At 34.9% G+C, this 143,220-nt stretch overlaps 11 protein-coding genes, 1 non-coding gene and 1 pseudogene across 16 annotated transcripts; 6 read left to right on the plus strand and 7 right to left on the minus strand.

Moving 5' to 3' along the window:
* Positions 1 to 342: 342 nt before the first annotated feature.
* LOC113716840 (uncharacterized) lies at positions 343 to 4,437 on the minus strand. Its single transcript, XM_027241336.2, has 6 exons — positions 3,647 to 4,437; positions 2,868 to 3,079; positions 1,816 to 2,110; positions 1,644 to 1,729; positions 1,457 to 1,548; positions 343 to 1,214 (listed from the first exon to the last, which is right to left on the minus strand). The coding sequence occupies exons 1-6, from the start codon at positions 3,947 to 3,949 to the stop codon at positions 982 to 984; spliced, it is 1,221 nt and encodes a 406-aa protein (XP_027097137.2). The 5' UTR covers positions 3,950 to 4,437; the 3' UTR covers positions 343 to 981.
* A 14,273-nt stretch (positions 4,438 to 18,710) lies between these two features.
* LOC113715468 (LEAF RUST 10 DISEASE-RESISTANCE LOCUS RECEPTOR-LIKE PROTEIN KINASE-like 2.1) lies at positions 18,711 to 25,912 on the plus strand (annotated as a pseudogene).
* Positions 25,913 to 30,323: 4,411 nt separating this feature from the next.
* On the plus strand, positions 30,324 to 35,457 carry LOC113716213 (probable leucine-rich repeat receptor-like protein kinase At1g68400). The gene is made up of 2 exons (XM_027240510.2): positions 30,324 to 31,873; positions 34,635 to 35,457. The coding sequence occupies exons 1-2, from the start codon at positions 30,520 to 30,522 to the stop codon at positions 35,303 to 35,305; spliced, it is 2,025 nt and encodes a 674-aa protein (XP_027096311.1). The 5' UTR covers positions 30,324 to 30,519; the 3' UTR covers positions 35,306 to 35,457.
* A 2,837-nt stretch (positions 35,458 to 38,294) lies between these two features.
* On the minus strand, positions 38,295 to 40,815 carry LOC113716451 (glycosyltransferase BC10-like). The gene is made up of 2 exons (XM_027240785.2): positions 39,906 to 40,815; positions 38,295 to 39,173 (listed from the first exon to the last, which is right to left on the minus strand). Exons 1-2 carry the CDS (start codon positions 40,464 to 40,466, stop codon positions 38,529 to 38,531), a joined length of 1,206 nt encoding a protein of 401 aa, XP_027096586.1. The 5' UTR covers positions 40,467 to 40,815; the 3' UTR covers positions 38,295 to 38,528.
* Positions 40,816 to 47,777: 6,962 nt separating this feature from the next.
* Positions 47,778 to 49,448, minus strand: LOC113716966 (glycosyltransferase BC10). Its single transcript, XM_027241536.2, has 2 exons — positions 48,728 to 49,448; positions 47,778 to 48,533 (listed from the first exon to the last, which is right to left on the minus strand). Exons 1-2 carry the CDS (start codon positions 49,304 to 49,306, stop codon positions 47,889 to 47,891), a joined length of 1,224 nt encoding a protein of 407 aa, XP_027097337.1. The 5' UTR covers positions 49,307 to 49,448; the 3' UTR covers positions 47,778 to 47,888.
* A 238-nt stretch (positions 49,449 to 49,686) lies between these two features.
* Positions 49,687 to 59,674, minus strand: LOC113716965 (uncharacterized). Its single transcript, XR_011823132.1, has 12 exons — positions 59,247 to 59,674; positions 58,617 to 58,764; positions 57,851 to 58,005; positions 57,417 to 57,599; positions 56,588 to 56,663; positions 55,934 to 56,011; positions 55,245 to 55,330; positions 53,103 to 53,176; positions 52,835 to 52,880; positions 51,889 to 51,998; positions 51,467 to 51,641; positions 49,687 to 50,116 (listed from the first exon to the last, which is right to left on the minus strand). It is a non-coding gene; the product is annotated as an uncharacterized protein (transcript).
* Positions 59,675 to 60,579: 905 nt separating this feature from the next.
* LOC113717235 (tryptophan synthase alpha chain-like) lies at positions 60,580 to 65,958 on the minus strand. Its single transcript, XM_027241952.2, has 9 exons — positions 65,574 to 65,958; positions 64,832 to 64,978; positions 64,673 to 64,738; positions 63,996 to 64,104; positions 62,790 to 62,866; positions 62,383 to 62,460; positions 61,287 to 61,364; positions 60,944 to 61,003; positions 60,580 to 60,854 (listed from the first exon to the last, which is right to left on the minus strand). Exons 1-9 carry the CDS (start codon positions 65,781 to 65,783, stop codon positions 60,723 to 60,725), a joined length of 957 nt encoding a protein of 318 aa, XP_027097753.1. The 5' UTR covers positions 65,784 to 65,958; the 3' UTR covers positions 60,580 to 60,722.
* A 5,329-nt stretch (positions 65,959 to 71,287) lies between these two features.
* LOC113717233 (zinc finger protein BRUTUS) lies at positions 71,288 to 81,567 on the plus strand. 3 transcript variants are annotated; one of them, XM_027241950.2, is made up of 14 exons: positions 71,288 to 71,776; positions 74,041 to 74,250; positions 75,213 to 75,407; positions 75,487 to 75,815; positions 76,137 to 76,362; positions 76,550 to 76,718; positions 76,818 to 78,044; positions 78,227 to 78,398; positions 78,475 to 78,696; positions 78,766 to 78,903; positions 79,550 to 79,784; positions 79,892 to 79,951; positions 80,396 to 80,467; positions 80,699 to 81,567. In XM_027241950.2, exons 1-14 carry the CDS (start codon positions 71,456 to 71,458, stop codon positions 80,828 to 80,830), a joined length of 3,708 nt encoding a protein of 1,235 aa, XP_027097751.1. In that variant the 5' UTR covers positions 71,288 to 71,455; the 3' UTR covers positions 80,831 to 81,567. The 3 variants fall into 3 exon arrangements, 2 of the variants coding, with proteins under 2 accessions (XP_027097751.1, XP_027097752.1); XM_027241951.2 differs by having other exon boundaries at positions 71,290 to 71,776; positions 80,396 to 80,475; XR_011823131.1 differs by lacking the exons at positions 80,396 to 80,467; positions 80,699 to 81,567 and having other exon boundaries at positions 71,310 to 71,776; positions 78,766 to 79,391; positions 79,892 to 79,933.
* Positions 81,568 to 83,735: 2,168 nt separating this feature from the next.
* Positions 83,736 to 91,667, plus strand: LOC113717054 (chaperone protein dnaJ 15). 3 transcript variants are annotated; one of them, XM_027241701.2, is made up of 13 exons: positions 83,769 to 83,875; positions 83,988 to 84,017; positions 84,129 to 84,380; positions 84,978 to 85,101; positions 86,808 to 86,890; positions 86,973 to 87,084; positions 87,161 to 87,265; positions 87,379 to 87,429; positions 90,000 to 90,089; positions 90,177 to 90,285; positions 90,417 to 90,565; positions 90,656 to 90,709; positions 90,970 to 91,667. In XM_027241701.2, exons 3-13 carry the CDS (start codon positions 84,253 to 84,255, stop codon positions 91,201 to 91,203), a joined length of 1,239 nt encoding a protein of 412 aa, XP_027097502.1. In that variant the 5' UTR covers positions 83,769 to 83,875; positions 83,988 to 84,017; positions 84,129 to 84,252; the 3' UTR covers positions 91,204 to 91,667. The 3 variants fall into 3 exon arrangements, with proteins under 3 accessions (XP_027097501.1, XP_027097502.1, XP_071927118.1); XM_027241700.2 differs by lacking the exon at positions 83,988 to 84,017 and having other exon boundaries at positions 83,736 to 83,875; positions 84,131 to 84,380; XM_072071017.1 differs by lacking the exon at positions 83,769 to 83,875 and having other exon boundaries at positions 83,879 to 84,017.
* Positions 91,668 to 102,725: 11,058 nt separating this feature from the next.
* Positions 102,726 to 104,002, plus strand: LOC113716561 (zinc finger protein GIS3-like). The gene has a single exon (XM_027240946.2). It carries the CDS (start codon positions 103,023 to 103,025, stop codon positions 103,683 to 103,685), a length of 663 nt encoding a protein of 220 aa, XP_027096747.1. The 5' UTR covers positions 102,726 to 103,022; the 3' UTR covers positions 103,686 to 104,002.
* Positions 104,003 to 111,587: 7,585 nt separating this feature from the next.
* On the minus strand, positions 111,588 to 118,389 carry LOC113717230 (cysteine--tRNA ligase 2, cytoplasmic). The gene is made up of 9 exons (XM_027241946.2): positions 118,003 to 118,389; positions 117,016 to 117,079; positions 115,414 to 115,575; positions 113,598 to 113,768; positions 113,064 to 113,345; positions 112,854 to 112,979; positions 112,364 to 112,582; positions 112,147 to 112,284; positions 111,588 to 112,061 (listed from the first exon to the last, which is right to left on the minus strand). The coding sequence occupies exons 1-9, from the start codon at positions 118,221 to 118,223 to the stop codon at positions 111,825 to 111,827; spliced, it is 1,620 nt and encodes a 539-aa protein (XP_027097747.1). The 5' UTR covers positions 118,224 to 118,389; the 3' UTR covers positions 111,588 to 111,824.
* A 3,121-nt stretch (positions 118,390 to 121,510) lies between these two features.
* Positions 121,511 to 122,051, minus strand: LOC140016585 (uncharacterized). The gene is made up of 2 exons (XM_072070151.1): positions 121,754 to 122,051; positions 121,511 to 121,650 (listed from the first exon to the last, which is right to left on the minus strand). The coding sequence occupies exons 1-2, from the start codon at positions 122,049 to 122,051 to the stop codon at positions 121,511 to 121,513; spliced, it is 438 nt and encodes a 145-aa protein (XP_071926252.1).
* A 6,762-nt stretch (positions 122,052 to 128,813) lies between these two features.
* Positions 128,814 to 131,266, plus strand: LOC140016678 (uncharacterized). Its single transcript, XM_072070258.1, has 3 exons — positions 128,814 to 130,171; positions 130,323 to 130,401; positions 130,507 to 131,266. Exons 1-2 carry the CDS (start codon positions 129,125 to 129,127, stop codon positions 130,389 to 130,391), a joined length of 1,116 nt encoding a protein of 371 aa, XP_071926359.1. The 5' UTR covers positions 128,814 to 129,124; the 3' UTR covers positions 130,392 to 130,401; positions 130,507 to 131,266.
* Positions 131,267 to 143,220: the final 11,954 nt, after the last annotated feature.

Genomic DNA, 143,220 nt, shown 5'->3' on the forward strand with positions numbered 1-143,220 from the left:
CAACTAAAACTCTTCTTCAACAAATTATCAAGACTTCAACTACACTTTTAAGGACGACTACCATATAAAACAGGTAGACAAACACAGAACGTCCCTCCAATACATCCGAGGGGATTGGGACACCAAGTGGTTTTTATCGCAGCCAAAGCAACAGTCAATCAACAAGCAAGAGTTGAACATCTAAAAGTATGGCATTCAGCCAGATCACATCTCCCATAAGAGCAAAAGTAAGTGACAGTTTAGGCTTCATATTTATCAAGCAACAAACAGCCAGTAATGTGGTAAAAGCAAAACCAAATTTCCAAACCATGTGTAAATCTAAAAAAGACTAAAATAACGGGATATCTAAACATCAATTCATTAATCTACTACTTAAACAGTACAGTGAAGCAAGATATTCATGTACACAGGATGGGGTAGCTAAACTTTAAGATCATTACACTTTTAACTATCAAAATCCCCTGAAAGGATAAAAAGCATTAACATTATATATCGTCTGCCCAGGAGAATGAAGGAGTCTGCACTTTCAAAACCCTTAAGATGAAAACCAAAAGGGACGACAAAATTTGCTCATGCATCTGACCAGGCCAACCAGCTTGCAGTCCCACTTCAGCTCTCTTCCTGACTACAACTTTGCTAACTTCTATTCATCCCGTCCTCCCACTTACTTTAATGTCTCAGTTTTATTCTACATCTCAACCAACCATTATGTAGTGTTCTTGATCTTTCTTTTTCTTTTTTTTTATTCTATTTCATCTACTCTAAATTTCATATTCTTCTCACTGTTTTTCCCTTTTTTCCTCCTTTTTCTTGTCTTTTTCTCCTTTTCAATACTTGTAAATGCTACAGTAAGAAGCTGGAGAAAACCCTCTAACTTTATTCCAAGAAATTCATAATTGGCCTAAAAATAAGCCGAAGCTGAATTCCATTTTCCCCTTTGGAATGTAAAATTTAAAACCAAAGGGTAGCAATCTCTTGATTTCACCTCCGGTGGAAGAAAAGGAAATCAGGATGATTGACTTGAAGCATTGACACCCAATTTTCGGCATCCTGTAGGAGTTTGTTCAACAATTGGCGTTCAGATCCCCCATTGCGGATCCATAATGGTGCTTTAAACTTGTAGTGAGCAAGACCAAAAACAGGTAACGAAATCTTGGGAACGCCATCCATTTCGCCAGGATACGTGAGGATTGGAGCAGGCACAATTTGAGACCCTGCAGGGAGTCCACAGGAGATCTAAAGGTCATAAACTAAAAAAAACAACACAACAAAAATCAGAGACAGTTTAGCTTCTTGGTTGACTATAGTCTAAAAATAGTGTCACTTAAAACACGTACAATATTCTATGGTCCATGCCATAGATTGTATACTAATATTCAAGCACGACTAGTCAAAATTTAAGTTTCAAATTTTCACATGTACAGATAACAAAGCAAAACTATAAAAGTTCAGCGACCTGTCACAGATGTATGAAGAGAATGGAATGTCAGAAAGCAAGCATCCAAATCTCGAAGAGTTGGCCCCATGGGTATCCTGTATATTGGATACCTAAAACAGTATGCAAACTTTACAAGTCAGAACTTCATGCATCACTCCACAAGTTGATGTGCCAAGAACTGAACACAAAAATACCACAACCATACCAGGCCACAGAAATCCAACTAGAAGAGAGTAGATCACAGCTTCTTAACGTCTTCAATTCAGGGAAGCGAAGAGCAAGCTGTGATATCTACATCATCATAAAACATGGACCCAAATAAGAGGAGCCAATATACGATCAAATAAGCCACTTTTTTAGGGGAGGAGAAGACAGACCTTGTCTGCTAAAGGCTCCCGACCATACGGTTGGTCACGCTCAAAATACTCAAACAACAAGGATCCTTGAGAACTCCCAGACTCACTTTCATCACTGGAAAAGCCTTCTTGAAAGGACAGTTGATTGTCTCTCAAAGACAACTGATCAATTCTAGGAGGGCCATTAATTGCCTGGCCACTGTAGTTCCTTTGCTGCTGTGAATAATTAATGCAACCTCTCTCATGTTCATAGTCACTACTTCCATCACTACATGAATCCCTAAAATAGTCACCATCACTGTCTTCACTGAGTTGCCTATTGCACAAGTAAACAACAGATGGGCATTAAAAACTGTTACATTAGCAAGAAAAAGACACAGAGTCAAAAGAATACAGGTAGATAATCCTTCAATAATCATCATATCCCAATTATATTGGTTTTGTTTTGTAGTGAATTCAAAAGGGCACAGGAGCATGTGCTTACTTCTTAGTAAACTATGACATTCTAAATAACACAATTTGTAATTGTACTCCACCTTAAATCAAAAGAAACCAATCCATGGATCATAAGAGAAGGTCTAACCTTCAAAAATCTGAACTAGCCAGACTTGTTCCAAATTTAAAAGTCATTCTTACAGCAACTATAGTTATACTATCAAAAGCATTAAGTCACTTAACATCCTAGAGGTCAACAATATCTTGAGGCACAAAAGAGAGAGGAGTGAGGTTTATCTGAGATGAAAGAGGCCAGCCCTGCAGGTATACACAGAGCAAGACAAAGCAACATGGACTGCCATTGTCTCAAAACAAAAGCTGTAGCTCAAATATCAGATAAAATATATTAATGTACATACGTCCAGTCCCCAAAATAAAGCTCCTTGACACACAGTAGAAATGAATTATCAAGCAATAACTCCATCATAAACCATTTTTCAGCCTGTTTCTGTATCAATCCCAAGAATGGCTTAGAACCGACAATCAAAATCAATCACAGCAAAGTTTCCACATCACAACCGTCGAACGAACAGAAATTACTCATAACTAAAGCAATCTTTTGTCTTTGGGTTAAATACCTTGATTTGGCCAAAGATCTAGACGAGTCGCCATATAATTGAATGCCAGATAGATAGGGAACATAGTACTGCACCACACCATCACTGTCATTTAATATCAACGGTACTCCAGCACCATATGCACTCCATTCCCTGAAAGAGTCCCATAAATCACCAAGCACAAAGTAAGGCTGGAATTCCACGTCACACGTCCTCCGTCCCCTCATTGTCGTCTGCAATTACCACAACTCCAATTAAAAACCCATAAAGAGGTATAACCCCATAACCAGAATCATGCTAGATACAAGAGTTCAACAATACACATAAATATCAAATAAGAATCCATTTGAACAATAGTGACGCAAAAATAAATTATATTTTAAAAAAATTGGAAGAATTGACAGATAATTGGAAATGTAAGCTTATTTTACTATCCCTGAAAAATGATGGCTACAAGTTTTCCGTTTGATTGGTAAAGTATTAGGTATTTATAAATGCACTTTGGTATACTTCTATTTCAGCTCAAACATCTAATTTGAAATCGTAAATCTTTATTTCAAACACAAAACCATATATGTTCTTAATTTTGGCCAATTAAAAGCCATTCAATTAGAAATCAAATATAATAAAGTATAAACCCATCTAAACCATCGAGTCATTGATTTAACTAATACCATTCCTGGCAAACCAAAAAAAAATCAGAAATTATGGCACACAATAGTTAAAACGACACTCAAGAATCCAAATAGACTATTAGTCAAATAGCCTTAAATTAACTTGGAATTATTAAGATGCAAAACCTTAGAGAGATATTGAGCGGCAACAGAAGGAGTGATTGACAGCAAAAACCGTTCCAAATTACACGAAGGCCTCAATGCCACCTTTTTGGACACCTCCACGGCTACTGATTTCTCCTCTCCGGTGGCTCCGGCAGGACTCTCAGCCTCCGGCAACTGTGGAGAATGGCTAACCGTAACATCACTCTGAGCTCTCCTCAAATTATCTTGATTCTGACTCTGATTCCGACTCCGGCGAGCCCTCGCACTATAAAACCGATCTTCTCCATTTCTACTCCTATTAAATTGCAATCCAGCCCCCAACATCCTCTACAATACAAAACCCTAACAAAAAACTAAAATTTCGCGCTTCACCCCCTCCTTTAAACCCTATCAGTATCTTTACACCTTAATCTACCTCGGAAAAACTATGATTATCTCTAGATGATAACACTCAAGGCTTTATCTATCAAAATATCAAATTTAAGGAAATAAATCCAAGAAAGGCCAGAAATTGATAACTTTAGGAACGATTTTGGAGGTCGACGAATTTGAATAAAACCCTAGCAATGTTGAAATAGATCAAAATCGCAGGGCCGGGGAATCCCCTTGGATATATACGTAGTTGTGTGTATATATGCGGTGTGTGTCTGTGCGTGGGGGAATAGGTAGATGATGAAGAGGTGAAGAGACACCAGGTCGAAAAAGGTTGTTGGGAAGAAGATGGAGAAATTGGGAATTGAATGAAGAGAGAGAAAAGAAGGAAGAATGGAGGAGCAACGCAAAGGTGTTCTGAAATGGAAAAATGGATGGGTAGGGAGAACTGGGCAGCAGTGGGGAAGAAGAAAACAAGTAATTTTTTTTTTTCTATTTTTTTCTTTTTTGAGAGTTGCGTGATAATTTCGATAATAATGAATAAAGCATCTTTTCTTTTTATTTCTTTCCCTTTCTTTCACTCCAAAAGTTGCCTAAAAGTTCGAAATGTTTTGTAGAAGGATAAAGCTTCAAAATAATGTTTACATTTTTAGCAGTTTATAGAAAAAATGGATTGTAACGACTTGATATATGTGATATAGAAAGATAATTGAGAGATATTTTTATAAAAAATATTAAAATTTTTTGATGAAAAAATGCAATCCAAGCAAAGTAACAAATATCTTGTACATTATGCAAAAAATTTTTGAAATTTTAGTGTTTGTCATCCTTTTTTCTACATTAGTACGAGGAAAAGTTGATGTCTTTTACGTTAATCATACCTTCTCTTTTAGTATAAGATAGAATGATCTTTAGGCCATGATAATTTGTTATTTCTTTAGTTGGATGCTTTTCAAGTTGGTAATAATTGGTTTTTGGTTAGGGATTTGGAAAACTTTGAATATATTAGATTCTAAAGTAGACATTTTCACAGTTATTGTTACTTAATCTCATTGATTGTAAAGGATGGTGCTCTTTCATCTTCATTTAAATCTAGCATATTTTAAAGAATTAGCCATCTTGTAGTTTGATGAAAATATTAGTAGGCATTAATTGTCTCATCATGACAAGGGTAATTTTTTTTTCCCCGGTTTGGAAGGGCATCCCGAAATCACCCAGACTAATCCGTAGAGTTTCTACCTTGTTTCTACCTTACTGTAATTACAGACAATCAGTCTCAGCCGAGCTACCCATAAGGGGCTAAAATATTATACACAAGTGATAGAAAAGTGGCTCGAACACACGATCTCGGGACCTAACTAGACTACTCCGAAACCATCCGAACCAACTCCAAGGAGCGACAAGGGTAACTTAATTAATATTAGGATTTTTTTTCCTAACTATATGGGGCGTATTTATTAGTATATTTAAATTATGCTTGAGTAATCATTTGAATGCATTCACAGTTATTTCACCCCTTTTATTTAACCTCTTTTCCAAATTCAATTTACTTTTACGAAAAAATTAATATCTGATACCTCTCTTAATGTACGATTGAAAATATACCTCTCTTAATATCTCCTACCTTCTCTTATTTGTAAATTTACTTTTACAAAAATAAATAAATTTACTATTTGTATAGGTATTTTTTAAAAATTTTAAAGAAAAGTGTATTGTAATGATTTGATATATGTGAGATTGTTATAGGATTTTCCTGTAACACATATGCGTAAATAAATAGTGTCCAATAGTTTACAGAGTGAAACAAGCAAAACTTATAAATATCTAATCATGGCATACGATAGTATTTAGATATTTACTAGAAGTGCTAAATGAAAGCATAGAATAAGATTTTTATATGTCATCGATTGCTTATACTAACATTTCCATAATGTTTGATCATTCTTCTTTGCACGAATGCAAAACTAAAGAAAGGATAATTGATAAAACTTCATCTCATTTAAAGCAAACGATTAAGTGGTAGGTCATGATAACTAAAAGAGATAATCTAAAAATGTTATTTTGCAAAAGAAATTAACTATTTATTTTGCTAATTGTGCAGGATTTTCAACACATTGCAAAGTGAACTATTTGATGTATATAATGATGCAAAATGTCACACGTAAATCCAAATCTAGTCATTCAAAGTGGCATCATAACTCTGAAGTAATTGCCAAATATGACCATGTTCAACAGTGCTAATGTACATGACCAAAACCTATGTCGTCACCAGAGTTTACAATTTTGCTATTCCTTTCTTCTTCTCACGGATACACTAATAAAAGAAGTTCAATAGCAAAATTGCCAAATTCTTATGTCGTCATCGTTTCCTTTTTTTTAAATGGTACCAACTAGCAATAGTCAAATCGACAAGTAAGTGGTTGAAAAGAATCAATGCACAACAAAACGCTGTTAAATCTAATATTTTTTCGTTTATAATACTACTTATTGTCAAATTGACACTTGAGTGTTTGAAAAGAAAACAATACTACACAAACCGTGTAGAAAATTTGCTTATTTTGCTTCTTTAGTCAAGAAGCCACCATCATTTTTTGTCAAAGAAAAACAAATGAAAGATGCCACCAATTTTGTCTAAACAAGTGAAGAATATGTCTACTCCAAACAAAAAAAAATGTAATATCAGCTGTAACTATTTTGTTTACTTCTAATTATTTATTTTTGAGAAAAATAGATAGAAAAAGAGAACCAAAGAGAGTATAGATCAATTTTGTGTGGCAGGTCGTAGGAAAGAGAACAATCACCGACCACTTGATTAAACATAAATTATTATCTGATTGAGAAGCTTAGAACACCGACAAAGCACCGCTTTGATTGGTCAGAATCTGAGACATATGGATTAGTCAACTATGACTGAGCATAATATGCTGACACGTGTCAATAGTCACGTTCCTGGTCAGGTGATGAGCGAAGAACGATGAACAATAGGTCATTTTCTTATCTAAATGTATTGCTCCGAGGGGCAGTGGACCCTACCCCTATCTTCCAATGGCTAATTGGTGGGACGTCGCGTGAAGCAACGCGATCCAATGCGGACGGTGGCGAAAAAGTTGGGGATACGTCTCCCCAGTCCCCACGTTCGACGCCATCCGGACAAGCGACAGTCCGAGGGTTATCTGTCTGATCCGACACCTTTATCTTCACGCCCTCCAGGGTGCGTGCAATTTACTCTTCGCTATGTTTGGATTAGCACTGCTTGAAGGATTTTTTTGAAATATTTTACTGTCCTATTATAGGTGAAAAAATTTTATTGCAAATGAGTTTGCTCTTTGAGAGTGTTTTTGATGTTTTAGATTTTTTTTGGTATTTTTGAGGTTTTTTTTTTGTATTTTTTGGTATTTTTGAGATTTTTTTGTTTGTATATTATTGTAACATTGTACATGAAAAACTTGTTTTAAAAAAAATGATGAAACCAAACGGAGCTCTTATTATATAGTACTACTGTATTCGTAGACCAGATCAAAGGTTTTTTCAAGTCATAATTACTGTTAGACCCTTTTAAATTTTTTTTTTGAAAGTAGCACCTTTCGAGATGTAAAACAAAAGTTTATTACTTTCCCTCAGAAAGAAATTATCTCCCTCCATAAAATTAGTTTAAAGAAAATTTATATATTAAGTTTACCATGGTTGATGATGCTTAAAAATTATTTACTGCTCAATATTGTCAAATGACCAATCCTTCTTATACCACAAGCAATAAAGTCTTCCCATGAGATATGAGCCCCTTGCCAATTTAAAAGTAGAATGTCATAGAGTCTTAAAGTGATCGAAATCTAGAAGGCATGAGACAATTTGTAATTTAGTCAAAATAACTTCTTGGGGTTTTCAAAGCGGTAATATGGAAGATATAAATTGCAATTCATAAATGGATTAATTAGAACGTAATTGCTTCAGATACTTCTTGTCGGGCGGTTTGTGTTTTTAATAAATGGCCAGGATAGATATTTTGATCAATTTAGAATTTTGAGGTGCATGTATTCATTGCTTTGATAATTGCACGATCTAATCAATCTTTTTAATAATCTTAATCAGACTTGTGGCTGCATTCTGCCGCGCGCTGCTCTTCTTATTAAAAAACAACTTAAAGTGAATTAGCGATCCAAGATTCTATACTTTAGTATGGGGATTGCATGCAGTGCCTCGTGGTCATTGGGTTAAATTAATTGAAGGTATGCAATTTGTTCAATATTTTAATTAAGGAACATTAGGGCTAATTACCTTTTGGTATTCAGATTAGTGATGTCAAATGAAAGTATGTTTTATTTCACCTACTACATGAATTAAGCCTCTTTCTCTTTGTTGGCGTGCTCCATCATGATACTCTATATAATGTAAGTCCATTATCTTTGGCAAAAGTTGCACTTTAAAGACCTTTTTTTTTTTTTTTTGGAAAGGATTGTACTTTAAAGACATGAATCATGTGCATTGAAATGTCTAATTTTTTTTAATGATTTAAAATTAATTCAGATATTTCTCCTTTGTTTAGATTGTTATTTTTTAAAAAAAAATTACTTTTTTTTAATAAACTTATTTTTCGATACTTTTTCATCTCATATATATCAAATTATTACGATATATATATATATATTTTACAAAAATTTCAAAAAATAGCAATACAAATGGGTAAATGTCTCCTTCTTGGTTTTTTCTTGAGAAGCCAAGTGTGATGCTCCAACGGTCCAACTTAATGCCATGGAACCACATTAGTACGACGCCTAACAAGTTTCAAAGGTGACATTTAATGATTGAAACTATAGCACAAATTGGATCTGATATGATGCTATAAGTTAAGTAGGAGATGACCGCAGGAGTAACTGGTGGATACAATTTTACGAAAGGCTGAAGTTTCATCTAACCTGCTTGACCAAGCAAATATCCTCTATTTTCAATTTGTTGGTGAAATTGTACATTTTACGGTCAGCAAATGTCACAGAATGCCTACCTGATCATTTAGCCTAGTATTGATGCCCTTGTTTGTATGGTCCATCTACTTGGCCAAACACTGGGAATCATGTATGCCTGGCTGATTGCAATTTGACATAGACGGATGCATGGGGCTCATTTATGGTCCTCCAGGAGAAAAATTCAGAAACAGGAAGAAATGGATGATTCCTTCTTTTTCTTTTTTTTTTTTCTGTTTGTTTTTGGTTTAGAATTCTACTTACTCTCGGGCTTATGTACTCCATTGCAACCCCAAGAAAAAAAAAAAAGAATAAAAGGCTTTACAAAAAGAGTTTTCAATGAGAATTTCTCTTTTTCTTTTTCCTTTTTAATTTCTTTGGGATAAAGTGATGGACATTCAATCAGGATGAGATAGGGGTAAAAAGTTCAGCGACTACCAAGAACTTTTCTAGATGGAGTATCTGCTGCACAAATACTCAAGACCCCATGCAGTGGCCGGGACCAACGACACTGGAGCCTTAGTAGTGATGAGTCTTGACTTCTTTCTAAGCTTTTAGTGTATTAGTATTAGATTAGAAAGGGTGGTTGTTGAGAGTTTGAAACTGGAAAGATAAGGTGGATGATAGATAATACACCTTCTGGTCTTAGCAGAAACACCAAAGAAGTATGAACAAACTCAACCAAACAGCATATCCCACAGGGCATCATGCTTGATACCATATCAAAAGTAGGGCTTGCAAAAAAGTCAAGTCATGATCTATCAACATGAGAGCGACACATCTTATTCTAGCTTATTGTAACTGTGGTTGGTGATTAATATTTATGACCCTTGCCATTGTTTATGGCAGCTGTTAATGTCACAGTCTAAATTATTTTATTTATGTGATCAGTCTCGTTTTAAAATTTCAAAATTTCCCTTCTTAAACCATAATGCAAGTTTGGCTTGTAAGGAGGAATTTTGCCATTTTAATCAAAATTGATAGGGATGTAAATTTGGGATGTGGCAATATCATTTGATATTGTTTATTCTACAAATTAAAGAAGTTCGATTCCATTTCGCAGTTCTTTCTTGACAAATGGGCAGTCAAAATCTGTTGGTAGACAAAGCAATCTACGAGTTAGTATTCTATAATATCAGCTCGTGGAGCTTAAATTATTTCAAGCCCCACATGTTAAGAGCAACTGGGAAAAGCTTTCAAGACCATGAAGTGTGGTCTTCATGTGTTGGGATCAATAATGGCGAAGATGATTCGTTAGTGGGGAACATGGCTATGGAAGTCAAGGCAGTTCAGCCCATCTTAGCAACGTCCTATATGAAATCTTAGAGCTTCCATCGTGCTAGGGTTTCTACATCTGCAACAATCTGGAGTTTGATCTTAAAGTCTTTCAAGTCTAAATTTTACTGGTTTGCTGCAATATGTATATATTGAGGCTGACATTGTACAAAACCATTTAGACGAACCTTCATTTTTGTAGGTGAGAAAATCTTCATTTCACTGTATTTTGCAGTAACGCTGCCTGGTGAAGCATTAACCACTCACCAAGAATTAGCAGCTCACATCTCTTCATTCAATACACCCTTAAATTCGATTGTATTCGGTTTCTTCTTCGCATCGAGATAAGGCGGTGCTAAAAAGTATAGTCTTATTAAATGTCTCTTGCACTATTATCTTTCTTGGATCACATTAAAAGTTCATACAAGAATTGTGGTAATAATCATAACAGCTCCAGAGCAGCTAAATAGCAATTCCCTGAACAACTGCTGATGGCTGTGCCATACAGCTCCCAGATCGAACACTATATTATACAAGTTCTTCGCATTGACCAGCCAATTACCTGAATCCTGAGTATTTCTTAATACGGATGGAAAGCTTTTGATAGAACATGCATTAGGAAGAATTCATACTTGAAACTAAAGAGTGTGGTTTAGGACTATTTTCAATTTTTTTAGTTTTCGATGTTGGTAATTCTTGAAGGGTTTGGCTAATGGGGTATTTTGTGGGCATTCGTTAAGAAATACCCGAAGTATTTATGTTGTTGCAAAAGTGTAACTAATTTGCGAAAGTGTCTAAATGTAGAGGATACGATAAATGTAAATGTGTGCATTCATATAATACTATGTGTATAGTTTAGATATGTTAACGAATATCTAATGGATAATTGATTAAAATGCTCCGTTCTTGAAAGGTTGGTTCAACCAATGTGGCCTGAAAATAAATATTCCTAAAGATCCTTTAAGCAATATTTGGATTGCCATTTTTCTCCAAAGAATTTTTATATTTTTTATAAACATATTTTTATCTCGTATATATCAAATTACTATAATATACTTTCTACGTACCTCCATAAAATAGCAATCCAAATGGGCTTCCAAAAATAAAAGCTAAACTAAGAAAACCTTTTCATTGTTAGGTTGTACTTTGCGACTTCAATTTAGGCATCTGAAAGATTATGCCTTCTTTGGGCCCAGAAATCAAGAATCCTAGAATTGCAAGTCCATCTGAAAATAGTATTGTACACAAACAAGACAACGAAACGGGCCATGATCATTGCAAAGTGCACGCTTAGGGCCCAAATCACTTGGCATCTAATATTTTTTTTTTTGTCCTTGAAAACTTAGACTTTTGATAACTAAAGTAAACCCTGAAGGAGACCTCAAAAGCCGGAAACTAGTGAGGTTCCTTCAGGACCTTAACTACCCAAACCCCAAACCCTCCCGAACCGATGTGGGATAGAAACCCCACAGGGCACTTGGCATCTAATATCTCTTGTGATTTCCTACTTTTTGACGCGTTCACAACAAAATTATCCATGATTTGCATCCAAAATACACTTAATTAATGATCCAAATTTGACATTTTATTGCGTATGCCAACCCAATTACTTAGGAGCATTGATTGATGACTCCTATACATCGATAATCCCACTAAATTTTCTTTATCCAGCTATTTGGGGTTGCAATTCTGTAAAAGTATATAGCTCAAAACAAAGGTAAATAATTTAAAACTGTTTTAAAGTTTATTGCACTCTGGCAAAATATACGTAAGAAGAACTACTTTTTTAGTTGCATTAGCAATCAAAATTTAATTTAAGTTTTTAAAAAAAAATATAATTTCATGTATTGAGTGTGGTTCAGAAAAAACGGAACTTAAATTGACAGCATATTTTTTTGGAAAATGGAAAAGCAGCATCTGTTGGCAGTATATAGAAAAAGCATAAAAAGGAAAAAAAAAAAACGTTTTCCGTATATACAGTTGTACGTATATTCTGATCATGAACCTACAGTTTACGCGCTATAATTCCACCTGTCGCCAGTATCATTGGATTAGTCTACCAAGTGATCAAACTCTAAACATGGGATTGACTGGTCCATTTTTTTGGTCAAACTTTCTAAACAGCTAGCAGTTCAAAGTCAACACATTTTAAAGACTAAGAGGTCCAACACCAACTTACTCTTGGGATATGATTAGACATTAGAGTACTTATAAAAGACGATCAGAATAAAGTAATCAACTAGAATTAAAGAAGGTTGCTCCATCGTGCGTTCCACTATTATACCATATGAATTTTCTTGGTATTTTAGTTAGTCTTGATATAATGTGCTAAACTTTTGTTTGTCAAGCGAGAGACAGGAATTAATGAGGTTTTTGTTTACTTTTTAGTCCCTTTAGAATTTTCAAAAACAAATAAGGGCATGTCAAAAGATTTCTTGAGTTAAAAAATAGTTAGAATTGACTTGTCAAAGAAATTATCGTTAAAACCATTGTACACGGAAATCTCGTGAACAAACACAAAGTGCTCCTTTTATGTTAATAGGGACGAGAAATCTCTTCCTCTTGTACTATTGTTTACACTTTTCCTTGTCACTTATGCGTGGTGATAAATTTAGGAATTGAAGCACTTTTTGCTTATTGGCAAAACTAATACCAGGGAAAGATTGGTAAACTATATATATATATATATATATATATATATATATATATATATATATATATAGGTAAAATTGTTCAAAACATCCCTCATATTTTGTAAAATAACTTTTTTCATCCCTCACTTTTAAAAGTGTAATTTTACGTCCCTTACAAATTCACATTGATCAAATTTGATTTCTACCTAGATTTTTTACTAGTTTTTGGCCGAAATCCATCATGTGCCTTGCACGTAGAGATGTCAAAATGGGTGACTTGGGCGGGTTTGGGTTGGGTAAAATGGGTAATGGATATAAGTGAGTCAACTCATTTATACCCATTTAATTAGATGGGTATAAATGGGTAAGTCAAAAAATGAATTGGGTAACCCAATTACCTATTTATAACTTATTTATTTTAACTTTTTGCAAACTCATTTAAATTCATTTTTGCAAACTAAGTTATCAATTTATACCACTCTTTGTACCCATCATTAGTTTTAAATATTTACTTATAATGTTCAATAAACTTAATTACCAATTTTTTTCATTTATACTCTATGTCACAAAATTACCTATTATTTAATAATTGAATAATACGAATATAAAAATTTGAATTAAGTACTATAAAAATTAATATAAAAACTTAATCCAAAAATTTTGAACCCCTAACATTTTTTTCATATATAAATTTAAAATTTCATTTTATAAAGATAAGAAAATAGGCTAAAATTTATCATAAATTGGTAATGCTAAAAAATGAGCAAGTTAACAAACTAAGAAAAAATAAAATAATAAGATAAAACCAACAAATAATAATAATAATAATAATAATAATGTTAACATAATGACAAAATGAAAAATTTGAAAAAAATAAGGTAGGGGAAAAGAAGAGACTTGGGGAAAGAGAATTTTAAATGGGTTAATTGGGTTTGATGGGTTACCCAATAATACCCATTTAATAAATGGGTATTATTGGATAACTCATTTATACCCATATACAAAAATTTAAGATACCCATACCCATCTATTCATGGGCGGGTATGGATAAATCTAGTTAATTGGGTTGATTTGCCACCTCTACTTGCAAGTGATAATTTTTGAAGGGTAAATTTGTTAAATCAAATTTCACATAATTTGATTTTTTCATCCCTCACATTTTTCAAAATGAATTTTTTCGTCTCTCACATTTCAAAAAATGAAAAAAATGAATTTTTTCATCTCTTATTGATCATGTGTACGAATGGTTTCTTTTTTCCTTTTAAACCCATAAATATATCTATTTAATTTTACTTGAACAATAAGAATATATCTGTATTTGATTTCATCTACAACTACAATTAGCTTATTCAGGTGAAATTAAATAAAGATATATTATATGCTATTTGTATTGTTCAGGTGAAATCAAATAGGCATATATATGAGTTTTCAAAAATAAGAAAAGACCATCACACACATGATCAATGAGGGATGAAAATTTTTATTCTGCAAAATGTGAGGGATGAAAAAATTTATTTTGTGAAATGTGAGAGACTATGGATCAGATTATATGAAATGTAAGGGACTATGAATCAGATTATTTGAAATGTGTTTGACAATTTTGCCCTTAAAAAATAATCATGTGCAAGACATGTGGCAGATTCCAGCCAAAATTAATCGAAAATCTAGATAGGAACCAAAATTGATCAATGTGAATTTGTAAGGAACGTAAAATTATATTTTTAAAAATAAAGGACGAAAAAAAGTATTTTACAAGGACATTTTGAACTGTTTTTCCAAAAAAATGCAAGAAAAAATTGGGAAAGAAGTTTTTTTTTTTCTTTTTTGGTCGAATTGACCTGGTGGAAGACAAGTTATAGGATATCACTTATCACTTTGCTTGCCACTAAAATGATGGAAGATGGAGAAACAGATTTAGCGGCAAATTTGTAGGCATCAAAGGTTAGTGGAACGCTACATTATGATGCATAGCATCCTGCTTCCCGTCCTTTAGGTTCCAACCAATCGTGGTCTAGATGAAAATAAAAAAAAAAAGTTATTTACACTCCTATTTTTATTATTCATTCTTTCACTATCATTTTAATTATACAGTTTTTATTTATTAAATTATATGATAAAACAAATGATAGGACTGTAAATAACAAAAAAAAAATAAAATGTAAATAACATTTTTCAAAATTAATTGATGAATACAATGTCTGAAATGATGTACAACTCAAGGAAATGGGAACCCATTTGTCACTACACATCTAAAGAAGGAAAAATCAATTTGTCACCACTTAATCATATTCTCCCATTGATTTTCTCTACCTACTCTTTGTGGCTCCCTACGTATGATTGTACATATCCTAACTTATATGTTTTACTATATGTCAATTTTCATTACAGTATTTGTTAGTAATTCATTATAATATTATTCAATTAACTGTTTTGTTATAATCTGTACGTATTGATTGTACCAATGTGGATTATCAAAATGAAAAAAAAAAGAAGAAGTATGCATATTACCATGGTTCTGCTTTCTTTGCTCAATTTTCTGTTAAAACTGCTTATAGAATATATATTCTTCCTTTTGCAAGACTAGTAGCCAAGGTTTTTCGGAATTAGAAACGTAAAATGGGAAATTAGTTTTTTGGGCTATCCCTTGTTTAGCTCATTATCTTCTACTATTAATTGTAAAACTTGATTATAATAGTTCTTTGAATAACCATGATGATAATTAGAGCAATTCTTGTTTCTAAACCTGCAACGAACAAGACCTTTGCTGCCTATTGGAAGTAGGTAGCAATGATTTCCAGCTTCCAATGGTTGAATTTCAGCAGTTCACAGTATGAACCCAGAGACAAGAAAATGTTGACTAGGCTTAATTCAAGAAGAAAAATCTGATAAATTGAAGAAAATGAGGTAGACCGTCAATAAAAGATGTCGGTGTGATGTTATATATTTCTCCTCCTTTCTTCGTACGATATTACCCGTTGAATAAAACATAGCTGAAAGGAAAAAAAAAAAAAAGTCAGCTATTTTCCTTGATTTTGCTATTCAACTGATCGTTTGAAGATTCATCCAGCATTTCGTTTTGGAATATTGAATACCCCATTACCATTGAAAAAAAAAAAATTACTCCATTACTTCCAGAATTCGTGGGCTGAGCACAGTTATTTCTCATGGAAAAAGAAGCCTTGTGGAAAATATTTCCCAGTTGTTAGAAGTCAGAATGATTGATTTGGCTCGATTCAATGGACAGTGAATTTCTTACAGTTCCACTTCAATTGTTCAATACTTTGTTTCAGTCATGAAGAAAAAAAAAAGTCTTCAATTGGAATGTACAAGTCTATTTAGTCACCTGCTTTTCTATTTAAGCTGATATAGGATAGGTGGATATCATTTGCAAATAAAATGTCTAGTTGCGTGTTTTACCGGTGTTTATCTTTGGTTTTGCAAAACTATTTTGCTTTTACAACGTATATAACACTAGTCATTTTCGTGTTTAGGATTATCCGACTTTTTGAATTGGGGTTTGACAAGTCCAAAGTCGACTTACGAAAAAAAAGAAAAGGAAATTTCAAGTTTTTGGATTTCAAATTTCAAGCTCATATTATGAGATTCATATTCGACTCAGAGAGACATTATTGATGTTTTGAACCTATTTCGATTGTATCAATTATCTCAGAATATATATTAATTTTTTATGTTACAATGTGTATAATATAAATTTATACAATGTTGTATGTATTATGTATTTTTGTACAGATAATTATTCCAGTCAAACTTTAATCTAACTCAACCCGTTAAAACATGACTAGTTTTTTTTTTTTATTTTGAGCCAAACAGGTCGAGTTGAGGCTAACTCAACCCGTTCACGGTGTTCGGGTGTCAAACGTGTCGTGCCCGTGGACTACAAATCATGAAGCCAATACTAAAGTAAATAGATTATGCTTTCACTAATTGCGTTGGACCTGTCACCTGTGACCTTAAAGAATATACAATTGCATCGTCAAAACAAAGAGTATAATATATGCTCTCTCTGGCCAGCATGTTAATGTCCCGCTGTACAAAGAAGGAATTCTCTTGAATAGACTAACCTTTGTGGTTCAGAAAAATAGAAGGGGGACTAACCTTTGCGAATTTTTGACTATTCCTCCCAAACAAACAAGTACCTTATTTAACGCCTATTCCACACGTTGCACAATGGTCATCGCTTGCATCATCATTATCATTCGTTTGGTTTCCTGCACTTTCCATAAACAACTGTGAGAAGAAAAGTTGTTCTTCCAACTGCTCTTGTGCACGTTTCGTTTGGTTTATTACGGGCAAAAAGAGCTTGAACCAAGACCACACATGTACAAGTTAATAATTGGTTTTCTGCTCCTTGTACGACAAAATATTTACCTAGTTTGGAAAATGTGGGAAAAATGAAAACTTTAACAGACGTCAGTGGGGATTAACGAGAGTTGATAAAGGGGTATTGCAAGAAGTCTAGAACTCGTATGTATGTCTTGGCCCAACGAGGTTTAAGCTGGTCAAACATTTTGTGGTTGCTGAATGCGTTTGTGTGGATGGCAGACGTCCACGGGTATGGATTTCATTTGGGAAAATTGGGATTGAACATCACCCGGGAAACCTAATTTTGAAGTGAATTCTCAATCATTTTATTTTGGAAAAAAGATTTTTTTTTTCTCTTAATAAGCCCTAAGCCCTTTGCCCTTTGGTTTGATCTTCCCTCAGAGTAACAAATGGCCCTTGGTCTCTAAATTACAACTAGTAGTAAAATTTAAATATGAGAAAGAGAAATACATAGTAGGAGTGAAACGCGAATCAAACTATTCGATGTTTTGAAATAAGTTTGTTTTGAGTAGAAACTTAGTTTATCAATTAATTAAACTAAATATGAACACCATTTGATGTTTCAACTTAAATTTTGATCGATTGGTAATAAAACTTGAAATTTATATATAAAAAATTTGAACTGCTCAAGCTCAATTTAACAAGAACTCATTTGAGTTCAACTCTGTAATAAAGAAAAAAAATCAAATTTAAACATAATTTTAAATTCGTTAAACTAAACAAATAAAGTTAAATATTAGAGTGTCGATTTAATTAGTTTTTTACTTCTCTGGGCAAGGGGAGTATACACAAATAGTAATAATGAGAATTAAAAATTACTAGAAAACTTGATCAATGACCATGGTATGCAGTTCTCAAACTTCATGGTCCAATTGTCTCAGAGGGCCCACAGAAAATCACATCTCAGAATACCAATAATAGTTGGTAAGTGCATCGTATTCAAGTATGCATCTGTAGCATAATCCTCTTCAATTTCTAAATCTTGAATCTCAAAGCACATTTTTCTGCTCAAAAGTGAAACCTATTCCCTTCAGCTTCAGCAGACGTGTAGAATGAGCTCTAGAATGCGCCATTCAATCAACAGAATCAATAAAGTACTGGACATATACTTGCAAAATGGACCACTGACTTTGTTACCGTCTTCCACTTGCTCTACAGGCTACAGGTTCTTCGCAAGTTGAAGGGGCTTTTCATAACTAAATGAGTCGTAAATGCGAAAAAACAGTAGCCTCATGGCCAAGATCAACCGGGTAGTAATTGCTCTTTTCTTCTTAAAACTCAAAAGGGCATTTCGAAAGCAAGAGATGTCTGTCAGACTATAAACTGACTTTTCCCTTTCAAGTGTATCATCATTAATCAATGCTGTGGACGTTCAATATATCGGACACAAGAAGAGCAGTCAATTCATCAAATTTTCTTATGACATATAAAAAATAGAAATCCGTTTTTTTTTTCCCCAGTTTTCAACTGCTATATATTGTAAATCCATTAGTCTAAGATATAAGGCAGACATGGACAGCCAGCCACTTGTGTCACAGTCCATTTACTAAGTCAATCCATCTTCTTTTCATATACTCGCATTCAAATTCTCTACCTTCCTTCTGAGTTTATTTCTTTCCGACCACAATAATGTAATAAACCAGTTATCTTCTGATCTCTCTGACTCAATATCTTCCATTAGTTCATGATTCCAGGTGCACCAAAGCTCTAGTGGCATGTATAGTTCCGTAGAATTCTTTAACTTATGCATATTCTTTTTCATCCTTCTGGTAGAAAAGTCCTCTGCTGCTCATTACCAGTATGAAGCATGTGTTCCAAAAGCTTGTGGAAATCTCAGCATAAAGTTTCCATTCCACATTCGAGGTCTGCAAGAATCCTATTGTGGCCACCCTGGATTTGAACTCACTTGCAGCAACTCTCCAGCGATTCATTTAACCGAAGATGTCTATGTGATTGATAACATTCAGTATGAGAATCGAACTTTTCGGGTACACAACGAGGCAGTTTCAAATGTCGGAGGTTGTCTACCACAGATTAGAAATATATCAGAAGACTCTCAGCTCGGTATAGTTGATACTTCAAGACTTCATTTGCTATCAAACTGCAATAGCAAACTGCCTGAGGTACTTTCCAGCTACAAAGTTGATTATTGTGATCCTTTTAATAGAGAGGATTTGGGTCTGGTAATGTTAGGAGAGGATAAAAACTTGAACATTGCACTCCAAGAATGTAACACAAATGTCTTGGCACCTGTGGAAGTTGATAAAAATGGAGGAAACGGGATTGTAGACTATGAAGGGCTGTTGAGAAAGGGATTTCTGTTGAACTGGAAAGTAGCTGACTGCAGCGAATGTGAGCGAAGTGGTGGTCGTTGTGGCTTCAATGAAACCGATGATCGCATGCGGTGTTTTTGCCCTGATAGTCCTCATTTGGGGAATTGTAAACCTCGTAAGTACTTTGACCCCTTTATGAGTATTTTCTCCAAAAGGGTTCATTATCATATATTGCTGCAAAATTCAAGTGAATTCACTGAACTTCACATCAGGCTTGCCCTCTAGAAAAGTTGCTCTTGTGTCCATTGTTTGAGCAGCCATTTGATCTGCTGTCCTATTGATTAAACTGATTAATAGGAATACTAATCTGCGTCATGGTCTTCTGATATATTAGTTTAAGTTATTAGTGTAATCCGTTTAGTGGGCTTTACCTAGGGGAGTTCATGTGGAAGGTGTCACACAAATTGTCTGAATTTTCACAAACAATGAACTTAAGAAAAGACGTGAATTCCAGGCCAGTTTATTTTCTTTCCCACCTTGTGAATGTGATATCTACTAGATTTGTTTATATTCGAGGATCTCTTTCCGGGTCTAACATTGAAAAGGCATGAATAGGTAATAAGTACATTTTGATCCCAGAATAATCCTCCTCCTCCTGCTGCTGCTGCTGATCCAAATCACCTAATATCACCTGAAACAGAGTGGTAGTATTTTTTTTTTCCCTCCTTTTGCATCCAAAGAATTTAAGATCCTATCTCTAAAGCAGATGAACTTTTGGTATTATTTATCACGCTCCTTAATGAGCTGGATTTGTGTTTTAAAAATTCAGAAGCAACGAATCTTTCTAGCGACAATCAATGGTATTAATTTGTAGCAGATCTGGTTTGATGCTTTAGCCATACGCAACTCTGTGATCACGCTTCACGACCACAAACCTTGAACATCTTTTGCGTGATCGAAGTTGCGAATTTTTCGGCTATGATATTAAGCCTCTTCCAAAGTATCCTTCCATTTCATTTTCGATTCTGCGAAATATCACGCTCTACAGACGCACTAAAAACCCCGAAACAAGCCAGAGTCCAGCTGATTATTTCTTCAGATACCAAACACATGACGAATGTGACGGCCCTGATAATGGCTTCACCATTTACTATCAAACTCCACAACATCAGGCTCCAATACTGAACTTCAGTGGAGACATTCAATCACTCTGTAAAAATGTCACTCTTCCAATGGTTTCCAGCGACAATCACTCAGAGAACGCCGACTTGTTTCAGTTATTGACTGCTGAGTTCGATCTTGAGTGGCATCTCTCTGAAAATTGCTCTAATTGTCAACTTGAAGGACATTGAGTGTCTGACTGACTGGAGTCAGCCCCGGAGATCTGCGTTGTGCCTATTCTAAAAAATGCATTTTAATGCTCTTTTATTATTTGTTCTGCCTGCATTTGTTTCTTAATTGGCAGTATCAAAATCTTCTTTCGTGGTTGTTCGTCATTCTGGATGCAGTACATAATCCTTCCTATCTTGGAACTCAATTCACGATGATCAAAAACGTGAACCACAGAACTCTAACCTTATGTGGACCTCAGAAAATTGTTTCTTGGTATGCATTAACAATTTGTATAGATGGTTTTAACAACTCTGTGTTTCAGGTCATCTTGATTGATCATCGTGAATTGAGTTCCCAGATCAGCTAATTGTATGTGTGAAGTGCACTTTCTTTGTTGAAGAGTCAAACGAGTCAAGTTTTTCTGTGGTTTAAGTCATCGTGGAAATTGGGATGGAAAATTCCTGCCTTTGATATGGACCAGCCAGCAGTTTTCCACAAGTCTTCGTTAAAATTTCCAAGTCAACTGGCGTGACAAAGATGGAGCTGGTTTTTCCCTTCTCGTCGTTACTTAAAGAGTACCTGAAGCTTAGCGTATTAAAACTAAAGTAGTCCTCACGATTTGATTTCCCTTAGGTTCTCTGTTTCGCTTTGGTAGGTTGCTAGGTAATAGATAGGAAGTTTGAGTATGGGTTTTGGATTGTTTTTTGGTTTCTTTTTTATTTCTCATGTCCTTCCTCTCTCGGTCTCGGCTGAAGAAGATAGCAAGTTCACTAATACTACTTGCCCAGAGAGTTATAATTGTGGAAACCTTACTAATAGCAAGTTCACTAATAGCAAGTTCATCATTTTGTGTCTGTTAATGGTACATAATTAGGCAGCAACTTTCATTTTTCTCACCTTGGCAGTCATGATTCTGCTAATTTTATTGATCAAGAATGTTTCTTTCTGTTTCACTTCTTCCTTCTTTTTCACAGCCATTTAATTTTGTTGGGGCAGGTTGTGTTCCACGTTCCACAATCTAGCTAGTGGTATAGAGATTGTGGAGATTAGGTGCGTGATTGGCTGTTAAAAATCAATTCTTGTGACAGATTTGCATGAAATTGACAAGGAATTCTTTTCTTGTTTCCTTTGTGTCTATTTCTTCTTTTGCTTTTGATTTTGGCCCCGGTGGTGCCACAAGGACGGGGTGCCATAAGCTACGCTACATCAGTCAAGTCCTTGAGAACTTTTGGGAGAAGGGGCAGTTTCAAATAATCTCCATGTCTTCTCCAGTACGGGAAAACAAAAAAAAAAATGTAAACAAGAAGCTTCCTGGTTTTGATGTCACCTTCAACTTTTTCTGAATGTGTCTTGACTGATTCTTATTACGGAACAATGATATAAAATTAGGTAGAGATGAGATCACACATCCAATTAGCTGATCTGGGAACTCAATTCTCGATGATCAATCAAGATGACCTGAAACAGAGTTGTTAAAACCATCTATACACATTGTTGTTAATGCATACCAAGAAACAATTTTCTGAGGCCCACATAAGGTTAGAGTTCTGTGGTTCAAAAACGTGAAGTGCACTTTCTTTGTTGAAGAGTCAAGCAAGTCAAGTCTTTCTGTGGTTTAAGTCATCGTGGAAAATGGGATGGAAAATTCCTGCCTTTCATATGGACCAACCAGCAATTTTCCATAAGTCTTCGTTAAAATTTCCACAAGTCAACTGGCGTGACAAGGATGGAGCTGGTTTTTCCTTTCTCGTCGTTACTTAGAGTACCTGAAGCTTAGCGTATTAAAATTAAAGTATTCCTCGTGATTTGATTTCCCATAGGTTCTCTGTTTCGCTTTGGTATGTTGCCAGATAATAGATAGCAAGTTTTGAGTATGGGTTTTGGATTGTTTCTGGGTTTCTTTTTGATTTCTCATGTCCTGCCTCTCTCCGTCTCGGCTGAAGAAGATACTACTTGCCCAGAGAGTTTTAATTGTGGAAACCTTAGTGGGGTAGGCTTCCCTTTCTTCCATTCGTCACATTATCCTCATTGTGGCTTTCTCAAGCTCAACTGTGAGGCAAAGCCATCTCCAACAATTGTATTTGACTTTGCAGCAGATCAATGGGTTGAAGCTTTAGCCATAGGCAACTCTGCGATCACGCTCCACGACCACAACCTTGAACATCTTTTGCGTGATCGAAGTTGCGAATTTTTCGACCATGGTGTTATGCCTCTTCCAAACTTTTCTTCCATTTCATATTCGATTGTGCCAAATATCACGCTCTACGGATGCACTAAAAAACCCCGAAACAAGCCATAACCCAGCTGATTATTTCACCGGATACAAACACTATGACGAATGTGTTGAGCCTGATAATGGCTTCACCATTTACTATCAAACTCCACAACATCATGCTCCAACATTATACCCTAATAAAACCATTCCGTCATTCTGTACCAATGTCACTCTTCCAATGGTTTCCAGCGACAACTACTCGGAGATCACCGACTTTTTTCATTTATTCACGGCTGAGTTCGATCTTGAGTGGCATCTGTCTGAAGATTGCTATACTTGTGGCGATGAAGGACGCGAGTGTCTGGTTGACTGGAGGCTGCCCTGGGATCCGCGTTGTGGCTATTCTGGAAAAGGTTAGCAATGGTTAGACATCAGAAGCTGTCGTATCAACTAATATCCTAGATACTTGAATATGCAATATACTTAAGCCTGGATACATTTACCTGTGCTCTGTTCTGTTCTGTTTACAATTTAGTACTTCTAAGGTGAAAATTTTTTTGGATGTCATTTCCTCATGTAAGTCATTTTTTTGGGTAGCTCAAACTCTTTCCTCTGCTTGATCTTCAACTAGATCGACCCCCTTTAATCAAAGTCATTTCAAACCTAAGGATTAATGTTAGCAAGTTAGCATTCTTATTCTGCGCGTCTCTCTGTGCACGCTCGTCCCTCCGTGAGTGTGTGTGTGTGTGTGTTTTTTTTTATAAGTAAATAAGAAATGAGGAGGCGAAAAAAAGATCAAAATTTATAGCGTGATTCGATTAGTAAATGACTTTACATTTGGATATTAGTTAAAGGGGCTTAAATCCACTTCAGTACTTGCTGATTTGCTAGTGATCATGCACCATCCATCTCAATTTTAACGAAAACTTTGATTCTTTTTCAAGGGAGTAACAGAGACTCAACAAAAACTCTTGACGGTTAGAATGGTGCTCAATAATGAATCCAAAGGAACAAGCACGAATAAAAACGCATTACCTACTAGTTGTTTCTCATATGATCTTCTTTACTCTGCTACTCTTTCATAAGTTTCAATGTTACAATGTGAATTGCAAAGCTGCACTTTGTTTAATGCATGCACTTTGGATGAGTGACTAATTCTCCACTTAGCATTTAGCGTATTATACATGCCAGTTATTTATGGAGGTCTCACTGAATATTTCATTACAAGCCTGAGATTTTTATTGCAACGGAAAACTGATTATCAAACGACAACTTGCAGGAACAAAGAAACATTTGGTCATTGTAGTGGCAACAGGTAATCAATCTTGGCCATTGCCTCTTTCAAGCTCACACTTTCTAAGCCTTCTTATTGCCTTCCAACCTAACATCTTATTTTGGTTTGCATGCACACTATTGGTGGTTTGTCAAATCTTCGTCGCCCCATATGCCTCGACTTTCATTCAAAAAGTTATCCAAACAATAAAGGAAAATTTAGCCCTCTAATTAGTAGGAATTTTGTTTAACGTGCTCTTGTTCTACATACAGCTGCTTCTGCTGGTGGTCTTGGGATTTTAGTAATTCTTGCCTACTTCTTCCAAAGGAAGCATTCATTTCTGCGCATTTGGAGTAAAAGGGAGAAGTTCCAAAATGTTGAAGACTTTCTCAAGGACTATGGATCACTGGCACCCAAAAGGTACCACTACTCTGAGGTAAAGAAGATGACTGACTCCTTCAAGATCAAGCTAGGCCAAGGCGGCTATGGGTGTGTGTACAAAGGAAAGTTGGAAGATGGAAGTCCTGTGGCAGTAAAAGTTTTGAAGGAATTGAAAGGAAGTGGAGAAGAATTTGTTAACGAGGTTGCAAGTATTAGCAGGACTTCCCACATCAACGTTGTAACTCTATTGGGCTTCTGTTTTCAGGGTCGCAAAAGAGCTCTCGTATATGAATTCATGCCTAATGGATCCCTTGAGAAATTCATTTATGGTGGAAAATCCTTGACAAACCGTCAACTGGGATGGCAAATTCTGTACAAAATTGCAGTAGGCATAGCTCGAGGACTGGAGTATTTGCATCGTGGTTGCAATACCAGAATACTCCATTTTGACATAAAGCCTCACAACATCCTCCTAGATGGAAAACTTCTGTCCCAAAATCTCTGATTTTGGCCTTGCTAAACTCTGCCTTCAAAACGAGAGCATCGTCTCAATACTGGGCGCACGAGGGACAGTTGGATATATTGCTCCTGAAGTTTTTTGCAAAAACATTGGAGGGGTATCTCATAAGTCAGATGTCTATAGCTACGGGATGATGGTTTTCGAGATGGTTGGTGGGAGAAAGAACATTGATGTTGGAGTAGTAGATCATAGCAGTGAAATATACTTTCCTCATTGGATTTATGCAAGACTAGATCGAGGTGAACAAGACCTCGGACTGCATGGAATTTCCAATGAAGAGGAGAACGAACTTGCGAGGAAAATGATAATTGTAAGCTTGTGGTGCATACAAACTGATCCTGTCAACAGGCCATCAATGACTAAGGTTGTGGAGATGTTAGAAGGGAACCTCCAGGCCTTGGAAACCCCTCCCAAACCTTTCTTGTCTTCTCCAGCAAGAGCATCAGATGATTCTTCAACAATATACACGTCTGGAACAGTCTCATAATTTTTTGTAATATTAGCTTTTTCACCAAAAGATGTAGTGGACTCGTGTTTCTGCTAAAATTCCTCAGCGTAATTTTCAATCCGAAAGCAGGAGCTCCCGCTTCACGCCTCTAACGGCGAGTAAACGAAGACGCTAAGCTTCTATAGATGTAAAAGCCACGTTTTTATGATTTACTTGTTTCAGACTTCTAGAGGTGCCTGAAAACTTGATTCTTGATTTTACAAGTTTGCGCCTTCTCTATTTGGTTAAAAAAACTTGATGGTTCTTTTTCCTTATTACTGCTAATTATAGTTCATAACTATAATGGAGTCTACGGAATTCACCTGCATAAATTCTCTTGATAATTACTTGTAAGCATCGAGAAATATGAACCGACAAAAGAGAAATTATCCATTGCATCCAGGTTCTTTCCTGTGTCTTTTGCAGATTGAGAAATGGTGATTGCAAATCTGCAGTGGTCAAACAAAATTGCAGATCTCCAAGGCAGATGATATTTGCAGTCCAAAATTGACTCCAGAGGCTTCAATCTAATTTTGATATAGTTTTATGACAATTTTGCACACTAATAAAAGAACCCAGCCATGGCGATCGCCACCTTCATCATCAAACGCCCAAAATCATCCCATAATAGACTTTAGAGCTTCTGTAAACGCATTCCTAAAGCAACATCCACTACGATGAAAAATTTCTCCATCATCACTCCGCCACTCTCATCTAAAAATACCCAACCATATGGCTAGACTATCATCCCATCTACTGATATAAACACCTCACAAAGGCAGAAAACGAACATCACTCTTCCCTTCTAGGCCTGAAAAGAGAGCTCACTGCTTCGCAGGCTTGAAGCCGTCAGGATGGGCAGTATTGTCTTTTCATGTGATCTTTATTTCGAAATTATCCACTGATTTAAATTCATTGCCAAATTGGAACATGATTCCGGTGTCTTGTCTACGTGGCCACCTAGTAGATTTTATGACTTTTAGGGCCCTCCGACATTCTCTTTTCCCCCCTTGTTCCCCTTCTTTCCATCATGTTTTCTAATTTGGACCGTATTGTTCTATTCGGTTAGTTAAATAGTCTATTTTTACAAATTCTTACTAGTATTGAACTTAATAAAGAAACAAAGGAAGAAATCACAACTAAACGTTAGACTTGTACGATGACATCACACACCTATAATTTATAATATAGCAATTAAAGCGTAAAATCAAATTTAGTAAATACATAAGAACGTGCGTGCACATACACACACGCATATATATATATATATATATTAATATACATATATATGTATTTTATTATATATTTATGACATCATATATATATTAATATACATATATATGTATTTTATTATATATTTATGACATCATTTGCTTCTTTAATATTTTTTTCATCTGAATCTAATCAATTGAACTCAATGATGTTTGTACCTTGAACACAATCGAGTGTCCAGTCCGAGTTTTAAAACACTGACTTGTATTGTACGAGCGAGTCCCTTTTTTCAAGTTGTGTGAACGAAATAATTCAAACTTGGAATGATATTCGGTTGTGAGTGTATCGAGGAGAAAATGTGATATCTAGTTTTTGTAGTAGTAGTGTACTAGTGTTACAGAACCAAGAGTTGTATTTGTTGGCAGAGTACATGATCCCCTGCAATTTTGATTATCACATGACCAAGTATATTTCGTTAATTCAAGATAATCATTTATGAGTTTGTTCCATTTTGATCATGTGAAACTTATGTTGCTAGTTACTGCAGTTAAAATTACGTGGACTATTCCACTCGCGGCCTCCAAATATTGGCGTTAGCATTAAAGGATATAGCAATCAATTAGTTTCCTAGACGCTCAGCCCAAAAAATAAAAAATAAAAAAAAATGAACTTGTTAGAAAAACAAAACTATAAAATGAGGTTTGACCATATTATATTAAAGTGCCATTTGAAAACATAAATTAGATGACAAGGATGTCCTACAACAGAGACAAAAAGAGATATGCAAGCCATCATGGGAAATTCTGTCCCATATTAAACAATCATAAACCTAATCAAACACTCCCAACTCTCTCTTTCTCCTTAGACCAAAATGATTTAGCCGTGGAACTCGAAAAAAATATATAATGCAATACACACTTCTACATCATAAACCTAATTAGCTTCTTCCTTACTTTTTGGTCTCGTGACTTTGCCTTTTTCTTTTCTTTGCCAATTTGTTCTTCGAGGCTTTATGTGGACTAATCAATCTTTTATGCTACGCTCTAGGCAAAGTGGGTCACAAATTCTAACTTTGTAGTTTGTCCCGAAATCATCATATTTATCGAAATCTGATTGCGTTGAGTCGTTTTGAGTGGATTAGTGACCGCCATGATTAAAGAACATCATCATCTAGAGCCTAGAGGAGGAGCTCCAGAAGATTGAACGAAAAAGCTTTTCAGTTTTGATTGAGAACTTCGAAAGAAGCAAAAGCCAGACGCTTTATTCTTGTCGCTGGCGATGCTTTGTAAAGGTCTCAAGGTTCTATTATTATTGCTGTAACTCCACTTTTTTTTTTTTTTTTTTTTGGGGTTTCCAATTTAGCTTTTGGAATAAAACCAGCATAGCCTATTTTCTAATCGTGTTCAAATTTACTGCATCAGTCATAATTTACAGAAAGTGGGTCCTTTCTACTATACTTACAGCCGCTCCATTTTAAGGGTTTGGTTTTTTAAGTTGCAAAATCTTGTGTAATCCTTTCGAGAAGGCCAGTGGAATGTTTCCCGACAACCATTTTATTCTATAATTAGAAAAATATATTGTGTACAATTTGGCGTAAGGTTACCAAATTGCTTTCTATAATTAGATATATAGAATAAGAAAAAGGGTAAGCTTAGGTAAAAACACATTTTTAAGGAAAGAAATTTTTATGACATATTACACCTACTCAATATATGGATGAGACGGGTGGGAACAGTTTGGGAAGAAAAGGTACAAATGATAATAAAACATAGGAAGGCACAAGTGAGAACCAGTTTCCGATGCACATTTGCTTGTATGTTTTTCGTTATTTTGACAAAAAAAAAAACCGAAAAACAAATAAAACACGTTTCATTTTCTTATTAAAAATAAAATCTTCTCATTTTGAGAACCTACAAATTTTGTGTTAACACTTAATATGAGATGGACTTCCTTGCCACGATGGTTTGATTGATTGACTTCCAAATTCCAGTAAGATAAGGTCCAAATGAAATGCCTGGCTTTGGCCTGCTAGGAAGCAGTAAATGAATTAGTAAACTGCATGTTTACTGATTTCAAAGGTGAGTTTTTGTAGTCAACGCAAAAAAAAAAAAAATCAATGAAACATTAGTAATTCAGGTTTAGTAAGCACTAAGAAAACTGGGCTGCAAACGAATCGAGCCGGCTCGCGAGCGGCTTGAGTCAAGCTCCACTCGAAATCGAGCTCGAACTCGAATTCAAAATATTAAGCGAGTCTAATATTAACCTCGTTAGACTCGCGAGTTCGAGTATATATATATATATATTTTTTTAATTTTAAATATATATATTTTTTTATTTTAAGTATATATATATTTTATTTTAATAATAAAATTACATATATATTTTAATATTTTATTATTTATTAAAAAAATATTATATTATTTATTTTTTAAAAATATAAAATAATTATTTTTAATTTTTTCAAACTCGAGTTTGAAATTATGAATTCGAGTTCGATTTTAATAAAATTGTATCGAGATCAAATCTCGACTCGACTCGTTGCACTCCGTTAGAAAACTGATGCAGAGCATGCGGTGTCGGAAAATGGCATGGAAGTACGGTAAATTATCGCAAAGGGCAAATCAAGCCTTTGGGCCATCCCATCATTTCTGCAGCTCTCCCCTGCACAGACTCACAAAGTTTGCATCGTACCGTTGCCTCTCTCATCCCATAACAACTCTTCATCATATGCCCTTAATTGTATTACAAAGCATGTGTCACCAAAATTTCTTTCGAGTTTCACGTTAAAATCTCAAATTCGGCTCAAATTTGAGTTTGATAAAATTGAATTTAGCTCAATTCAATTAAATTAAAGTTCTATTAAGCTTGTTTGTAATTTTATTTACAACAAAAAAAAGGAAGACATATTTCAGCTTTTTTCTTAATGGAGAAGTTTTTTTTAAACATAGTGACCGTTCTTGAATATAAAACTCGTGAAATTTTGGCTTAACAAAGAAGCTCGTTTAAATTCAAAATATAAAACTATGCTGTTGGACGAAAAAAGAAAAAAAAAAAAAAGGGTAATCCGTACCTATGATGTTGAAAAACAAAAAAGTCTGTTATATTCTTATGAGAAACACCCAAACTTATGTTTGTTCTTTCATTTCCTTTTTCCTATGCGCGGCAACATACCTCAACTTTAATCTTGTTAACGTTTTAATGGCCGGTTATAATTTTTTTTTTTTTTTTTTGCAAAATATGAAACCAATTTTGCTAAGCTGGTTTGGAATTTGGAGTTACTTCATGCTACATTGTAAAAAAAAAAAAAAAAAAAAAAAAATTTATTTACATATTTCCCTTCTTACCATGGTAAAGTTCATTTTCCAGTAAATTTTTACAGTGTCATAAAATCCAGCAACAGACAAAGTCACACCTCACACACAGTCACACACTCCACACTCCACGCTGCCATTCTTAATGCTTTTTCAGTTTCCAGTCCTTCCATCTCCTCCTCTTCCTCCCACTCCCTCCATCCCTCCCTCGCTCATTACACCTCAACAAACCGCATTAAACGTAAATAACCACCAGCACCACCATCAGTGGCCAGCCACCCCAATACGGCCATTCCTCCTCCTCGACCATGACAAGACTAAAACCCCATGTAGCATTTTCCCTCCTTTTCCTCTTTAGCTTCTGCTTCTTTAACCTCGACGCCTTCGAAAACCCAGATTTAGCTCCGCTCTTAGCCTTCAAGTCCTCCTCAGACTACTCCAACACCCTCTCTCAATGGACCTCCAAAACCGACCCATGCACGTGGCCAGGCGTTTCTTGCCTTCACAACCGGGTCAGCCACCTCGTTCTCGAAGGCCTCAATCTCAAAAACTCCTTCGAACCCCTCACTCGCTTAACTCAGCTCCGAGTTCTCAGCCTCAAATATAACCATTTCTCCGGCCCCATTCCTAACCTCTCGAACCTCACCTCACTTAAGCTACTTTTCTTATCTCACAACCAGTTCTCCGGCGAGTTTCCGGCCTCTGTAACGTCTCTCACCCGCCTCTACCGTCTCGATCTGTCTTTCAACAACCTCTCCGGCGTTATCCCGGCCACTAAAGTGAACCATATGACCCACTTGTTAACTCTTCGTCTTGAGGTAAACGGGTTTTCGGGGCAAATATCGGGTCTCAACGTGCCTAATCTTCAAGACTTCAACGTTTCCTGCAACAAATTGTCGGGTCCGATACCATATTCGCTCTCGGGCTTCCCGGAATCAGCATTTTGGAAGAATCTTATGCTTTGTGGGGCGCCATTGCCGATTTGTTCGTCTGTAAGGAGTGACCCGACTCGACCCGGAACTTCTTCCGGAGCTATAGCATCTCCGTTGGGTCCCGGGGGAGGAAACCCTTCTACTGTAGCATCTTCTCCCACCTCAGTTCCGGAATACGGGTCGCCGACTAGAACGGGAAAAACTCGCCGTAGCGGAGGGAATAAAATGACCAAAGGGGAAATAATCGCCTTGATAATGGGCGATGTTTTGGTCCTGGCCTTAGCCTGCCTTCTATTCTACTGTTACTTCTGGAGGAAGTCGAAGAAAATGGATCAAAAAACCAGCTCAGAAGTGGAAAAGATCGTATACTCGTCAAGCCCGTATCCGAACTTGGCCCAGTCCGGGTTTGAGCGGGGCAAAATGGTCTTCTTCGAGGGGGCAAAGAGGTTTGAGCTGGAGGACTTGCTTAGGGCCTCAGCTGAAATGTTGGGCAAAGGGGGTTTTGGGACTGCTTATAAGGCAATATTGGATGATGGGAATGTTGTAGCAGTGAAAAGATTAAAAGAAATGTCTGTGAATGGGAGAAAAGATTTTGAGCAGCAAATGGAGGTTCTCGGAAGGCTTAGGCACCCAAATCTGGTCAGCTTGAAAGCCTATTATTTTGCTAGTGAAGAAAAATTGTTGGTCTATGATTTCATGCCTAATGGAAATTTGTTTTGGCTTCTTCATGGTAAGCACTTTTTTCTCTGTTGGATTTTTTTTGGCATGTACGTCTATATTTTTTTGGTGGTGGGGTCTAGTTATGTTGCCAATAAAAAATGGTTACTGTTTAAAAGTGCAGTTTAAATATTCTGCTCAATTTTATGTCTGATATATGGATAGTTGAGAATTTTATAGAATATTTATATGATTTAGATATTGGTGGTGCACATGGGGTTTCTGTAGTAGTGTTCGGCTCTGGTATTTATGGCTGGCATATTGATTCTTAAATGTTTTAGGCTTTGAAATCTGAGTAAGCATTTACTGGTAGATTCACCATATCAGTCTTTTTGAAACTGAGTTTGAATTGATTCTTAAATGTTTTAGGCTTTGAAATCTGAGTAGGCATTTACTCGTAGAATCACCATCTCAGTCTTTGAAACTGAATTTGAATCTCAAATGAGGGCTCCGTTTGGATTAGCTGTTTTTGGGTTTGTTTTTCAAAAACACCACTGTAGCATTTTGAATCTGAAAAACAAGTCCGTTTGGATTAGTTGTTTTTGAGGTTGTTTTTCAAAAATTATATGAAAAACTTTTACTGTAGATTTTTTTGGATTATTTTTAGAGGTATTTTTGAAACACATTTTTGAGTATTTTTAGAATATTATAATTTTTATATTTTTATATAAATATACATTTATGCATTTATAATCCATTTATATTTACAAATGTATAGATGTATATTATTATAAATGAATAAATTATAAATGAATATTATATAAATGTACAAATTATAAATTATATATTTTTATATAAATATGCATTTATAATACATTTAAGATATTTATCAATAAATATATTTATATATTCATATAAAAATATATAAATGTATTATATTATATATAATACATAATATAAATATATTTATAAATGTATAAGTGTATATTATTATAAATGTATAAATTATAAATGAATATTATAAATATATTATAAATTATAAGTGTATATATTATAAATGAATATTATAAATGTATAAATTAAAATATTATAAATATATATTAATATTATGTAGAATTGTATTTATATAATTAATATAAATGTACATATGTATTGATATTATGTATAAATGTAAAATTAATATTATGTATATTAATATAAATGTATAAATGTATTAATATATATAATACATAATATAAATGTATATTTAAATGTATAAGTGTATATTATTAAAAATGTATAAATTATAAATGAATATTGTATAAATGTATAAATTAATAAATTATAAATATATATTAATATTATGTAGAAATGTATTAATATAATTAATATAAATGTATACATGTATTAATATTATGTATAAATGTAAAATTAATATTATGTATATTAATATAAATGTATAATATATATAATATACATTATTATTAATATAATTTATGTATAATATACATAATTGAAATATACATATTAACATATATTAATATATATTATAAAACAAAATTGAATAAATATATTTATAAATTTATATATAAATAAATGTATTTATATAAATATATAATATTTATTTCAATTGATATAATATATATAATATTATACATAATTGAAATAAATATATTTATATTAATATAATATATATAATATACATAATTGAAATATACATATTAAAATACATAATTGAAATATACATATTAAAATATATTAAAATATAATTGAAATATACATATTAAAATACATAATTAAAATATACAAATTGAAATATACTTATTAAAATATATAAATTAAATATACATAATTGAAATATATTTGGAGTTATTTTTGATATATTGTTTGGATATGGTGTTTTTGAAGTTGTTTTTGAAATACACATTACTGTAGCATTTGGAATGTGAAAAACAGTTTTTTAAAAACAAGTGTAAAAACACTCAATCCAAACGCAGCCGAGTATTTTGTGTTGAGGGGTAGAGGCACTGGTGAGAGCAAATGTAGATAAGGTGTATTATGGCTGCAGATTACCATGGTTCAGATTATGGTTCAATTTCTAGCCTAAAATTTGATTATTGCCATAATATTGCACACAATGTCGAGTCTCGTGGAATCATTTTGCCATTCAGATACAAGATAGGCAGGTGGTATTAGTGAAAAGCCAATTTATAAAATAATAGGCTTTCAAGCTGGCCAAATTGGGTGCCTTATTTCAACGTCATCCAAAAGTGTGGGAATGGAGAGAGAAGCCACGGGAGCGTGACATATTTCACACATGGAGCGAGGGGAACAGCTTAACAGTGGACTAGGGTCTTAAGGCGCATTTGATATAATATCCTCCTTTGTTTTCACCCTCTTCTGGCTAAGTAATCAAAGCTGCATAATGTACTTTACATTGGACAAAGACGGCCATTATGATGGAAATTTGGAAGCCAGCTTTTGTCTTGAACTCATTTGTCAAAAGTTGTAGATAAAACTCGGTTCTTCCTACAAATTGGGTGCTAAGTAGCCCCATTTCTGATACAATATCTTTAATGTGAAGGGGACCGCCTCTTGTTGGTTAGCATAAGTTCTCATGGGGCAGCAATTGTTTCATTGGAAGACATTCTTAGTGTTGTTCCATCAAGCAGTGTGCAGCATCCCACCCCCTATTTGTCTGTCCCTTTCTTCAGTCTTTGTTATTTTCTTGTGTAATGTAGTGAGCTACAGCACTATATGTTAAACCTTCATAATCATGTATCACCGTACAGGAGCAGTTAATGATTATTTAACATGAAATTTCGTGTACATTGAAATTTTCTTTTGTATCCCAGGGAATAGAGGTCCTGGAAGAACCCCGCTGGACTGGACCACAAGACTCAAGATTGCTGCTGGAGCAGCAAGAGGACTAGCTTTCATTCACAGCTCATGCAAGACCCTTAAGCTCATGCATGGTAATATCAAATCAACAAACGTCCTAATCGATAAAACCGGCAACGCCCGTCTATCTGATTTTGGCCTCTCAGCCTTTGCCTTGCCCTCAACAGCTTCAAGATCCAATGGCTATCGGGCCCCTGAAGCCGCCCTGGATAGCCGAAAACTCACTCAGAAATCCGATGTGTACTCATTTGGGGTCCTATTGTTGGAGCTGCTTACGGGGAAATGTCCCTCCATCGTGGACAATGGGGGACACGGGACAGGATACACTGGCATCATTGATTTACCAAGATGGGTGCAATCTGTGGTGAGGGAGGAGTGGACTGCTGAAGTGTTTGATTTGGAGTTGATGCGATACAAGGACATTGAGGAAGAAATGGTGGGGTTGTTGCAGATAGCAATGGCTTGTTCTACAGCCTCACCGGATCAAAGGCCAAAGATGAACTATGTAGCGAAAATGATAGAAGAGTTGAGAGGAGCGGACGTGTCACCATCCCATGAGACAGCTGATTCTGTTTCGGACTCGCCTTCTGTGTCTGAAGATGCATGCGGAGTAGCAAGTCAATGATCAAAATGGTTGGTAAAGACGTAGAAGGTTTTGCTTGTCTGTGGTTGATGTGAGATTCTGTAGAGGAGGTTTTTTCTTCTCCCCCCTTCTTCTTTTTGGGAACTAATCCTCTAAATAGGAATTTTTCTAATACAGTACTTCGTTTTATGGCATAGTTGTTGTGCATGATGCTAAACTGCTAATTTCATTGATGCCACTATCATCGTAAGGTTAGGTTGATCAAGCTTTACTAACATTGAACATTCTGCCGTATCTGCTGTCTAGACATATTAACATGATGCTATTTTTGCCGTGGAACATAATCTGGGTTGGAGAGCATTATTACTTGTTCGTTTTGTAATGTGATCTCAAATTTTCTTTATTTTTATTCTTCCTTAACTTTTAAGTAAGGATTATCGAACGATTACTTTCACGAATCACTAGCTTAGTTCAGTAATTGGAATTTTAGAAAGCAAAGGATTTTGATTAAACATATTAAAGTTATTTTCTTGTTTCATTTTCCCTCTAGAATTTAACTTTTATGACACTAAAGTGGACTTTAATCCCCCTTTTCTTTTTTTTTTCTTTTTTTTTTTTTTGGTGAGAAAGCTCGAAATGAGCTATAATGTTTCTTATGGTACTAAACAATGTTAAATTTATACCGTCACATTTTATGAATTATGATTCGAAACTTTAACATACGCTACTACGTAAGCTGCTTAAGATTAAGAATTCAAGAATACTTGTCTATTGGCAAACTTTTGTCATATAAGAAAAAGGGTGTTATTGGGACGTAATTTTTCTAGATAATTTAGCTTTATTGGTCCCGAACATGAAAAATGCATTGGCGTTTTCATGAAATACTACTATTTTATTACGTAGAAATGAATCAGGGATGAAAATAAATAGCAACTTCAATAAGGGATAATTGCAGAAACCTTCCCTGAGGATACTAATCCTTTGCAAATTCAGTCCAAATGATTAAAATATTATTTTAGGGAGTGAAATTAGAATTTTATACCAGATTTGCTCTTTGTGCTACATGTTCAATGAATGACAAAATATAATAAATCAATTAACAATTAATAAACTTTAAGGAGTATAATTTATGGGCAAACACGCATTACTCATTTAAAGTATCGGCTCTTTACGGGTATTTTAATTTCAAACATTTAATTTATGATAAATATATTAATATTTGTAAGTAAAATTCAAAAAATGTTATAGTAATATTCTTGCAAAAAGAAAATCGGTAGGTTATTTATTTAATATAAATTAAATATTTTTTAAAAAAAAGAAATGGCTCATAAAGTATTAATTTTTTATGACTTTCATCCATTACATGAGTAAAGTATTCGCTTTTTATGTGCATTTTATTCTGAATCATTTAATTTATGTTAAATACATAAATGTTTGTAACTAAAATTGAAAAAGTGTTATATTAATATTTTTTACGAAAGAGAGATTAGTAGGTTTTGTATTTAATAAAAATTAAATATTTGAAAGTAAATACAAATCTGTATTTGAGTTTAAATATTTGTATTAAATTAAATGTTTTAAAGTAAAATACCCATAAAGAACCGGTACTTTAAATAGTTACCGGCTTTTTATGGACAAACACACATTACTCATTTAAAATACCCGCTCTTTACGGGTATTTTACTTTCAAACATTTAATTTATGATAAATATATCAATGTTTGTAGGTAAAATTCAAAACTTTTACAGTAATATTTTTGCAAAAAGAAAATCGGTAGGTTATTTATTTAATATAAATTAAATATTTTTTTAAAAAAAGAAATGGCCCATAAAGTATTAATTCTTTATGGCTTTCATCCATTACATGAGTAACGTATTGGCTCTTTATGAGTATTTTATTCTGATTCATTTAATTTATGTTAAATACATAAATGTTTGTAACTAAAATTGAAAAGTGTTATATTAATATTTTTACGGAAGAAAGATTAGTAGTTTTTGTATTTAACAAAAATGAAATATATAAAAGTAAATACAAATCTGTATTTGAGAGAAGTATTTGTATTAAATTAAATGTTTGAAAGTAAAATATCCATAAAAAGCCGATACATTAAATAGGTAATGCGTATTTGCCTATAAACTATACTCCTTAAAGTTTATTAATTGTTAATTGATTTGTAGTACTTTGTCATTCATTGGACATGTAGTACAAAGGACAAATTTGGTACAAAATTCTAATTTCACTCCCTAAAATAATATTTTAATCGTTTGGACTGAATTTGTAATAGATTAGTAACCTTAGGGGAGGTTAGTGTAATTTTTCAAATCATAGGGGAGGTCAATGCAAATGTCAGAAATCTCAGGGGAGGTTTCTGCAATTATCCCCTTCAATAAAGCATATGTTTTGATCCAGAAAATGAATTAAAAGCTAGACATATAGTTTTGTCATTCACTCTTCTCCACGAATTCTGCGGAACGTTTTCCCTGTTAGTTAGTTTTTTAAATCTCAAGTTTTTGTCCGCTTTTCACAAGATGGGTTGGGCCAGGTCTGGACTGACTCGTCTATGGTTGTGCTTATCTGATAAAATCTACTCTTAGAATTTAATGGGTCTTGCCGATCGGATCTGGATCCCCCCAAGATGGCCCGTCAATTGGAATGATAAAGAGATGGAGAAGAATATATGAACTGCGAACGAGTAAAAGCGAACAATAGATACTTGCAAAGGAAATAAAGCTAAACTTAGCATGTAAGGGTGCGAATGAGTTTAATTAAATTGAATATTTTAATATTTAAATTTATTTGATTATTTTTATTGAATTTGAATATTATCAAATATAAAATGCTGTTCAAAATTAGTTCGACTAATTGGTGAATCATGTTCGAACAAACTCTTATCAAATCGAGCTGAATTCGAGTATTGAATAATTTGATTCATCTTTCAACCCTATTAGTACGGGAACAAAATTATCATGGTTGGCGAAATTTTCAACGAACTCTTCATTCTACAATGACAAGAAAGTGAGAACATCACATATGCCTAGCCCAAAATAGTGTGGTACGAAAAAGTATATACACTTCAATAATTTTCTTCGCCATGTACAACAGCTCAATCGTTTCTTTTGCTCCATATAGAGCTATTTTCCCCCACATAATCTAAGAATAAAAGAATACAACTAACAGGGAAACAATGAACAATCAAATGTGGTAGAGGAATTTGACTCTAAGATTAGTGCAAAATAGGTGATCATAAACGTGTTCTCTTCCTATATTATTGGTTGAAGTGCATGAGCTTTGGTGCAAACCTCACCAATCTATCCAAAGACTGAGGTGGGAACTTCCTTGCAAACAAGTGACAAGTATCGTTTTTGCTCCCATTGTGCACGCAATTGCTTCCACTCCTCATCTTCTCCAGAAGCTCCGCAGTTACTCTATCTCTATAAAAGCTCATGGGGTGAGGTCCTCCCTTGGACCAATCAACACGAGTCAAAGTTCTTTTAGAAGTCTTCTTCCCAAATTTCATGTTCACAAATGTTGGCAAATAATGTTCATCAGCATAGCATGAGCCCTTGCAATAGCGTTGGAAGGCTGGAAAATACGTCTTATCTGAGATAACCTCAAGGGCAAGATCTCTATCCATTTCAAACCATTGGGAACCCTTTCTCCAATCTTCAAGTTTGATCAAGGGCTGCATTTGCCTACTGTATCGGCCACGTCCCACCGGACCGGCTTGATCGTATACCTCCACATGACTCAATGTTGAGTTCATTAGATAATTATAGACAATGGAGAAGTTGAATAGAGGTATGCATGCTTCAGATACGAGAACAAAACGTTGGTTTGATACGTCAAGTAGAGCATTGGCTAGTAATCTTCTTTCAGCTTCAATCATATTAACATTTCCCCATTGAACTTCCTACATTGTCAAAAGAAACTCAACAACATGAAAAACTATGCAGGGAAAATTTAATTAAAAAGAATGCTACTTCAATAGTGCAAAAATAAATCTAAGAAAATAGAAAAACTAACCAAACTACTTTGCCAAAATTAATTAGAAGCATTCACATTTAGCATTAAAAAAAAATCCCGACTGCCTAGTTTCCTAACTCTTTTGAACGAATCAATTGAACAAAAACATCTTCCAATTATTCCTAGCCGCTTGCTTCTCTTTATGTCAGATGTCGGTAGGTTGGATATGAAATTAAATATTGTCAGTTCATGAAAGAATTGGACGATTCAAGATGCACATCATACATTAAAGGAAAGGGAGATGATAATTAAAAGCAAGGATTTTGTGCTAATACAAAAACTATATTTTGGGTATGTCAACAAATAAATTTGAAAGTAAATTTACTTATTCTTCGAAATCAAGCACCCCAAATTATAGCATCCAGCTAAACAGGTCATTCAGTTTCCTTCCTAGTAAGCAGTGGAAAATATCCTTTTCTGATCTTTAGGGAAATCAAAAGTTCAGCGTCCCCTCAATATTTTATCTAGGAATCTTTTCCGTCAAAAGAAACGTATCCACATTGTGATTAACTGTTACTTCTTGTTAAAGTAATGGATCTAAACTGCCAAAAAAAAATAGTATTACAAAAAGAAAATTATTCATTAAGGACAAAATTAATCGTTAAGAATTTAAACTCACCTTACTGGGAATTCTCCGGCCATGAAACACAGAACCTTCCGGCTCTGATCCATTGTATGATGGATTTGGATGCACATAAATGGAGTAAAGCCCCTTATGCCCTTTGAAGAATTTCTCCCAGAGGGGTGCTAAGCTCACCGGCCCTCTCGTCAGAAACATGAATGCAACCTTGGGGACGCGTTTGAATGGAAATTCTTGAATCTTAGGAGTCATTGAAGCTTTCCACAGGAGCTCCTCATCGTTCATATCGTGCATAATATCAGGTGGCTCTAGTAAATCCGCCAACCCTTTATGCTTCATCACCTTCCCTGGCGGCGGCGGCAATGCCGTTGTTACTGGTGGTGGTGGTGATGGCCGTGATGGTGATGAAGATAGAGAGATTTGGCCATCATTGACCAGTAAATTGAATGTGACGTTTTTGAATTGCAAACTAAGAAATACTCCGGCAGTCAAACCAAAGGCAAAGAACAACAAAAAGGTCAAGAGATTCACATACTGCAATGGACCATTGAAGAACTTCAGTGATGGAAAGCCAGAAGTAAGCTTTTGGTCCTTCATCATCACGGGACTCGGCACTTCTGATAGAATAGTTCTTTAACCTTTTATGGTCGAACTTTTGAGAAAATTTTGATTATTCAGTAGTGGGATTCAAGGAGAGGAGTCCTATTCTAACATAAGCACGGAACTAAGAGATTCAGACTCCAAATAGATGTGGAATACCAATTACTATTTGCTAGACGGCAATATGGACAAGAACAAATTAAGTTCTAGAGTTGTGCAGGGGAAAGGAAAGAGTTCTCTATTCAAAGAACCAATGAAAGATCAAAATTATAGTTACCTTTTAATGATGGAATATGGGAGAGAAGAGGAGACTGGAGAGGCGGGCATGCAGACGCGGCTGTCCTAATTGGCTGTGGCGACGGCTTCGATTTATTCAACGGTGTAAAACCACGAAGTATAGTAAATGTATTTGTCAAGTCAATAGTCCGTTATTAGGTCTTTAGTCTTATATGGACGGTTGTCTGTTTGTTGAAAAAGACTTCGTAGCACGCGTTTATACTTTATACAGGTTGCACACGGATAGTAGTATAAGATTCAAGAACAAAATCTTTTTTTTTTTTGGGAAAAAAATATGTATCCATTTCAGACAATTATACGGGTGTTATTTATGGTAAGTCTTGCTTAACATAAGTTCTTTTACATTGTTTAATTATGTCAAGATTCTCTACAATTTTTCAAAAGATTTTTCTGACTATTGCTTAGCGAGCATTTGTTAGTACACCCAAATAATTATTTAATTTACCATATGAATATAAATAGTAACAATTGTTATCTTTTCTTGTATTTATAAACTTTTCTCAATCTAAATTAACTTATCCAACATTTCCACTTAGCAGTTGTTAGCTTTCAAAAATTACACTGATCCCATCTTTCAATCTAGAAAATTTCTTGGTTTTTTATTTTTCCCTTAGTAAATATAAAGTGATAATGTACCTATTCTGATTCTTTTAATTACAATAATGTCTCATTTTGAGAAAAATACTTTAGACTTTTTCACGGTTAATTAGTTTAATATGGTAGGTTAAGTGATCTAAATGTGTTAACGGGTACCCGTTAGAAATATCCAATATTATGGTATTTACTCTCTTATATTTAGAACATAGATTTTTTAAAAAAAAAAAAATTTGTAATTCTAATTATTTTTTTAGTTACTTTCAGTAATTTGATTTTACAAATTCTAAATGTTTCCTCTCTTTCAAGTTTGTCTCTACATTGAAAGTTTAAACTGAGTAAAAGTACCCCAACTCAGGATTTTTTCTTTTCTTTTTCTGAAGCATAAAGGAAAAACCCTTCATTCATGTCAAATCTTCAAGAGCAGCATCAGTAACAATAACAATCTTGGGGAAGTTTACAACTCCAACTCAGGATGTTAAAACATGGACTTGGCATATTACCTTGGGGAAGTTTGAGTTACCTCATCATTATCTTTTGACTTTTGGGATGACAGCATGAACTCTCATTTAGACATGTGAAGCTCATGCCCTATTGTGGTAATTTTCAATGGATATCTTAGCCGCCATACTCTTCAACCTCCAAATTCCAAAGGTTTTTCTTTAAAGAAGAAAAGAACAAAAAGTAGGTAAGAGAGGTGTGGTAACTTCTTGAGTTTCATCATGCGTAAGAAGATACACTAGCTAGTGGAAGTTAATCAATATCTTACTCTCAAATTTCTTCAAGCTCTGCCTCCCAAGAATACGTCAAAATGAGGAAATATCCTGTAAGAAGGTTATTGTGTCCAAAGGAAAAAATATATATACATAGAAAAAGGAGAAGGAGATAAGTGATTTTTTTGCCTATCACTCCAGGCACGGTTGTAACTTTTCTTTGATTGCAATAAATAAATTCTTATTAGCATATGGACTAAACTAACAAAAACAAATTTATCAGGAATTTATGATAAACACAAAAACAGACCGCACATTTGACATGTCTAATTAGCAAAAGTTCAGAAGAATTCTATTGGGTTTTGAATCACGACATCCCAGCAATCCTCCACAACATTAAATTACTGCTACATGCAACCCTACAAAGTATCCCTTCTAGAACCATGGAAATTTTTCTAAAGTCTCCTCCTGTTAAATTAGTTATCTGGCTTTAAAACTTCCTGTAGTACCCAATTATTTAAAACAAAATACTCATCCATCTTCATATTGTACTCCTTATTACATGCTGGAAGTAAACTAACGTCATTTTTTTTTTTTAATACAGAAGGGGTGAGATTTGAGAAACAGGAGAGGAAAGAGATCAGAAAGTCTAAGTCCAAGAAGTAAAAATCATTTATTATTTTATTATTACTATTTCTAGTTTTGAGAACAGCATCCTGGTTTTAGGTCAAGAGAAAGAATAATTATATAGTAGTAGCTTCTCAACCGACTGATAAGGCAATTAGAAAAAAAGACGATCGAGCTTCCAAGAAGATCCCAACTGGTAGACCGGACCTTTATTGCCAAAGCAAAACATGCTGTGACCATGGAATCTGACCATGGCTAGTTGGCATTAAATTAATGGACATTAGGTGGTCATTTATATGTGAGAACTTTTTTCCGGGGACCGATGGGACAACCCTATTTATTTCTTAATATTTTGTATAGAAAATAGATCCAAACAAACAAAAATGTAGATCCAAATTTTGTAAGGCAACTGCTGCCAAACCCTTTTTTTGGCCTTTGCTGCTTTGATAATATCACCAATTTAATTAGAGAATTTTTTTTTTTTTGTAACCCATAAAGTTGTAAACATATTATTGCCTGTAGATGAATACAAAAGCAAATGACTGTTCATTCTTGTTTCTATTATCGTTTCTGATTTAATTGAAACTTGTGCACTGTCCAATTAGTTTCTTGCAGCGAATTATTAGAAAGAAATGCAGCCTCGAACGGTCGATTGGCGATGATTTTGATACACGCCTGGATAACAATAACAACGTGCAAAGCTTCAAGATTATTGTCTGAAAATCTACTTGAAGAAAATGCCAGTTGCAACAGGACGTTGACTGAGTCCTTAATCATGACCCGATGGCCATGGCAAGGTTAAAAAATGGACCACATAAATAGAGAGTATTCCCTAAGAGTTGAGACTCCAATATTTGTTTCAAGTTAAACATTATTCTTACGAAGTTTAATTTAACAATCACTCATTAAAATTCTTATAACGATTTGAAATCCAATCGAAACGCGTGTCAACCCTACTTCAGAAAAAGGAAAAAAAATTAAAAATTACACAAATTGACTAAAAAAAAAAATACTTGCTCTTGGGTGCAAAAAGTGGATTTGCTTTTGTTTGAAAAAAAGTGCATATTCGCTTTTGAATTATAAGAGAGAGTTATTATCAAGGTGAAGGCATCAAAGCATTTTAGCTTTTGAAGATTTGAAAAGAATAGTCCGAATTGATGGATCCAGTTCATGCTCTCTCTTTTCTGTTTGTGTTGGGAGGAAAAGTCCGTATTCTAGAAGTCAAGCTTGGTGGATTTTAGCGGGGTTGTCACCGAATGTATCTGGTAAGTGTGGAAGAGAAGAACCCGTCAATTCTTGTAACCCCAAATTATACGATCAATAATACATTCTTCCAATATCTTTGCAATTTTGCTTCTATACCAAAGTTGTAAATTATGGAAATTCACAATGAAAATAGCAGAATACACTGACTGGTTTATCTATTCTTCAAGTTTATGAATTGCTTCGGATTCTCTGTCCAGTTTACGTGTTTGAGTTCACTGTCCAACTTAATACAACATCATCTGTTTTAGAAAACTGATGTGGTGACTTCTTAAACTCTCTGTCCAGTTTACGTGTTTAAGTTCACTGTCCAACTTAATGCAACATCATTTGTTTTAGAAAACTAATGTCGTGACTTCTTAAACTCTTATCCCTTCTAACAAACTTTTAGCCCAGTTGTACAGGGAATGGAAGAAAGATTGTGGTTTCAATTTTTCTTTTCTTCAACCACAAGGTTCAGAAAAATTGTGAATTCAATCGTACTGCTAATCGTTCGTTTTCATCTGAAGGTTAAAGGGATCAGGGGACTTTGCAATATCTTTTTTCTATGGTGAACAAAATAGAGTGTTTTCACCTGATCAACCATTTTTTTTTCCAAAGTGTATTTGACTGTTTATCAGAAGTGTTTAAGCATTCTTTTATCTTCCAATTAGGCATATAGAAGGAAAATCAATATATGGTGTCAACTGCGTCCCATTATTGGAATATAGCAATATATATATATATATATATATATATATATATATATATCAATCTATGGTATCGACTGTGTTTAAACATCACTAGGAGAATGATAAAGAAGGGGTTTCGAAATATAGACAAAAGAATAGATAAAGGCTTGAAGTTGCACGCTTGATGATGATGGCTACTAATAGTTAATTAGTTTCTTGACTTTGTCTTATACTACTAGTTTACAGAAAATGGCGAAGGGTTTAAGCTTGTGTATATATTGTTGACATGAAAAGCTTTCTTTAAATTTGGAAGTCAGGTTATCAGTTTGTTTGATAAGAAATGGTGTAGTATTAACTTAAGACGGAGAGACAGAGGATCTGGAACGTGAATGGAAGTTAAAACCTTGCTCTCTCATCTAAACTTTGATGGCAACATTCTTAAAAAGCCAAAGGACTTAATAACTTAATAATTATTTCTCAACAATGTCATTGTTATGGTCGTCAATAGGAAAACAATATAAGGGTGCATCTGATAAAATTGAAATCTGAAGTCTAAAATATGAAGTCGGAATCCATTAAGTTATGGAATTGTTAAGTATTAAATCTAATATATTTAAATATATATCACATTCAGTGATAATGAATAGGTTATCACTTAATTTTGAGAGCAAGTTTTGCCTAGAAAATTCAATACCACTTAATTAATTCAGATGTTTAATTTTTGGTTATTAAACAGTTTGAATATGTTAAAATCTGATTCCATTAAGTTTAAATGCTAAATTGAGTTATCAAATAGGCTTAAGATTAATTGCTTAAAGTCTCTTCTTTTAAATTCTGACGTTTTTTGAGAAACTAGTGAGATGATTTCCCATGTGTACATATTGAAGCGCAACGGATCTTCTATCCCACACCCTATGCCGTTCTCTGTCCCATTTTTTATTATATTGCTATTTCTCTTTCATAAACGTCATGTTTTAATTCTTTTTTATTTTCTTAAAATCCAATAACTATTAATTCAGTAATACACAAAATTTAACAAATTCAAAAAATCAAAATAGATAAAAAATGAGATTTTTTATGAATTTTCTGCTGTATTTTTTAATTTTCTATTATATATTGCTTTTTTGAAGCTGTTGTATTTATTTATTACTGAATTAATAGTTATTGGATATTAATGAAACAAAAAAGAACTAAAACATGATGTTTATGAAGGAGAAATAGCAATATAACAAAAAATGGGACAGAGAATGACACAGGATGTGGGACAGAAGATCTGTTGTAATATTGAAGTGGGCCAAATTTTGTACTGCTATGAAATGGTCCGTGGACATGGAGGCATGTGAAATAAATACTAATGCATGTGCATTTAGTTATGAACATGGCATAATATAGCAGCAATGACGCACCAATACTGCCAGAACCCCAAGTTGTTTTCGGCTTCTCTTTGAGACCTGTTGATGGGCTAGCAAGTGTCAATTCCTCATTGGGAAACTAAATGCACCCTGCAGATTTCAGATGTCTTCCAAGTTAGGAGATTCAGATGATTTGTTTTCTGGTTGGAAAGCCAAATTTCAGTTTCTTCAATTGATAGCAATCAATTCCTACAATTTATGTGATCCTCCGGTCTTGAAAGCACCTACTTAATGAGGCTTTTTGGGGATTTGCCAGGTTTAGAAATAGACCATTACTCCAAAGACTGTTTGCACATCTTAAGTTATCTTGAGAAAAGACACAAGAAGGATCCTCCAATTCAATTTGCCAAGAGCAAATGTCACAAAACACAATACTGAAGAAAGCTCAAGACTTCTGTATTCTTCCTCATTATCGTTTGGGAAAGTATTGATTATCAAGAAACATGACAAAATTTGGAGTGCACGTATCTGAAAAAAAATCTTAATTTTTTCCCCATTGTTAATCGACAAAAAAGTATTTGGCCAATACGTAATAGTAATTAACAGTTGCAGGCCTGCCAAACATTGTTGAAAATACTGAATTGCATCAGTTTGTCCCTGGTCAGTCAGGGACAAGAGATTTCTTCCTCCTTGGGTAAGAGAAAGGTCCCATTCTTTGTCCATGGCTTTCGATGAGCCCAAGGCTCCTAATCTCTTTGGCCTTTCATCAGGATTTGTGACTTAAAATTGTTAGATATTAGCTTTGGTTGTGTAATTGCACTGGTCACAGGACATGCCATGTGCTGATATCAAAATTACCGTCAAATTGGAAGTTGTAAAGGAGTCAAATTAAACAAAAACGAATGTGTGTCTTAAAATTTTAAGAGAGAGGCTTAAATGCGACTCGTGAATCTATCACCAAGAGTAATTATATCAACAAAAATATGTTTTTGTGGTGAACTTTCAAACCACAAGCTTAATTGGAACAGATGAAATTAGAAATGGACAATTCCACTCGTGTTTGGCTCATCTGATAGGAGTTTTTTGCCAAAATAATACTCTTACTAAAAAATATTTCCAATGTGATTCACTTTCAAATTTTATTACCAAAATGATATTATTGTTCCCATCTAATTATCCTGATTGCCATGTAGAATAACAAGAAAGGAAAGTTCTAGTCCAGATTATAGTTTCTAACATTAACTAAAATTTTAATTTTTTTTATTATAGAGGCACAAGAAGATTGCATAACTTTTATAATTTCCTTATAATTATCTGAAATAAATTTTACCATTATTGACCTTACTATTATTGGTCTCCAAATTTTTTTAAATGTATCAAACCTATTGCATATATATTTTTTCAAAAAATAATTTTAAAAATACAAAAATTGCACCAAAAATTGCAACGAAAATTGTAATCAATTACAAAAATTTCAAGGTTATCATATTTGTTTATGTTATCCTTCCTACTCTTTGAAAAGACGAAAATAATCTTCATCTACCTTAAGATTATCGACTTGCGAAACATATTTTTTAGATGTTATTAATATAAAGATTGGCTTCTTAGATTATGTTTGACAAGGGAAAGATAACGAAAGAAAAAAATGTGGGAAGCTTTATAGAGAAAATTGAAGAAAATATTAGATGAGAAAGAGAAATGAAGGACGTCTTTATCTCTATCCTGACACATATGCAGCGTAAGTGGCAAAAAAGGATCACAAAGGTAATAAGTTTTAAAATTAAGTTACTTTGAGTATATATTCTAGAAGAAGAGTTATTTTGGCAATAAACTCCATCTGATAGACTGTCCTAATACATGTATGATACCACGTTAATTAGATATCAAATAGTGTCTTAACATAACCTAAGTAGTGAATCCTAGTAATTTTGGAGCAATCCCAAGCAAAGGCTGAAGAGTGCTTGGATGAAACTTTCTTGCAAAAAGGTGACAAACTGAGCTAATCTCACCATTGTAACTACAATTGACCCCAAAACGAGCTTGATTCAGAAATGGTTCTGTGATATCATTCCTCATAAATGTTCTAGGATGTGAACCTCCTGTAGACCAATCAGTCCAAGTTATAGTCCTATTTGATGTCAACTCAGGACAAACTTTTGTCACCAGCGTTGGTAAATAATGCTCATCCATGTAGCAAGGGGGCATGCAAAGGTCTCTGAAAATTGGGTACAATTTTACATCAGAGACAATTTCAATTGCTAGCTTTCTGTTGGCTTCAAACCACTGTGACCCTTTTCTCCAATCTGACAGTGTAATCATTGGCCACATTCTCTTGTTGTATCTTCCTCGGCCTATTGGCCTGGGATCGTCAAATGTGCTGAGAAAGCTTTGGTTGGCGTTGATGAGGTAGTTGTAGATGGTAGTGAAGTTGAATATGGGAATGCAGGCTTCTGAGAGTAATATGAATCTCTCGTTGGAATGGTCAAGGAGGGCATTTGCTAGTAGACGTTTCTCTGCATCAATCATTGTCACTCTTCCCCATTGAACATGCTGCAACAACCACCACTAAAATGAAATCAAGCCAGGATTATGTGGAATAGTATAAACTTTTGAGTATATTTTTTAATAGGGAAGAAAAATTTGCAATTTTGCAAGTAGATGATAGTATTTATCACTTTTCCCAGGAGGGAAACAGTTCGGTATTTTTGCCTGAAAAACTATAGATTATTAGTGGTAATAAGAACCTTGCTTGGTATTCGTCGCTTGTAAAATACAGATGATTCAGGAGGCTCATTGGTGAACTCTGGAGATGTATGAAGGTAAATTGAGAAGAAGCCCTGATGTCCTTTGAAAAACACTTCCCAGAGTGGTGCCAAGGGTAAGCTTCCCCTAGTCAAGAACATGAATGCAATTTTGGGGGTACGATTGAATGGGTATTCAGTTATATGAGGTACCAAAGAGGCCCTCCAAAGCAATTCTTCATCACTCATTGAGTGCCAAAGACCTTGTTGAGATGCCAAATCCATCAATGTATCAGTGGTATTATCTGAACTATAATTAGACTGTGAAGTTGAAAGAGATGAGTCTGAGGAAGAGTTGCATTGGTTTTGTGAGGATAGAGACAGAGAATAGGCAGTGGGTTGAGCGAAGTACAAGTCATCATAGATTGAGTACTTTTTGAGATGATCATTGATGAACATTCCCAGAATTAGAAGAAAAAATGCCATAGAAATACAGAAGACTATAGTGGTGGCAACTTCAAAACTCCCTTCCCTATCTTCTCTTTCAACGCGAACACTGAGTTTCTTCACAAACATTGTCATTTAAACTCCTCTCTTGATATCTTCTTATCTCTTCACTTGCGCATGGTATTTTATAGCAGTTTTATGGACGTCAAAAAGTAATAACAAGAAACGAAGCATGCTTTCCATCGCTATACTGATAAAAGAGGGTCAAGGAAGCAAGATAAAGAGAAGTTAATAAATGATGAAAAATGTGACAAAAGTATATTCGCACAATAAGGTAAAGCAAGGTTACCCTCGAGAATGGCTTTGGTAACTTCTCAAGTAGCAAGTAAAGATCTAGAGAGCAAAAACAAGCAAGGATAGGCACATGGAAAGTGTTTTCAACCGTAAAAGAAAGGAAAATAACATAATGACTGGCATACTCTCTGTCTGTGTGTGGCTGAGAGAGAGAGAGAGAGTTCCAAGTAGTAAATATGCTTTCTGCTGCTAAAATGGCAATGTACTAATTCTTTAGCTGTTCAAATACTGTACTTCATGCAACTCCAACCAGAATACATTTGTAGCTAGTGTAACATGACAAATATTTGCCATCTTTTGACTGCTTCTGTTTATCGTATAAGATGGAAAATGTCTAAGTAATCTAGTAGTTTTTCTATCACTTTACCAGGAATGCAAATGACAGTCATGTGATAGTGGTCAGTTATGATCGAGTTTGTTCCTGGAAAAATACATTGCAGCGAGACCTACGATAGCTGCGGCCCCAACGATTTCTGCTGTCCTTGCAATATAATGCCTTATTGGGAAGCTTCCACTTCTTAAGTATGCCCACATCCAACGGGATAGAAAATGAAGCCGGCATGAATTTTGGAACCTCTGAATCGAAAATTCCTACAGATAGGAAAGCAGGTCATACCAGCAAGAACTGAGAATCCATACCCAACTCTTTAAAATAAAAGGAAAGGTCTAGTTTGGCCAGTATGGTTACAATATTGCAATCAAATCTAGCAGATCCTAGAGCAGTAGCTGTCCATAATACAACAGTTGTCTAGCCTAGATATTCTGTATAGCAGGTCCCAGAAGAGCAGCTTTCACAGTGGTTCATATTTTGCTCACATGGTCAAAAAATTCAGCAAAACTGCACTTAAAGTTCTCTAAAGAGAACTCCTGCACAAAGGAAAATTTTGAGCTCTTCTTACGCATGAAATTGTTAGTGGCATAATGAAAAGGAAGTCGTGCAAGACACTTGTTGAATCTAGCACTTCACAGTTAATTATACCTTCAAGGATAATAAGCGAAAACATAAATTTTCTAAGTAAGGAAAGCTGATTGACAAAATCTTGTATAAAGCTCAAATGTTTAGGAGGTCCGACATTTCCTGTAAGAATCATAAATTCCACTGGAACAATGTATGCTTAGACGTGTTTATGTAATTTACTAAACAGGCCCCAATGGAAAAGCATTGCCATCAGTGAAGTAACATCTAAAATAATAATAAAACATTCTGTAGAAGAAGGTACAAGTAACAGATTTATTTTTCATTTCTTTGGCTAGGAATAAGCAACAAAATTACAATCTGTCTCGAAGATGATTAAACCCATCAATATCTCCTCAACCCAGCACTCCATGGATAATACGCTTTCAAGTTTCTTGTGAAGTAAGCCTAACAACCAACATCTATAATAAAAAAAATTTTTAAAAAAAAACCAACATCTTTACTACTTGTATCCTACTTGCTGTGTTTTCTCACGTTACATGCTTCTTCCAATCTAATGCTTTGCGGAAATTAACTTGCATCAATTTTTAAGTCATGCTATATATGTAGAAAATGGGGCAGCATGTCCCTTTTAATGTGCCTTGCAATCATGGGAAAGAACAAGATCTTGTCCATTACATAGATACTTTCCTAGGCCATCTTTTCTCCGATTAGGTAGCTAAAGACTACTTGAACAAAAAGTCAAATCATGGTAGTCTGGTGGTGATGGATTCACTAACTTACTGTAAATCTGCTTTATCAGTTACTGGCATGTTCCATGCACCAATAAACCCGCGAGGAGCATATCATTTCTTTCCCTTAAAAAACTAAGCTAATTGACAAACTAAAGGAGCAAAACATCTTCAGCTGAGAATAATAGGCTGGCAACACCGATGACTGTATCTTAGCTCATTAGTCATTAGCGAAAGCTGAGGACTCCAGGATGGAGCTGATACATGAATTTTTGAAAGCAAGACGCGCAATACCTTTGGTAACTTATCCTGCTCTGCAAGGTGGTCCACATGTAGCTTCACATTTGATGCAGCAGGAATCCAAAAACTGCGATCAACTTCAGCATAAGTGTAGGAAACAATGTCAAACAATGTTTTGGCTCCATCTTCTATGGATTTCAAGATGGTTGACTCTCGATTTCTTCGATTCCTGAGAATTGAAACCAATATCCTATTAGAATTCAGTCCTAAATATAATACATTATCATTTTTTTTTAACATGTGAGATGATTGTGCTGCCACTGCTATTGATCTCATATGCATATATGGCTGAAAAAATAATCTCTTTCCAACGCGATAATATCCAAGTCTGAGTTAATCTCTTTGCCCACACTGTTCACCTACTGCCCCAGACATAAACGCAGATGTAGTATTGCACAAGCAAAGGTGAAACATACTTGAGATAGCCACAGAGCATGTGTTTTGGCCACAAATTAATTCTTCCGTGCATGGGAATTAAATTGTGTGGAGAGAGATCGATAAATAGGTATGTTGTCCGGAAATATTCCTGCACAAAAACTAGGAATCTCATGATCCAAATGATTTCCATTGAAAGAAGAAAAACAACCCAAGCAATAACACACTCGCAAGGATGGAAATCCTATTCTGATATACTGCATGCTTTACCTCCATCATATTATAGTGTAAAATAAAATTCAACTAAAATCAAAACAATGTGCATTGGTAGTAGTTAAAATATCAAGGTTGCTATTATTGATTATCCCACCTCTTTGATTATTCCAATCTCAGATTTTTAAGGAAGATGTGTTTTTAAAATATTGTCCATTCTGTATTGTGGAAAAATAGAACAGGAAAGGAAAGACAGATTCATCGCTTCTTGTTTTGATAATCAAGGATCATCTGAATTCCTTGAGATTTTGACAGCTGGGCACCTTGAATTGTAACTGAAGAAAAAGAAGTTTACCCAACCTAAGAAAAGTAATGCAAATTTGTTCAATTCCAAGAAATTAAAAACATAACCTCCAGCAAAGACTAAAGAGGATCTCATTTTCCTCCAATGGGAAGAAGATTCAAAACAGAATCAGGTACATTCTGCATAATGGTTTATTTAGGAATAGGTGAATCATGACCAAATTGAACCTATGGATCACCCATGACTCTTTTGCAATGTATTTGACAGTAGAAAAGTATTTCCACTGAGCACCCTTTAGAACTGAACAAAAACCACTTGTAAACCCAAGAAAATATTAGCATATCATGCCATGAAAATGGAGCCACAATCAAATCAACAAGAATATCAAATCAAAGGTAATGCGGGCGAAACTTTTTGCTTAACATGGACATCACTCTAATTGGAGAACCAAATACATTAACTAAACTTACAGTCATATTTCCACCAGATGTCACATCCAACACGGCACTTCCTTGCCTGAAAATTATCATGAAGCAAACATCAGAGAATAATGAAAGGCTGAAAATCATCAGATGCAACCCTTCAGCATATTCCAGAAAAGGAGTTAGAGCAGAGACTATGAAAGGCTATACGAAACAACAAAATAATGGTAAAATTCAACATCACATGAACTAGATGTGGAATGTGAACTGTAATAATAATATTGCTCCAATACAAGTGTCTTCTTCTGAACCGTACCCCACGCAATGATCACCAACAATCAACGAATTAGTGCTGACGTGAAGCAATGCCATATGGCCATCTGTGTGTCCCTGAATAAGGAATATTTTACATCAACAAAGATCATGTATTTGATTAGTTCCAAAGAGGTGGAACTTCAGTTGATATTACTGGTTTTACAACAAGAATCCAAGAGCACCAGAATAAGAAATTTGGAACTTGAATAAAGACATCATGAAGCAAACATCAGAGAATTTACCATGCCTAAGAAATCCATCTGAAATCCATATATCTCATTCAAGGTATTACTTCCTCAAGAACACCAATAACAATTCAATAATAGTTCAAAGAATTACTTAAGATGCTACGATATTAGAAAGCAAAGCAGACCTCAGAACATCACCATGTGATAAGAGATGAGCAATATGAATTGCTTTCTCTTTTCATACTTCATCATGCAAAAATTAATAACAAAAGAAGAAAGTGGAGCTGATGGTAGTAACTTTACAGTTCTTTAGTTTCCATGTAGCATTCCAGCAAACTGACAAATCCACTTTCTTTAACCTTACAGTTCCTTATTTTCTGTGAAGGATCTTTTGTCCCACTTCCTGTACCATTTCTTGTCCCAACATTTATTAAATTGTCATATAAACTTCATGAAGATCTCATTTTAATTCTTTTTCTTGTCCCTTTAAGTTCCAACAGTTACTTATAGGGTAAAATACAAAAAAATAACAGACTAAATAACAATATATAACAGAAAAAAAAAAGAAAATTCATTAAAAAAGGACGTTCATGAGGGATATATGGTGATTTAATAGATGTCGGGACAGGAAATGGTACAAGAAGTGGGACAGAAGATCCTTTATGCTTATTTTCTATGTAGCAGTCCTGTGAACTGACAAAATAAATATAACCTTCATGACCTATCAGGTAATGGAAGGCATGGCTAAAGCCCTCTATTTCAGGCCATGTAGCAGCTTAATACAGGATTACCCTGATTTAAAACTGGTCCTAACTAAAACAGAGAGTAGTGAACCTGACCTCTATTTAGGACTAACTAAAGTTACTGCCTCATATGTATGTAGTTTCATCAGGAAGTTACAATTGAAAGAAGCTTTTTCAACACTAATTCTAGAACAGACTTTCAAGACACTTTTTATCTAAATTAGCAGCAGAATAAAAGTAAAACAGCCATTACAAGTAAAGAGTTGGATGTGTTTCATCTAAGAAACTAATGCACCATCATGGATTTTACACCAAATGCAGGCAATTGTTCTGCTGATAAACTACTCAATCAGGAAGCATGCTAGATCTTACTTTGACATCAGAGAATACAGATTGTCAAAGAGGGCAGACCACAACTAAGCTAAGGCAAGTCACCACTTCAAAGACCTTGTCCAGAAAATAACTGTTTCAGTCAACCAAAGTATTACATATACTTGGACCAACAGTGATAGGGTAAAGTCTAATTGTTGGTACCGCGACCAATGTCACTGGGACAATGGCTGCTTCATTATCTCTCAAATGAAACAAACAATGTAATGATGCATGCAGCTAATCACATATTATATCAAACAAGAACACTACAAACCATGACTGCAGAAATATATGTCTCATAATGACTAGGATTACATGAAGGATAGAGGCCATTAAATCAAGTAATCCATCCTTCAAACGAAGTCAACCAGTTCAAAGTTTACTATTTTTTCCATTGTATTCTGACATGATTTAACTAACTTGTGCAACTCAAATAATCCCAGAAAAGAAATAGTTGAAACAAACATTTCTGAGTGTTTCTTGACAAACAGACCTGCTAAAAGTTTATTTCTCAAGATTCTTTGAATTGGGCTTTTGACCTTATGTCACTAGCAGTGGCAATTTGTCCCACACAGAAAGATAAAGTTTTGTTGGAATATTATATCTTGGCATTTTTTACAGGTGTAATTTCTTATTTCAATTGAGGAAAATATTGATGTGAACCATCGGGTCAGATCAATTAGACGGATCATCATGGTATTAAATGTTTCAAACAACAGTTCCCCTACTACTGAAGGGAAAACGGAAAATAATAGAAGCATCCTGTAGCTGAAATTTCAATTTAAAAAAGTTAAGCCCATTAGCATATTCAGATGCACAGAGCTTTTGAATGAAAATTACTGGTGCATGTATGATTCGCAGTAGCTGACCACCAATGTAGACCTCTTCAGAACCAGAAACAGCAACATGAGAAAGAGACCAATCATCTGCATTAATATTCAAGTCAATGTGAGGAAGAAAATTTATTACTGAATGAAGGAAACTCTGTTTGTCCTAGTCAAGTTTTTAATTTAGAATAGTTTATACTTCCCGTGACCCACAAATCTTGGAAAACACTTTACAATATCAATGAAATTCAAATATGGCTCCTTCGCCAAGAATAGATTCTTAAGCAAATCCTTGGATAATTCTCTTTCTGGAATGTCATAGGCACAGTGATAGGGTTTTTTCTAAACATATATCCAAAAGAGCTCCAACAGCTATATATACTGAAGAACTCCAATGGAGTTTTTTCTAATCACACAATAGACCAAATAAAAAGAACTCCAAGTCTCCAACTGCCAAATGCTACTTCCGAAACTTCAAAACCATAGTCAGCTCAATACAAGTGCATTCCAACAAGCAAGGACTGTCATTTTGAAGTGCAATGAAACTCAAAGAATACTAGTTGAAAATCTGACATCAAATTTGAGCCTAGCATAAAATGGCACTTTCTGTTATAGTTAGGTACTGAAGTAGAAGTTTTCATGAATGTGGCCACCATTCCAGGGCACAAGCTGTGCAAAACTAACAAAAAATGAAATCCTGACCTTTTCCAATTCGACGTATAGTATTTTCATGAGCCAAGAGGGTAGCACCAGTATTGCACTTCTGAACCACAGAAAGACCTGAAATGAAACATGATGACCGGTAATCACTCCTTTTATTCATTACAGCAAACAAGATCAAATTCAGAAACAAAGTTCAACTGCAAAAGATGATTCTAAGTCGACTTTGAGGAATTGTGAGTTCGTCATTCACTAAGTTTTCTGATTTAGTGATGACTCCAAAGTCAAAATGCAGAAATATCATTTTATCCTATTATCCACATAGACAGGGTCTTTAAGCTGAATCAAGAATAGCAAAACATATGGAGCAGGTGCTGGAGCTGCAGTTTTCAGCTAACAAAATGTTAAAAAAAGGTCCAATAGAGAAGAAACTGATTTTTTGTTTAACTTCCCTTGATCATGTTCAAAGAAGCAAAATTAAACAATGAAAACAGAAGACATGCAGATACATGTGGTTTATTTGCGCAAGTAAGACACTGACACAGATAGAAGATCTAATCATGAAAAGTAACACGTTACAAGGTCTCTAGGAGAAAATGACATCCAAGCACATCAGAAAATCAGAGACTTAGAGGAGGAAGAGCAGTATAATAAAGATATATACATTAAGCTGGACAAACCTATTCAACTGCTTACCATCGACATGGTCATGATGGTGATGGGTCACGAAGACAACCAACTTTTTTGGCAAAGCAGCAATAATTTCTTCAAGCTGAAGATGCAAAGATCATTATGATGGAGAATCAAAAATGACAAACAAATAAACAAGCAAGTTTCTAAATAATGGTTGATCCAGTTCTAATTAAGAGAAAAGACAAGTTTGGACTAATCTCCATTATTATTGATGCTCTATTACTCCAGTTCTATTCGTCTTGTTCCAACAACTCCACTGGTCAATTTTACTTTGCCCTGTAATAGCTGACTCTGTCATGTAGTAATAAAATCAACCAAGAATTTCATGAGTACATTTCAGGTCCCTACTAAGTAAAATTTGTCGCCATCCTTGTGGGGAAATATAGAGGCCAATGAAATTAAATGGGAAGTTTAAAAAAGAAAAACATGACATTTTTAATGGGCTTTTAATATTTTACCTCCCTATGTCCTTTGCAAGACAAGACTATAATTTCATCAACCTCCCCCTCATATTTTTAAAGGCTTAAACCTAAAGACCTGCCAATTCAGGACTGTTTGACTATATTACTTGGATTACAAGCTCACAGGAGAATCATGTTAATGATATAATAATTGAAGGTATTTAGTTAGGTCCAATTCTAAACATTCTGATTTTCCCTAGAAACAAATTCAGGAACTGTTGCATTTGCATTGCTTCAGATTAAGATCAGCAGACCGTAGGACACTGAATTTGGTAGAAATTACTGTCATAATTCAAGAAGTTAATTCTCGTTGCTTTGACAAAACAAGCAAAACGTGCTTAATAACTATAGGAATGGTCCATTAAGTTTACCTCTCTGTGAAAAGCAGAGCTGCATCCAGGGTCTACAATTAATGCATCACCACAAGCAATAAAGCTATTATTACTAGAGCTGTCAGTTTTATTTCCGGGCACAAAGATAACCAAGTTCGTAGTTCGAAATGGTTTCCCTGTCCTACTCCCCATCGGTACAAGCTTCAGACCTGGAGGGTACTCCTAAAAAGCATAGAGCAAGGTCATATAGTCACAAGCTATACTGATTAAGCAAAACAAGCAACTACACTTGTAATCACAAAACAAACTTCACACCAACATACTTGAAGTAGATATGAAATTTTTTGCTAAAACTTCCAATTTGAAATATTCAGAAGAATCACTGTGCAGAAATTTCAAGCAACCAGTATTCCTATATTGAACTAGTCATTAACAATGAACTAGCGAAAAGATATTCAAATTAAATAAAAGACCTGACAATGTGAGGTAGGAGGAACTTTCCAACTTTCAGATGGTGCCATGTCATTTAGGAGGCCAAGAACAGCCAATGGTCCCACACGATCACTGTTGGGCTTCACTTCAAGAAGCATTTCAAGGCAATTCTCCATTCTTATCCACTTGCAAACCTCTGTGAACAGTTCATAACTTGCATTATTTATCTCTGCAAAGATGCTTGAATCTTTTTTGTTTTATTTATAAGATGGAATGTATGCAAGGGATCTGACACCATACAAATTGTGGAATCAAGAATTGTTGGACAACTGAATGTATACTCATCAAAAGAATACTAGTTTTTCTGAAGTAATAGTACTGACATCATAGGACAGAACTTTGAGATTTGGTAGCAAAATACAAGCTATAAAGATGAAAATCAACCTTATCAGATTGGCAATATCTCAATGATGAGAATGCTATTTGTTATCATTAGATTGAAGAAAACTTTCAACATACATAGAGCAAAATTTTACCTGACTGTTTCTGGTGATAGATTGATGCTTACACAGTTGTCCCATGTAGAACTAATATTACAAAAATACTCTCATTTACTCATTCAAGAGAAAACTGAGAGAAGGGGAATTATACAGGGCAGACAAATTACAAAAGTTACAGTTTCATATAAGGAAGTTTGCTTCCCTATGATTAACATATTCACAGCATTTAGCCTGAACCAATTAATTCATTGCTTTTAAGCCTGCAGGAATTGAATACAAGTTTTCTAAGGAATTTTCGCTAGCAAACCTTTCAGCTTCCCGTCTTGAGACCCTAAATTTCCAACAATGTACACTGTCTTAATAGGCAAACCAGGCCCAAAATCAGGCTCCTCTAGACACTTCCAGAATTCCCACTCTACCTCCCTGGCTGACCCATATCCTACTTGCTCCAATGCCTACATTTAAAACAATAATAAGCATAAGAAGCTGCACAACCAGCAAAAATGCATATCTATTTAAGGCAAAATTATAGGAAATAATTTACAATAAGCAACCCAACGATTTCAAAGAAGGTATGTAAAAACTACAAAACAATGCCCACATTTTGAATTTCCTATAGTCTAATGTTTAGATGACAGAAACAAATTTTAAAATTGGTCAAAATTCAAACTTTGTACTTGGGAACTCCAATACACGTAAACGCATCAGCAATACTCTATTTCAGAGTCCAATTCTAATTCTCGGTTATAAAAGATGCAAGAAATCTGAAAGCATAAAAAAATCTGCACTACTTTCCATCCCCAATCATTTCCAGAACCGAACAATCCAAGAAAAAGTATGAAGTTGCATAAAACAGTTTAACTAAATAATCCCAAAAAGTGTAGTTTAATAAAGGAAAAGATGAACTTCAGTTGAGGTGAGGTGAGAGAAAATATACCTGATTGAGAGCTGAATTAAAATCAAATTCGCTTAAATTAATCTTATCTGAGGAAGAAAATTCACGGGTTTTTATGGATATTTTTTAATGTAATAGTTGATCAGATTCTGATAGTGGAGTTAACTGAGTAGAAGGCAAGTCCCAGAGGTCAGTATCAACAAAGGAATCATCCTCAGGGTCATTGAATTTTGGAGGTGGAGTTTGTTTTATGAGGAGGAATTCCTCCTTGTCCAATGGGTTCTTGATGATAACTGCAAGTTTGTGATTTGCTGCAGCCATTGCCAAAACTGTTGGCAGCACAGAATCACACAAATCAGAGAACGTTAAAAGCTTTGTCTTGTACAAGTGGGAGTTGCAATCTGTGGCAAGTGCAACTACCACTGCTCTACTAATTTTGACGGCAAAAGAATAAAACTCAAATCAGGATCGGCAGCTGCCCCTGCTGATAATACCTCCAACACGAGATTAAACACGTTTGCCAAGCAGTAGTAAATTTTATTGGTACAAGTATTTTGTTAAGTGTTAGAAGCTTTGGCTTGTACAAGTCGGAGCTGCTGCATTCTGTGGCACCTACCACTGCTTATAGTCGAGGGGAGAGGCAAATGGCAAAAGAATTGGCTTTGTACAAGTGGGAGCTGTAATCTGGGCCGACTAATTAGTTGAGTGGAGTCACGACTAATTGATGGCAACCTCATTTTAGGAATTCTAATAGTTGTGTCTGTCCTTCAACAACGTCGTGTGACTGACAGGTTTGTGAGTAATAGTACAATGTATTGGTACAAGTATTTTGTAAGTGCACCTTAAGCATCGGTTTGAGTATTTTGTGAGTGGACCTTAAAATCTCGCTGGAGTATTCACATGATATATCTATGGCATCGCATACAATCTGTGCCAGGTGATTTGCCGTATGGAGCTTCTTTTTAGCAGTGGCTCTGACAAATTCAACAATGTTTGCGCATAACATTGTTAATTAATCATGTTGAGCTTTTTCCTGTGTATGTAACTATAGTCCTTTCTAAGTTCTTTTTCACTTGAAGATTTTTTATTCCAATTCTGTTTATGGACTTTCTAACTTTAAAGAAAGTCCGGAGTAGATGTTAAAACCCAAAAACAATGTGTGTAGAAATAAACACAATTACTTTGCTCAAATTTCAATAAGGGACAATATCTGTTGTAATCTTACTTCTTGTATGAATGTCTATATTTATTATGTTACAATTACTACTGTCACTTAAGAGGATCCCTTAATCCATGTAGCATAGTGATTTGCAATGGCAGGCAATTGAAAGTCTTCGATGGACCCTTTTGTAGTTGTATGTTCGAATGCAGCAACTATCAAAATCTGGTCTATTTAACTGAAAATTTTCTATGATTTGTCTCAATTAAAAACAAATTTTGAAAATCACAATGGCCTTCAATTCTCTAAATTTGATAGGAAAAGCTACAAGACGCGATCTAGCAACAATAGCTTCATCTCTATAGTGCAGCTTTTAGTGACTTGGTGAAGCTTTCTAACTCTTTCAAGCCTTCTTCAGGAGATTTTGCCTCGCCTAGTATTCTTACCATGGCACTGCCAACAATCACCCCGTCTGCTCCCCATCCGGCCACCTGAAATAAATACAAGTTAATGGCCAGCAACAAATGTTCCAGTCCTAGAGATTCATGTTTCTTGGAAAGTTTTGTGTCAGAAGTCCCACCTGTTTGACGTGCTCAGGTTTTGATATTCCAAAACCAACTGCTACTGGCTTATTTGTTGCCTGTAAAAAGAGTTTGCCGGCTTAGTAAAAGGTATAAATAGTTCAGCTAGTGTACTGAATTTACAATAAATCAGAACTCAATTTGGAGGACAAGATTCAATTGCAGAGCTGAAATCACATTCTGGCTTTCAGATTGCATATTTCCTACACCCTTTTGGACCAAGCTGATATAGCTACAAGTTCAAACTTAAATCTGAAATTGTCAGAACCTTCTCATACTCTGGAATCTACTCTTAGACTTGTAGCGCAGCAACACAATACAAATATCAAATTCAAAACGTACCTTTTTAACATCCGTTAGGAGAGATTGCACGTGGTTGCTCACAGATGCGCGAGCTCCAGTAACTCCAACTGAGCTCACCTATAATAGAGAAGAACCAATATCAAATGCTTTCGCTGCAGAAATAGTAAAAAATTGCATTTCAAGCAACACACAGACTCAGGCTGTAACCTTAAATGCTTACGCTGGATCCCTCCTGTCTTTCCAATACTTCACCCAAAGATGTAGGAAAAATGATAATTGTAAGACAACACTTTTACATTTCTTCTTACTTTCCATTTCATGATGATTCCCCCCAACTCCCAAACAGAAGTACGGTACCATTAGGAAATCAATCCCCTCGGTTGAGACAAAGTTGCAGGTACTTATTATCAGAATAAGATATTCAAGAAGATCAAAAAGTTTATTGCTCCACGTGTTAAATTTAACATCTTATGCTAGTCTTCATTCAGCGTATTACAATATGTATATTTATTTCTGAACTAAAGTTAATAGCCACAAAACCTAAAATACTAGTTTGCAAATTCAGCAAATTCTGACCATAGGATACCCTTCCATTATAGCTCCCCAAAAATCATTTGCAAGCTGGATTTAACCTAGGAATTGGCAAACTAGGGAAGGCAATGCTAAGGTCTATATACAGTAGTAGTTCCTCTATGGCATGACTATTTCTCTATATGATATTGTTAAGGAGAATTTTTGGAGGAGGTACATGGGTTTGAGTACCACAGCTATGCTAATGTCAAACTAATATGTGCCCGGTGAAGAATAATTTAAAAGAAGCAGTGACTACTCAGTGAAAGAAACTCAGAGTCAGAGAGAAACCTAATGACATGACTCTTTTCCATTTTGCTTTTATTCCCTTTTTCTTTTTCTTTTTTTTGGGGGTTGGGTGAGGGGTTGGAGGGTGGGGAGAGAGGAATTAAGGAAGGTATTGCAGTATAAAGAAGAATACTATGAAAATCTAATTAGACAGGAGTTTAATTATCAGATGATAAAATCGCCAAGACAACTGAAAGGAGAGAGGTTCTAAAAGATATGCAGTATTTTCCAGGATCTAAAACCTACTAATATTTCAGGAAGATATTAGAGATCTTACAAGGTAGAGAAATCCTTCTGAAGCTTTGGCAATTGCCTTCATTCGAGCTGTCGGAGTTGTGGGTGTTGTCAGCAACACCTTACATAAGAAGAACAAAAACCAGATGAATAGTCAATCATAATAAACTTCACTACATAAAATCAATGAGTCTGCTAATAATTCAGTACATAAACACTTTCATCTGTTCTTCGGAAAACCACTCCATAAAAGAGAAGTCAATGATTCAAAGCTGTGGATTCAACAGTCAAGAAATCCTAAAGAGTTAGAAAGCCAGAATTAAACCGATTCTATCCCAGCATAGAGACTGCAAGTAAACCGTCTCTATACATGATTTACTCAACCATAAGCCACACCGGAAACTATTCCAAAATTCTCAAAAACTAAAACTCTTTGACGTCTAAACCCACCAATTCAAGATTATACTTAGTAGCTTCCTTTCTCAATATCTCAGTCTCCTCCAGAGGTACATCCGGAACCACAAGTCCTGAAAGGAAAGAAAAATAACAAGAAAAGTATGATTATAATGAGGTACAGTTAGCAGAAAAAGTAATTCAAACATTAAGGTAAATCATGCACAAACAACAAAACTGAACAAAAACTGCACATTTGAACAGGCAACAGCACATAGAACAGAGAAACCGTTCTATTTACAACTGAAAAAAGCAACACTTTCAAGCACTACAGCTTTGAAGAAACTATCTTTATTATGGTGCTTATGGATCCTATAATAGCAGGCAGAAGGAAGACCAAGGTTGGTTATCTTTAGCTCACACAGTACACTTCATTGAGCATCCTGTACCGGTAGCAAAACAATCCTTGGTACAAAAGCAAGAAGAAAAGAATCGGGCTTGCTGTTAACTCTTGTGGCAGTCACCAGTGACAATTGCTAAAAGGAAGACTCCAATTGTAAGAATCCAGATCAAAGTCCTAAAGCATTTGACACCATATATGTGAAGAGGCGCTATGCATGAATAAACTTCACTCCAAAAGCAACTAAGATTTCAATCTACACATCACAACAATGATGTGCAGTTACAATATCAGCAACTAAAGCTACCATGTCCAACACTTGTGCCTTTGGCTCCTAGACCGCTGATAAAAAGATTTCTGCCCAAACCTACCTATATAATTTGATACTTCCCTAGCCCTTCTTTCTTCTGCTTAAGAAAGTTGAGGGATCTGATGCGTGATATCTCAGCAATGTGAAAAAGATTTCAGCCTATACCTACTTATATCATTTCCATATTTTCCTAGCCTGACTTTCTTCTACTTAAACAAGATGAGGGATGTGTGATCAGATGATGAAACACTCATGACAACTAGCCAAAGATATTAACAGGAATAGGGTAAGACAAAGACAGGAATAGGATTTCAGAAAAAAGTGACTAAGTGAAAGCAATATATTAAGTTACAAACAGCACAAAATAAAGATCTTAAAGTAGCCGTTACAATGTCAAGTGTACTACAATTGGACTTCATTTCAGCCAATACTCTCATTTCAAGCAAATGACCTCAGACAAGTCATGTTTTGAATTAGATTTAGCCTTTCTATTTCTTATATTATGGATCAAAATATAAAATGCTTTAAGGAAGACACGAAATTTACTCCTCACCATGTATCCCAGCATCTCTGACAGTGATCATGAACTTTTCAACACCACGCTTAAGTATTGGATTATAATATGAGAATAGTGCAATTGGACAAGATAACTGAGGTATAACCTGCAGGGCAATGAAAAAGCAATGTTAGACTAGAGAAAGGACATCTAATCTCACATAAAAAATCCTACATCAAATTTGCCCTGACCCAAGAAAACTGCAAGGCCATGATAATGCAATACTGGAGAATGAGAATTAAAACTAATCTGATTACTCAACTATGCTGACAACTTCCCCTGCTCCAGAAAGCTAATAGAGAATAGGATAAGAGACTATACAGAGAACGGAAAATCAATGAAGAATGAGAAAGAAAAGACAGCATATTTTTAGATACTGCCAAAGACATCCACCAAAATAAAACTAAACATTTATCAATCATGATACACAAAGAAGAATTTCTTCTGATACTAATGACAAGTTTCCAAACATATCCAATTAAAGTTCAATTTTTAGCTTAAACAATTACAATTGACAACAAAGTCATTGGGCATTTCTAATACAGGGCTCGGATAAATCTGACAGCTCTTGGTTGATTTTTAGTTAGAATCCCGAGGTCACAAGGCAGTGCTTCATCAACTTGCAAGCGTACATGGATAGAAATTAGATGTAAGGTGGTGGCAAAAAGACTTACATCCTTCAACATGGAGATAATCTTATCAAAATTTGTCCCTCTGGCTAGTGAACGTGTTGAAGCAGCCTTAGAAAATGTACCAAGAACAGATTTTAATGTTGGTCAAATCACAACAGGCAAAAGATAACACAAATGATCAATGTTTTCCTGATTCTATACCTGTATAACTGGGCCATCAGCCAATGGATCAGAATAAGGTACCCCTAGCTCTATTATGTCAGAACCACATGCATCAAGCACTTTCAATGCCTCAGCAGTAGTAGAAAGGTCAGGATCGCCAGCGGTGATATATGTTATCAAAGCCACCTGCAAAATTTAAGTATGCTCGTTAAAAAAAAATCATGTTAATATTCAAAAGTCCCCCGGCTGTATTCAGCCTCCAATTATCCTCCCACTAGTTCTATTTTCATTTGAAACTTCATGATTTTGAGCGCCTAAGCATTGACATGTACCGGGAAAGAACATATAAAAGCCCCCAAATTTCCTATCAGTCACATCTCTAAGAAGACTGCACACCTAAATTCGAGCTAAATGTAGTAAAGGAAACATTTTAACAAGGTACCAGGAAGAGAGAATAGGACAACTCCAGAGACAGCTCATTCGTTCATTTTGCTTTAGGGGTTTTGAAGGGTTTAACAAATTCAACCCCAGCAATACACAAGAAATAAGAAAACCCACAATAACAAAAATAAAACCACTCCACAATTTGAACCCAACCATCTAAACAAAGAACTCTCATTATTCCAGTTTCAAGATTCAGAGGAAAAAAGTTGATAACCGTTTACTTTTCCCCAACCAAGAATAAAAAGTGCTATATAAAACTAGCAAGATGTCACAATAGAAGCACAAAAATGATCGTTCAATGCAAGGGGGGCAAAGGGGATGGTGTAAAAATGCATACTTTGCCTTGTTTTTTCAGTTTTGAGAATGTTTCAGACAGCCCAACAGCTTGGTCGGTGATGATGGTCGCCATAGGAGGCTTGAATAATCTGCCAACAGTATTCCTTGCTGAAAGGCCGATCCTCCGTGGAAGAAGAAGGGAAGAATGGCCGTTAGATTTCTGTTTCAGCTGGAGAAAACAGCTAGCTTTGAGGGCAGCAGCAGCGGCCATTAGAGAGGTGCCCGCGCTTTCAAATCGTTTGCTTCAGGGGCATGAACCGAATCCGGTGCAGGCCGTCGGTAAAACCACGTGTAAAATGAACTAGGGGTTTTACCGTTTTAGCCATTATCGGTCTCCTGCCCAACCACCCCTATATCATGTATGCGTGTATCTAATCTAAGGCATTAATGGGCAGCGGCTGTCGACATGTTGATTTATAGTACGGGCCATGTGAAATGGTACTAAAACGAAAAAAACGGATCGACAACCACTGCCCATTAATTTGATGGCAAAAACGGAAAAAAGCAAATGAATAAAAAGTTAAAAACACCTTAATCACGTTTAGATTCAAGTCATATGTGAAACCTCATTCAGTCATTTGATATAATAACTATTTATTTTTTATACAACAGCGTTATTTTTTTAGCAAAACAAAATCTAGATGAAATTTAGGCTACTTTTTCTTTAACAAGTATCTCAAAAATATTAACAATATCTCAAATCTATTAACAATACTAGGGGAAAAAACCCGCGCCATGCGCGGGAGTTTAATACCCATAATTAAAGATAGTTAATAATAATTATTTAGTATTTTGTAGTATAATAATTAAAGTATGACAATTTTATTCTGTGCTATTAAACAGAAAAATCATAAATTACATATTGAGTAAAAATGTATAATATGCAATGAAATATAATTATAAAACACGATTAACCACTTTGCGTCTAATCTAATAGAATAAAAGATTTACTTATGTCTGCTCATGCATTTTAGAGATATTAAAATTTGTTATTTAATTTAAATTTGATTTTGATACGAGGGCAATCCACCTCATTATCTTGTCATATGAGTGAGATTTGAACAATTGGCATACTTGAAGAAATCATTGCTAGTGGAATTTCAGTTCTTGCAAGCCAATTTCTTTGATTTATATTGATTCCAATGACATATTATCATGAAACATCCACATTGACCAATCAATCAATTATGATTTATTGTATGATTTAGAACATATAGCAAAGCATCTTCTTCTTGGTAGGGGTTACAATCAGAAAACATCAGTTTTTGACCTAGTTGCAAATATATACAATAACTAACATGCTAATTTAGATGAATAATTACCTCAAAAAGTACTAAAATATTTTAATCCACTCAATTCAAGAAAACAATTAAAAGTAATGAACTACATACTTTAGATTTGCAGCCAAATAGTTTTAAGTAGATAGTTAAACATATTGGCAAATCAAATGAAGTGAAAATTTGCCTAAATAGAATCATCAATAAAGTAGCAAACAATTTGAAAATTACCGTAACTAATAGTTAAAACAACAAAAGAGTTAGATGCAATTTATAAATGAAAAAATTTATGATGATAAACTTATTCTAAACCACAAATAACAAATAACAAATGTGATCTCCTCCCAGTCAAACCTATCTAACATGAGCAATTGAATTAAAACACAAAAAAAAGTATTGCACGTACAACTTGCAAGATTACAGATTTCTTACAACAAAAAAAGTAGACTAGTTAAATAAAACATACCTATTGAAAAAGATGTTACAAAATGGGAAATTGGGAATAACTAATATAGCAACATCTGAATTCAATAGACTACATGATTGTAGTGGAATAAAGTTATAAGTAAATGAAATGAATTTGAATAGACGGGGGTTACTATAGTAACGGCCAAGAAACCAAACTTCTCTACTAATCAGTATTAATTGTGTCTTAACATCTATATATCACAAATTTGCAAATAACTAATAAAAATGGCTTTAAGAAATTAATAGACTTGGATGTTAATCCAATTAAATTATTAAGGATTTTTATGTAATTCCACTAAAATACAACCTGAATTTAATTGTACCCAATGTTTAATCAGATATCGAATACTACCACATGTTAAACTTACTCATAGCTTTAAATGTCTGTGTCAGACATTTAAGTAATTATAAAAAAATCAAATTAATTATAATGATTCATATTCAATACTCCAATCGCACTTCAAATACTCTCATATTTCTAAAATAACCCGACCCTTGCAGTTGAAATCTTTGCCCTTAACTCATTCTTATATAATATAAGGATCTCTTTAAAATACTAACAATATCTAAAAAATATCTCAAAAATAGTATCTCAAATCTAAATGAAATTTATTTGGTAGGAGGGTTGGATTGAGCACTTCAAGGGCGGGAATAAAACTAAAAAGTTACTATTTGAATATTCTCATTTACACTAAAAAAAAATTAGAATAAAAAAGAGCACTGATATCTTGGTATCATGTCTATTACAATAATTCAATAAACGATCAACAAATACTCACAATTGTAAATGCAGAACGGATCAACCTAACGGCCGAACCCAACAAAAACCTAATGGCCAGACCAAGGCGCAGGCTGGCCCGAACTAAGGCAATAGCTACCCTGCAAACCACAGGCTGGCCCATGCAAAGTGTGATATTCCCCAGAGCCAGAGGTCCTTTTGCGGCCGATGCTATTTGAGACCGGCCCATTGTCTGTGATGAGGTTTTTAAAACCATTAGCCGAATTAATGGAAGGGGAGGTAAAACTTAAAAGAGGGGTCTTATCTTGGTAAAAAAAAAAAAAAAATGCAGAAAACTGTGTCATTTTTATTTTTTATACACAAGAGACTAATAGTGTGAAAGAACAAAAATTTGCTGTTTGCTACTGAATTATTTAGGTGAAATATGCAAGTAGAAAACAGATAACACAACGATTAGTTTGTTTAGTTACATACCAAATCAAAAGGTAATTTATATGGGAATTGTCCATTAACTTTTGTTTTGTTGTGTCCATAAACTATTTTAGTGGCTTTCGAGTTATTAAGGACATTGTATTACAATTGTGGCCTGCAAATGTCGACTAAAACATGAACTAGCACAACAAGCATATATACAACTATTTTTTTTTTTTTAAAGTTATTGTTTTCACCTATACTTAAGATCATGGTAGAGAAAAAAAAGGGAACTTTAGAGGGCAATTTAAAAACTAACTTTAGAGGGCAAATTTTTTTTATATATAACATTAAGTGACATGAATTATTTACACCAAAAAAAAAAAGCTCTCCCATTATATGTAATATAGATTATTTATATTTGATAGGGGAAAAAAAATTATAGCTCTCTCTCATGATTCTTATCTTCCAACCCTAGTGCTGAATATACAACGAATAGAAGCCCCTAATTTTGGGACCTAAGAGAACTTGGCTTGTTTTGCCAATGTATAACCTAGCCTCTTTGTTAATCTTGATCCTACCAGGAGAATAGAATTATTATCCTTTAATAAGTCCTCCAACCAAGCCCCAAGTCTGACAAATTCTTCTCAACTTTCAACATCTTCATCCTATTTAACACCATCACCTTGAATGATGCAAGTGTTGAAATCTAGATGCACACTATAAAGCACTACTTCAACTGCCACCCCCAACTCCAACACAACCACTCCAGCCTCAGGAGGAACAAAAATCCAATGGTCACCCTTATTTGTGCATCCAATAACATTTGAATTGCGTCAAATTTGGGGCCCCTATTATCCTTAATTTACCACTAAATCAGCAGCGTATTTTGATTACACGTTATTTTCACCTTATTTACACACACTACTGACTTGTTTGTATTAATAGTATATTTTTTAATCACTTTTTTGTCTCATATACATCACATAAAAAAAATGCTACATAATTTTTTTCACAAAATTATCTCAAATAATTTATTAGCTATTTGAAAAGGGTTCTATTTATTTTTTCTTTCTTTGCTTAGGAATAATAAGGCAGTTGAGCTCCCAACCTCGTCCAATATTTGCATTATCTTACTTCTAAACCACCAGAAGTTCAAGTTGAAGTTTCATTCCAACTTCAAGCATACCATAAAAAAAAATAAAAAAGGGTTTCATTCCATTGAGAACAAAATATTACGCATAGCAAGGAAACTTGTGTAATGAGCTCGATCTTGACTGATTAAATATTTAAGTTATAGAACTTTAATTGAATGAACTCGACTGAGGTTTGATTAGTTTACAATTCTAAACGTACAAGTTGAATATGACTTTTGTCCCTTTTGTTCCTTCCATCTTTTCCTTTCCATATTGCCTTTTTTTTTTGTGTGTGTTTAACTATTTCGTTTAGCACAATGACATGAATATCTCCGCTTGGACTGCAAAATCTGTGGCAGAGTTTTCTAAAGAAATGTTTGTATATAGTGGAAAGACTGCATGTCCGATAAAAGGTTTAAAATACCATTGTGAAAAGGCAAAAACATATCATTAAAAAAGAAAAAGACCCAACTGTTGTGGGCAAAAATTCAATACCTAACTCGGCCTCAATTCCATTAATTGTTGACTCCATCGCGGGCCCATTTATGCATTGCATGGCTGAGTAATCCACCACCGACGCAAAGGTCGCCATCTCTAACCAGTCAAACTTTCTTTTTCTTTCCTCTAATTTTTTGCACCACTAGCCATAAAAGACATTTGGATCGAGTCATAAGTTCCGTCACGAATCATATCACAGATGCAATTTTCTATTTCGCATTGTCCATGCCACAAGGGCACTTGCATGTAAGCTCATATAATCTTTAACTATGTGATTTTTGGATGACTTTGAAGTGTTTGATCCAATTCTTGTTGCTTTTATAGAAAGTTCTCATGGCAATTTTGTGAAAATTAGCTATAATGTGAATAATTTTCAAAGTATTCATTTGTGGGATTTATGATATCAAGAGGTTTAATCTATTACCATAAGCATTTGAAGAGTGTAGAGTATAGCCAATGCATGCGTGCATGGCTATTACATTTTCTTTTTTCCCATTTTTTTTTATTTTTCCTCTTTCAGTTTATAAGAAAAGGTTAGCTGTAGGGATCGAATTATGTGTTTAGATGAAAATTATTTAGAAATTTTCTTTTGAAATAATTATAGACTTTCTACAATATACTGTATTGTTGTATGTGAAATAAAAGATAATTTATACAGTTGTAATTTGGATACAATATAAAATAATTTTTCAAATAATTATCAACTCAAATAAAATATAAAAAATAATCAAAATACTATATTTATATATGATCAAAATATTGTAGAAGTACTAGTAGAATTATAAAAATGACTTAGATATAGTAATAGACACTGGTGTGTGGGCGTGTGCCTCATCCAATTTCATACAAAAAATCAATTTGTAAATATGCTTTCCCACACCATCCTCCAATAAGACTCTTAGGTCACCAATTTCTCCAGTCTCACACAGCTCACGTCACTGCGTCTTCCATCTTTCACCCTTCTTCACCCTTTTGCCATATACCTGACTTCATTCTCGCACGTGCCTCCTCACACCCTCACGTGCCATAAGCAGCCAACAGCGACTTGAGTCTGGACCCCCACCACCAAATCCCTTCTGACGTGGACCATTATAGCCACGTCACCAACCGAAACCAAAGCTCCCGGCCACGTGGCCAACCATTTATTGCCCCCTCTTTATCCTTCCAACAACATCTTCCCTTTTCCATTTCCATTTCTTTTTCCCTTCTTTATCTCCAATCTACTTTTCTCGGATTCTTCTTTTACCAGACAGGGGTACATTTATGAAATCTGAATCTGAAATCACAACTAAAATTTAAACTTTTCGGTGGTAAAATTGAGAATTTTGGGTATAAATAAATAAATATTTCAGAAATGGCGATGCCTTTAACTACGGCGGCGGGGGTCCAAAACGGCGGCGTTGGGGTAATGTCCGGACCGGCAATCGGGCAGCAGATGGAAATGGATCAGAATGGGACAGTGAATAGATTGAAAAGCTCGTCGCCAATTCGGATTTTCTTGTTTTTCCATAAGGCAATTCGGGCCGAGCTGGACGGGCTTCACAGGGCGGCCATGAGCTTTGCTACGAATTCTAATGGCAGCAGTTGCAATTGTAATTCTGATATCAAGCCTTTGCTGCAACGGTATCGTTTTTTCAGGTCAATATATAAACATCACTGCAATGCTGAGGATGAGGTTAGTTGGCGAATTAATTATGTATTTTTAGTTAAATACTGGATTATCAAGCTTAATTTATGTGTGTTTATGTATTTATGCTTGAATTCGGTGTTTTTCGGAGTTATAAATGCTGAAATTTAGATTTGGATTGCTTTTTATTTGACATGATTATTTGGTTCCATAGGATAATTTAAGCTTGTCTTATTGAAATTAATGAGTATTATTTGTTCTTCTGTTTTGGAAGTAGAACATTTGAATGGGCTGAAAAGGTGAAATGACGGATTTAACATAGAACAAAAAAAAGATAATAAAGATGGGATCTTGTGATGTTCACATTGGCGGAAACCAAAGTAAATGGACAAAGATGATTTTTTTCCCTCACCAAAAACATTGTGAAAAAGGTTTTACTAACTAATATCTGTTCAATCTCGATGATTTTGATTATTGTGGTGTCTTTCTACTTGTTTACACGTTCACAAGCGTCTAAATGTATATGTATGGCCATGATGATGAAAAAGATTTTGTTACATCTGACAAATTATAAGTTTTTGGGGCATTTTGGTTTGGCTCAGTAACTTTGTTGTTTCTTTATAATTATTGTGATATAATTTTTGTTTTCACCACCCTAATTAGTGTTTGCAGGGAACATAATATTTGGATTACATAGATAGTTGTCTTGGTAGATGTTTTCAAGTTTACTAGACTAGTCTGAAGGTTTATTTCATGTTGTTGTTATATGAAGAAAAAACTAGTTTTGATGGTGTAAGCTACAGTATCTTGGTTGGATTTTGAATTTTCTATTTGAGCATTAACTTGGAACCTCTGCATGATCGGTCATTTTAGTTCCTTTTTAAATGCGGGAACATGTGGGTGTTAAAAGCTGAAACAAAAGATAGTCACTATCCATCATGCCTTATTGATAGTGGAAGCATTTAATGGAAGGAATAAGCTCTTAAAGAGAATGTTTCAGGCACTGAGGAATTTGTCTATTCCATGAAGTCATTCTATTCAGAAATTCCTAAAAGCCATTATAATGTCTTAATCAGTAAAACCTTAATGCTTAAAAGCCTCAGTCATATGGTTTTTATCCTCAACTAAGACAATATCCTTAAAACTCTTTGAGTGCTAATATTGTATCTTATTTGTATGCTCATCGATATTGGCAGCACCATAGTTTTCGGATTGCGTTTCCTCTATCAAGAAGACTTCTATCACTTGCATTAGTGGTTGCCTTCTCAGCTGCTGGTTTTCTATGCCAAATCGAAAGTTTTGCTTGTGACGTAGCTTGTGTCTAACCTTGGATACCCCCTGCAATTGCAGCTATTTGGTCACTTCTGAACTGTTTCTAATAACAATACCCACTTCAGTGGCTCTTTAGTTGACCAAAATATTCAGTATTAGGACATACAGAGCTTCATCCCTGGACCAAATGTTGGCTGAAACTTTACTGCAAGAGCAGCGACATACAGAGAACAATTTGGAAGTTAAGGCAGTCATCATCTTATGTTTTGACATAGTAAAACATTTGATCTTTGTGTGATTGAATCTAAAACTACTGTGAACCTATAAATTTGATGGGCTCATTTCATGCCTGCACCAAATGTTGACTGGTTGAACTTTACTATAAGCTGAGAGATATGCAGAAAACAAGTTAATCTTTTGGAAGTTTAGACATTCATCTTCTGTTTTGACGTAGTAAAACATTTGAGTTATGTGAAATTATATCTAAAACTACTGTCAATCTAATCATTTGATGGAATCATTTCTATGCTTCTCACTAGAAGACTCTTGGAATTAGTAGTCTGCTACTGCCACCATGTTTCTGGAAACTGGAGAGTTCATTTGTCACCAGATGAGGATAAGTTTCGTAGCTTCTAATTTCCTGTGCAAGAATATCTCATCCTTTCTTCATATATTTGGCTGAATGGAATTCTATGTTGTCTTGAAATCCTCAATGCCCCATGAGTGCCTTTTTTAAGTTGGAAGTGGGAGATGTTTTTGAGCAAGTTGGTTGCATTGTGATTCAACTTGGTTTCAACACATAGATATAATATAATGCTGCCGCAAGGGGTATTATCTTAATTACGGCTCATTATAATTTCTCTTCACGTGCTTGATGAAATTTCTCTCTTATATATGGATCTATTATGCCAGTTCTCTCCTCATCTAGCTGATTACATTGTTCATGTTTTCAGTTATGACCTTTTGAGCAATAGGTTAATTTATTGAATCCTAAGTGAGGTTTGCAACTTCTTGTCATGTTGTATTTTTGGATATATCAGGTAATCTTTCCTGCGCTTGATATCCGTGTAAAAAATGTGGCACGAACTTATTCTCTTGAGCATGAAGGAGAAAGTGTGCTTTTTGATCAGCTGTTTGCACTACTGGATTCTGATAAGCAAAATAATGAAAGCTACAAAAGAGAGTTGGCCTCTTGCACAGGGGCCCTTCGAACCTCAATCAGCCAGCACATGTCCAAGGAAGAGGAACAGGTATCTTTTTTATGCAGTAAATGAAAAAAAAAAAAACTTCTGCATCTGTTATTGGATAGGTGTACAACAGTATGACATTTGGCTCCAAGAGAATTAAATCTTTGTTTTAGCTACAATGATTTCAAAGACTTATAATTTTTGTCATGTAACAAAAATTGCTTAGTATTGGGTTGTATAGGAGTTTTGCCAAGGATAAGCAGGTTTCACAGTATTCGGACCAAGTTTTGGCTTAGATGGGATGGTATCATGTGCCAGCAGCCACAAACATCGTGCTAGCTTTGGTATCTTTTGATGGAACAAAGAATCCATTTAAAGACTTGATGTAGTTAGAGAGCAAAGAAAAACATGCATGAGATGTTTTGTGGCACCTGTGGTGACATAGTTCTTTTGGATTCTTCTTTCTATCAGACTCTGTAGCTCCATGGCTGTTTCCCGATAAACATTTATGCATTTGGAAGAAAAGAAGGTTTTGACTTTCTTGTAAATATGCTCCATTTCTTGGAATGTTGGTACAAAAGAGATATATGCTGTTAGCTGATATTTGTAGAACTCTTTGTGCAAATTATATTCAGGAGTCTTGTACTGGTTCTCTTCTGACATAACGTTATTTCATACTTGTTCTTTTCTCATGTGTTTGTCTTCGTACGTTTACCATGTGACAGATCACCTTCTCCCTAGTATTACTTGATCAATATTGCTTCTAAAATCAAGATGTATACTCCATACAACATATATTTACATTTCTCTAATGGAAATGCAATGTTAGCATGTTGGGTCAAGGCTGCATAGTCTTGCCTTTCCAAGACCATGGAATGATGAGAGCCTTTTGTATGATTATTTTGTCTTCATGTGAAGTAAGCAACACTTGTCTTGTGTTCATGCTACTTAATTGTCCGGTGTCTTAGGTTTATGTGATTGGGAAATATTGTCCAATTAATTGAGATCTCCCTTTGTTTGCTCAGGTCTTTCCATTGCTCATTGAGAAATTCTCGTTTGAGGAGCAGGCTTCATTGGCATGGCAATTTTTATGCAGCATTCCTGTTAATATGATGGCAGAATTCCTTCCATGGCTTTCTTCCTCCATTTCATCTGATGAGCGTCAAGACATGCGTAAATGCTTGTACAGAATAATCCCTGAGGAAAAACTTCTTCAACAGGTGAGTGGATTTTCTTAGAGACAGAGAAAAATCTTTCATCATATTGTATCATTGCTGACTTAAAATCCTTTTGATGAAGGTAATATTCACCTGGATGGATGGCATGAAGATTAACAAGAAGCGTAGAAGTTGTGAGGATGATATAGCTAGCAACTTAATTAGACCAAGTGAGAATAGGCCTTGCCCTTGTAAATCTTCTACTGCAGAAAAACGAAAATTTTTCCCATCAACCTCCAGTGGTCTAAGTCACCCTATAGATGAGATATTGCACTGGCATAAGGCTATTCTAAAGGAAATAAATGACATTGCTGAAGCAGCTAGAATGATCAAATCTTCTGGAGATTTTTCTGATTTGTCTGCCTTTAGAGAGAGGCTACAATTTATTGCTGAAGTTTGCATCTTCCACAGGTAAATTAATGTTTGCTTCTCACCTCTGTGATTCTATCTTGAAAATAATTAGTATTGTATAACCATATTATTGCTATTTTTCACTTGATTTGCAGCTTCTGGTGTTAGATTTACTCCAAGGGAGTAATTTTGGGAATTGCTATATGAGCATATAGTTTTCATAATTTTAAGAACTATGATCTAATGTTAGTTATTGTAGAAACACTTCATTTCAGATAATGGAGATGTCTGAGAATATTTAATTTATCCTTCCATCTTCTAAATGATAATGTGAAAATAAAATTTGTGATTGACAAGCTTCCGTTCAACCTTTGACTGCAGCATTGCTGAGGACAAAGTTATATTCCCTGCTGTAGATGCAGGATTATCTTTTGCTCAAGAGCACGCCGAAGAAGAAAGTCAATTTGAAAAGTTCAGATGTTTAATGGAAAGTATTGAACGTGCAGGAGCAAACTCCTCTTCTGCTGAATTTTGTTCAAAATTATGTTCACATGCTGATCATATAATGGATACCTTAAAGAAGCACTTCCAGAATGAGGAAATTCAGGTGAGCTCTGGCCTAAGATTCAAAAATTTTCTCTTAGTTCTTGTTGACCTAAGGCCTGGGGCTGAAAGGCTGTTAACTTCTTTGTCTCCTATATGGACGTCAGATTTGCATTTTCCTCCTGAAGTTGAAAGTATGTTAGCCTATTAAGACTTTTTTGAGGTTTAAATTAAATGTATTGCCATCCCAGGTTCTTCCACTTGCAAGAAGGCATTTCAGCTATGAACTGCAGCGGAAGCTTCAGTATCAGAGCTTGTGTGTGATGCCTCTGAGGCTGATTGAATGCGTATTGCCATGGTTGGTAGGATCACTAGATGAAGAGGTAGCGAGAAATTTTCTAAAGAACATGCATATGGCAGGTCCTCTATAAATTTCCTACTCCTTGAGATCTGTCTTTTCCTTGTGGAATGTATGCTCAAACATAATTGTTGACTGTTTCTGACTTGTTTATCTGACAGCTCCAGCATCAGACTCTGTATTAGTTACACTTTTCTCTGGTTGGGCATGCAAAGGTCGTCCAAGGAGCATTTGTTTGTCCTCAGGTGGAAATGGTTGTTGCGCTTCAAAAATGCTGACAGAATCACGAGAGAGCTTTGACGGATATTCTTGTGCCTGTTCCTATTCAAGCAAGACAGGCCAAAGTATTTTGATTGGTGAGGCAGTTGATGATGAAATTCCAGTAGAGTCTGGAGACTCCGTAATACTGGAAGAAAGTACAAGTCTTGTTCCTGTGAGATCTATAGAGCTCCAGAAAGCAAATGTTAGTAATCAATCCTGTTGTGTTCCTGGGTTAGGAGTGAACAACAATAATCTGGGAACAAGTTCTCTTGCTGCAGGAAAATCTTTGCGATCCTTATCTTTTGGTCCTAGTGCTCCTTCACTTAATTCCTGTCTCTTCAACTGGGAAACAGACATCAGCTCAAATGATTGTGGTTCTGCAACTAGACCCATAGATAACATATTTAAGTTTCACAAGGCCATTCGGAAGGATTTAGAGTTTCTGGACATTGAATCTGGGAAACTTGGTGATTGTGATGAGATTTTCATTAGGCAGTTTAGTGGCAGATTTCGTCTTTTGTGGGGCTTATATCGAGCTCACAGTAATGCTGAGGACGACATTGTCTTCCCGGCTTTAGAATCGAAAGAAACTCTACACAATGTTAGTCACTCCTATACGTTGGACCATAAGCAGGAAGAAAAGCTATTTGAAGACATTTCATCTGCTCTCTCTGAGCTTTCTCAACTTTGTGAAAGTTTGAAGAGCAAAAGTATGACAGGAGATCAAAGTTCAGGAGATGATGACTCTTGCAGTACAACTAATAGCCTGAGAAAATATAGTGAACTGGCTACAAAAGTACAGGGCATGTGTAAGTCCATCAGAGTAACATTGGATCATCATGTCATGCGTGAAGAACTTGAGCTGTGGCCATTATTTGAGATGCATTTTTCAGTTGAGGAGCAAGACAAACTTGTTGGTCGCATAATTGGTACCACAGGAGCAGAGGTGCTTCAATCCATGTTACCATGGGTAACATCTGCTCTTACTCAGGAAGAGCAAAATACCATGATGGATACTTGGAAGCAAGCAACCAAGAACACGATGTTCAGTGAGTGGCTAAATGAATGGTGGGAAGGTTCAGCTGCATCATCAGAGGCATCAACATCAGACAATAGTATTTCACAAGGTCTTTTTAATCTTTAGTTCACACCAGAAAATCTTTTAATTTTGCGACTAAACTCTTTGTTGTGTCATCTAAGAAGACTGTAGTAACTATAGTACTGTTGCTTATCTTGTATGTTAATGATACTTCCGCAAAATTCATATCATAAAGGTCAGATTTCTTGAACTTGAGTTTGCACTTCGTAGGCTATGATATGCATGAGTCACTGGACCAGAGTGATTATACTTTTAAGCCTGGTTGGAAAGATATTTTCCGAATGAATCAGAATGAGCTTGAGTCGGAGATAAGAAAGGTCTCTCAGGATTCTTCTCTTGACCCAAGAAGAAAAGCCTACCTCATTCAAAATCTTATGACCAGGTTTCTCCTAACTATAGCTATTGGCAATTAGTATGGTTTTGTCTGTTCTACTTCAACTTATACGTATTTTATGTAGTCGCTGGATTGCTGCCCAGCAGAAGCTACCTCAGGCAAGGACAGATGAAACTGCTGAGGATGCAGATGTAATTGGATGTTCTCCATCATACCAGGACCCTGAGAAACAAGTGTTTGGGTGTGAGCATTACAAAAGAAATTGCAAGCTCCGAGCTGCTTGCTGTGGAAAATTGTTTACATGCAGGTTCTGCCATGACAATGTCAGTGACCATTCTATGGAAAGGTAACTGCTTTAACCTCCTAGTCCTTTTTTGAGTTTTATATTAAGTTTAATTTTGTGTTCTCTTTGCAGGAAAGCAACATCTGAAATGATGTGTATGAAATGCTTGAAAATTCAGCCTGTTGGGCCTGTTTGCACGACACCATCTTGCGACGGATTTTCGATGGCAAAATATTATTGTAGTAGCTGCAAATTTTTTGATGACGAAAGGTAAAAAGTTCCATAGATCTTTCGCACTTCCCACTTTTTTACTTGTATACATGGATGCAAAATGTTTAATATAATGTTTCAGGGATGCGACATAGATATATATATATATATATGTCTGTGTGTACATCCAGTTATACATGGTATATACATGTGTTTGCCTACCTGCTAATTCAACCACGGAAGTTAAGTAGATAGATGCTGCTCAGTTGAGTTGTTATTCAATCTTATATGTATAAACTAAAGCTGTCTGTGAATAGTATTTGAGGTTCTTCATCAATATAGTGTGAAGTTAAACTGTTTCCATTTTTTGTCTTCATCTTGTTCCCTTTATTTCCTTTTCTATGCTTTTATCACCCATATGCACTGGGTCTGTTTTTTTAAAGCAAATAGGAGGGCATTGATCCTTTAACAGTGTGATGAAGCACAACTATAGGAAGCTACACATAAAGCTTTCTGCAATGAAATGGTGTGGTTTCCGGTATAAATTGGTGGGGTCCCATTGTCTTATATTGAACTTTTATGATTTTAGTCCAGAATAATGGCCAGATGGGGGCTATAACAGATGGCAACTTAAGATGCATCTGGTATCGATCTTATACTATATCTTGCTTGCTGATATATTTTTTTTCCCTTTTTGTAACTTCAGGACAGTATATCATTGTCCTTTTTGCAATTTATGCCGCCTCGGAAATGGACTTGGTATCGACTTCTTTCATTGTATGACCTGCAATTGTTGCTTGGGAATGAAATTAGTAGACCACAAATGCAGGGAGAAAGGTCTGGAAACCAATTGCCCCATATGCTGTGATTTTTTGTTCACATCAAGTGCAACTGTCAGAGCTCTCCCTTGTGGCCATTTCATGCACTCAGCTTGCTTTCAGGTCTATATTTGTTATCTGCCGCTTCAGACTTGATTGGACAAAAATTGATGAGAAGTTTCTATTTCAGAGTATGTTGCTTTTAATATCAATTTCTGTTATTTCTTCAGGCATACGCTCGAACACACTATGTCTGCCCTATCTGTAGCAAATCTATGGGAGACATGTCGGTAAGAGAACTCTTTCCTTATTCAGACTCGCATTATTCTTTCATGACTATTTGATGGCAATCCTTTATGACTTTCCTGGTTACGAGAGAGAATGATTTGCTTGTTACCATATTCTTGAAAATCAAGTGAAAATGCACTTTCACCTAAGCCTAGCAGTATCAAGTATGTGCAGGCATCTTGTTCTGGATAAAATCTTTGTTTTTGGCCCTTTCCAGCCAAATGCTCTCAAGAAGTTTTATTCATTAAGAGCAATACTAACCATTTGTTGTTTGGCTAAGTGCTCCATCGTGTGTTGGTAGTCTTGAGTGTTTTGAAGGTAGGTATTCTCTGGAGTGTTGAGGGAGAATCTATTGCTAAATACTAACGTTGTCAAGCAACGAGTCAGAGGGCACTTTGATTTGCGATCTACATACATTTTTAATTTGGATTTTCTTTTCCATGTAGGTGTATTTTGGGATGCTTGACGCTTTAATGGCTTCTGAAGTGCTCCCTGAAGAATATAGAAACCGCTGTCAAGTATAGCAGTTATACTTCATTTTTCTGCAGTCTTTCCTCTGCTTTGCTTGTGAAGATTTGACGCATAAAGATACTTCATGAATCAAATTAGTAACAAAAATAAGAGGACTCTTTCCTTCCGGGAAAAAGTGGAAAACATCATCAATAACATCCACACAGTAACCTTTAAAAGATGGAAAAAAAGAAATCCATAAAGTAAAGGATTTTTTTTTTCTTGTTTTTTTGGTCCAGGATATCCTGTGTCATGATTGCGACAAGAAGGGATCAGCACCATTTCATTGGCTGTATCACAAGTGCAGCTTCTGTGGCTCCTACAATACCAGGGTAATCAAGGTTGACTCAAATCCCAACTGCTCGAAATAATTAACCTTGGAGCAAGTCATCTGGATGATTGTAGGTCTGCACGTACCTGAGCGTTGCCACAACTATCTCTAGATGCAAATTCACAATGGATCCGGTACTCCAGAAAAGTTTTTAAGTATCACTACAAACTCTTCATATACGGAGTACTGATCCATCAAGTCAATACTTGAGCCATATGCTCGTGCTGTCTTTGTGCCTCTGATTTAGTTGCTCATGCTGTAAGCTTTGGAGTTGCAAGACAGGTGATTTCTTGAAGTTTGCAGTGGACTCTAAAGGACTGCTGATATTGGCCGTCGCACTGATAGTAGCTGCTAGGATGGAAAGAAACGGGGCGATCTTGGACTAGTGCAAGCAATCAAGCTACTAAAAGAACCAGATAGGGTTCAGTTCCAATGGATAGTTGTGGAAACCTATTTACGTTGGTCGAGATATACATCACCCAGGGGCTTTGTGTAGGAAAAATTTTGTGGCGTCTGTTATCGGGCTTTGTCAATTTCCACGAGGACAATTCCCATTGAATTTGGAAAATAGTGACGAAATTATGCTTTACTGTATTGGTAGAATCCAAACATAGGGGGCAATGAAGCAAGCATGCAATTTTGTGTAACATAAGCTACTGTGACATTGAGAATTTTGGTAAGATTAGAGTACCGGCCTAATTAGCTCGATATAAATGTACCGGGCATGAATAATCAATGCCAAGAAGTACTAACATCTGATAAAGTATCTTTGTTATAGATGTTTACTTTGGTGCTGGTTCAGTGGTCAAGAGGACCCTGCGAAAAAAGGAGTTGGGGAGTGACCAACAGAATACTCAAAATGAGCGGGAATTTGGAGTACCAAATTCACAAAATCACTAGTTCTGCTGCTGCACTTTTGAGTTTTGAACAGAGTGCCAAATATGTTATAGGACCACGGAAAATGATTCCGAAGGAGACAAGGAGTAATGGAGCTGCTAGCTCCCAAGACTGATGCAACTTCCTAATGGAAGGGGAACGCACTCACAAATAAATTAAATAAGTGCAACAATTTTTTTGATTTTGTTGTTTACTAAGATGACATGAATGTGCTTTGACTATTTTCATCAATTCTAAGTGTTGAAACAAAACAATGCTCTGTTGTTGAATTCCTTGGATCAGCCTTTCTAGTTTTTAAGATTAGTTAAAGTTGAATTACATCTATGGATTAATTCCATTTTGCATCCTTTAACTATATCTTGATTTTCAATTTGATCTCAACTCCAATTTGGGACATTTTAGTCTCTGGACTCCTATATTGTATACCAATTTGCACTTTGGATCCCAAATACCTCTCTTCCCTTTAATTTCTGAAAATTTTTTTTGTTATTGTTTAATTTGATTTTCCTTCTATGCCCTTGCAACATGCAACTATGTTGCCCCCATTTGGATTAGCTGCTTTTAAAATATTTTACTGTAACAGTATATATAAAAAACTTTTGTTGTAAATGTTTTTGGATAAATTTTTGGAATATATTTTTGGATACCTTTTGAAATTAAAAATTTTTTAGAATCCTTTTTTAAAATTAACCCTACCACCGCCTCTGCGGCTCTACCCACTATAGTCACCACCCCCTCCCTCATTCTTTCTCTTCCCCCTCTTTTTTCGTCGCCACCGCACCCTCATTTTCCCCCTTCTCCAATCTGGCCCCTTCCCCTCTCCCCATCGCAATCTAATTAAAGTCAGATTGGAGGGGGAAGGGAGAGGGGTGGCGAGGAAGAGAGAGGGAAGAGGAATAGAGGAGGATGAATGAGAGTAAAGGAGAGAGAGAAAGAAGAGGAAGGAGGCGGACGGAGAGGAGAAACAAAGAAAGAGGAGATGATGGTGGATGGTTATAATAGGTGGAAGATGTTGTAGAATTTTTTTTTTTTTATATTTGTGAGTTATTTTTTATATATTGTATGGATGAGGTATTTTGGAGTTGTTTTTATTCGTATATTATTGTAGCATTGTATTTGAAAAACATGTGAATTCAAACGGTTTTGGGGATTCCATTAGCCATCGCACTTAAATGGGATAGTTTTAATAGTTTAAGAATTAAAGTGTCCTAATATATAATTTAATGATTAAAGTGAAAATTGAGATTTAGTGAAAGAGTGCAAAGTGAATTTAACCCTTAAATCCCCCTATATGCTTAGAATTTTGTAGGGAGGGGAAGGATTAATTGTACATATCCTTTATAGTTCTCATATAATACACATTCTTACAAATTTAAAAGAAATCTTCATATTTCATCCATTTTAAAAATATTATTAATAGTACCATACTTTTCAACTAACTTATAAAATATAATTAACCTTTGACTAATCATACTCAATGAATAGGGTTAATCTCATTTTATTCCCTTAAAGAATACCTCATTTTTCAGTTTACTCCATAACCTTTAATTTTGCTCACTTAACCCCCTTTAGGACAAAATTGCCCTTACATTATTTTGACTTTTCATTTACCTTGTTTTCCTTTCTTTTATTTCTTTTTCTCTTTCTTCTTTATTTAATTATTCCTCTTTCCCACAAAAATCTTCACCTTAATGATTGAAATTAAAAAGAAGGAATTGCGGAGATCTATCTTCTCCTTAAATGATTAAAAAAATATTCAAATCACTTTCCTAAAATACAATTTTTTTAGACTTTCAATTCTTTTAATTTTGGGTTTTTCTCTTTCTAGTATAATATATACGTAATAATATTCTATAATAATCTCGTCCCCCATATAACTATGAATTAAAAAAAAGAAAAAAAAAGTTCGAGTTCCTGGTTTAAATTTCCCGAAGTTTTAAACGAAGCAGTTGCTAACATGCACCATCGCACGGACTCATTGACCAGTTGTTGTCTTCATAAATCATATTCCAACCTTTTTCTATAGACAAATTTGACATTTTCAGTCCAAAAAAAATTTAAAAAAGGTCGAAAAAGAGGAAATTATTTTTAAAAAGAAAGAGATGACGCATGCTTTCCAAGCTTTAGCTTTGAAAAATTAAAATTTCATTTTTCTTCACCGAGGAAGAAAGCTTCCGTGTTTCATCAGGTAAATTTTGTCTCCAGAACCCTAAGTTACGTTTACAGATAATTGCAACTAGATCTTCTTAGTACTGTTTAATTCATTGAATTTTCAACAAATTTGCATTGGTCCCGAGAAGGAGAGATCCAAAATTTGCCTTGAATTTAGCGTAAGTATGATTGTTTGTTTGCTGGACTGTTTTGCTGGCAAATTGTTTAACAATTTTTTATGGGATTTGTGTAAAAATTGATTTGCTTTTGTCTGTTATTTTGTCGACAAGAGGGCTTTTTGTAGGACGAATTGGAGCCCAAGTGCCTGGTGAAACCTCTGTGGAGAAAGTTAGACAAGAAGGGATTTTTGGAGGAATAGGAAAGGAAAGGAAAGGGTTGTAGAGTTTAAGGGGAATGGCGGGTTCGAAGATGGAGGGGCCATCGGCTCCGGCGTTGAGGAGAGACCCTTATGAAGTTTTGTCTGTGTCAAAAGATTCTTCTGATCAGGAGATTAAAACTGCTTATAGGAAGCTTGCTCTCAAGTAAGTAGCTTTTCTTTCTCTCTTTTTTCCCCATTTAACCTTTCCGCTTCCCTGTTTTCTTGCGCTAAAGTATACGAATTTATTCGACACTGAATTTGTTTCCAGTTTTGTGGCAAAGTGTATTGTGAATGTAATGCAAGATCAGGAAGCCGGAAGAGTTGTTATTATCTATTTATTTTGATTTTGACTGCTTGTTGCAATGCGGAAATTAATATGGCTGCTAGCTGAATTCTTGCTCAATGAACTTAATTATATCAATCAACTGTTAGGTTTAGCAACTGAATGAAAACTAGGTTGGTCTGGTGGCGCATATCAATATGTGATTGTACATATTTAAACTTCTCGTTGCTTTCCAATTCGCTTTGTCAGTTGTGAGCTCTAGAAACTTTAGCTTGCTGGATATGTTGAAATGGATCTGGGTTCTGGAGTTTGGTTTTTGCCATCTGAGTACCCTGGTTATTGGTCAATGGTGGGCTTAAGAATTTAGATTGTTCCAGGGCATCTGATATCAATGCATTTAATAATGTCGATGAACAAAGAAATCTTTTTATAGAGGTCATATTAAAGCAGGTAAATACTAACCTGAATGCTTGACAGGTACCACCCTGATAAAAATGCTAGTAACCCTGAAGCATCTGAGCTTTTCAAGGAGGTTGCATATTCATATAGCATCTTATCAGACCCTGAAAAAAGAAGACAATATGATAATTCAGGATTTGAGGTACTTTCTCTGCATTCCAACTGTATATTTCATTATTTAAGTTGCTTAAGACTGGTTTTAGTTGAGTACACTGCATGAATTGGTAGATGGATGCTTACACACACCATTATTTAATTGGTTCAAGTGTTTTTGTTGCATTAGGTTTTGTTTGATTCAGTTTTCTTTTGGTTACTCTCTTCTGGTTGTCTTTAAGCAGTAGAGCTTAATTTTCTGGTCATCTTTATGGATTAGAGCTTAAGAAGCATTAGGACCTAGATTAGGCAAAGAATTTCTCTATAGCTTTGTTCACAGTGGCAAATTTTTGGCTAGACAGTTAAGTGTCCACCCCCCGGGGGGGGTGGGGGCCCAAGCCTCTTTTAAATATCAGAATTAATCAAAAGCTTTAAAGTCAGTTTGATGTTCTATCTTCCTTCTTGTTGTTTTTTCTAAACCCATTAGCATTTTGCATCATAAAAATGTCAAAGCATAGGTCTAGTGACCTAATTCTTTTGCATGACTAATTGGTAAATGCATGTAAAAGTTGAAGTATTTTAGGATTTTTGGTTTTGCTGCCTTACATATAATTATAAAGTTGCCATTGTATTATGATCTTTTAACCCTTATTTTAGGTGCTTTTGGAATGACTATAAAAAAGTATGCACTCATTGTTAGTGAACTAATTGCTGTACCTTTCCATGTCATGGTTAACAATTCAAAACCTATGCATCAAAATCCCATTTTAAGTGGTGAGTGACTCTAAGATTTGTTAGTTATGGTGCAAGGCATTAAGCTGCATAGTTATGCATGTGGAGGTGAAGGGGATTTGGATTGACAGATAATGTGTCCTATTAGCTGGTATAAATTTTGGTTTTTCATGAATTTGTGATTGTTATGCCTATTGGTGTGTCATCTATCTAGAACTCAAGGGAAGGTTAGCTTTTCATTTGGTGGGTCATGTCACTAGGCCATTTAACAGTCTTGATGAGGTCAGTTTAAAAATTTTGACCTCATTTAAAAAATGTTTTTTTTTTCCTTTTTCCTGCAACTAATTTGCAGTTCACCTTGGTCTTTATGCTTTCTTTTTCAACACGTGATGTTGAGGGAGCATATTTAATTCAGAGATTTCTAAGGCCTGTATCTGTTATATGTACTTTAAGACTCGCTATGTGTCTTTTATACTATCACCAATGGTTTTGGAATACTTTTTTGGTTTGTATACCTACAAAATTCATTTTTTCAGTTTCTATACCAAAATTATTTCACAATCAAGTTAATAGAAAGATTAGCTTAGTAAGGGTAGAAGAAACATAGTATGACAAGCCGCTCACCTTCTTGAAATGGTGATGCTATTTATGGATGCATTGAGATGGAATCTAGTTGCATTTGGTATGTCCTGTAGGGCTATCAGCCCATCAATCTTTTAGCTGAGCTTTCTTCGTGTTGTCTTCTGGAGTACAATGTATGTTTATACTTTTGAGCTTTACCTATTTGAAAGTGATACTTAGGCCTTAGTCAGATTCATGCTGATTCCAACTTTATCCTTTATCTATCTTGCTGAGTTGTGTGCCTGTTATTTACATACATGCATGAATGTAAAATTATTACTGAACGCATCTCTTTACATACATGATATTTATACACGATTAAACAAGTTTTGGCTCAATACCCCTTGCCGTCTATTGGAGTCTTATGTATAATGGTCTAACATGTTATATTGGTTCTGAAAGGCACTTGATGCTGATGGAATGGATATGGAAATAGATCTCTCCAACCTTGGAACTGTCAACACAATGTTTGCTGCATTATTTAGGTGAGATTCTGTCAAATTAATTAGCTGCCGTGTTACCCTTTATGGTTATGTTTTCCTTTACTTGATTGTTTGTTTTGAATAGCAAGTTGGGTGTTCCTATCAAGACAACTATTTCTGCTAATGTTCTTGAAGAGGCTTTAAATGGGACTGTCACAGTGAGGCCTCTTCCCCTTGGGACCTCAGTTAGTGGGAAGGTGGATATATTTTTTTGTTTTATATGGACAGTCAGCTTGAGTTTCTGCAATTTTGCTTAATTTAATTCTCTTGCAGGTAGAAAAACAATGTGCTCACTTTTTTGGTGTAACTATTAGTGATGAACAAGCAGAGTCTGGAATTGTAGTTAGAGTTACTTCAGCTGCTCAAAGCAAATTTAAGGTAGATAGAGATTGGAAGCATTTCCTATCTATCCAGCTTTATCTTTTAATATGAAATTGCTCCAGTATTGGAGAGCTGACAGCTGACAATGTTGCATCATTTGTAATTTTCAGTTATTGTATTTTGAACAAGATGTGAATGGTGGCTATGGACTAGCCTTGCAGGTAATATCATTTTCTTTTTAATATATGCCTGCTATTTTTCCTTTTACTTAAGGTTTTTGTGGAGAATTTGTTACTGCATTTGCCAAAAGATCTATAAATGATGTATATTGTGATAAATGGCAAAAGTTGTCAAGTTGCTTTTGCAGTTATGTATTTGACTTTATTGTTTAGTTTCTGAAAGGAGAGAAAGGTGAGAAAGGGGTAGACAGGCAAATATGGTTTCCTTGACTATCATTAGCAGCAAATATGTATTTTGACATATGATGGCGTATCATTTGATTCAACTTTATGCCTCTAGCCTCACAGGAGGGTAGTTCCAAAGCTACCACATGGTATGAAAACCATACAAAGGGTGTAAAGTGCAAGTTATGATCAAAGATGCTCCTTGTTTTGCTGCCTGAAATCCAACTGTTGAAACTGGAATAACGTGGGTTGTCACAGTGAATCAAAGTTTGTCGTTGGTTATTACACCTGCAGTATTAGTGATTGGAATATTTGTATTAAACTAGTTAAATTAGACAAATTTTATCATCAAATGGATGACAGACAGTTTATATGAATTTTCCTAGTGCATTAGTTTGATACTTAGAGAAGGGAACAATAAAGGAAAAGAGAAGGAATTGCAAGTTTCTTCTGACATGTCATCCTTTTTTCTTCATGATCAGGTTGCCATCTGTGTTCAAGGTGATTGTTTGACAAATTGTTCATCACTAACTGTATTTAATTGATAACCAGATCATAAACATTATAGCTATTAAAGTCCTTAACCATATTTTTGTTCTAGAATTTTAAGACTCATGCTTTTGCTGAGTATAGTTGAGGTATAGTTGAGCAGATATCATTAGGTAATCTCAAAGCTTTGCTGTTTCTCAAATCATACAAACCACAGACTATTCTTGTTCTTTGTGCAGCTTATGTACAACCAAGTAACTGGACATATAGCTTTAGAAAAGCACTGTACGATACCTGTCTGACTTTGTATCTGAATTCTTCTGGAGGTTTCTCAGCTATGGACGTAATTGCTCTCCTTATTTGTTTTTCAATATTCATCTATATACCTATCTGAAACAGCAAAGTATAGAATGATCCATCTCTAGTTATTCTGTCTGAGGAGTCGACTAGTTCCAGCAATGTTCTACTGTAACAAATCTCAGTATGCTTCAGATTATGCTTATTGAGCAAAAGAGAGGAAAATAGAAAAGAAGAATAAGGAAAAACATTTAACTGCTGTTTGACATCCTTTGGAATCAAGATGCCTTTTTTTGAATCGTTACGAAGTGTGAAAGGGTTCATTATTTTGATCTAGCTGGAACTTGGTTAATCTTTTTTTTAGTGATCAGCATGCTTAACATATTTGTGGGTGTATAGTCATGGTTATGGCTAAGGATTTATCTGTCACTACTGTCGATTCCACTTGGAGAGGATAATTTGGTTGACCTTATTTGTTTAGAAATTACTGATTAATTTTAAAATGCATATCAATGATTAATCAGCAATATGATAAACTTGCAGTTGATTCTTCATGTCTTCCATATCAGTAAAATCTCAGTAATATGTAATATGAATATGATTAAGTAGTAATATGTGTTAATATTTCTCAAGAAAGACAAGGTGAGAAAAGAAAAGATATAAAGTGGTTTTGCAGTATAGATTAAGCACATCAATGTTATTCAAGAAGCCATCTTGGCCATTGGAATGACCATCCTTTGTCATCCATTACTATTCCAGCTTGCTGATGTTTGCAAACATATTTTTGCATGCTGTTAGGTGACAATTGTGGACAGTTGATTTGTCTTATGGTTCTTGGTGTCTAGTTTTACTTGGACCTCTTCGTCTGTACTTCAGCATGACCATCTCAACTTGATCTTCATTCCTCTTGTACATTTCTGTTTTCCACATTTTATTTATTCTCCAACTTCAACAGCCTTCCTCCTTTGATATGCCATTATGGGTGGTCTGCATGATGCTGGAGGAGGGAAACACGAATTTCTGTAACTAATCTTGCCAATGCTAGTTCTGAGCTTTTAGCCGTTTTTTCGTCTATTTAGAGGAAGATGCTTTAAATTTGAACAATTCAATGCCATTTCAATCTCTTATCTAGTTTTGGGTTTGTGAATGGATTATTCTTAGGTTTTCTTAGCTTTCTGAATGTTGTATTTCAAGCTTGTTGCAGTTGACAGTTGAAAAGATGGGAGAAAGCTAGGTTTTAATATTATTTAAGTTTTCATTGGTATTGTTTTCTGGTTTAGATATTATAGATTGATAGTACAGCATGATTAGTTCTCTTGAAACCCTTTCTGATAGCTATAGGAGTTTTTATGATGTCCAAAATGTTTCTTTGACATTCAAGGAGAAGGAATAATTTAGTATTCTTAAATTTGGTAGAATATGGTGTCAGATATAGCATAAGACCAAGTTTATCAGTTTTAATCTGGGAATAGTTGTTATTATAAAGCCTACAAGAGAATATGATGGTCCTTTTAGATAGCTTTTGTTGTACTTGGCTAATAGCTTACATCATTGTTAATATCCCAAATTTACATGAGGTTATATTATATTGGCATGTGCAGGAAGATAGTGAGAAGACAGGCAAGGTGACATCGGCGGGAATGTATTTTTTGCATTTTCAAGTGTACAGGATGGATACAACTGTAAATGCGGTCTGTGAATTTCATATTTGCTTTTTCCATTATATACAATGACTATACCGTGATAGAAACTTATTAAGATGTTTTCTGGTAGTTTAGTTGGCAATGGCCAAAGATCCTGAAGCTGCATTTTTCAAAAGGCTGGAAGGCCTTCAACCTTGTGAGGTCTCAGAACTCAAAGCTGGCACTCACATATTCGCCGTTTATGGTTGGAACTGCCTTTTTTTAACCTTTAAACTTTTATATCCTTTGATGCTTTTGCGTTTTGGGTCAAAACTTTTTATGTATAGATATTTACAAGTAATAGAGTAAGTTCTAAAAGTTCAATTGATTTTTCAGGAGATAACTTTTTCAAACCTGCCACTTATACAATCGAGGCACTTTGTGCAAAGTCATATGAAGACACGACATACAAGCTGAAGGATATTGAGGCCCTGATTTTGAGAAAGCGAAATGAGCTACGTCAATTTGAGACAGAATATAGAAAGGTACATCGCCCTATTTCACCTTCAACTGTTTCAAATGCTTGTCATCAATTATATATGTGCATTTTCATGTGTTCTATTTCATGTTTGTAGGCATTGGCACGCTTCCAAGAGGTCACCAATAGGTACAGTCAGGAGAAGCAAACAGTAAGTTCCCCCCTCCACCTCCCAAAAAAGATAATAAGTAAATAATCAGACTTTATCGTGTATCACAATGAAGCATTGTTGTAGTTCTTACGATTTAGAGCATTGGATTTGACCAACTTACAGCCAACCAATACAGTGTTTATGACATTAATCATTTTGCCATTTCTTTTCCTTTTAACATTATGAGATATTTTAACATTATCCTTGGCAGCTTTTAATGATCCTAGCTTATGAGATATTTTATCTTATGCGTTGCTCAGGTTGATGAGCTGCTTAAACAGAGAGACACCATCCATTCCTCTTTCACTGTTGCAAGATCAGTCATTACTGCTGGTGGTAGTGGTCATTTTAGTAATGGAAGTAGTAGTAAATTTCCTTCAGAAGATTTTAAGGCAGACAGCCCTGGAGAAGATAGTAGCTCAGATTCCAAGGATAAATCGGGAAAGAAGAAATGGTTTAATCTCAACCTTAAGGGGTCTGATAAAAAGGTCTGATAGGGACTTGAGGGAAAATCTTCCTTTGCTTCTGAGGTTTGGAATTCCTTACTCGCATGCAAGTGAATTAGCTCCTCAGTCGCTGCCTGCGAAGTCACTTAGCTTGCTTGTTGGATATATTTCTTTTGCTTGGGTCCTGCCAAGTTTTATGGCATGCGCTAATCAATTGCATTGAGCTGTCGAAAGGTATCAAGGTTTGTGTATTGTATCTTTATTCTTGTAGCAAACGGACTTGAAACATTAGTCTCTTAATTCATATAGCTTATAGGAAAAGAATTGTGAAGCTTGGATCAATAGTTGCTTGGGGTGGTTGTAACAGTTATTTTTTACCACCAAGTGAATAACTTTTGCAGTCGATTTGCAGTCTTGAGCATTGTTTGTGCTGACAAGGTTGTGTTCCATGGAAATCGTGGTGATGAGAATCTGGGATAGTTTCCTTTGCCGTCTTCAAGACGTTTTTATTAGTCTCCTTATCACCTTTCTCAAATTGTCAACCAATCATCTCCTCCTGTACTCTGTTGTGGATTGCTGATAGTTTCCTGTGCTGTATTTTCTGTCTTCTCCCCCATCTTCTCCGCTCTTGTAAGGAATAAAAAGATAACTGGAGTTACAGCCCCTCCAACCACTCCCTCCCCCCCCCCCCCCTCCTGGGGCACCCCACCCACAAAACCAAAAAAAAAAGAAAGGAATTAAAGAACCATGTAAATCTTGTATTAAATTATGCATAAAAGTCATAGTTTGCTTTCTTTCCTATATCCAAACAAGTCAGACTCTAAATAAAGCAGGACGGTCTCTTTAGTTTCTGCTCATTACTCTGTTTGGAAGGGGGGTTTACGTGAATGCGTGACTGATAAAGTTAAAGAAGGATTCTGAGTGGAAGCTGAAAATTTTGGCATTGAGTTGGCAAATTTCAAGCCTCAAGGTGGACTCAACGCATCTACAAACTTGAGCGTTTAACATGTCCCGACTGATCAGATGTGAATGTTAATTATTTGAGAACCATAAACTGTCACTAAAACCTACTTCCCTGAACAAGACATGCTGTTTTGTTCATGGCTTCCACACAGCCTTGGTGAAAGATGCAAGCACCAATCATCATCAGAGAGGATCACGCAAAGGAGATTTGTAATGACATAATTCTATTCCCATGATCGAGTGTAGAATTATTTTTTACCAATTTCTTGGCCGTCCATGTTAGTCTGTTGACAAGAAAGGAATAAAATCATAGATGATGGAGGCTGTCATTAAATGAATTTGTGCACAGGGCTCTTACTTGCTTGATTGAGTTCATAAAACATTTGACTGCCTGCATTTTTTGTCGTTCTTGCCTCTGCTGTTCTCCTCCCCTATTTCTTCATCTTTTTAACTGGTGTTGGATGTTTTGTGATTTGTCTGTAGGCCACACAAATGGAGCCTGAAACGGACTAGACCGATTTAGGTGGCAGATAAGATTGATTAATGAACTCATTGGTGCCTAATTTATCAGCTCCACCTACTAAGCTAAAATCTAGGGGCTAATAGCTCAGATTTGTTTAGTGCTGTCTGGTAGAATCAGTTGTCTAGGCCTTTTCCTAGCCATGCATTACTATATTCTGTTTTTCCCGAGCGGATAGTTTAATGACTGGCAGAGAAAGCCCATTTCCAAGGACAATAATTAGACACAACAATTAATATAATACCAACTACTTAATACCAACTTGCCAAAATGGTTCATTTCTTTATACTGATGCAACCTGAAAGGGTCACCTTAGCTTATCTGGTCTGAGACTCAGGTATTTCTTGGGGCTGAAAAAACTAAGGGAAACTTCCAAAAACTTCAAAGAAAGAGTGGAATGTTTATCTTATTGGGCTATCTGTTCTTAAAGAAACTTCATCATGTAATGAAGCAAAATAAGAAAGCCTAATTAAAGTCTTTCCCTAAAGACGATTCCCACCTGCTTAAGAATATTCATTCCATGATCCATATTCACGCTTGAAGGCTACCATGTTTAGATTCTCTCTCTTTTTTTTTTTTTTTTTTTTGCCGACACAGGAGTGTCCGGATCAATGCTTACGGGGCCCGACTAATCCCCTGCGGCCCCATGTTTAGATTCTCTCCTTTGGCTACAAAATTAAATTCAGGCTTGAAATTAAGTAGTACATCGGGTTGTAATGTTCCGATGGTTTACAATTCATATGCAAATAAAATATGAATCAAGTTAAGGGCCATCCATCTAAGCCATGTGTCTTGCCGCATTATCCTCCAAAATATGACAGGGCAAATTGCACTTTGAGCTTGATTTGAAAAAAAAAAAAAATTGGCCATAAAAGAAATGGAATATCTGAACAGAGAAAATTCTCGTGAAAATATTTTGTCTATAGTAGTGCTGTTTTAAGAGAACTTTTTAGTTAAAATTTCGTTTATGTCAATAACAAGAAAAACCATGATTGTATGATCAGCTCCGTATCTATTTCTTGATAAAATATTGATAAGAATAGGAGTTTTTTTTTTTTTTTGGGATGAAATCTTACAAAAAGAAAGAAAAGTAAAGGAGGAAGAAACTAATAATTCGGTGGCATGACATGGAAAGTCGGGTTAAAGAGGAAGTAGTGCAATGTACAGCGTGGACGGCAGCCTGTCCACGTGTCGGAAAAACGTCTAGAAACGAAAGACATTGTACAATTAACTATAGTGATTTAAAAAAAAAAAAGAGAAGAGTATCCAATTAAAGAAATCAGGATTAGGAATTTAATAGGTGTGTGACATGTGCAGATGTCTCCCAACTAATGTGGCTGCGTTACATGTTATGTGGTGTTTATGTAGCCGTCTAAGTGTCTACTTTATTGGCGACTCCAAGCACATTTGTTTTGTCTCACTGGTTGACCGATTCCCACTCTAAATTCACGGGAGAAAAAAAAAAACTTCTTCTTCTTTTTCTTTTTTTAAATTATTTTTCCTTAAGATATTTATTTGAAAATTTTCTTATAATTCTTTCTTTATCTCCAAAATAAGAGAGGCATAGAGTTTTACGTGATGTTGTGTTTAGTCCTCAAAATTGTTGAAGGGTTTTTTTTGTTCTTTTGTTTAGACAAGAATCTCATTTTCAAAGTGTATGTGAGAGAGGTTGGGTGATTCGGAAGTAAGGAATGTAAATGAAAGGTTTCAAGTTCGAATACTTTCACTTACACTAGTAAAAGAAAAGAATCTCATTTGTAAGCTGTACGTGAGAGGGGTTAGATGGCTCGTGAGGAGAGAATGTAAATGAGAGATTTCAAATTCGAATCCTTTCACCACTTACAATGTTAAAACAAAAGATTTTTTTTTTTAAAAAAAAAAAATGAATCCTCATTTTGAAGCGGAATGGAATTTTGGTGTGCCATGCATTTGAAGAAGGGCTTGACATTTGGACGGCAATTTGGCCTTCAGGCTCCATGGTTGTGGTTGCATTAATTAAGAAGGAGATGTATACATTAGATAGTGAAGAGGGAGGTCACTTCACAATTCACATGACTTAAAGCTAACTCCACCCATCATAAAACTTTATACTATATTAAAAGGGGAAGTAGGTAGTGTCACTTGGAATACATGGAGGGACTTATATCGAGTCATACCCACAATGTTTGGGATTACTTAAATATACTTTGAACATATCCCAAAAAAGGGATTGCAACTTGAAAACTAAGTCACAATTTGGGATTACCTTTCATCTTTTTAGATCCTTCCAAAGTAATGGTTGCAAAAGGGAACGAAGATGATTAGAAAGTTAATGGAGTTTGTATTATGACAGGATCGTGTCTCAAATAATCTCGTGTTTATAAATACATAAAATAATATGTTTCATTGGTTAATTTTCCTTGATAACTACAACTTGGGTGGGCCGTAGCGCGATTCGGGTGATCTTAAATGATAATATTGGCATCACTTCAATCAACAACAAAGAAAGCATGATTAGGGTCCCTAAAAGTGTTTAATATTAGATGGTGGAAACCATTCACAAGGAGGAAAACCCATTGTTTAAGGACAGTTGTAAAGGAATCAGCAGAATTTGTGAGGTTAAGTTGATTGGACTATGCTAGCACTAGTCAGTAGACGCTTTTTGCTTGCTTAATCAGTTTAGTTTCAATTTTTGCTTGCTTTCTTTTTCAAGAAATCAATGAACAAGTTTACATGCTACTCCATACTTAGAGCTAGTCCTGCTCTTCCACATACTTAATTGTGTGTATCAGATTGAACTTTGAGAAAGGACGAGGTTTTGTCTTTGGTGGGGCCTGTACCACCACATAGGCAGCACATGTGGTCCCAACACGGCCGATGTGATACGGGTCCTACCTACCAATTGTTTGGCCCAAGTAGTAACCAAGTCTCTCGGATGGATTGCAACTTCACATGTGGTTCCCTACATCAATGGAGGAACCATGTGCTGCTCTTCCTCAGTTCCTCTTTTTGGTTTCTCCTACTACTCACTCACCAGTCACCAGTCTTCATGGAGCCAGCTAGCTCTATATAATCTAGAGCCACTTGACTTGACCCGCTGCTCTCTCAAGTCTCAAGTCGATCTCAAGTACGTCTCAAGCCTCAAGTCTCAAGTCTAGCATGCATGTTTCAATTTACCATGTCAAACAAGCTTTGTATTTGTTTTGTTCAGTTCCTCCTGCTCCTCCGCTGGTCACAAGAAATGTGTTCTTTGCTTTGTTTAAGATGATGGCATTAATTAGATTAGAATTTAGATGATGATGATGATGATTCATCCATCACAAGAACTGTCGATTATTTGTACTGTATACGTACAGCCTGCTTGAGGTTGAGGTAGTTAGCTAGGTTGAGGGGTGTCAAAGTTTGATGTTGCAGTCGAATTTAATTGGGCACCAACTTATCCGGACATGATTACCCTACTTTAGGTTTGATCAAGCGTGTCTCGCCAAATTTGAATCCGGCCAACAAGTTTCACTGTCTGAAGTTTGAAACTAAGCTAATAAGATCGAGTTTCAATAGTCATCAGGGCATAATTTTTCAAGCTCGTACGTAGTAGTAGTATACTCTAAATTTGACCCGCCACTGCACCTATTCGTGTCCTGCTACATCAACTTTCTTGATGGAAAAGCCATCAATGAAGTGTACAACTGATCCATCATCATATCATTGATTCATGCAAGCACCCAAAAAAATAAAATAAAACGGGTGAATTTTTTCACTTAGCCACCACTTGCAAAAGGGTCTCGAGTCTTAACAACTCTTGTGAACTCTTCTTTAGTCTCTTCCCCAACTTTTTGAATATGACAACTCCACAGATTCAATTGATGAGATGAGAAGGTCACTTCACCATGTTTCCTTTATGAGTCAGACCAACTTCTTGAGCCCCATAGCGGGTTATAGTGGCCCAACCTCTCTTGCTTTGTTACTTGTAATCTTCCCAAGAGAGAGTGTGATGAAACAACGAAAGTGAGAAATCATTGGATCCAACATGAAAAGCAAAAAGTTGGTTAGGTTTAATTAGTATTAGATTTTGAAAACTTATGAGATTGGGATCCGGATAATCTAATGAAGTCTTGTATCTAGAACCATAATTTCAGGTCCCTAGGGCTACAAAACACCACCATTTCTTTGACCCCACTAACATGATGCATGAATCGTTGCACACCACTTTGCCATCTTAAACAATACTAGTGTATGGTATTACGTACTGAATTCACTTTACAGAACATTTATATATATATATATATATAGTAACTTGTCTTCTTCTAGTACGATTGAATACATGTATTGTTATATCTGAACCTAATTCACTGGATCATTTCTTGAAATACATTCTATATTGCAATCCAAAACCATATATATATATATATTACATACGTACAAGTATTAGACGCTACTCACGAAGACGATGTTTGTGAAACTACTACTGATTAGAATAGACAACTGTATATTAATTTCTTGCATGGATGCGCTATTTAATACTATGTGGCTTAATATAATATACCTTTCCCTGTAGTTCTTTCTTCATTGCTCGTTCTTAATCTTCCCACTTCTTCCACACACGGGATCCTCAGTGTCACTTTTTCAGTGACAACTCAGTGTCATTTCTATATTTATGCCAAGTATCCTGTTTATTTAATTTATCACGTGTTATTTATTTAAATTTCTTCTATTATCACGTGATAAATGAAATTGGCACTGAATTTGGCATCGAGTAGTGGCATAGAACTGCTTCTTCCATTCATTTTTATTCCTTTACTTAATCAATCAAACCTTAAATGCTAATAAAATGAGGGTTTTCTCCTTGCCGTCCATGAGTTATATAATCTTTACTTCGAGACTGTATTTATGTCGATGAGGCAGGGTTTGTTTAGTAGTACAATAAAAACAAAAAGAAATCAGTTCTCAGGCGCGGCTTGAGAATTAAAAAACCCCCCCCCCCCTTTAAAAAAGCCATGCAATGATATGCAAGTTATTGTGTGAAAGTATTTTAATATATGCATCAAGCTTGTATTAATTGGTTCCTTTCAAAAAAAAAAAGAAAAGAAAAGAAATGGTGGTGATCACCAAATTGTTTTGAGATGAAATGAGGATTGACTATATCTCCACTTGCTTTAAACGCCTCAAGCAATCATCATGACTAATTAAACAAAGAATCTAACGGTCGAAAAAGAGTATAAGCTTTCTTCGCCAAAAGTAAAAGAAATGATGCATCAGGCATTGGAGTTTTCTTAAATGGAAAAATTTGACTAAGTGAAAGAAGATACGCAATGCGAGACACAGTCGGAAAGAAGAAAGGAGACAATGGTGGGACATGTTTGGAGTTGTGGTGAAGACTTTGGAAGAGCTTTTGATTAATACAACTATGCTTTTCTAAGCCACCTTTCTCCTCTCTTCTTTCTTTATCTTTCTCGCATATGTAGTTAGTAAGATTCGGAGAGATCTCTCCTATGCTAAGAAACCCATAAACAATATAGATTTCAACGTCAATCACGCAAACATCCTAAACAATAATTCATCATCAACACGTAATGGTAGGACCAAATTTTAAGTTGCAACACCTGAACATTCATATCCTTCCAAACAAGTTATATATATATATTTATATATTATGTATGTATATATCTATATCTATATATATGTGTGTGTGTTGGTGTGTGTTGGGGTGTGTGTGTGTGTGTTCTTACATAAATATATTTTCTACACAGCTTCCCATGTTGACTCTAATCCCACAGCTGCCATCTTGCGTATATAATAAACCTATATACATATACGGTCGGACTCCCGTAATTCTGTGGTACAAATTAATTTTCAATGCGACAAAATAGTAAATAATCTAGATATATAAGTAGATTAATTAACCGGTTAATTAAAAAGAATAATAAAACAAAAAAAAAAGGATAAAAACGAATAATGATAAGTTGTTGGGTTTTTTTTTCTTTCTTGATTTGCCATGTACGATTAAAATCTTGATGATCCCACAAATTAGTTTCAAAGATTTTGTACTTAAAAATAATGACCTACTCTATGTGCTATGGAATAAAAGGAATTACCTGTTATAAGTGGGAGAGTGAAAAGCGGAGCGTTATTAATGTGAAACATATGAATAATGCTAGATACGCGGGATGGATCTGATAGCGACACGTGTGGGCCATGAAGAGGTGATGAAGCCTGGCCGACGGTGCTAGATCTTCGATGTACAGGAGGTTAGATAATCATGCTGCACAGGGTAATTAACCATCATATTCTTGCGAGACTGAGTTGGGAGAGACGATCGATGGAAGGTTTTATTAGGGAAACTCTTGTAAGGCTGCATGCATGGGATGTTTTGACTTAGTGCAAAGTATGATAATTAGGTTTCGTGACCGAGAGAAAGTGAGAGAGATTGGTAGTTGGTGCGTGTCGGCCCTGATATTTAAGCCAATGTACTGTTGAAGTGAAAGAGAGGGGAAAATGAGTGTTGAGAATTCATGGAAACAAGAAAGTTTCATTTGGCTTTCTTTTTTTGGTTATGAAATTAAGTAGACTTTTCAACAAATGACAATATATTGATTCATATATACATCCACAGATCAGGTTTGCTTTGATTTTTTTTCTCCCCTCTCAGATGTGGGTTAATCCTTTTCTTTCCAGTTTTTTTTTTTTTAAAAAAAAATAGAATGAAGATGCGATTTAAAAAGCGGAGAAGGGACAAGGAGATTAGAATCAAGGACATCTAACTTTTTTCCACAAATAATCTTGTGCGAGAAGGAAGATTTAAACTTGAAAAACAGCAATGCTTTATGTGTCTAGAGCAGAATCTTTCTATTCATCTCAATCCTTCCAATAAAAAAAAATGAGCGAGATTAATTACAATTTACTAAGGCTTAGTTTGGGAGTTTAGGATAGAAAAGAAAAGGGGGGGAACTTAAGTTATGAGAGAAGAGAAAAAAAGGGATTGTTATGTTGTTTGGGAGTTTTAAGAATTAGTAGAATGATTTTGGATATGAAAGTCATTAAATATTTGTTCAAAATTTTTTTAAGGATAAAATAGGTATTTTAAAAGAATTTCACAAGCTTCCTCAAACTTTCTCTCCATTTCTGTCCAATTTGGAAGAAAAATTCGTACCTACTATTCATCCTCCTGAATCCTCCCTTTTCCTTTCTTTTCTTTTTTACTAAAAACTCACAAACAAGGAAAACTAAACTTTCTCTTCTTTCCCTTTCTTTTCTGTCCAAATCCTCAACTCCCAAACGAAGTCTAAGACAATAGAATATTAATGAGCGAGTCCTAGGTTTGTAATTGAAAGAAATTAATGAATTGAAGTAGAATATATTGTTTCCTTTCGTGTGTTTCTTATTGTTTATTATTCATAAAATTTTAATGTTACTTCCACTGCGTGATTTTTTGTGCTAACAAATGGTATTTGAACTCTAGATTTAAGAGTTTGATCCTGGGGTGTGTGTGCTATCTGAAGGGCGTGCAAAGTTTTCGATAGAGGAGCCTATACAATGGAAGGAAACAGAGATTGTGGTAAAGTACTCATATATTGTAGAATTAAACTACAAGAACTCGTCTTGGAGCATTCATTCATTGATTGAAATGAGGAAAAAGTGACCCTAATTAAACAGAGATCCAAAAAGAGGGATTCTGTTGAAATTATTGGTGTTGTGCTAACACACCCTAAATGGGTGGTGTGTTTTTCTTGAAAAAACAAAAACCCTACACTCGTGCTATGGCTACAGATTACAAATGGTTGGATTTCATAATGCCTGAAATTTGCTTTTGTGTGTATATATATATATATATATATATATATATATATGTATGTATGTATGTATGTATGTTTGTCTGTATGCTCATTTGTATTTACATATACATCTTTTCTAAATTTCTTTCACTTATTTGTTTTTTATCTTTGCTGAAAAAATGGCAAGACGAAAATATATTAGCATTGGTTTCAAGTAATTGCTGCAAATATAATTGGATACATTTGGCAGAAATGCACTTAGGATTGATACTTCGTCTTGTAAACAAGTAAAGTTACATGCACAACAAATTTTTTGAAGTGCATATTTTAATCTCAGTATGTGACAATATTCTTATCATCATGAAATCGTATAAAGTGCTCCTACCAGTCCTATGTTAAGAGTTTTGTAGCAGCACGTAGTTGGAATCACAAAGTGGAGTCAGCTGAAGAGACATGGGCATCACGGTAGCTCATTGGGGGTCGTTCCACCATATGTATCCAAATTCAGGATTATGATAATAACAGAAGACACAGAGGACTCAGAAGCTGAATTTTAATAGATGATTTGTTGTCCTATGCGAACTTGTCAACCTCTAATTGGAATGCTCAAATGTAGTTTTTGGTTATCTAGTACTTAGCTTAAGGCATCCATTAGCTTATAATATTGCGGGATACATATTTAACCACAAGAATGTGATAATTGAACATGCTCATATGAAGTAGGATCTAATCTATTACACTTCTTACTTTCATGCATTAATTTAAAATTTTGTACTTGAAAAAACTTTATCCAAGATCCGCATCCTGTATTTTCATAATAAGGAAAGAAAAAAGAGACCCGTTATTTTAATAATAAGGAAAGAAAAAAGAAACCCTTTAAGATGAGAGAGGAAACCCTCTGTATCAGAATTCTTTATGATGTAATTATCTAGGTGCGAAGATGTTTCATGTTGTCATGAAAGATAGAATGTCAAAGTCCAAAGAAAAATCTAATTCTTTTTTTTTTGCTCTCGAAAGAAAAAATGTCAAAGAGCTTTAGCTTGCCAAATGCTATTTTGATTTTTCAACTTATATAATAATATAACGAAAAACTTGTGAAGAGTTTTTTTTTTTTTTTTTTTTTGGGTAAGTAGGAAGTTTTAAACGCCAAAACTCTTATTTACACCGGAGAGAAATGACTATAGAAGAACTACTCTAGGACAAAAATTTCAACCTAGTGACTCAAAATTCCATCCAATTTAATTTTAATAAATATGGCTATATTCAATTTTGCTGTCATCACAGCAAATATAAGGTAGGAAGTAATTAATCTGGAAGAAGAATGATAATCTTTTCAAATTTGTGAAACACATGAGTGACTTCTTAAAGGATATTCAAAACCATGTACATGTGTTTGGATGTATAATTTCAGGGGAAGGGGATCTTAATCATTTATGCTATCCAAAACTGGGGGGGAAAAATGAATTTCTTGATTTGAGATTTAAAAAGGCCTTTCAAGAATCTCTTGAGCTAATTTCCCAAAGAGCTCCTGTTTCTCCCCATCATGCTCTTTGCACTATTTCCCCACGATAAAATTAAAATGTAGACCAGCACCAATATCTATTTATGGATTTTCAATGATTTCTAGGGGGATCATTGTATTTTCCGTGATGATGAAATTGGTATCTAGCTTTCACTATTTTCTACACTGACCAAGAGACAGTGATAAACAGCTAAGTTATTATCATCTGTTGTGTGGAATTGAGCAATGGAGAGCAAGAAAACACTGATTACCCAAAACATTGTACAAATCCAATCATTTGGGTGATCAACCACCCTACAAGTTTCACATGCATCACATTCTTTAACCCTAGTTCTACGCGCCCACAACATCTAAATTTACTAGTACTAGTACTAATTAAACATCTAAATATAGCACATCAGAAGAAAATTACTAAACCCTAGTCCCAAATCATCTAATCACTCGAAAGCACACCCTATAGTAAAATTGTCCTTTAACAAAGAATTAATAATGCCATAAAAATCACCCTCACTTCCAACCTACCACACCCCCCTCTTCCTCCCCACAACCCCCCCCCCCCCCCCCCCCCCCCCCCCAAAACACCACAAATGAAAAGGAGGGAAAAAAAAAAAAAAAAAAAGGAGCCCAACAAGCAAGACCTCCTCGTAGGAGGGCATTCTCGTAACTTCACACCAGTTGAAGTGCAGAATGGGATTATAGGATTAGAAAATATCCAAAAGACAAGTGCAATCCCTTGGGTCCCCAAGTGTTCTAGGGTCGTGTTCCCAATTTTACACTCCTTGGGATGTCCGCAACCATCTCTCTCTCTCTCTCATTATTCTTTATCTATCCTTATTTCTTACTTCCCACAACAAAACTTTAAACCCTTTTAAACTTGTATAAATACCCCTCCACACATGCAACATCCCCCTGAAACTCCTCAAGGCTTAATCCAACATCGTTCCATTTTTCCATTCTATCCCCTTCCTTAATTGCTCCTAGCTGTCTCATTTTCACCTCCAAACCTTAACCCTTTCTTTCTTCTTCTTCTTTTTTTTTTTTTTTTTCCCTCTCTCTCTCTCCATCTCATCTTTGTCTCTTTTATCCAAGCATATATACTCTGTATTTGAGTTGTATGGCAGAGCTAGAATATCAAAGTAAACCTAGTAATAATGGACGTTTAAAACTCTTTGGTTTCAACGTGACAGATGAAGAAGAGGTGGATTCAACTAAAACACCATCAGGGTCACCGGATTCCGGGGGTTTTCCGGCCTCCGACGGCCGGAAGTACGAGTGTCAATATTGTTGCCGGGAGTTTGCCAACTCACAAGCTCTAGGGGGCCATCAAAACGCTCATAAGAAGGAAAGGCAACAGTTGAAACGCGCGCAAATGCAAGCAAGCCGAAACGCTGCTGTTTCATACATGCGAAACCCGATAGTGTCCGCCTTTGCCCCGCCGCCTCACCTCCTTGCTCCGGCTGGTTCCGTGGTGGTACCCGCTGCTGCTCCAGCATCTCCTTCGTGGGTTTATGTTCCACGCGCCGCCCCACCCTTCCACGTGTCCCACGGCTGCGTGTTTCCGGCTTCCACGACTGGGAGAGGTGTAGGGAGCGCATCGTATGCTGGCAGTGTAGGAGATTCTAGCTTGACGAGCGTAGGGCCTCAACAAGTCAAGGCCCACAATGGCAGGCATGATGGGCCCTCGTTGAGTAGGTTCTCTAGAGCAGATGATGGGCCCGGTTTTGATGAAGCATTTGGGTTGGATTTGCATCTGAGTCTCGCTCCAGCCGCGCCGTAAATTTTAGGCTTGACCTGGCTCAATTGCCTGAGGTTGGCATTATATTCAGCTAGATGACTTGGTTGGGTCATCGGTCGAGCTTGGCTTGGTTCGGCTCGCTAATTTGGAAAAAGCTCATGTTAATTTATCTCGAGCCAAATCCTGTAAATTTTCAGATTTATTTATTTATTTTTTTTTTCTCAGGGAAAATTTTTCTTGCTTGTTTTGCTGAATTACTAGTTTCTCCTTCCAAGATCTACTTTGGTTTGTAACCAATGTTGTACGTGCATGTAAATATGTTTTCCAATGAGAAGTAGGGTACAATTTTTCACAACAAATATAGCCCAGGAACTAAATATGATTGCATAAACATTGCCTAACTTGATTATCTTCATATTCAAAATGGTTTTTATTTTTTATTAATTTATTTTAAGTGTACGTGAAAGGTTTTGAACTCGGCACCTCTTACTTATACTCTCTCCTCAATACCATCTAACGGTCCCTCGCAGGTGTAAAATAGTATGATTCCTTGTACTTGAGTAACCGCTATATTTTAATAGTTCTACGATTGCAGAATAAAATGAATTCTGGAGCTCAACTGTAGATAAGGTGCCATGAGTCTTTAGTGTTAGCTAGGTTAACTACCGGATTATTAAAACCATATTTCTGGTTAAGTATTTTCTTAGGATAAAATAATCCAAGATCACTATATATGTTAGCAAACACGAAGACAAAAATCTTGTTAGATTTCGCCATTGAATTTGAGTTTTCTACTCTTTTTTTATTTTTATTTTTGAGGTCTTCATGCTTGGTTTCTCCATCTCATTATACAACTTTAAGCTCCTTCGAAACTAGGATTATTCATCTAAATCCAACCTAATCGCTTGTCTTCCCTTCTATTGTAACCCCATCATTTTCATGGATGAAATACCTAATCTCCTTCCGCTTTGTTGTTTTGCATTTGATTAAGTAGTTCGATTCTGGAGGGGTTTGGTACTTAATTAATTGATCTTTCTTTGAGAGAAGCATATACAAATTATAACACTAACTAAAAGGACTAGGTCAAATACGTTGTTTAATACTGCTTAATCCTTCCACGTGGAAATTTGAAACTACAGCAATTATATTAGGTATTAGACTATTAATTACAAGAGCATCGCTTCTAAGCTTTCAATGGAATCCGGAATTCCTTCTACAGGTTTGCCATTTCCCGAGTTGCAGGTAATTATAAAACACCCAACAAAGTACTTGATAGTTCTTGTATAAATTATCATGGCCTTCAACGTGACAATGTTTTCTTCAAGGCGTTTGATTATGTATGACTGCTTATAAAATAATCAAGTTGCCATCGAGTTTAGATCATTGATATCGATATCTTCATTAATTAAGCTATTTAGGTGATTAGTTTTTGAGGAAACTAAAATAAGCCATGTTAAGAACCTTCTCTTTTTCTCGCATTAAAACGAAGGTCAATTCTCATTGGTCCCCGTCTCCTCTTACTGCACCTTGTATCCCTCCCTCCATGGAAAATCCCACAAAAGACAAAAAGAAAGATATCCCGATTCTCTCAATTGGCAGTTTCATATAAGATGCATTGTAATTAAAAGGACGTGGAATTGTTTCAACAGTTTAGACAATTTTATGTCTTTGTACAATTTAGTCAGAACCACGTTACGGGTGAGAATTTGATCCAAATTTGAGTGGCCAGCAAGATTATCATCGAAATCAAAGGGTAGATAGGAAACAGAAAGGACTAAATAGAGTTAGTCCTTTGATGGCAAGTTTTGGTTTTAGAGTAGCCAAGAAGCGTACTGCTTGCCTTGGCTAGAGGGAAGAAAACAAAAACAAAAAAAAAAAAAAAAGAAGAAGAAGAAAAGTGGATTGCAATCAACCAAAGGTAAACTTGAAAAGAAAAAACTTGTCAAGAAATTATTGGAGGTTTTAACTATAAAATAAGTTTGCTTGAAAGTTAGATGTAGTGCTTCAAAATCCCAGTCCTATGAACGCTTGACTAATTTCTTGATAGGTTTGTCTAATTCCATGCATCATGCCACTCTTTGTAATCGAGTACTTTTTCATGTATACATCTATTTCATGGTCCCGCACCGAATTTCACTAGGGCTTTAAGATTAGGATCCTGATTGGTTGAGCAGATGAAACCCGCCAAGTTTCCGAGTCAAATAGTACAATATATCGTCCTTTATTGTCCTCAATCAAACACTTAAACTATAGTGCAAAATTCAAGGCTTAATGGATAGCTTTCGAAAGCAAAAGCCATCCAGCTGGTAAGTACCAAAAAGGGGAGGATTTGAGGATTTGTTAGGAAATTACATGGGATGAATTGAGGGGAACAGCGAAACAATAATACTATTGGCTTCTCTTGAAGTGGTGAGTAGATGATCTTACGTAGGAGTCAACAACCAATGGCTTTTGCGTTTAAGGAAGCTTGCGTGTAAGCACGAAAACAAGATAATGCATGCCAAGCCAAAGCCAAAGCCAAAGCCAAAGCCAACAGCCACACAGAGCCAAACCCCCAATTAAAGCACCAAATGCTTCATCTTCAAGTTGCCCACAATCATAAAATAACTCAAAAATTGGTCAAAAAGGAGGTTGCATTAATGTGTCCGCACCTTCAAGACGACAGCCTCTTTTCGGTGCAAAGTGCAGCTTAGAATTTTGTTTGTGATTTTGATTTTTGTCTTCAATTGATGGTCGGCGGTCACATAATGCACAGATAAATGAGTTCATCATGTCTCTCTCCATTTTTTTTCCAAGTATGGTGGCTTCTGTGTTCTTTCCATGATACATAGTGCATGTGTTTACATACGACATTTGGTCGTCGTTTCACGTTTGCATGATGATGATGAAAATTAAGGTTGCTGGCACATATAATTTAGATTATATGCATGTAGGAATTTCTATCTCACACACACTAAACACTAATTATTTTAGATTAGGATATACGTCTGAGATTAAAACACTCTTTTATGGAAATATATCGTGCATTGTCATAATAGACAAATCAAAATTTGAAACGGATCCTGATCTGAAAACTATGTGGTACCCATAATGCCGATATGGTTGGTTCAATTATTAAGATAAAGACGATGTCTCAAAATATGTTTAAGCGTCTAATTAATGCGAAAGTTTGGGAGTGCCCATATCACTAATACGCTTCAATTATAATGATAGAGCATCTAAAAGCTAGTTAATGTGTGGGGACTAATCAAAATAGGGGAGTACTAGTTTGGATTGGATGCTTTTCTTGTCTTTTTGACATTTTGGAGACACTAGAAAGGAGTGATCTAAGAAAGATATATATATATATATATATTCTATATATATATATACGTGGGATTTCTTGCATTTCTACAAAGCATAATAATGATGGAATGAAAACCTGCGCACTTGCAAAAGCTTTCTTCTTCTTAGATCCTTTTGACATTACTACAAAATGAAGATTTAAAAGTGGTTGGCGAGACAAAACAGAGAAAATAAGTCCCATTTCCCACAACTTTGCCAAATCAAAACGTACTAGCTGTTGTTTTGGGGCCCCATAGCTTCCTTCATCAGTGCATTTGAACTGATGTAGACTGCCACTTTCATTTAATCAATCAAAACCAACTCTCTTTCCAATAACTTTGTCATAGGTGGGACTTAGGAGTCACCTTCCAATCAAGTTTCAAGGTACATATATAGAAGTTTAAGTTAGAGGCAGGGCACAAATCATCCATCCTATATGCCGACAGTGTTTTCTCTTAGGGTGAGGGTTTGTGAGGCTCCGTCCTGTAGTCCTGAGATTCGGCCACCAATTAATATATACCCTCATAGTTTAATGATTCACGGCCCGAATTCATTGTACATCAAACCAAAGTAGGTATACATCACGAGAAAACTAAAGGCACGTTGATATATTAATTTGAGCTGTAAAAGATATTGATGTGAACGAATTGTCAAACACTAGCAACAATCTACACTTGAGAATAGTGAGGCCTTAATCAGTATATGTGATGTCTAATCTCTGATGATGTTTACTTAAAAGCCACCTACCTCCGTTTAAGTGAGGCAGTCTGTTGATTTGATGAATGCTTTGGCATACATCCTTAGCCAAATGGGCAAATCGTCACCCATTTTTCACACAATATCATTATGCATGTCCGGTAATTAGTGCCTTTAACCTTGCCAAGAATTTAATCAGAACTCCTGATCACATGCCTTGTTCCACCCATGTCCGATTCATTTCCTTCCTCGGAATAATTCAAATCGGACTGAACTGATACGATCCGATTTAGTCAATTAACAGCATTTTTAAGATACAGAAATACCAATCTATGCCAAGTTAATATGCAGCTTAACTATGTCTATGCCAACTAGTTGATCTAGAAGGCGCAGGCATGAGATATACCCTAATATGATTTGCTTTTTTCTTTTCTAGAGTTAAGTCAAGATCAGTTTGCCCTAAAAGTTCTGGTTCTGTCAGTGACCAATCAAGTCTCATTTCTGGCGTAAATTTTGCCATTAGTGATGAATAAGATTCCCAAAGGTGAGTGGTTGACGAGCTCCCCTTCTTAGCTATCATCCATTACGCATTTGCTGTCTCCTTTAAGTCTTCTAATCTGTAGAGGATAAATCAAACCGAATGACAAGGGCTTAACAATTAATAACGAAAGATGCGATTCCTCATGTGTCCTGCTCACAACTCCATCTACTAGTTGTTTAAACGGCTACTGATTGTTAATTGCTTGAGAGGATTGATGACTATTAAACCCCACATGAACACCAATGGTATTCTATGAAACCAAGTGCAAGTGGGGGCTACAGATGGTGCCAAATCTAAATTCTACATAACTTTCCAAGCTATAAATAACTTCAATGCCTGAATTTTTAGGTTTGTATTCTATGAGAGAATTTAGTCGTAGGTTAGGACATGACTGTCAAGCCAAATTCAATAGTGTATAGGAACATGGAACATATGTATCTCGGCAGTTTCTGTGCAAGAAATGGAGGCCATATTCAGGGTCTGAAGTTTCAGATGATCAGGGATTCAAGGGTACTAGAAATCTAATGCATTTACAATGGAGAATGCTCATTGATTCATACTACAAAATATCAGCTGGTTTTTATGATCCTTGAGTTCGTGATTAGCCTCAATTTAACCGCAACCCGGATTTTTAATTTTTAATCTTTTTTTTGAAGAATTCTTTGAAAAATATTGAGCTAAAATCATTTCAAAGCAGTTGGATATCCTCATCAAATAATTCAGAGTTATTTTACAATTAATGTCAAATCATTTTTTATTTATCCAAAAACAATCAATTTTTATTTATCCAAAAACAATCAATTTTAAATTTTTTTTTAAAAAAAAGTTACTAGTCACTCCCATGACTACCAAACTCTGCATAGCAAACTTGGAAAACTGATTGGCCAAGGTTTAAAATTTACTCCCTGCATTGCATTCCTAATTATTGGTGCATGCTGATTACGTGATGATCCTAGAACCAGACGGCATTGTAACCTCTTGCTTTCTATATATATATATATATATATATATATATATAAGAGACAGAAATTATGCTTTTAATGAAATTATGATATTTTACCTAAGTGAGATAGAAGCAGAAAATGCTCCCTTCATGTGTAGACAAGACTACCAAATAAGTGATATCTTACATGTACCTGGAATTACAGCTCAAAATCAGGTAGTGCACAGACAGCTGCACGGACATTTACTATTCAAGAAAATCACTTTAATTATCTGAAATGTATAATAAATAGTTAGAGTAGGATATCTTACCCCTTTACCACAATATCTCTTTGAAGAACTTCTAAAATCTTACCACGTAATATGCAGCAAATATTCGAAGACTAGATAACATTTTGAAAATAAAAAGTTCTAATCTCATTGACATCATAGATTTTAAGAAACACAATTACATGCAAATAACCCCATTGGCATTACCAGTTTCCAATGTAATCTTTTTTGCTGGCTGGCAAGTTTGCCCGTTTTTAGGCATCGTTTCTGTCATTAGGCAACATGGAGGATAAGGAAAGCGATCTAAGACATAATGGAAGTCGGAACCAACGTGCATGACATTGAACTCCTACCAAAGAGACAATAATTGGGGAAATGTACTTCTTTTTCAGATGTGTTGTCAAAATTTTTCGATTGCTCAATTGAAGCTGAAATTCATTAGATAGATTATGGACAGATACAAGGATCGATCAGCTAGCATTTCCTATTGCTTCCACAAGCACCTATCAAATCTCAACATTGAAATGTATACTTAACTGCAACAAGGACAAGTCTCCCTCTTTACCTTTTTGAGGTACCATGCAGCAATTTCAGTGTTCCTAGCTGGTGAAATGCTTTTTCAAGTTACATCTTGAAGGGTTTGTACTGAGTACACGTTGTTGATGAAGACATGCAATCCTCAATTTAAAAGTGCTTTCAAGTTCATCATTATCAAAACTAGAGACATGAAGTTTCTTGCATTTCAGTAATGACGTAGCACTACTAGCTGAGCCAAGAATTTCATAAAAGTGCACCCCCAAAAAAAAAATTAATTAAAGAGAAGAAAATTCTGAAATCCAAAGGCAAGCATGAAATCAAAGCATTATAAGAAATCTTGGTGAATCCATGCCCCGGCCTCCCCTCTCCTTTGCTCCGACAATGTACGGACCCATCTTTTCACAGCTACCAACCATCAAAATTTGTTCACACTGAAGTTTACAAATATGAAAGCTTTACTTTTACTTGTCCAAAAGCAAACATTCAAGCATGCATGCATTCTTCTAATACGAATTAATTTACTTTTGTGCCAATTTGTCTATGCGTTCGATCTTCAAGTAAACTCAGATTTTGTCTTATGCTGTACTCTTTCCTTTTCCATTCCCCTGGGATTATCTCAATCAAGGGCAAGATGGCACAAAACAGTTCTATGAATAAGTCAAAATTTTACTTTATCTTCAAACAGCATATGACGGTCATTTCCACACACGTGATGCATGATTCAATTATCCCACATTTGCCAACAGTTATATTGTTCCAATAATCCCATTGTGGATATCAATGCTTATGAAAATTCAAAAAGGAGAAAAGACAATAGGAGAACCAAAATTGCCTTTTTTTTTTTTTTTCCGCCTGCAATACTAGTTGGAATACCACTTTCAGTTCACACAATCGTCAGAACCATGTCTTGCTAGGAAGAAATCTATAAAATAGCCGTATCCCCTGATTTTGGAGTTTTCGAAAAAAAAAATATACTATAGCGATTCGACGTATGTAGGATAACAAGATGATTGGAAAATATGTTCACAAAAAACAGAGAAATTTTTTTGAAACTTCAGATCCACATAATAAAAGGGAAGAGGAAAAAAAAGGTATAAAAAATATTCAAAATATAAGCTGTTCGAAAGGGTGAACTTTTGATTAAGTTGTGGCCTTGTGGGGAAGCCTATAAATAGACAAAAGTAGCATCAGCTAACAACAATGAACTCATGAATAATGTAAAGAAAATATTAGGCGGGACAGTGAATCTGTGAGACGATGACATATCCCCTGGAACTTGATCTTTCATGAAAACATGCAAGTCCCACCAACGATATTCATGTCCTTAAGCCAGTTGGTTTGTGGCTCAGGTCAGATCTCAGCATTCCCTCTGTCAAGCCGATGCCAAGCCGAAATGAGACCAGCGGACTCAAAAGCTGAGGCCCAGCAGTAAGATACATTGGTGCCTGGTCTCGAAGGCTTAAGCCCGACAGCAGGATACGTTAAGTACAATGTAGGTAAGTATACTCAGTCTGTAGACCGTGTACACCCTTAATTAAAAAAAAAACAAAACAAAATAACTAAAATTGGACAACTAAATTTTTTTTTTTTTTTTTTTAAGGAATTGAACATATAATTAAGATCGGCAACCAAGGTCAAAAAGGATTCGAGTATAGATATTAGTACAGCAATGTGGGGTTGGGCTGATACAGATGTTACCATCATATCTTCTAAAGGACATAGTTCTACTCTCCATCACAACAACCAAAAGTAAGCAGCTTTACACGGCTTTCTTGAGATATGTTGAAGAAAAATGTCGAATACTAGTATAAAATTTGTAAAAAAAATCTGTTTTTTGCTATTCAATTGGAACAACAGGATTTTCTTCTCGGTCATTGGGCTGGATCAACAACATTTGCTTGTTGTACTGGCACGCAAGGCCTCCAAACGGTTTCTTTCCCCAGATCCATTAAAGCTATACCCTTAACAGCCAAATCACTCCTAATCTGATCACTCAAAGAATAATCTTTATTTTTCCTTGCTTGAGCTCTTTCTTCAATTGAGTGCAAAATATCATCTTCTGTCAGCTTAGCTCTCGTCAATGCTTTCTCCTTCAATTGTGATAATACCTGTCCATTAGATAGAAAAAGCCAGGTCAGAATATTCATCAGAGTAAAGACTGCTTGACAACCACCAGAGTGAATCATAAATCACCTCAGAATATGTCAACCTCGGAAGCAATCCCAGGAGATCCAAAACGTCCTTCACTTCTCTCTCTAATTCAATCAGAGAGAGTACAGTTGTTTGCTGCTCCTGTTGCTGTTGCCGTTGCTTCTTTTTCTGTGGCTTTTTCTGGAAATCATTAACGGAAACAAACACTTCAGCAAGACACCAAGATGCACAGAATTGAGGTGACGATTGAAATCTATACCCTAAGTGTCTCTACAGAAGCATTAATGAATCTCAAGGCTTCTATTAGAGCAGCACTCAAAATGGTAGACGTGTGCAAATCATCTGACATTCTTGTCAAAATTTCGTCATGAAGATTCTTGATGCAATTTTTGGCTTTTGTGCTGATGGAAGCTTTTGCGTCATCAATTTCATCTTTTCCACGAAATTCTGTGAGAGCGTCTTCAGCATCCTTTAGAGTCTACAATTGCAAAAGGCACCAACATTTTCATCTATTCATCAATCTTGGTAAGTTCATTCATGTGTAAAGTATTTATATTTCTAGTTTTTGCATCTGTATGAATATTTTTACCACACAGTGAAATGCAATCTAGATAATCAAGAGCAAAAGCCCAACTGCATCTGTGTTTCAGGCTTTGAAAGATCAAACAGACAGGCAACTATTAAGCTGGTCTTCAGTTACCAGCACAAGAAAGTCAGAAAATCTTAAATGAACATAAAATTTTCTCTACCTGAAATATGTAGTAAACAGCATCTGATGCAATTTCTATCTGCAATATTGAGTAATTAACAGGAGAACGGTAGTGCATTCCCAATAAGAAATGTCGCAGTGCAAGTGGATGGTACAGCTTCGTGACCTGCCAAAGAGAAAAAAGCATGATATTATAATTCCATAATAGCAATGAGAGACAACAACTAAAAAAAGAAGCTCCAACTCTAACCTCTCGAATGGTGAAGAAGTTCCCAAGCGATTTCGACATTTTCTCATCATCTACAGTAACAAACCCATTATGCAGCCAGTAAGTGACATTGCTCTCTGAGCAAGCAGCACAACTTTGCGCAATTTCATTTTCATGATGAGGGAAAATCAAATCCATCCCACCACCATGAATATCAAAAGTGTGTGTCAGATAATGAGCACTCATGGCACTGCATTCAATATGCCATCCAGGCCTTCCAGGACCCCATGGGCTGTCCCAACTTGGCTCCCCAGGTTTTGCGGCCTGCATATATACAAAGCTAAGATCAACAAGCCTTGTGCATCTCAGATGGCAATATTGTGGTATTAACTTTCAAATGCTTGTCCAAATATAAGAGATTTTAGTCTAAATCTCGTTGTTGGAGCACAGTTTATCTGGTCTGCATAAAATGGTGTTATGTGAGCTTTTCCACCTTTTGTTGTGAAGGGAGAACATCAAAGAGTTAAAAAAAAAAATTGATACAGAAATAACATCTCCTTCTCAAACAACTCTCACCTTCCACAAGGCAAAGTCAGCTGGGTTACGCTTTCTTGAATCAACAGCAACCCGTTCCCCAGCTCTATTACCATCTAAATTTTGTCCTGATAGCCGCCCGTAGTCAGGGAATTTGTCAATAGAGAAATATACATCACCATCAACTGCATAAGCACACCCATTGCTAATGATCTGCATAACACAAAAAGTACATATTCATAACCGAAGAAGAAAAATAGGCTCCATATGCCAAGAAAAAGAGACACGCCGATACAGTAATCTAATCAGTATTTTGCATTGATCAATCTATTAATGTACATTACATGTTAATTTAAAAATCCAAAACCACAACTCCTGATTTTCCAAACCTCTCCAATTGCACGAACACTCTTAAGATGGAGAACCTATGTGGCATATGGCAGGAGGTTATGGGAATCAACAATTGGAATTAAGTCTATACTTAGTGGTTGGATGAAAGGTATGGGGTTTAAAATGTAAAAATTTGGGAACTCTCAAAACCCAACAGATTGGAAGGTTTTGTGAATTCCCTTATTTAATTCCCAAGAGATTTAAATAAACATTTTTTTTATTTACTCCATCTCACCTTTCTTTCTTTCTTTTCTCCTCCACAACAGACCACTCCTACTCCTCCTTTAATCCCCATAACCGACCAACCTCCTCTTCCTCCACTCTCCTTCATCTCTCCCCCCATAGCCGACCCACCCTATCCCTCCTCTACTCCCTCTCAACTACTAATCCTTTTTCTTCATGGCGCTGTAGGGCACCTTTCTCCGTTCCTTTCCATGCCTATAACCAAACACCCTAACCATTCTCCACTCCTCCCCATCTGCTAAATCTTTTCCTTCATGGCGATATAGGCACTGCTCTTCAGTTCCTTTCAAACAAGGGGCTAAGAATTATGGAGAAATTTCTGTTTGCAAAGGACCTCGTCCCTGCTTGCTGCCCGATCTCTGGCAAATTTTCTTCTGTTTTGAGGTTAATAATCTTTCTAGTGGTGTTGTTGATTTTTTCTAGAATACTGGTGGAATGCGGAGGCAAAAGCGGTGGAATGAGTGGTTGCAAACCTCCCTCTTCTCTTTGCTCTCACTGGTGAATCTTGTTGGCAGATTTTTTTGTTTTATTTTGGGCATTTAGGGATCTGATCTAATGACACTGAAGTCCCAACCATAATTGCAGGTGTGAATGGTCAAGAATGCTTCAATAAGGTGTAAGAGAGGAAAAGGGAAGACGAAAATACAATTTAAAATGTAAAAACCCATTCCTCATAAGATTTTACTAAACACCTATTAGCTAATAATACCTTTCACCAAAACCCACACTAAATTTTTAGGAATGAATCCAATTACAATTCCAATTCCTAGGATTGAACCAAACACCCTCCTAGTAAATACATGAGAACAAGAAAAGGTAGGAAGAAAACCTTCTGATTCCAATTGCTAGTAAAATGTTCAAAGTTAGAAATGCAGACGCAATAGATGGGCACTCAATACATTTAACTAGGCAATGCCTTGACATGGTTCAGCAGTCTTAATCTCCATACATATGAAAAATTTTGGCAAAATAACCATGTAGTGCAGGAACTCACACTAGATGGGCACTCAATACATTTAACTAGGCAATGCCTTGACATGGTTCAGCAGTCTTAATCTCCATACATATGAAAAATTTTGGCAAAATAACCATGTAGTGCAGGAACTCACACTCTCACCAACATACAAAGGCACCACAACCATAACGCAAACACAGATCTCCACAAATTTTTCATGATTCATAATATCCCTTAAAAATGTAGGAGTGCAATAAAGAATCAAAGTACCTGAGAAATCATTCTCTTTATTTCGTCTATGTGATCAGACACACGAGGTTGATGGGTAGGAGGAAGGCATTGGAGATCATCCATGTCTTTTAGATACTCTTCACAAAACCGACCACTCAAAGATATTGGGTCTTCTCCATTCTCATTAGCTCTCTTAATGATCTGCAAAAATCAATATGGTATGAATTAAGACAGTGTGCAGACAATTATGAAGTTGTGGTACAATACATCAAGGGGCAATGCTGCAATGCATGTAGATTGACCAATAAGGAGTACATACTCAAATCCATCTAGAGCTTCAAAAAAAAACCAAGGACATGAACGGGTACTTCTCAGCAAAAAGAGCATTTTAGGTAATGAAATTACGGAGCTCCTGAAGAAAGTTCAATAGGAAAACAATCTTCTTTAAACAATCTGTAACACTAAATGACTGCTTTCTTTGGATGAAAAGAAATACAATGTTGGTCTTAAGAAACTTCAATAGATTGATTAGTTGTTCTTTTCTGTTTATAACAACACAGGTTTGAGTTGTAGATATGACTCTACTAGCCACGCATGGTGCAACTACACCAACAACATAGATGAATGGAAAACAGCAAAAGTCACACAAATAACATGAACAGAAAATAGTTGCTTCTTGGATGTCAAACTATGAAGCAGAGAATGGTAATCCAACAGCTTTTAAAAATTAATAATCTGGCAACCTAACTGCTGTGAAGATGAGGTAAATAAAGAGTATTTTGTCTTTCATTGCGATTTAAGTTTGGTAAAAATGGTTTTAACCTTTTACCACTCAACTGTTTGCTATCTCCTCAGTCTCATCTTCAAGATGCAACATATGCTGGTAATTATTCATGTACCCTCACAAAGCAGTTTTTCTTTTGTTTTCCATCTTTGCGCAACTACTATTAATAGATTGTCATGAATGAAACTTCTACAATTCTTTCCTATAGTTATTTTTTGCCTTTTGCAATTAGAGACATATTAGGCGTAATGATTATGAAAGATGGTTCATACAAATTAGTTAATTTACTGGATCAAATACGCATTTCATCTATAAAAAAATCATAACATTAAAAAATGGAACAGCGCACTTGGATAGAGGGAGGGATATGGAGATGCAGATGCAATTGATGCTCGAAAGTTCAGACAGAAAATCAAAAGGATGAGGATGAAAGTTGGTCTCTTCTCTTACAACTTGGCCAACTATTTCAAGTATGCCCGAGAGAGGCATATGAGAAGATATCAAAGAACAACACCATAATAGAACTTATTCCAAACATGATCCCTCCCTAAGATACTAACATTTCATGCACGCAAGGTTCAGTTGCAGCCATATGGAATAAAGTCTTTCAGGTTACCAAGTTAAACCAAGACCATCCTTGGCATGCCAGATTATCTTGTTATACATTTGTGCAAAGGATAATCATACATATGCTTCTCAAACCCCATATGTTTAAATAGTCATCAAACAAAATCTACATTAATGGTCTCGAGAGAAGTATTAACAGTACACAACAGAATTATCTTTTCCACAAATACTCTGCCATAACAAACACAAATGCACAAGTAGTTGATTTACAAGAAAGATGAGGTTCTTACCTTGTCATCAACATCAGTGAAGTTCCGAACATAAACAACCTCGTATCCCAAATACTTTAGGTACCTAAACAATTTTGTATTTAACGAAAAGAATTACAAGACAATAGCAACCGAAAACAATTATTAACCATTTTTATTAGAATAGACAAAAAAAAGCCTATACCACAGATACAATCTACCAAAAGAATCGAGAGCATTCGTGGTTAAATACCACAAAAAAATTACATGAACCAATCCTAGAGAAGAAATTACACATTAAACATACAAAAAATATCTGATATGTTTGTCCTATATAGACATATTAAATAGGCACAGACATATATAAAAACTACGCGTGCAAAACTACATGAGTAGGAGTGTATGAACCGCTATGTACAATCAACAACACCATTACTGATTTCAATATGTTTTTATTGATCATCAGTAGGATATCTTCCAACATCATACACTAGCAAACTAAAACGTATAGCATGCTTAAACCTTAAAAGCCAAATTATACCAGTAAAATTACAAAGCTCAGCATTGCAAAGAAATCTGTCTAGAGAAAGGTGTTGCACTCTTGATTCATTCAACAGGAGAACTTAAAAAGCATCTTCTGAGCAAGGACATGCAGAAAAGCAATATTTTTTCTACTTACGATCCATAAGACTAACTCTGCAACACTAATCACTCAGATAACCTTGGTCCAATTTACAATTCCCAAAATTAACAATTGTAATCCCCATCGCCCCTGGAAAGTGGAAGAAATATCACCATTCTTAATTAGCTACTGATTAAAGTCTCTAAAAAAGCACTATTCAGATGTCTTCTACTTACAGTAGTCAATCAAAATGTCAAATTCATCTTATGCTGCTACTCTAATTACAATTTATATTCATTCCAAAATCAGCAGGTCAGACTACTAAATGTAGATAGCACTCAATATTCATCAATTGCAATCACAAGCTAAATTCGAAGAAGGGATTCATATCAAAACGAAAATTAAACCTGTAGAGAACATCAAACGCCACGTAGGCGCGTGCGTGGCCAATGTGGCTGTAGTCGTACGCGGTCACGCCACAAACATACATTCCTACTTTGCCTTCTTCTTTCGGCCGGAAAACCTCCTTTTGCTTCGACATACTATTATACAACTGAAACTCCGGCTTCTTATCCGCCGCCTTCTTCCCCTCCGGCTTCTTCTTCTCCTCCACTATCTTCTCCGCCATAGGAGTTCCGATTCCTAATCGCTTCGATTAACAATCGATCAATTTCGAACACTCAAAAGACCTCAGCCTAGCAATCTCGCCAGCTCAATATACCTATATGTGGACTTTCTGCATGTAACCGTCTAAAAGGGAATTTGTCTGTGTAACTGCGTGGGGAAAACTGGCCGCAACCCTAAGCAAGAAAAGGTTCAACGATCTCGGCCGTTGGATTGTCCATCTATAAACGGACCCAGAAGCGTTAAAAGATCGCCATCGTTGATTTTGCGTTTATTCTTTATGCCCGAACCAACCGATTGTCCATATATGGAAATAGGCAAAGGATGTGGAAATGAGAAACCAAAGAAAGTATTCTGCATTGGTCAAAGAATGTGGAAATGGGTCATACTACTTTTCATTTTTCAAGCTTGGAAAGTATTTTAAGGGGAAAATGGTCAATTTTGTCCCTAAATATTTTTGCTAGAGTTGATTCCGTCCCTAAGTTTTATTTTTAGTCAATTCGATACATAAACTTAATTCTTGGGTCCAATTACGGCCCTCTGTAGCGGCGCCACCACTTAAAAATGATTTGGTTCTTAATTTAATAACTAAATAGGGGTATTTTAGGAAATTTGGATGTAGGTTGTAATAAAAACCAAGTAAACCAAAAAAATTTATTAATTTTTGGGATATTTTTAAATTTTAAAAGTTTTTGGGGGTATTTTTAAAATTTTTAATCAGCTTCCAACCCCTTTCTCTACCTTATCCTCTCTCTTCTCCTCTGCCACCCCTTTCCTCGGTCAATCCAGCCACCGTTCCACCTCCTTCGACACCGCTACTTGCCACTACCTTTTCCACTCCTTCATAACTTTTCTCACTCCACCACCAAACTCCATCTCACCACCCACTTGCTCCTTCTTCCCCCCCATTTTTTTTCCACTTCTACCTCCTCTCCTTTTCTCCCATGTATCCCTTTCACTAGCATTCCTCTCCCGCTACTCCTTTTCCTTCATTTTCCCCATTACTTGTACCTCCCCCCCTCCTCCCCTCCCCAAAAGGAGATCTAGTCCTATAAACAATCCGAATAAAGCCCTTTCTAAATCATTCTTGACCATCTCATCATCGCAAGAAAGAATTTGCAATAAGAAGAAAACTCTAGCATCCAATAACTATCGCCATTTTGTTGCTACAAAGGTGATCACCACTAGCATTGAACGTAATAACAGAGGGTGAAACCCTAATGGACTTCATGGTTTTGAATATCTTTAGGGATTCTTTAAAGAGCCCAGTTTCGCCAAAGGCGCAAATCAAACAGTTAAAGTGCTTATCCTCCAGTTGGACAACCCCATTAGACTTTCCCAGAATGGATAAGAGAAAGTTCCGAGCGGAGTTGCAGTTTCTTGCTTGGCAAAAGAGCTCAAGCATGAGGAAGTAGGATTGAGGAATGTGGGTGAATCTTGATTTGTAAGCCCAGTGGAAGAAATAGAGGGCTTTGGCAGGGGTTGTGATGAGGCGGAGAGTTTGAAGGACAGTGGTTTGGGAAAGTGAGAATTGGGAGAGTAAGGCTTGAAAATTGGTTAACCAGGGTCTGGCATTAATTAGTCTGGCCATGGTTCAGGCTCTTTTAGTTTTGGTAGATAATGATTTTGATTTGAATACCTCGGCATGACCATTGTCGGGATTGCTTCTACTAGCTGTAGTTTTGTGATTGCTATTTTTGGCTGCAGTTTCTAGTTAAGATGAATGGTGTTTGATAAATGGTGAATGAGGTGGACGTGGTGCTTTGCAGTTGTAGAATGTTTGGGTTCTTGGACTCAAATTGGCGGCCATGTTGAAATGTGTTGGGCGGGCGGCTGCTGGCGCCAGGCGGGTGTATTATAGGGGAGGAGGAGAAAAGGAGAAGGAGAAAGGTGGGGGAGGGTGGAGTTTGATAGTTAATGGAGAAGATTGCCTTTCATGGTGGAAGAAGGACAGTACACAAAGTTTACAAAATGCCCTTGTTTAATTATTAAATTAAGAGCCAAATCGCTTCTATGTGGTGGCGCCGCCGCAGAGGGCCTTAATTGGACCCAAAAATTAAGTTTGTGTATCAAATTGGCTAAAAATAAAACTTAGGGACTAAATCAGCTCTAGTAAAAATTTTTGGGGACGAAATTGGCCATTTTCCCTTAAGTAAGTGGGCTAAGCACTATTGTTTCTCATTCAAGAAGCGAGCCTGCCTAGAAAGGAGCCACAAATGCTGATTTGGGCTTCGTGTAGGACAAAGGCTACTTGATTATGCTGCCCGGTCTCCTTCGTGTACAGCAGATACAATGGCACTAAACTAAACAAATCTACATTAGATTCAGTTGTATAACACTCAAATCCAAAACAATACACTGGTAGTTGCCTTCAGTTAGTGGGTCTGACGGATGCCTTCTCTTCCTTCCTTTTCTTTTTTACTAGTAGAATTCAGAGAGTTTATTTCTCTTTTTTAGATTTATTCAACGGCTTTTTTTTAGAATACCGGTAGTTTTTTTTTTTTTTTTTTGTGATCAGGAATGTGCTCCAACTCGAACGACTTTGGACTCAAGCCAATACATCAAACCAGAGGATATGCTGTGGCCCCACACGATGCATTTGAGGTAAGTCACAAGTGTTCAAATCAAGAATTAGATTCAAATTCATGACTAAAAGAATAATAAGAGTTTGCTTACCACTGGACTACCTCCCATGGGGGCAAGAATACACGTAGTTGTCTTCAATCTTTGAGGACAATGACAGTAATCTGGTTTTCTTCAGACAATAATGGTGTAAAATGACCAACTAATGTCTCATCATATGCGTACATCGACTCCAACAAATGAAGAGATAAGTAGTGATAATGGTGTCATTTATCTTGGATAAATAACTGGTGGAGTAAAAACCTGAGTGCTAATGAATTCAACAAAATCCTTACTAGTAACAATGAAAATAAAAATCCATAACTACCACATCCATTCACATTTGAAGAGCTGATGAACTATGTAAAAAGTGTAATTCAACAAGCTTGCGATTTGAACTAGTTGCAGTTTGTACCGGTTAAGGACTGGATACTAACCCTATAGGTTTTGTTGCATTTTCAATGAATTTTAAATTGACTACAGTTCTCTATTAAGAAATTCTTTGGCAATACATTTGACCGGACAGGAAAAAAAAAAATTTCGTCCAGTCACAAAACAAAAATTCATAAGGAGATTCAATAAAAATTACGAACAAAACTTTGCAAAAAGAATTGTGATCATGATCTAGAAACAAAAAGATGACAACATTTTTGCAGCTCTCTCGTGTATTCAGCAATCATCATCTAGCATTAATGGATTGAACTGCATGAGTAATTCTTGCCTCTGAATTCTCATCTCCTCATAGAACCTTTCAATAAACTTCTCAGCCCTTTCATCAATTGAGCACTCATCATCTTCCCCACTTAACTCTGATTGTTTCAAATAAATCTTTTGCAATAGTATCCTCAATAGCAGGCAAAACCTTCGACCCCAATGGAAAGCTCCTGTATTCCTTTTCTGCCTCGTTCATACCTAAGCATTTTCCAATGAATAAAATGGAGTACAAATCTTTATATCTCCTCTTGTTGATTGGCTTTCTGCAGTTGTACCGCAGGAATGGACTATTTGAAGGGGAGAGCTGATACTCCTGAGCGTACCCACACTTGTAATGCCTGAGAAGCATGAATTTCTTGATTTTTCTTGACTTTTTGAGTGAAATAATTCTTGGAATATTGATGGATTTCCTCATTCTGGTGATAAAAATATGGACTCTTAGGAGCCTTGATACTTTCTGCAAAAAGGCTGATGATGATTTTAGTTTCTTGGGCATTTTTTGTAGCAGGAACTGTTGTATTCCGAGAATATGGCTAGTTTTAAGGTTTTTTTTTTATAGGGTTTCATTGGGCAAGCTTGAGGTTTTTATAGTTTAATTAGTGCAAAAAGTTATACGGGATTAATGGGATTCTTAGAAAGATCTAAAGATGGTGGTGGGGAGCTAGGTAACTGGGAAAAGGTAGATGGTCGGTTTTACTTTGTACCTATTCTATATGGGGCATCACCAAGTAGCCGTTGAAGTCGATGCCCCGCTCTAATTCTAAGCTTCAAAATTTTGTATGACTATTTTAATGGTTTTAAGAATATTTGATTCCTTTTTTTGCCATTTCATAAGCCATCAAAATATAGCTGTTTGTTGCTCCTTATGCACATTGGGTAGTAGCTTGATATTGCACGTCTTTGTTGGTTCTAGTTAAATTATTCAATATCCTTATAAAGGGGGTTTGAATTTCACCAGCATGTATAGGAGTTTTTTGAAAATGTGAAATGTTGTGTAGTTTTTTAAAGGTTTTTTATTTAACTGACGGCAGCATATGTTTAGATATATTTATCGAAATGCCCTTATTTTGGTATATTTAAAGCTTTAATTTGTGGAGACATCTGGGTATTCCTGAAATATGAAATTATTTTACAACCGTTTTTGCATCGAATACAACTCATATAAGCTTATGTGTTAGTATAATTACTGAAATAGTATTATAGACACATTTAATTGAAGTATGGCTTTTGTTGTACAATTAACACAAAAACATATTAACATATTATGCAATTAACACATTACTATAACTAACTGTTGAAGGATATCCCTTTGTTTGAAATAACTTATGTCAGCTCTTAAGCGATTTTCAACTGACATCTGTATGGACCTTTTGGGAATGATAAAATTATAAAAGCATTGATAAAGTAAAGTTTACAAATGTGTGCTGCAATAAGAATGTATTATTTTTAGTTTTGTCATATTTGATGACTATTTCTTTCCAGAATGTACTGTTATTTGTCCAATGAAAAATCCTCTCTAATCATAGGCGCCAAACACTTGCGCGACGCACAAACACTGCCCTGAGTCTTGTGCAGATGGAGAAGTTATAACCTACAAAGAGATTGAATTAATAAATGCATTGGGTACATTGTAACTATTGTCTCACAGATAGATTTTTAATTACTAAAGTTTTTAGATTGGAAATACATTGCAATTAAAGTTTGGGTAAATTAAATTTTTACTCTTCTGATTAAGCCTTTAGTTTCATAATTCCTTATGATTTTACATTGCTTTCCATGTTTCATAGTTAAAACCAAGAAATTTTTTATTCTTTAACAACAGAATGGTCTTACATAAGCTTTCTTTCATTCATGTTCTCCGCTCCTACACATGTAAAGGAAAGTGAAGAGGGGAATGATAGAAAAGCTGAACGAAATTGGTTTTTCCTCTTTAATCAATTAAGTTTTCAATGTTGAAAGTTTGATATCTTAAGTGAAAGCTTACATTTATGCTCTTGTTCCAGTGTTTTACTTTCAATTGGCTTTCTTTTGAGCTAATAAATTGACTACTCAGAACAAAAACTTCGTTGGTATTATTGTTTGCTTTACCCCATTGGAAGTTGTCAAAGTTCCAAAGAATAGGCTTAGGAGATAACAAACTTGAAGGGTTTTATCCCAAATGGTTTTTTGGTATTTGCTCAATTATGGAAAATGGTTTTTTACATCTTCAAAGGGGAAGCAGATACTCTGCATTAGGGTTCCTTCAACTTTCAGCTAGCATGACAAACATTTTCGAATAGAGGATTATTTTTTTAAAAAAAAAATTGACTAGAATACCACTATAACACTCTTTGTGATGTGATTGTAAAACAAAAAGATGGTTATAAAGATGAAAGGAAAAAAGGCGATTGAAAATGTATTTATGATGTAATTAAATAGATTGTTCACAATAATAAGGTGACCAAAGAAAATCTATTAACATCAGTGGACAACTTTTTCTTGAAGGTATAAATTTCAAAACAAACAGCAGAAACTACTAGCAGGATAGACCTTTCAATTTGTTACTTTCCATTTTACAATTTAATTATGACAAGTAATACGCTAAACAAAGGATTACCATCACAGATTTGTAGCTGTCCAATTTATACATTTTTATTCTGAATATTCAAGTCCCTAGTTGATTGTGCTCCAAGGAGTGTTTCTAAGATTATTTGCTTGCTAAATCTTCCCCCTATCTGAAGCTCAATAGCCAATATTTTATGGCTATACATTGGGAATGTGAAATGAAGTGATGATTATGAAGTGGGGCTTTCTTTCGCTTGAAACATTCTTTCTTTTTGGGGTCGCTTTCATTTGAAATACGTACCCATTTGTCGAAGAAATCACTATTGCTTGTGTTGTTCAGGAATCCATGGCTTAGTTAAACAAAACAAATGCTTTGTATTCAAATAATATTTTATCTCTATTAAGTTTTAAAGTTGTTTCTATGGATGGTTTGACCCAAAAACCTATATTGAAGTGTATTTTCTTATTGTTCAATATATTCCTATTCGTCCTTCTTTAATTTCCATTAAATCATGAGAAAAATGAAGCAAAAAAAAAAGATAGTTACATGCTCATTAGCTCACCTATTTATCAGCTTTACCTTGGAAAGATTTACGAACTGGCACTATGGAAAAATTCCATTCATTCCATTTGAATTTCAAAGGATTTATGAAGTTTCGGGATCGAGAATGAAATGGTGCACGAACTTTATTGGGAAAATTAGCTAATGACCCTCCATGTTTATGAAGAATCTTGCTACAGACCTTATAAGAATCTTACAATCACCGGATGATTGTATAGTACAATCAAGGGTGAAAGATGGGTTGATTCTAATTTGAAGAAATGATGTTGAGTTTGAGACACAAATTTTAAGGTGAGATAATATGTTTTTTTCGCATGTTATTACGTTAAGTTCTATATTTATGTGCATTTCACTATGCAATTCAAGCTTACGGGTATAAAAGCTCCATATCCAAAATTATAAGTTCCAATGCTTAACTAGCTAGCTTTATATAAGGGGCATTGAACATATTCAAGAAACAATTTGTCTAACGAGTGTCCATATGTTAGGTATTAGAATTTTAGAAGTATAAGATTAATTAGGCAAAGCGTATAAATATAGGGGAATCATATAGAAAAAGTGTATAAATGTAAGAAAAAATAGTAATTGTTATTGTGTATATATATATATATGATAAGCTGAATCCCTTCAAGAAATTGAAGGATTAATAACAAGTACTAGAGTGCATGGGATTATTAACAATAATCAAATAAAACAAATATTTTTTCTATACAAAATCAAATAAAGATACATACCTACAGCCTTTCGTTCCTTTTCACTCATCTTAATCATGAACTTTCTTTTCAAAAGAATGCCGTATATCTTGACGATTTTTGGACAAAATAGAAAAGAAAGTTTCTGAAACTCAAAAATTTCAAGCATGGGCATGTAACTAAACCTTACCCTGCTTTTGTGGTTTTTTGTGGTATCAAATTTGAAATACTTGGACAAGGAGTTGTTCGATGAAATCTGTGTTTGTGGTTCTTTGTGTTATCAAGCACCTGAACAAGGAGTTGTAACCATATATAAACTGGAGGAGAAATTAATGGTTTGTAAGAATTAGAGGGGGAGGCCTCTGCAATTTGAATGAACTAGGGTGGAGGCGACCAACTAAAACTAACATTTATTCCAGAAAATTCTCTAGCTATAATTTGAGGCCTTTTTGACAAACAAAATTTTGGCCAAGTTTGTCTGTTATAAGTTTTTTAACAACTTTAGTTAAAATAATATCAAAAAATTTCTCAAAATTTTTAAACTTTACACTTCAAAATATCCAAAAAATTACACACTTCAAAAATTTTTCTTATAACTTCTACAGTAAATTATATAATAAAGTTTTAGACAGACATCCAAAAAAACTCATTTGCCAAATAGGGCCTTGGTTTTTAACTTTAATCTGGTCTTGCTATCATTAATTGGAAAGAGACTGTTGATCAGCTTGATGCCAAAGAGCTAACTACTAATCTCTAGTCCATCTTTGTTTTGCCATGAAGTATTATATTATAGTCTTTTCTTTAATCACCCCTCCTTCTTTTTGATTCCTGTAGCTAGAAAAAAAAACGGCAATGTTTTCTTTAAGCATTAGTTGAGATCAAAATAGTTAATTTACGAGTTTCCAAATTGTTTTAGGGAAAGTAAAAATGTTAAATCACATATAGCTACAGAAAGTAATATGGATTGAATATAACGAAAAGTACTACCAATCGAGTAAAATTTCTCTTAAATTGCTCAGAGAAACCAATTCTTCTAAAACACATGATGTTGTTTATAGCAACGAAATAAGTATTGGATAATGTTTAAAAGGTCATTCGATTGAATTGTTGCCAAAGCTTCTCTTTTTAATAATCCTTCTCTAAAGCATACGTTCATAAATCTCTAGTTTTATTTAAGATTCATCTGGATAGTGTGTTCTTGGAGTATTTGTTTAAAATTTTATTATAATTTATTGTGGTTGTTTTAGAAAAAAAAAATTATCCAAAACACCTTATTTTTCTACAACATCCCTTTCTCCCTCCCCTACCAGCAACCACCCCCCACCACTGGCAACTTCCACCATCTACCATTGCTATCCACCGATAGATTTTTTTGTTGGCATTTTCTTTTAAAACTTATGGATGTTTTAGAATGTTAATACAGATGGTGTTTTACCCAAATTTTGTCTTTTTAAAACACCATCTAAAACACGGATGGCAAACAAACCCTTAATTTTTCATAAAAATTGTTTACTTGCTCAAATAGAAAATCAGTACAAAATAGATAGTTTATGTTAATTTTTTAACAAGAGATAATTATGAAAAAAAAGTTGCAATTCTTTAGATTGTAGTTAGAATCCATGGTTTTTCATTTTTCTATTCAAAGATGAATTAGAGATGATATTCACCAAGAGAAGGAAACAAAAATCTAAAAATATTACTTGAGAAGAGGGAATATTTTTTTTTTAAAAAAAAGAAGAATGTAATTTTGGGATTTTGCATGGATGCTTATTGCAAAATGGAATGGTGCAATAAAGGAATCCAAACCCAACGTACTACAAGTGTTTCTAATTTGCTAATAATTGGCTTCAAACCATACGTACTTGGTAGTATCTCCTTGCTGTGTTTGGCTCTTAATTAATTAGCACATATTGGCCAAATATCAAACTGAATATATTAGCCAACCCTAAATTACATGTTAGTTACACTTAAAAATAAGTCAAAAAAGCTAAAAAGAAATACTAAAAAAAAGAATTAAGCTTGTGGAATATGGCAAGGGGCCAACTACTTCTTTAGCATCCTACCATGTTGGGGGTATGTTGACCAAGTTATTGCGTTTCTTATAATTTTGTTGCTTGGAGTAGATGGAATCGGTCTTCCTCCTTTTTTTTTCGGTACATAATCGGTCTTCCTCTTTAGTGGCCCCATTTGTTTAATTTTTTTTCTCCCCCTTGGTAAATAATTGATGGAATTGGTCTTTCATCTTCTTGAAACTCAATTTTTAGGTGCACCACTTCCGGCAATGAGCAACTTCATGATCCTTGTATACTTCCACTCTATTTCCAAGCATACGTGAAAATGAGCAATTTGAAGATGCAAATCAATTTCACAGAATATTGTAACTAAATAAAACTTAAAGGGATCTTTTTCAAACATACATTGTAAGTCTAGAAAAACTTAACAATCAATGAGAAAATTCTTTTATTGTTTGGATGGTGAGTTATTTGCACAATTTTACTTATTTATATCATCAACACATTTCTTAACTATTTTTTTATCTCACATATTTATGAAGAAACAAGATTTTGTATACATTAGCTGTAATGTTTTCTATTGCACATTCCTTTGGACTTCTCACTCTCTTTCAAATGACGTACATCAACGTTAATTGACCCCATTTTTTTCTTTTTCTTCTGTCAAGTTAATTGACCCAATTGAGCATATAGCTCAATGTTAATTCTCCTTTATTTTACAAAGAAGAATGAATTGTCAACACCGATCACTATCCACAATTGTTTACATCTTCTATTCAAAAAACATGTAAAGTTAGAAAAATGAAATCGAGGTTCAGCAAATGCATGCATCATTTTGGTTCTCAAGCAACATTAAGGAATTTCACATGAATCTTTTTTTATCTGCATAATTAACTGTTGTCATCATCTCCCTTTTAATCTTAAAACTTGATATTCATTATTCAGAATGCTCTCTAATTTTACGACACAACGACATAACTAAAACAAAAAGAAACATGAATAATCTCAAATGGGGTTGCATACAAGTTCAGCCACTTGCGAACCCATCTCGAGCAGCTCGAGTCAAAACTCGACTCGAGTTCTATTAACACTAAGTCGAGCCAAACCCAAGCTTGAATTTAAACTCAAAGATGCTCAAGTCCCTAAAGAGAAATATTAAATAGCAACTATTAATGAGAAATAAAAAGACATATTAGCCTAGTGCAAAAATGAATTTACTTTTACCACTTTGGCCGAAACTGCCTTTCAAACCAATTATCAGACCGCTGAATAAAAGGAAAAGTAAAAGCAATAAACTATAAATTTGGGAAAAAGAATAAAAACCTTTCCAATAATGTCGTACAGGACAAAACTACAGTGCGCACAGCACACATCTGCGTAGAATAGTAAGCAGCTTATGGGATTAACATGAAATAACCCGAACGTTAGAACTACCCCAAACTCTCTCCTTCTCTTTCTCTCTCTCTCTCTCTCTTTTTGTCCACTTTGCCCCTGGCCCCCCATACATAAACTTACATTCCTGGCCAATTTTTCCCCACAACCATCAAAATTCAGCAAACCATCTTTTCCGCTGATCAATTACTCCCCTACAAACGGAAAGCTAGAAGAAAAGATATGCAGATTACAATTACACCTCAAAATAAGCTTTTTTGAGTCTTTCTCACTAATAAATTACTCTTTTTTCCATTGAATGTTATAGCCCATATTTGAATATTACTACAGACACCGAAGAAAAAAAAAGAAGAAAGATATTGGGTTAATGGCGATGGGTCTAGAACGAGAAAGAGAACAATCATTGCCATCCTCATCATCATCCAAGCCTTTGCATAATTTCAACCTGCCGTTTGGATTACGGTGGGGTAATCAGAAGTTTTTACGATGTATGAAGGTTAACTCTAACGGCGAAATCTCCGCCGTCCAACGCCGTCCTTCGTCTTCCTCCTCGCTAGCTGCTGCTTTTAATGCTAGTAATGGTAATAGAAATGGGAATTTGAATTCTTCTTCTTCTGCTGATGTTCTGTCCATCATCGGAAAGAGGAAGGAGAGAGAGAAATGTGAGGACCCATCTATTGTTCTGGTGGATTATCACCGTGGATCCGATTCTAAGAAAGTGGGTTTAAGTTTGATGCCTCCTCCTCCTCTGGCATCGTTTTCGTCGGCCGGTATCGTTGCTACTGAGTCTCGCCAAAAAATCAAGTCGGCAGAGAATAGAGATAGAAGTGGTGATGGGATTGCTGCAGTGAGGGAGAAGCTCATGTTTGATCTTCAAACAGCGGCGGATAAGATGAAAGATGCAATTTTGAGGGAGAGGCTTGAGCCAGATGAGCAACATGATAATCTACCATCGTTGGTGCAGGCGCCGGCGACTTTGGTGGCAACGGTTGCTACTACTGCATCGGAGATTGCTGAGGCAGCTGCGCGACCATGGAACTTAAGGACTAGGAGGGCGGCCTGTAAGGCGCCGTCTGGTAACAGATGCTCCTCGGCCGGTGCCGGGACCAGTAACGGTGGCAGTGGCGATGATTTTTCACCTGAAAAGAGTTTGAAGGTGGATTTGGCGAAGCCCAATTTTGGGGCTTCACCATCGAGGGTAGCGGTGGTGGAGAACAATAAGTCGTCACCAAGGCTGAGGAGTGGTGGCGCCACCACTGCTACCGCTTCTCCGAGTAATGAGAAGAAAGAAAGAGCTAAGTTTTCGGTTTCTATCACACGACAAGAGATCGAAGAGGATTTCTTGGCTATTGCTGGTCGAAGGCCACCTCGCAGGCCTCAGAAACGTAGCAAATATATACAAAAAAATTTGGATGTAAGTCAATTTCATCCCTCGTACATTTGATTGTCATCTGCAATTGATACTTGCAAGATTTGATTTTTATAAATGTGGGATTTTTATATGCATTTTTATTATGGTACATTTTACTGTTTCATTGATTTTGAGGTCTTATGTTAATTGGCAGACTTTGTTCCCGGGCTTGTGGTTGATAGAGATTACTGCAGAGATGTACAAAGTTCCTGAAACGCAGTAGCTGTAGAAAAGTGATGGTTTCTTTCTGATGCTAAATGAGTAGTAATCAGAGGAAAAATTTTGGAACGATTGATTAAATTCAAGCTGTCTAATTCTTTTTTTTTTTTTTTTTGCAGAGGTGGGGTTTCTGCATTGCTGACTAAACAAGTGTAATTGTGAATGACTACTGATCATCGACTAATGTAGTGGTATACTGCGTAACCAACCTCTGGGAATGCACTATAAATTTGGGATTTCCTCCAATAGCAAGTAATGTAAAAAGAAAGCACTGTTGCTGGAGCAATTCTAATTGTTGCTATCTCATGATTTCTCTTTATTCGTAATTTTCTTTCTGCTTTTGGAATAAATTAACTTGTTCATAAATGTTGATTAGTGTCTTTACATTGAAGACAGTGCATTATCAAATCATCTTTTTGTTTCAGTCTCTACCAAACTCAGTGTGCCTTACTAAGCTTGCACCAAAATGCTGTCACTAAGGTTGTGGTTAATGATTAGTTCTACTAACAAACTAACATTACTGAGAGTAGTGCTTTTCTAGTGCTACGGTGATTCTTTCTGTTTTTCTTTTTTTTTTTTTGGTTTTTTTGGGTAGGGGGTAGTGGTGGTCTTCATGTTGGAAACCATGAGGTTATAGAGGTAAGGTATGGTTTAATGGTACTGTGTTGCTATTGTTTTTTGGTCTACCTGTATATGCAGGCAAACATCTTGAACTGAAAGTTGAGGTATCGACTTCAGTCATTGATCTCAAAAGCTTTGTAATTATCTACGTATTGCTATAATATATAGTACTGTAACTTGCCCTTCTCCTCCTTGGATCTTGTTTCCTTGTGTAACCGCTATACTCTTTCAGTTTTGCTGGTTTCGTTCAAATTTTAAGTCCTTATCTACTTGCAGTTTTGCTACTTGGTAGTATCTTTCTTTCTATCATACCCAATGATGGACTACCAATTGTCTTCAACATGGCGTTTGATTTTGAATCTAATCACCAGCAAGTTCTTTCTGCTGTTCTTTGACATCGACTTGAAACAGAGAAATGATGTTTTTAATTGGTTTGATAAAGTTCAAAAATACTTTAGATCATTATGTACTAATAATATATAGTTATCTTCCATTCCTGTTTTGGGAATGTTAAAATTGCCAGCAGAAATGGCCTAGTTTACAAATTACACTAGAATCTAAACTTTCATGAATTCTACAGACTACAGTTCAGTCTCCAAACAACTTTCGAGTAGTTTTTGAAGACAATGGTATGAGATGCTAACAAATGTAAATTATATCTTGTTTTCGTTAGGCTAAACATCTGTTTTAGTCAATTTAGTCCCTGCACTTGTAAATTGCTTATTCAGACCTCAATTTGTTACAAAAATAGATTTTCTCGCTAAACTTTTGTTTTAGCCAATTTAGTCCCGACTATGATACTTTCAGCGCATTTGGTCCTTATCATAATAATCTGAACTGAAATGGTCTTGACGGCAGCTTTCATTCGATTGCAATTTGCCTTTTGGAAGCTAAATTTTTTTATTAATCATATTTCTAAATCTATATTTTGTGGCTTGAGAAAAACATGTATTTATATAAAATTGACACTTACCAGTAAGAGCTAATGGTATGAAACTAACAACATTGTTATTGAAACCATGCTTATTATTCGTGTGGGATCTGGAGTTAGCTTAATGATCAATCAAAATATAGCCATTCATTTTGTCGACAGGTGTTTAGTGTTTCCTTAATTCATGCTTTTCTCACATTCAAGCACCAAGGAGTTTTACAGCACTTCGGATTAGTTTCAGGCATTTGGAGCCCATAAATATCAAACAGAGCCATTAGTTTTCATCAAGGACTTGGTTCTCTTTTACCTTTAAAGTAACTATCTTTAACTTTTCATAAATGTATATGCTTTTAGATTTATCACTTGACGCAAATATTTAATCGCTACTCCTTTTTTTCTTTTTTCATTTATGTGTTTATTTTTCTGTTTGTTGCATATTTCTTCTATTTGAAATTATGTTTTTCTATTTACCTATTTAAAGTGATTAATAATTATTTTTAATATACTAATCATTAGGTGAAAGTTATGAAAATGGCTATAGTTTTTACGAGTAAATTTATTTTCTATTGCACATTAAACTTATAATATATTCTAAATAGCCAATAAAATTGGTACATAATAAATTAATATTTTATTTTTGTGTCTAAGTGCTGCAGAGAATTTTAATTAGAAATTGAAAGGTATTCCAAATTATGGCATATTGCGATGGTATATTCTTTTGTTGATTCTACTAATTTATAATTTTTTTATCTTATATACAAAAGACATGCCCATTTTGGTCATTATTCTTAATACGATACAAAAAATAAAGGAACTCAAATTTATTTATAATAAATACACAAAACAGATGTCAATGTACTATTTTCATGCAATCTGAGTAAGATTTCTGTGAATCCAGATATATACAGGTATACAATGATGGTATGAACCAACGATGAGATGGAAGATCTCTTCCAAACCATGTATATAATAGAAGTCCACTTTAATAATAAACAAAATCGATGTTTTGAACTGCTACTCTGCTATAAGAATTTACAATCATTGATATCTTTTCATGCAAATTTTAGATCCAAATCTAGTTCTTAGAAGCAAACAAATGATCATGTTCTGAATTACTAATATTGAGATAAAAATTTGACTAAAAGAAACGTTCAAAGTGCAAAAAGAACTAAAGTAACACCATATGTCTAATCATCTAAAAATGACAGAAAGCATTATTAAAATAAAATTTCAAATACAGTTTCTACAATTGAATCTAAATATTTTTTGTTGGAGACATAAACATTAATGTCAAAAGGATTGTATAAATTCTAAAAACTTAATTTTACAAATTCTACAATTGAGCTATCTACTTATTACAATGAAATCGCATAATCTAAAATAAAATCTTATTCTTGTGTTCTTAATTCTAATTTTTGTAGAAATTTTACAATCAAGAAACCATATATGACAATCAACATAACATTTTTTTCATTTTTTTTACCAAAAATAGTATAAAAATCTTAAATAAGATAGACACGTGCTAAAAATATTAGTTCAAATGTTGATTCTAGAGATGTATTTATGTATATTATTTTTTTTACTTTCAATAGATCTTTTATTACTAGTCGAAATACATGCTAAACGTATCTCAAGAAGTTAAATTGAATCAATTATCAATTAGGATGAACTGATAATCACTAATATTGTTAGCAAAATTAATAAAATAAAAGATGGTGCAAATTAATGATAATGTATTATTTTATTTTTGCTATGATAGTTTGACACATTTTAATCATTTTTGGTACATTTTTATTGATTTGGTAGTTCATTTATACTAATTATTTTGCTAAAATTATGAATAGTTGGATTTAAACAAAAAATTTTTGAGAGAGTATAAGATCCAAAGTATCCACAATTTAGAGTTTAGGGTGTAAGTATCCAAAATTAAAGTTTAGAGTGCAAAATATAAAAATGATATAAGTTTGAGAGTGGAAAGTGGAATCAATTTTGTCAATTATCCTTGATGGTGATGAGAGGACGTGTTCATAACAAAATTTCTCTTTTTAATTATAAATTTTGGCCTTATTTACATCAATAGATTAAATATCATTTTATATAATTATTTTGATCACACAATATAGACAAAATATATACACCCATAAAGAAAAAAGGGACATGATAGTAATTTGATAATTTTACCTAACCTACAAATACTATACTCGCTTCAGTTAAAAATATTTTTATTTATTATGAACGTTTAAAATAATCCATTCTAAACTTAAAAGTTTTCAACAAGTAACATATTTGAACATTGAATGTTGAATTGATTAGCAGACTAAAAAAGTTTAAAATCATAAAAAAATTTTATGTGAGACAATTTAGTATCCATTCTTTTGGTATTATATGTTTGAATTAGATTGAATATTGGATGGTGAGATCAATTTGTTTGACTCTTAGAACAATTTTACAAATTTAAAATACGAATAATTATCAATCTCATAAGTTACAAATGTAAATGGAAAGGATGGATTGTTTCTAATATTGTTTTGGATGGTAGGTGAAAAATCTTTTAAAACCTTCAAGACATCCTAATTTTAACCATTAAACAATATCATTCATCATAATATAAGACAATTGGCAAACATAGAAGTTATCAACTTATTTGATTTATAAGTCTAGTGATATATATATATATATATAGATACACACACATATATGTATGTATGTATTTATTTATTTATTTATTATTGTAGTATTACCAATAATGGTGTGTACAATCTTTTTCAAATCAACAATAATACATTGATTGCCGTTCACTCTACCAATCAATACTCCATTAGTGTGAAAGGATTATGAGGGTTTTAACTAGTTTATCTCTAATTGATTATGCAATCATTTAATATGTTTTTAACATGGAAGGTCCTAGTTGCGATATTGGTCAATGAGCAATATTCTTTGACAAGCACTATAAGTATAGGACATAAAAGTTAATAGTTTGCTAATTTTCTATTCTAATCTTGGACACTTTGATAATAGAAGGAAATGTATTGTAAAAGTTCAACATTATGATCATGTTTATTTTAAAAAGGCAAAATTTCACTTTGTCCCCTCAAACTATAAGCAGAATCCCACTTCAATCTCTAAACTTTAAAATGGGATATTTAAATCCTTAAACTATAAAACATGTCCCGCTTTACTCCAATTTTTAACAGAATGCACAAAACCAAACGGAATAGTTGTCAATTCTGTTAGTTATTATTATAATTAAAGTTAACCAAATCCAACAGGAACATAAGTGTAATTTCATGAAATCCAAAACTTTTGATACACTCCAAAATTTTAAAAATTATTCATTCACCTTCTTTCTCTTCCTCCCCATCTCTCCCTTCATCCCAGCCACACACTGCCCATGCCACCCACTACCACCGTTTGCCACCAGAAGTTCTGATCCTGCCCTTGACTCGCAGCCCTCCATTTGTTAATTCTTGTAACATAATCACAACAAAAAATTTTAAATATCATAAACCAAATCAATATCAACAAAAAATTTTAAGTGGGAAAAGAGGGAGATAACGAGGCCATAAGGGATGGTAGTGGCGGTGGTGTTGGAGGAGGAGGAAGAGAGGATGGATCGTGCGGTGGCGGTGGAAGTGAAGGTGGAGGTCGGAGGTGCGTTGGTCGAGGATTTCGAGGTAACCTTTGTCCCAGAGCCAAGACTCAAAAGCCAGGTCGGGTACACTCAGGGCTAATGGGTTGGAGGAGAATACCATTTTCTTTATCTCACTACTTTTCTCTTAAGGAAATTTGTATTCCGTGATTTGGCTGGTGGGAAACAAATCAAACAGGATTGACCCATTTTCTTGGTGGTCTTTTGTTCTTTTCTTTTTCCCCTTTTTTTCTCAAAACATGTTTCTAGATTTTTGGTTTTAAATTCAGTTGGTATTTGTAAAATTGGTTTTCAAGAAATCTCAAATTTGTTTGGAGTATTCTTTTCTTGAACAAATCATTTACATTATTTCCGTTATAACATTAAAAAAAATGCTCCTACAATGTTAGGATACGAAATTGGGTGAATGAAGAAGAGGGGATAAGAAATTAGGTGGGGCGGCTATTCAAAGGGAAGACAAGAAACAAGTTACAGGTTGTGATAAGTACAAATGGTGATGTATTGGATGGCAAATTTTTTGTGATTTCTTCTATTTGTGATAAACGTCATATTTTTGGATTCATCACCGGGAAGAGAATAAAGTAGTAAAGTGTGGTGGACGATGATGGTAGGAGAAAAGGGAGAAGATGGTGTAGCAGTGGTTGATGTGCGGTAATGGAGGAAGAAGGCAGTGAAGAAAAAAAAGGAAAAAATAGAAAAGGAAATGAAAGGAAAATAGAAAAAAGGTGGGAAAAATAAAAGAAAATGAAAGTTTAAAAAAATGGCTTTTTTTTTTAAAAAAAGGGAAAAAACTGTAATTATTATTAATTAAAGAGGTAAAATTATCTTTATCTCTCTGACTTTTTTTATTGGGTCTCATGAAATTATATTTATGTCCCTATTAGATTTGATTAAATTAAATTATAATTATAACCTAAATGAATTGGCAACTATTCTATTAGGTTTTGTGCATTCCGTCAAAATTTGGAGTAAAGTGGGACGGATTATATAGTTTAAAGATTTAAATGTCCTATTTTGAAGTTTAGGGACTGAAGTAAGATTTTGGGCATAGTTTGAGGGGATAAAATGGAATTTACCCTTTTAAAAATTATTAGTAATAGAGTTTAGCAAAGATTATGTTGAAAATTATGAAGATGATCATGTTTTTATGTGTAAGTTTATTTTCTGTTGCACTTTAGACATATAATATATTCAAAACTATCAATGAAATAGGTACATTGTAGACTAATGGTTTATCTTTGTATCATAGATGCTGCAACGAATTTTAGTCAAAAATTAAGACGTGCTCCAAACTATGACATTGTGATGGTAAATTTTCTGTTGATTCTACTAATTTATGATTTTTTTTTAATTTTATATAGAAAATGTGTGCCTATGTTAGTGATTATTCTTGGTACCATGCAGGAATTGAAGGATCTCATATTTGTTTACAATAAATACCACAAAGCACATATCAATGCACTATTTTCATACCATTCGGGCAAGATATCCATGAGTTCGGAGATATACATGTATACAATGATAATATGTACCAACAATGAGATGGAAGATCTATCCCAAACCATGCATGAAAACAACATATTTATTTCTGATTATTCACTTTATCGATCAAAACATACATAAGAATTCTAACTAGTCCTTTTGTAGTTAATTGTGTAACCCTTCAATTTGGATTTAACATGGAATGCCCTATAGTAATTAGTCATAATTTGTCGCGATATGATTGTGATCATGTAGCAATATTTTTTGACAAAAACTATAAGTATCAGGGGCATACGAGGGGTGATTTTTAGATTTTTTTTTATCTTGATAGGGCACTATCAGAGCATGGTAAATTGCATGGCAAAATTCTGTCATTTAATAGATTTGTTTGAATTAAATGAAGTTATATTCAAAGATAAATTATTCAATTTGGTTGGGTCTGACAAAGATCTATTTATATATGCAAGGAACAATTGAAAAATTCCTCCTAACTTATACGACTCATATGCAAAACTTCATTGGAAGTTGAAGAGGGTATGTTCATATATTTTACAAGTAAATCAAAAGAGAATTGTGTAATTCCAAATGATCTATCATATTTGAAGATGTGGAGATGCAAGATAAACCATATGATTTTTTACAAGATGCTAGATCTACATATTTTTTATATTATAATTCGAATGGATCGTTTAACGTCGTTCAGATTTGATACTTGGAAATGAAGATATTAACGGCATCATTTGATAATTAATCAATCATTTGATTGGATTGAGAGTTGAAATAATGACATTAGAGTTTGTAGTTATACCTTGTTATTTTAATTATACTTTGTCAAGATTTGTAAAGCTTGTAAGACTTGTATTCAACTTCTATGTCGGATATGCTCTAGTTTTATTTTGGGTGTATTAACTATTAAATGGATTAATTTAGTTAGTTAGATAGATATCTTATATTGTCATGATTTCTTTGAAATTATGGTGGCATCTAAACTTATTTTGCAATCAGAAATTTTGGTGCAATCTATTTGTCGATTCTTTGTTTTTCTTATTTTCTTTTACATTTACGTTTATTTTTCTTCATTTTCTTGCACATTTTCGCTTTAAAATTTTTTACAAGTTAGATCCTCATATTTGTCAAAATATGAATGGCCCATGCTGATATAATTGCAAATTGCAATTGGCAAACTTTCTCCTTTCGCTAGGCAGTCTCAAAGTTTGACAACTTCAATGCATAAAAAAATGCTTAAATTCTTATTGAAAAGATAGTTAAATTCATATTTTTCAACTTCATATTAGTAATTTTTGTAAAAAATTCATATCCTAAATCCATCAAAAGATGCTTAAATTGTTGTAAAAGACTCACATCAGTAATTCTTATAAAAGATTCATATTAATTTGGGTTACAAGATGTCAATATTCGTCGAGAATAGTGTTCTAACTAATATTTTTGTATAAGACCGTGAAAGTTTCAATGAAGAATAGAGAATTGAGTCTTGATGTTGTATTATAATAGATAGACATAGAAAAGTAAAATTAAGCATAAAGACAAGTTATGGATCAGAATTAGAATTCTAGTAAAATTAACTAAATTGGAATTTTGAACCATAGTTCCAATACAACAATCTAAAATGATTGATTTATATTTTATAATATTTTCATATCCAAGTCTTGTCTTAATCTCCTTAGAACAAAGGATACCAAAATCAAAAGGAATGAACAAATTGCCATTCTTAAGATTACTAATATCAAGCTAAAAAGTGGCCAAAAAGAAACCTTCAAAGTTCAAAAAGAAGGCACAACCATACATCTAATTGTCTCAAAAAATGGAAAGCATTAGTAAGAAAAAGAAAAAAAAAAGGAAAAATAAAGCATGGGATAGCAGCAAATGAATGATGGCTTGATCTTCTGTCCTCAGAACCTATGACACATAGCTAAAATTTATTTTTTTTTAACAACAGCAAAATTGATTAAAATCACAATTGTAGATTATTGCTTTAAATACATTAATTTTCAATATTTCATTTAGATGTTTTCATAAATAATTTTTGTTGGCAATGGATTGAATTTAGAACATTAGAGATAAATTATCAATTGGAAAAGGAAATGACTAGTTTGATCAATAATTGCATTTTTTTTCTTCTTTTTTGGACTTTGCATTACAGAACAAGGAATCAAAATCAAATAAAACTACAGTACCTTTAGAAATGTAAGAGTCAGGAATATTCAAAAGAAGATTAATTCTAGCTCCATTTTCATAATTCTTTCATGAAGGACTTTTATATGAACTATATAAGTTATAACTTGGGAATGACGGTGCGGATGAATTTGTTCGTTTTGTCGATGATGGCTGATCTTTCTAGGAATGCTGCTTCTGCATAACCTTTGGTATCATTGATGGTTTGGGATTTGGAGCTGAACTAGTACAATTGCTCAGCGAAAGAAAATGTAAGGATCGGATTAATGTATTATTTCTACGGTTATCAGAATTCGAACTACTGTTTCTTTGAAATTGCCAAAATGGTCTAGATGATGGTTTCTTTTCCTCTTCTATTTCTGTATTTGATTCAGAACTCATTGTTTAAAACTCCTTCAAACTTTTTTCCTTCATATTAGAATTGAGGTGTCTTTGCATTCTCTATTCTTGGACTGGTTGTTACAATGGTACCTAGGATGATGGTACTTTTTCGCAAATACAATGAAATTGGTTTGGATTGATGAATTTCCTTGAAGGGTTTTTCTACATTAGGCATGATTGTAGTAATTTTCTTGATATGACTAGGAAAAATCTTGCTATTGGCAAATAATTAATCTATTGAAGATATGAATTCTTGGGAAAAACTCTGACTAATGCAGAAATTGAAATCAATGGATTTCAAAAACAATGCATCTGATATTTTGTGGTGGCATTCCACCAGGACTATACCTACTTCCTTAAAATCATGAGAGAAAGAGTATCTTGAACTCACAATAAGCCTTGAAATTTCTGAACGAACATCTACTGCCATAGTCCTTGGCTCTATTGATCAATATTCTTTTAAACAATGCCAAGGCAGAACATATATAGGTATAGTAAAAGCACAAAATTCTGAAAAAAAAAAGAACAAAAATATTGAGTTGTTTTGGGACTCAAAAGATCAAGAGAGAGAGAGAGAAAGAGAGAGAGAAAGAGCGGATTGGTGGGAGTAAGAGTTAGTTTTTGCTTTTTATGTTAAGATTATAGTAGTGGATAAATTCCAACATAGTATCATATTCAAAGGAGAAGTGACTTATTTCATGATGGAGTAACATTGAGCTATGCATTATGCCAAATGATATAAAAGAAGTAAAAAAAGGGATATCTAGAGATAATAATTGTTGATTAAAAGTAAAATAATTTGTGCATCGAAAGGCTATGTGATGAAATAATCTTTCTACAAGGTTCCCTATGAAACTTTAGCTTTTTGAAACTGAAATTAGAGAAAATATAAGGTACTTCACCTTGTAGCCTTTACGATTCAAGAAACCACGTATTTGGAGTGAAATGGACAACCTACAAGCATGGAATTTGGCCGCAGATGTCTTAAAAAATTGTAGGACCACTTACTTTGATTTTTTAGTCAAGAGGCAAGGTATATGGAGTTTTGATACTTTATAGAAAATTTTCTAGAGAATGTAGATAGATCCAAATTATTCTCTTCCCTCCCAATAATTATTATGTCTATGCTACTTAAAGAAATAATGTTTAAAATTTCACTAAGTTAAAACATTTTTCTTTTACTACAAAAAATGTATCTTAAGAAATCCATCTATGGAAATTGAAGTTTTTAATTCCTATGACAGATTTGCTAGGTGCTTTGGTGATTATCTTGTTTTGCAACAATTAAAAGTTTGATATCAATGTGTGTACGCGATAAAATTTCAAAATTCCATTGTCTACAAAGCGTGTGAAAAGTTGTGCATTAAAAAAATGAAGATAGTTCGTGTTTAATATTCAAATAGAAGATAAATTATCGTGCGACAATAATGTTAAAAGTTTCTTCATGTTTAACAAAACATAAGTGATGATGGTGTCTATTTTATTTATGTTCTAGAGTACTTGAAGATTGGCAATACTAATTAACCCTGCATTTTTGTATACTAATATTTGGTAAAGAAATGCCAACTTACACTTATATTCTAAAGTAGCAGGAAGAGCAATGCTAGAATGTGGCACATTTAAAAGAGAAATGGAGGTCATAATGTTCAGGTTTTAGAGGGCAGCTAATTGTATTTTTTATGACCTATAGATAAAAAAAAATAGTTTGTTTTTTTCACATTAGAGGATAAAACAATCAAATATGATTATCATTTTACGCTTCTTTAGTATCTAGGAAATTCAAATATTTTTCTAAGTTTTGAAACTTAAACCATAAGGTAGAAGTAAAAAAATAAATAAATAAAAGTCAAAAGTTGGAAAATAGCTCGAAATTCGACTATGTAATTATTGTCTTTCCATTGATTATGCCATTTAAAAAACAGGTTTATTGTGAAATTGATGATGCAGGATCATATATATATATATGTGAGACCCCGTAAATTTTCTCATTTTCTAGGTCTTATTCTATTTAATGGCATATTTTTCTGCATTTTCTTTATTAGGAAAATTTTCTAGATAATTTTTATGAGTGAATATAGTTTTTAGATGATTTTTTTAGTATCGATTAGTTTTTGAGAAATTAAGAGCGTATACCGGACGCGGGACCCGCTAGTGCGGAAAGTTCGGTAAAATTCGACCAGTTCGGTTAAATTTTAGATATTGGATTTAATTTACCGAGTGTAATGAGATAATTAGAGGTTACCAAATGGATTGGTGTGAGAGGAACAAAGGATAACCATGCATTTAATGAAAGTGACAAGTGTCACTCAGAGAGTAAATCTTACTTTTTGACCACTATTCACCCTTTTACCATTTTACTAAATAAACCAAAAATTGGTCAAAAATCCTCTTCATTTCAAGCTATTGTGGCCGGCCCTCTTCAAGGAAAAAGAAAGGAAAAGCTCTCAATTTTCTAGTCTCCAATCTTGTTCAATCTTCAATTCCAACCGTTTAATCTTGTATTTGCTCCATAAAAACCCTTAAGTGAGTGGTTGTGAGGTGATTAGTGAAGTGGTTTGGAGGATTAAGGCGCCAAGTTGCTCTTTTCTTGGGTTGTTAAGGTGAGTAACTAAGGGACCTTTCTTTCTTTTCAATAATGCTTAATTATTGACTTATGTGAGATGAATTGATGGGTTTAAGTGTTGTTTCATGACTTTTGGTAGAATTTGGTGCATTTTTCTATTTAATCATGATTTTTCTATTTTTATATGATTATTATGGTGTGGCCTTGGATGATGGTTGGAAATGATCTAAAATGAAGCTAGAGGGTGTAAGTTGTGGCTATTTGCGGAAAATTTCCGCATTGAAAGGAAATTTCGGAAGTTAGGGTTTCAATTAACCTCATTCTGCCCGGTACTGTTCCTCCTAGTTAGAGGCCGAATTAGTCTTGGATTAAAACATGAAAGTTGTAAAGGATGGTATTTTATAGTGGCCTGCAAAATTTCAGGCCCATCGGAGTAACGTAGCTATGAAAAGACTGAAATACCCCTGCTGCCCTGTGTTTGTCCGAACCTCATAATCTGCTTCTGAAATGGGGTAGTTTGACCATGAATACGACTGATTTGGTTATTGATGTCTTCTTAAGAAATATAGTATGATATCTTAGCTTTCGGATGGCTTTGGAATCACTTGAATTGGACTTTGGTAGCCTGAATTATGGTTATTTAATCAGAATGCGGTTCGCTAACCTGTTTTTGCGGTTCTAGTGTGGTACATTGAACTTTTGACCTAGTTGCACTACAAACTGGACTGAGTGACCTTCTTCAACATTGTATCCCTTTCTTTAGCTTCGAAACGGTGTATATTGTACATCCATCCGATAATCGCAGTGCCAGTGGTGCCAAAATCGCTAAATGATGTCAAAAACTGTTTTTTAGGGTTTAGAGTTTAACTTCATTTCCGGACTTTCCCTAGTGTACTCTAGTACCTATACGTTCTAATGGAGCCTTATTTTGGTAGTATGTGAAATTGGTTTATAACTTGTAATCGAGTCTTATTGTGCTTATTTGAATGTTTTAGGACGTAACGGTGGTTCAA

This window comes from Coffea arabica, chromosome 11c, assembly GCF_036785885.1.
Source record: "Coffea arabica cultivar ET-39 chromosome 11c, Coffea Arabica ET-39 HiFi, whole genome shotgun sequence".
NCBI lineage: Eukaryota > Viridiplantae > Streptophyta > Magnoliopsida > Gentianales > Rubiaceae > Coffea > Coffea arabica.

Bases quoted from the DNA above. Each gene is read 5' to 3' on its own strand.
- LOC113716840 (XM_027241336.2), bottom strand. From the start codon at position 3,949: ATGTTGGGGGCTGGATTGCAATTTAATAGGAGTAGAAATGGAGAAGAT. The intron at 3,080-3,646 runs GTTTTGCATCTT...TGGTAATTGCAG, and splicing joins CCGCTCAATATCTCTCTAAG to ACGACAATGAGGGGACGGAG. The intron at 1,215-1,456 runs GTCGCTGAACTT...GACTCCCTGCAG, and splicing joins TCTTCATACATCTGTGACAG to GGTCTCAAATTGTGCCTGCT.
- LOC113716213 (XM_027240510.2), top strand. From the start codon at position 30,520: ATGACAAGACTAAAACCCCATGTAGCATTTTCCCTCCTTTTCCTCTTT. The intron at 31,874-34,634 runs GTAAGCACTTTT...TTTGTATCCCAG, and splicing joins TTTGTTTTGGCTTCTTCATG to GGAATAGAGGTCCTGGAAGA.
- LOC113716451 (XM_027240785.2), bottom strand. From the start codon at position 40,466: ATGATGAAGGACCAAAAGCTTACTTCTGGCTTTCCATCACTGAAGTTC. The intron at 39,174-39,905 runs GTGAGTTTAAAT...TTGACAATGTAG, and splicing joins GCCGGAGAATTCCCAGTAAG to GAAGTTCAATGGGGAAATGT.
- LOC113716966 (XM_027241536.2), bottom strand. From the start codon at position 49,306: ATGACAATGTTTGTGAAGAAACTCAGTGTTCGCGTTGAAAGAGAAGAT. The intron at 48,534-48,727 runs GTTCTTATTACC...TGGTTGTTGCAG, and splicing joins AGCGACGAATACCAAGCAAG to CATGTTCAATGGGGAAGAGT.
- LOC113717235 (XM_027241952.2), bottom strand. From the start codon at position 65,783: ATGGCCGCTGCTGCTGCCCTCAAAGCTAGCTGTTTTCTCCAGCTGAAA. The intron at 62,867-63,995 runs GTGAGGAGTAAA...CTTTCCTTTCAG, and splicing joins CAGAGATGCTGGGATACATG to GACTTGTGGTTCCGGATGTA. The intron at 61,004-61,286 runs GTACGTTTTGAA...CTCTTTTTACAG, and splicing joins TCCTAACGGATGTTAAAAAG to GCAACAAATAAGCCAGTAGC.
- LOC113717233 (XM_027241950.2), top strand. From the start codon at position 71,456: ATGGCGATGCCTTTAACTACGGCGGCGGGGGTCCAAAACGGCGGCGTT. The intron at 76,363-76,549 runs GTGAGCTCTGGC...TTGCCATCCCAG, and splicing joins TCCAGAATGAGGAAATTCAG to GTTCTTCCACTTGCAAGAAG. The intron at 76,719-76,817 runs GTCCTCTATAAA...TTTATCTGACAG, and splicing joins AAAGAACATGCATATGGCAG to CTCCAGCATCAGACTCTGTA.
- LOC113717054 (XM_027241700.2), top strand. From the start codon at position 84,253: ATGGCGGGTTCGAAGATGGAGGGGCCATCGGCTCCGGCGTTGAGGAGA. The intron at 84,381-84,977 runs GTAAGTAGCTTT...AATGCTTGACAG, and splicing joins TATAGGAAGCTTGCTCTCAA to GTACCACCCTGATAAAAATG. The intron at 87,266-87,378 runs GTAGATAGAGAT...TGTAATTTTCAG, and splicing joins CTGCTCAAAGCAAATTTAAG to TTATTGTATTTTGAACAAGA.
- LOC113716561 (XM_027240946.2), top strand. From the start codon at position 103,023: ATGGCAGAGCTAGAATATCAAAGTAAACCTAGTAATAATGGACGTTTA.
- LOC113717230 (XM_027241946.2), bottom strand. From the start codon at position 118,223: ATGGCGGAGAAGATAGTGGAGGAGAAGAAGAAGCCGGAGGGGAAGAAG. The intron at 113,769-115,413 runs GTACTTTGATTC...TGTGTTATGCAG, and splicing joins TAAAGAGAATGATTTCTCAG to ATCATTAGCAATGGGTGTGC. The intron at 112,583-112,853 runs GTAGAGAAAATT...TTGCAATTGTAG, and splicing joins CTGTTTACTACATATTTCAG to ACTCTAAAGGATGCTGAAGA.
- LOC140016585 (XM_072070151.1), bottom strand. From the start codon at position 122,051: ATGCCCAAGAAACTAAAATCATCATCAGCCTTTTTGCAGAAAGTATCA. The intron at 121,651-121,753 runs GTATGAACGAGG...TGAAACAATCAG, and splicing joins ATTCATTGGAAAATGCTTAG to AGTTAAGTGGGGAAGATGAT.
- LOC140016678 (XM_072070258.1), top strand. From the start codon at position 129,125: ATGGCGATGGGTCTAGAACGAGAAAGAGAACAATCATTGCCATCCTCA. The intron at 130,172-130,322 runs GTAAGTCAATTT...GTTAATTGGCAG, and splicing joins ATATACAAAAAAATTTGGAT to ACTTTGTTCCCGGGCTTGTG.